The following is a 136,587-nucleotide window of genomic DNA, read 5'->3' as shown; positions in this document are numbered from 1 at the left end:
CTAGGCTCAAAGAGTTTAAGAAAATTGTTAACAGTCACAGAGCTATTAACTATAATTGCTGGAACTGGGATTCCAACTTACCTACTGGGGCCCCATCCCTGGGTTGTCCCCCTCATCCCACTGCCTCTCCTCTGCATTGAGAAAGACCAAGATGGGAGCACCTGGATGGCTCAGTTGGAAGAACCTGCAACTCTTGATCTTAGGGTTGTGAGTTTGAGCCCCACGTTGGGGGGTAGAGATTACTTAAAAATAAACAAATAAATTTAAAAAGAAGAAGAAGAAGAAGAAGAAGAAGAAGAAGAAGAAGAAGAAGAAAAAGCAAAGGCCAGGATGATGGCTAAGAGAAGTCTTCTCCCACGGTGACAGAGGGGTATGAGGCCAACAATCACATTTGGGGCTTCTGAGACTTCACACTACCACGATCCCTCATATGTACGGAGTGATTTCCCATTTTCAAAGCACTTTCATGTACATTAGCACAGGCCAGACTTTTTGGTAGGTATTACTATTCTTGTTTTACAGAAGAAGAAACTGAAGTTAAGTTGTCTGCTCCATCATAGGCCTATACCCATGGACCATGGGGATTTCCAGAAGAATCCTGCTTCTTGGCAGAGAGCTATTTTTGCTGCCTGTATTCTGTCTCCAGACTGGAGGAGGGGAAGGAGGCCAAGGCAGGAGAAAGATGGGGCGCATCGTGGACTGCTGATGGAGTGTCGGGGACCAGGCTGTTGGAGAAGGGGTAGGGAAGCCTGTGGAGTAGAGAGTTGGAAGCCACAGGTGCAGTCTTGTGGTGGCCTCCTTACCAGAAACATCTGCAGCTTCACTGACACCCTCCGCAAAGGGGGCTGGGGGCAGGGCTTGGAGATGGGGGAGGTACCGGAGGGGTGACAGAGGCTGTTCTTTGGGAAGCAGAGTCTTGGAGGGCTGCCCCACCCCCAGCCCAGCCATATTGTCCCTAACACCATGACCACTTTTGGCAACTCTGAGGGAGGTTCCTGGGCCTCCCACACCCCATGGGAGGTCTGAGTAGGCAAATTTCAGAGTCTGGCCTGGGCTCAGCCAGCTGGCACCTGCAGCCCTTGAAGAAACTGCCAGCCACAGAGTGGAGCAGCTGGAACCTATCCTCACCCCAACCCCCTTCCCTTCAAAGGGTTAACTCCACCTGGGGGTGGGCCTGAGCAGGGACACCTAAGCTCTTTGCTCACCTCCTTTGGTGGGGGCTAGGGGGGCAATAGCAGGGGCTCAGGCCTGAATCCTAACACCTCTGCCTGTCGGGGGAAGTGGGGCAGGGAAATTTCTGGGCCTGCCCTGCCCCAGGGAGATGAGAAGACCAGACCGAGGGTGGGGGACACCTGGCAAATGTGACCACGGCTATGAATGAGCACAACATGGCCTCTTGCCTAACACACTTGACTTGGCAAGGCCTTGGACCTCATTTGGCCTCCAGAACTTCTGGACAGTAGACACTGGAGGAGGCTGTTGGGCCCACTGCAAAGGCTAAGGGTGGAGGAACTCAGAGTTGCTCCTTCTCCTCATTTGGCCTCTCTTTCAGACACTGTTCCCCCATGAGAGCCAAGCTATCATAAGCAAGATGGCCCCCAATGATTCCTGCTACCTCCAGTTCACACCTTTATGTTGTCCCCTCCCACATTGTACCAGCGCTGGCCTGTGCAACCAATAGAATAGGGCGGAAGTGATGGTATATCACTTTCCAGATTAGGTTTTAAAGACATGGCAGCTTTTATCTTGGCCACTCTCTTCCTCTGGGAAAGCCAGTTGCTATGTGGTGAGCAGCCTTATGAAGAGGCCCACACACCAGGGCACCTGGGTGGCTCAGTCGGTTAGGTGGCCGACTTCAGCTCAGGTCATAATCTCACAGTTCGTGGGTTTGAGCCCCGCATCAGGCTCTGGGCTGACAGCTTGGAGCCCGCTTCAGATTCTGTGCCTCCCTCTCTCTCTCTGCCCCTCCCCCGCTCATGCTTTCTCTGTCTCAAAAATGAATAAACATAAAAAGAAAAAAAATGGAAGAGGCCCACGCAGGGAGGAACTATAGCCTCTGGCCACCAGCCACCTGAGGGAGGCTTTTTGGAAGCAGATCCTCTAGCCCAGCCAAAGCTTCAGATTGACCATAGCCCTGGCCCACATCTTAACAACAGCCTCACAAGAGATCCTGGAGCCCGGGTGCCTGGGTAGCTCAGTCAGTTAAGCGTCCAACTTCAGCTCAGGTCATGATCTCGAGGTCTGTGAGTTCAAGCCCCACGTCAGGCTCTGCGCTGACAGCTCAGAGCCTGGAGCCTGCTTTGGATTCTGTGTCTGCCCCTCCCCCACCTGCTCTGTCTCTCAAAAATAAACATTAAAAAAGAAAACTACTCAGCTAAGCTGCTCTTAACTTTCTGACTATGTGAGATCATATGTTTATTGTTTCAAATTACTAAGGTTTGGGATGATTTGTTATGTAGCAGTAGGTAACAAATAGAGCTTCTGTCCTCTTTAACAAGGGTTTAAGATGAGCCCTCACCTCAGCCCCCACCAAAGGTTCCTGAGTTCCCTGCCTCTTTCATGCCCCTTCCCCTCAGGACCTCAACCTGGAACACTGGTTTATCAATAAACTTGGAGATGCAAGATGAATTCACCTAGCTCCCTGGGAGAGTTAAGAGGACAGCAAAAGGCAGGGAAGGAGGAGGTGCCTGGGTGGCTCAGTCAGTTGAGCCCGTTGGGCTCTTGGTTTCAGCTCAGGTCATGGTCTCATAGTTCGTGAGTTCGAGCCCCACATTGGGCTCCATGCTCACAGTGTGGAGCCTGCTTGGGACTCTCTCTTTCCCTCTCTCTCTGCTCCTCCCCCTCTGTCGGTCTCCCTCTCAAAATTAATTAATTAATTAATTTTAAAAAAAAAAGATGAAGAAGAGAGGGGTGCCTGAGTGGCTTAGGCAGTTAATCCTCCAACCCTTGATTTTGACTCAGGTCATGATCTTGTGGTTGGTGAGATCCCGCACGCTGAGTTTGGAGCCTGCTTGGAATTCTCTCTCTCCCTCTGCTTGTCTACACTTTTCCCCTACTTACGCTTTCTCTCAAAATAAATAAACATTAAAAAAAGAGAGAAAAAGAGGTCAGCAGGTCAGTCAGTGGTTATCCTGCTGGATGCAGTGGGGGGAGGTTGGAGGAGCTGAAGGGGGAGGAGGGATGTGTCACCCCTAGGAGAGACTCCACAGAGGAGGGGGTGAGAATGAATAAAAGGAACCCTGTATGCACAAGCCCCATGCCCCCTCCTCCTTGTACCCTTTGCTCTTCTCTTCCTTAGTGGGTAGAGGAACAAGGTGGCCTTTCACTCTGCCTCTGTCCCCTCCTTGTCCCCTTCATTCAGGAGCATGGGGAAGTCCCCACATAGACGACGGTGAATCCTTGATGACTACTCTCGTAAGCCCAAAGGGCATAGGATGTTACCCAGTAGAGAGGAAAATTGCCACCCACAGAACTTTCCAGGAAACCCCTACCCCCATTAAAACATGGGGGCTTCCATTACAGCTGTGGAGAGCAGGGTCCTAGGGCAGAGCCGAGGTTCTCCTCGGCAGGTATCCCCAGGCCACAACAAGGGGGGAACTCAAGGCTTCTCAAAGGAACTTCAGGACTGCACTTGACAGTGTCATTATGGGCCAGAGTCTCTTTCTGTGCCACTGTTTCTCAACCTGTGACAAGATCACCGCCATACTAAGGCTCAGAACTTCAGGTTGCCTTAAATGCTTCGTTATTCAGGCTTCAAAGGGTGTCCCTCTACTTCTAAGGCTCTGCACAGAGGGATCCCAAAGGTATCCCTCTGTCCCCAAGTCTCTGGCCATCGTGTCTTCACAGGGATATGTCTTCAGCCTCATGGTTCGTGTCACCGTGCACATGGCACCCAGGCTCAGGGGGTACCTGGTGTGTTTGCCACAGCATGTGCACGTGACCTCCTGTGCCTCCTGCTCCTGCAGACTCACTCCCACTGCCTTTCAGTGTTTTTTCCCTCCTGTCCGTGCCCTGCCAGAGCTGTCTGCAGCCAAATCCAGAGCCCAGCACATGTAGCAGGCAGAGGTCTAGGTTCCTGGGGTGGGAGCTGCTGGGGGCTAAGGCTGTGTGTGTCCTCTGCTGCATGACCGTCTGTGTGGCCCAGGTGAATGTTCTCTCCAAGAGAGAGACAACACGGAAGGCAGGCAGGCTTGTGGGTCTTATGTGCACTTCCTGGCATGACTGGAACACGGAGGCCGGCTGCCTCCTTCACAAATGGGTCATTAGACAAGCACATCGTGAATGGGGGACCTCAGTCTTCAAAGCCCTTTTACTATCTGGTACTCACAGCAATCCATTTTAGTGGGTCATTATCATTATTCCACTGAATATGAGGAAACTGAGGCTGAGAAGATCAAGCCCTAGTCACATCAGCAGAGATAGAATCAGAAGCTGGGTCTCGGGACTCCCAAAGCTGCACCATAGCCAGCTGTCTTGCTGGCCATTTTTCTCCCCACGTGGGGCCTTTGTTCACAGCACGTCCCTTTGTCAGACTTGGATCACAACCTTGCCAGGGCCGGGGCTATTTGTCCTGAGGCATGCATCGTTCAGTGCCTCTCCTGGATAGCGTACACGGTATATGACCACCGCTTGGTGCACACTCATATGCGGACCACAGAAAGTGAATAGCACAAAGATGGTGACTGCACACCAGGGATCTGTGCCTGTCTGGACCCCAGCGCCGTTAATCTCCTCCAGCCCGCCCCAGCCTGCCCGGTGACCTCCTGTGGTATGACAAACAGTGACCACTGGGTGGCAGTGTGTTCTCATGCCTGGGACCAGACAGGTTGCCCAGAGCCAAGGAACATGGGGGTGGGGTGGAGGCAAGCAGGATCCACACCACCAGCTGTCCAGAAAGGTTGCAAGACCTGATCCCCTGGAGGACGTGACATGGCAGGGCTCCCCCGTGTGTGCATGTGTGTGTGCGTGCGCGCCCGTGCCCTGCAGCAAGAAGGCCAAGGACAATGTGAAACGGAGCCAAGAGTGGGGTGGGGTGGGCCAGGGGAACAAAAATACGAAGGAAACCAGGGCAGCCAGCGTAATAGCGAAGGACACAGAAGAGAGCTGTCGAGGTAAGGGGTGAGGGCTTCTGGAGCGTCAGAGAAACAACTATCCAGGAGAGAGAGAGAGCAAGAGAAAGACCAAGGCAGAAAGAATCACGAAGAGACCAGAAACAGAAAAGAGGAAGATAAGAGAGATTGGCTGGGGAAAGTAGGTCGGAAGGCTGAGGTGGGAGAAGGGAGCCCCCAGAGGCTGGGCAGAGACTAGAACCTTCACTGGACAAGAAGAAGCCAGACTCAGGATTGCTGCTGACAGGGAGTTTATTTAGACTGAGTTGTGGAGATCTGGCTGCCTCAGCTCCAGGTCAGAGCTGCTCGGGCTCCGGCTCGGGCTCTGGCTCGGGCTCCGGCTCGGGCTCCGGTTCCAGTTCCGGTTCTGGCTCCAGCTCCCCTATCTTGCTCTGGGTCTGAGGTGGGTGAATCTCATGCTCCAAGGCAGAGAATCTTCTTGGACGCCACTATGGGAAGACATGGAGGGTGGGTGGGGAGAAAGATGAAGGGAATATGGAGAATACTGAGTCTCTCTATTCTTTCCCAGTCCCCTGTGTTCCCCCTCTGGTCCCAGGCCTTTTCTCAGTCCCTTCAAGCCTCTCTTGGGTCGTTCGGGCACAAGGGGTCCTTGGAGAGGCTTATGAAGAAGGGGCTCTGCAGGCAAGATCAGGAGTCCACCTTGGTCATCTTCCCTGAGGAGAGGGTGCCAGACAGCACTCAGAAAACTAAAGGGAGGGGAAGCCAGTTGCCAGGGCAGGGGGCCGGGGGGTGGGGAGAGGCAGGGAGAGGTCCCTGGCTCACCTGTCTTCTCCAAAAGTGAAAGCCAAAGGCTCCAGTCATCAAAAGGAGCAGAAACAGGATACCAAGGATGAGAAACAGATGGAGCTGGCCTGTCTTCAGGGGACCTGAGGCCCTCCCAGAGTGTTGGGCACCTACAAGAGAAGTACAGCATTAGGCATAGGGTCATAGTTGAAAGGATATCTTGCCACACCGTCACATGTTACAGATGCCAATGAGACAGTGAGACCCAGAGTGTAGGGACTTATGCAGGACTGTTAGCTAATTAATAGCAGAAGTGAGTTCAGGCCTGGACAAAAGCTGAAGGTTAGAAAGAAAAGAGCTGGGATGGGGCAGGGGAGGGGTCTGGAAAGCGGGATCAAGATGGTTGGTCTGGAGCTGGCGCTGTGGCACTGTGGGGTCTCAGACCTGGGCCAGATGGCTCAGCGAAGGATACCGCTGTCCCGAGAAGCCTCTCCCCCTGGTACACGTGGCACTGCCAGGGCTGAGAAACGAGTCTGGCCTGCTGCAACTCCAGCCAGGGCCCTGGGGAACTTCCCCAAGACGGCTTATCCAGGGGGCTCCACACAAAACGCTCTTGTCCGGATGCTGGAGTCACCTCACAAAGCAGTTTTCTCGGGTTGCCAGGTAACCCAGAGGACTTGGGAGTCACTGAAAAAAATCAGAGGGAAGAGACCTTTGGGGGCCCGACCCCCTCACTTGAAACCACAGAGTCAACTCCCCAGTCTCAATCGCCCTGCACTCACCTGGGCTCTGATTGGGTGAGGTTGAAGGGAGGAGATCAGGGTCATGGCCAAATTAATCTTATCAAGACAAAGCTCTGGACAGATCACTCTGCTTGCTGCCTCAAAGCTTTCCAGGCTCTCTACTGCCTTCAGGGGACAGTTCAAACTCAAACTGGCCCAGAAGGATCACATAGCAAACACTATTTTGGATTCTTTTACATTACTTTCTACCCAAATGTTCAGGAACCCCAATATCAGTCAGGTATGTTGCCCCCACCACCACCACCACCATACACCTTACACTTTCCTTGTTTCCATGACTTGGCTCACGTCAGTGTTCCCTGCCTTGAGGTGCCCCCGAATGAACTCTACCCCCCTTTCCAAACGTTCAGAGAACAGTGAACTGACCCACAGATGGCTGATCTACAGCTATAGATCTCAAAGCTGTACAGTGAGAGATAGCACGGGTAAGAAGACACCAATGGTGAAGGGTCTTGAGTTGAGCATGGTGTACAGGCACCTGAAGACTTGGTGACAGACACACCTGACCTTAGACCCCGAGGCTGGTACTTCCCAGCTGTGTGATTTGAGAAATTCTTTCTCTGTAAAACAGGGGTAACAGTCTCTCCCAGTGAGCTGTCATGACACAGCATGGAACACTAACACGAAACAGCTGACGCTCAAGAAGACCTGAGACAGGGGCAGCTGGGTGGCTCAGTCGGTTAAGCGTCTGACTCTTGATTTCAGCTCAGGTCATAATCTCATGGTTCGTGGGTTCGAGCTCCACGTCGGGCTCTGCACTGACATTGTGGGGCGCTGCTTGGGAGTCTCTCTCTCTCTGCTCTTCCCCATCCCTCTCTCTAAATAACTATAAATAAACTTAAAACAAAAGAAGAAGAAGATGAAGACAACCTTGGATGGAAAGAATTGGGAGGCTTTGTCAACTGACTGGATGTGGAGGAAGTGGGAGGCTAAGTGTCAGGGCAAGTGGGATTGGGGCGGGGGGGGAGGTGGGGGGGGAGTTACTAACAGAAAGGCTAAGTCAGCAAGAGGGCTCAGTGTGAGGAAAAGATGGGGTTCAGAGTGAGGCTGAGGTGGGGGTACCATATCTAGGTATCCTGGAACAGGTGGAAATTCAGCACTGACCCTCAGGAGATGTACGACTGTTAACATATTCATTTATTCCTTCAACCAATGTACCTTATTAAGCACCTACTATTCGGTACCACTATTTAGCGGCCACAGGTGAGTACGGCAGGACACAGCCAAGCTGCTGTGGCTCATAGTTACCAATCAATCAACACATACTTCTGAGTTTTGAGAGTTTTTTTTTTCTTCCTGTGTTTGTTTTATACTGTCTTAAAAAAAAAAAAAAAGCCCTTGCTCAGTAAATATTTGCTGACCAAGGGACTGATTGATTAACTCCTCCCAAATCCAGGCCACTTCCTGCAACTTTAACCCAAGCCCTGGTCCCGAAGTAGACAAGGATTCCAGAGCTATATTCCACCTCTTCTGAACCATTCAAACTTTTGCCACCTGTCCTTGTAACTTCTCAGACCCTCCCCCCCCCCCGCCCCCCATTCAGAGCAGGGTGGAATGTTCATCTAGTGACTCAGGGGAGACTTTCTGTTTCGGTGGTTCCTTATGTGGGGGCGAGAAAAGAGGAGGCCACAAGGGCAGCCTCTGTGACTTCTGCCCAGTGGCCGGCATCGTGAAGCGGATTTGCCCAGTCTCTGCCCAGCCAGCCTTCCCTCCCTGTCCCAGCTCCCCTGGGATGGGACCTACTCCTTTCCCACCTGGGGCTGACCTGTGATGACTGCCAAGGTGACAGTGACACTGAGCTGCTGCCCCTGCAGATGGACGTGGCAGGTGTAGGTCCCAGCCTGGGCCTGGCTCACAGCCTCCAGTGGAAGGGTAAAGTTGCCATTGTCTCCAACCACCAGGAGGTCGGGGCCTCCACCAGGAGGGGCCCACTTGGCAGTGAGAGAAGACTGGGTCCCCAAACCGGGAGGCAGGTGGCAGGGCAGCTCCACCCTGGAACCTGCTCCAGCATACACAGTCAGAGGCACTGAGGGCTCCAGACCTGGGAAAAAAGAGAAGCCAGAGTTGAAGCTGAGAGCAGGAGGCACAGAGGGGCTGGAGCCCTGGAGCTGTAGGTAAGGGAGGCAGAAGACAAAGGAGGTGGTCAGGCTCTGAAGGGTGCAAGGGAGCAGATAATGTGGATGAGCTGAGGATGCTCTGAAACCCCCATGTGGGCTGGGCCAGGGGGGAGACCAAAGGCTGGCCAGTGAGGCCACAAGGAAAAGCCAGAAGAGGGGAAGGCGGTGAAAAGGCTGCAATGCAAGATACTATGAGGGAGTTGGACAGTGAGGCCCAGGCAATCACAGTGGGCACCAGCTGCCAGAGACCTGGTTTGGGGACCCATAAGTCAGGGGGAGGTGTCGGGGGGGCAGGAAGGGGTTGTGGTCAAGTATGAAGTCAGACTGGAAGAGTTACCCAGAACAGTGAGGTTGTATGTAATGGAGACATTGAAGCCATCTCTGTAGGTGAGGAGGCAGCCCCACGGCCCAGAGTCCAAGGGGCTCACTTGGGGCAGGAAGAGGAGGCTTCCAGCTAAGTGGTGATGGGGGGACTCCTGGACAGGGACTCTGCCTCGGAACCAGTGCACAGAGGCTGGCAGGTCAGGGCGGCTGAAGGAGCAGTTCAAGATGACCCAGTCGGAGATACGGAGAGACCCTGGGGGGCTGGCAGTCACTGCTCAAGGATAAAGAAGGTGTGATTAGCTCCACAAGAAACACCTTCCAAACGCAGCAGGCCAACTAGGCTGGAAACAGGCCCCAAGCTGTAGACTTCTTTGTCTTTTCCACTCCAGCTCTCCTCCACCACCGGGCCCCCCGCCCCGCTCCACCACGCAACACCCCCTCCCCCGCCCCGCCCCAGTCCAGTGCCTGGCACATGGAGGCGCTTAGAATGGATGCTCAGGAATCTTCTGCCTACTTCCCCCCACCCCTGCCTCCGGTGCCTCCAGTTTACTCGGCTGGGTCTACCCTCCCCTTTCACCAGGCCTTGCCCGAGGATATCCACCAAGCCCACCCCCTGAGCTACAGAAGTCTGAAATGAGTCACTCTAGCCCAACACTCTCCCCCCCCCCCCCCCGCCCCCCGCAACCCAGGGGTGCCTCCCCTCCTCCACCCTGGCACTCCCAGGGTGGGTGGGGGAGGGGAGTTCCAGGGGTGATACAATCTCTCCCTAGGGTCCTCCCCTCCCCCACACACATGCTTCTCTGGGGGCACCTTCCACTCTGCCCCCCCACCCCCTTCCGCTACCCTCCTGGAGGCGGGGGGGGGGGGGGGGAGGGAGGACGCGGTTGGGGGGGCCCTCTCCCGCCCTGCCCAGGGCGCATTCTTAGAAGCACAGCCCCTGCCCCAGCCCTTCCTGCCTCCGGGGCGGCGGGGAACGCGGCGCCCTGCTCCAGCCCCGCTCCCCACGGCCCGCCCCCACCTACTGGAGGCCTGGCCCACGCGCAGACGGAGGCGGCAGGCGAGGGAGCGGTCCCGGAGGTGCACCGCAGCGCGGTACTCGCCGGCGTCGGCGCGTCGGGCCGGGCGCAGCCACAGCGAGAAGTCCCCGCGCTGGAGGCCGCGCTCTTCCAGCTGCACGCGGGGCTGCAGGGGCGGCCTCCCGCTGCGCAGGCCGCCGGGAGCCTGCATCAGCACCACGTAGCGGCGCGGCCCCGGGCCCTGGGCGGAGGGCGCCGCGGGGCGCAGGCTGGGCGCGGGAGCCGGCGGACCACTGGACGGGAGAGAGGGATGGGACTGAGAAATTCGAGGGGGAAGAAGCCCGGGGCGAGATGCAGCCCAGCCCCACTTCGAGGATGAGGAAACCCACCCAAAAGATCTCTTGACCGCTGACCGTCCCCATCCTCGTCCCCCCTCGGGTGGGGCCAGCGCCATCCACGCTTGGAGAGGCGGGCATAGAAGGGATGCAGGTGTGAGGGGAGCAGTCTTCCAAGGAAAGGCAGCGGGGGAGACGGAGCCACTGGGTTCTGGGGGATCGACAGCTCAGGGCAGGAGACTGGAGGCTGGCTTGGGCCTTGGGTTATGAGTCTGGGTGCCATTGCTGTTGGATTTGGGGGTTCTGTTGCCCAAGTTCAGGGTGCATACCTGTCTGGTAGATGGTGCCAAGTGACCCCTGCTGTTCTCAGAAGGCTGACATCCTGGAGGGGGATTGTGGGGCTGCAGGGGAGCTGGGCAGGAGCCCCCTCCTGGGCCCACACCACAGAGACCTCTGTCTCAGACCCTGGAGCCTCCACTGGGGAGGAAAAGAGAGGTCAAGGTGAGGGGCCATGAGCCAGAAGACTGAGGAATAGAGAAGCCTCAGCTACCTGAAGGAGAAACAGGGCTGAAGTAGACATTGGGCTGCCCCTTCCCCACCCAACGGGAAGACCATGGAGAGGCTTTGGGGCAGAAAGACTACCCGGAGCAAGGCGTTAGAAGAATCCACCGAAGCTAAGGACCTTGGCATCCGTGAGGTCCAGAAACCCCTGCTGACTACCCCCCATCCCCGTGGGTCTGGAGGGCAACCCTCCCAGAGGGTCAGCCCCATCTTACCTGGAGCCACCCGCTGCAGGTGCAGAAGCAGCAGAACCAGGAACTGAGCCTCCCACATCTCCCCTTAGGCCTGGGCCACGCTGAGCCCCCCAAAGGGAAGAGGTCAGAAAGAAGGGAGGGACAGATGGACAAAAGAGGGGTTCTGCAAAGATACCGGGTGGAAGAAGGGAATCTAGAAGAGGGACAGGGACAGAAGCCTGGAGGTAGGGGCAAGAACCAATGTACCAGAGACTGGAATCCAGAGGCAAGCCGGCCAGATTGGGCAGCAGGAGTTGGGGGAGGGGGTGGGGGTGTCCCAGCAAATGGGGCAAGGCAGTGGCAGAGAGCAGAGTGGAGGCCAGGTGGCTGTCTTGAGCTGGGAGGCAGTTCTGCTGCTCCTAGGGCCCTCGCCCCTGTCCTTCTGCCTTCCCTCCACCTTCCCCACTTCCCCTCCCCGTTGCCCCCCCACACACCCCAGGGCTCACAGTTTCGCTTCGCAGTGGAAAGTCTGAGGGGGTTGATTCCCAGCAGCATTACCCTCCACTTCTGTGGTGGCGCTCCCCTTGTTTATTTCCTCAGTCCTGGGTGTCCCCGCCAACCCTTCACCCCCCCTTCCCTCCCTCCCTCCCTCCCCCCCTCCCTCTGAATCCTTTCCCCAGGGACCTTCTGGTTCTCTCCAAAAGCCTTTTCTGCCTGGAACTACCTGCCGGCCCATCTCTAAGCTGCCACTCCAGTCCCACCATTAACACTTTTTTTTCTTAGCAAGCTCTTCCCTTGGTGCCATCTCCTCCCTCATTCCCTTAACCTCCCCAGACTTTCACTTAGCACAACACCGGACTCCCCACCTGCCCAATGGTTCCTGGGAGTACAATGAACCTAAAAGATGGTAGGTATGGGGAAGGGAACCCCAAGTCCGGGGGGCGGGGGAAGCTACATTATATTGAGCTTTCATTATATGCCAGGCACTGTATAGGACACTTTACATACAGTAACTCATGAAATGTGATATTTCCCCATTGTACAGATGAAGAAACTGAGGCAGGTTCAAAGATTAATTTGCCCTGGTCAGTTAGCGAGTATGAGCCAAAAGGGTGTGTGTATCTGGGTGTATAGTCCTGACGCTGGTTGTTAAGGGTGTCCTCTTGAAGAATGATGGGGTTGAGTCACACACACCCCCCTCCAGCTCAGACCACTGTGTCCTCATCAGCTTCTCCCAAACCAGAGGCTTTGAACTGTGAGACAGGGCAAGGGTGATGTGGTGAAATGCAGAAATCCTGCAACAGAGATCAAACTCGAGAAAAATGGAGACAGAACTAGGGAAGGAAGCCTGACTGACAGAGGGGAACTCTTGCTCTCCACCCCACCCAGCCTGAGAAGCCCAGCCCAGAGGGGTGGAGTGCAGGTGCCAAGAGCCCCCACCACACCTGGGAACCCCAAGAGGCCCTGGACTTCTCTCCTCGGCCTGCCCAAGGGCTCATTTTGTCAGTGCCAGGTTTAGGGCACGTTTGATGCCAGGCAACTCTCACTCCCTGTCCTAGGAGGCCGAGACCCAGGCCTCCCAGCCCTCTCCCACTTCAGGGGCGGGACTTCCTGTTTCTGAGGCTGCTTCTTTGCCTGGTTCAGCACAACAGAGCTGGTAGCTTTCCACTGGGCTCAGCAGTGTCTAGACCTGGTGTGGGCTAGCAGGGAAGTGTGTACGTTCTGCTGGGGAGGAGAATCCCCAAGAATCCAAAACCAGGACAGAAGTTAGCTCTCAGAGAAGCTGTGCTCCCTGTCCATCCCTGGAGTGCTGATCTTGTCTTCTTGAGTGGTGGGTGGTAGGAGGGTGCAGCTGCTTTTTTACAGAAGAAAAGGGTCCTGACAGAACCTGTCGTCAGCCACCCTCCTCCCTCTGCCCCGGGAAAGCAGGAGACAGGTTAAAAACAGAAGCGCGACCGTTTCTTTATTAAATTATACAAAAAGGGGAGGGGAGGGGAGGAGGGCAGCTGTGGGGCTCGGCCCCAACCCTGGCCCCACCCCGGCCTGGCGCTGTCTGAGAGAAGGGGATCTGAGGGAGACTCAAGGATCAGGCAGGGTAGGGATGGGCAGGACATGAGGCTGGGATGCAGAGGTGAGGGAGGAGAGGCTACCCGAGGAGGGGTGGGGAAGGGAAGAGGAGAGCAAAGACAGGGAGAGGAGCAATTGGGGACCAGCTGGGGAGCTCAGATGGAGCAGGTCGGGAGGTGGAACAATGGCAGAGTGAGGATGGAAGGGGCAGTGTCTGGAGAGGCGGACATGAGAAGGCTGGGGACAAAGAGGGTGGCAGTTCTGGTGCAGGGCCCAGAGCAAGGAACCGGGTGAAGAGTGGCTGCACTCGTCTGTTCCCACCCCCACCTCCAGGCCCCGAGGGGCCTCCCACCCCCAGCCCATTGGCGGGGGGCTCATGCCGACGCCCCATTTTCTGTCTTCTGCCGCTTGGGATCCGCTTCATCCTGTGGAGGGAGAGTTGGGGTAGCTGCAAAATGGGAGAGGGACCTCCCCCTGTCCCTGCCCTGCTCCAGCCCCCGCCCGGGCACCACAGGCATCCAGGTCCAAGTCCAAAGGGCTCCCAGCCCCTGCTGCAGCCCTGACAGCCCCTCAGGCCCCACAACCCAGCCCAAACCTCCTCTTCAGCAGCTCTCTTCAGCGCGGGCCCTTCGTCGTCATCTTCTTCTTCTTCCTCATCTGAGGAGCCAGAAACGGGTCATTGGGGAAGGGCAGGAAGCTCTGGCACAGACCCCCTGTGGTCGCCCTCAGCCCTGCTTCAGGTCTTCAAGCCCACCCTGACTCTGTTCCTTTGAGCCCAGCCTCCCCTGCCCCTCCCCACCTTCTTCTTCCCCCTCATCCTCCTCCTCTCCGTCCTCAGCAGTTTCTTCTTCTTCCTCCTCAGCTCCGTTCTCCTCCTCCTGCGGGGGACCAGGAGGGAGAGCAGTGTCAGGCTGGCCAGGCTGGCGGTGTGCCTCCACCACCACCAGTGGCAGGGGTGTTGAGGGCCCAAAGGGTGGGGCGCGGAGGATGGGAGGGGCCAAAGCAAACGCAGGACCCAGCCCCCCCAAGGTAACTGGAGGGGGGATCTGAGTCTCCACCTGACCCCTGCGCACCTCCACCACTTCTTTCTTTCGCTCTTTCCGGCTTGCCTTCTCCTCCACCTTCTCTTTCTTCTCCTTCAGGTCCTGCAAGAGAGAAAGAGGTCACCTTCCTCTCACCACAAATGAGCTGCAGACGGTCCCTCTCGCCCCGTTCTCCCTCTGCAGTGAGCTTTAGAGGAGTGTAAAAACGGAGGAGTTGGCCACAACAGCTCAGAGGCAGAACAGAGGTTCCCGGGTCCCTACGGCCACAAAGGGGCTGAGACCAGACACCTTCCCCAAGACTCAAGGGAGGAGAGAAAAGTGATGAAGATAGAGGAATGGACAGCCAAGGTAACTGCTCATGACCCCCATCAAGTTCTCCAAAACCTCCTGGGCTGAAGAGTTCAGCTCAGCAAAGCAAATCCCCTCCATCTGCTCACAGCCCTGATGCCCCACCCCCTCTTGAGGTCCCTCCGCCTTCCTGGCCTGCCCCCTCCCACAGCCTGCCCTGCTCTGCCTTTTGTCTACCTCTGGGGCCTTTTCCTGAGTATTCTCTCTCCTGGGCATCCCTCCCGGCTTCCCCTCTCAGCCTTGAATGCCTTTGTTTGTCTGTGTGTCCCCCAACTCCTCAGGCTCCTACTTGGCCAAACACGACAGGAATAGGGAGAGCACCCCAGCCTGATACACACCTACTCCAAACCAGTTCCGAGTAGTTTCCTCCTCCCTAAGCCCAGCCCCTGGTGCAGGCAGTGGTGTGGAAGGGTAGAAGTCACCATTTCCAGGGGGAACATAGGTAAAGTACGATAAAGGAAACATGGAAGGGAGAGGGTATCGGACATGGCAGATGGAGAGAAAGACAAACAAGGTCTGGGGTGGGATGGGAATGTAGTAGGGGAAGGTACCTGCCTAGAGTGCCCTCCCTCCACTGCCCCCCTCTCTCTCCTTCACCCCAGGAGCCCACCCAGCAGGCACACCTTTGATGTCTTATTCTGATGTGGCAGACAGGAGTTGTGCATGGGTCCCTTCTCTCTGGACATCACACTGGCCCTTCCAATTTAGATTCCAGTCCTCTTTCCACACACCCCCACCCCCACCCCCACCGCCCTTGGCAGGCACTGTTCAACTGTGGATGTCCCTGTGCCATCTGATGTGGTGCTGGTGTGCAACTCTGTGTATCTGATTCCATGTGGATGGAAGTTTTCTGTGTGAGTGGCTCTCCCGGGAGGGTGTGTCCTTTCTGGAACAGGATCAGGAATAGGAGTAGAGGTTGGTGCAGAATGGTTGACCTGGAGGGACACTCAATTCCCTTTTCCCTTTAAGAGGAACACAGAACACTGGACCCTCTCACTCCAGCTAGGTTTCTTCATGCCACTTCCCTGCCCTCATTTCGTTGCCACATGGCGGGGATGGCATTTCTACTACCTGGTGGGCTCTCCTCTACATCCTGGGCCTAGAGAGCCAGGGGCTAGTCAGCTTCTCTCTGGGGGCCCCAGCACCAGGTCTGTGCTGCCCTGGCCTGAGTTTCCCATCTGGCCTGATAGAGAGGGAGGGAGGGAGAACGTCAGGGAGGGAGGGAGACTACCAGAGACCAAAGTCCAAGGGGCCGGGCCCTCTCCTCCCCTGTCCTGTCCTTCTGGTCACTGTCCTTCCCTGATCCCTTTTCCAGGAGGGTGTGTGACCTAGGTCTTGTGCTAAGCAGCTCCCTGGCCTCATTAACTCAACACAGGCACACACACTGACACAGGCTGACACCGATTCACACACACAGCTACAGAGGAGCGCCCACGAGATCCGGAGACACATGGCCCGGTGTTTGGGCATCCTGGCACACACTCTTGAGACAGCACGAGAGCACAGCAAAACCATTCGGCACTCACAAAGCGGCAACATGGCTCCAGAACATCTACGTCTCCACATGCACACATGTAACTGACACGGGCAGTCCCACACACTCGCTGGATTACAGACATACAAAGACACCTACTCAGTGAAGTCACATGCCACCGCACAGCCCACCGGAGGGCCACACGGCACACCTTATCAGCTCTCACACATAGCCCCTCTCTGCCACTGCCTTTAATCCCACTGGTTGCCCTCTTTCACTTCTGGGGCCTCTAGGAGACCTCTGTGACCTCCTCAACAACCAACCCTACCCCCTCCCCCGAAGTCTGGCTCCCAGCCCCCAAGCGCTGGCCGAATTAATTTCCCAAAGCGACACTCAGCAGGTTCCCTAGGGAAATTAGAGGAAGGCTGGAAGAGAGGCAAGGGCAAAGGGATGGGGCCAGGGAAGGGAGCTGATGAGAGCAAGGACGGCTCGATGCAATGCCATGTAACGCTGAGCTTCAGCTTTCTCGAAGGCTATTCCCGCCCCGCTTCTGATTTTTAGGAATCCAAGACTCTTTAAGCGTGAAGGGGGCGGGGGGTGAGGGGAGAGGCTGGAGGGGGTTCTGGAGAGAAAAGAAAGCTGAAGGCCAGTGGGGTAAGAAATGGATATAGATGGAAGGGAAGGAAAAGGAGAGAAGGAGAAAACAGACACAGGCAATAGCTGTCCGAGCACAGAAGCAAGAGGCGGTCGGGCCTCGAGGGGAGGGGCCCGAGAGCGGCAGCCTCCCGGGAGAGTCCTGTTTACTCTGGAGGATCTCAAACCGCTTAGGAGAGGAAAGGTGAGGTCAGACTGGAAGGAGAGCCGGGGAAACGGGGCGCGGAGAGACGGAGCGGGGGAGGGGCACGGTAAAGTGAGCCGGGGCGCGCTCCGACGGGAAGCGGACGGGGTAGAGGCGCGCGAGCCGGAGCCGGAGCCGGAGAGGGGTGGGGACGACGGCGGGGGCCGGGCGCGGGCCGAGCGGCGAGGCCGGAGCCGCGGCGCGCGGCGCTCTGGAAGCTAGAGGGCGCTGGCGGGAGCCGCGCGAAGCGGGGTAGGCAGCGCCGGGCAGGGGAGCGGGGGGGAGGGCGGAGTGGGGTCCGCCGGGACCCGGCGCCAGGGCAGCGTGGGGCCGTCGGGGTTAGCGTGGGGCGCAAGACCGCGCGGAGCCCGGGGATCGCGCGCGGTCCGGGCCGCCGCCGTCCCCGCCCGTACCTTGGCGCTCAACTCGGCCGCTGCCTCCACGCTCTTCTCCGACATGGTGCCGGGGCCGGGGCCGGGGCTGGCGGGGAGCCGGGGTCCCGGGGCCGGGACGGAGGGGCCCTGGACGGCGGAGGGTGGCCGCGGCCGGAACCTGGCGCGGTGGCGGCGGCGGCGGCGACAGCGGCAGCGGCGGCCGCTCAGCAAGCTGGGTCTCTGGAAGAGGCGGCAGAGGCGCGCGGGGTGGGGCGGGGGTGGGTCTGGAGCGGAGACCCGCAGGGCTGCGGCCGTCCGGAGGGCGGGCGGAAGGGCGGTGCGGGCGGTGGCCGGCGCGCTCCGGCCGCGGTCGCTCGGTCCTCGGCTCGCCGCCCCCGCACCAGCAGAGCTGCCGCCGACCAGCCGCTGCCGCCCCCGGGCAGGGAACCCGCTTATAAAGGCGGCGCTGCCCGACGGGAGGGGCTTCCCAGGGGTGGGGCTGGCGGGAGCGGGGAGGAGAGGAGAGGGGAGGGGGATGAAAGCGGAGGTTGGCGAGGTGGGGATAGGAGGATGAAAGCGAGGGGAGGGAGCGCGCGAGAGGCGGGAGGGAGGACAGGACCAGGAGGGGAAATGGAGAGACTGACGGTCGAGGAGAAAAGGAGTGGAGCGAGGAGGTGGAAAGGGGTGGGGTTCCTGCGGGGAGGGACCTCTCCGAATCCCGACCTACTGCCTGCGAAAGTGGAGTCTGTCTTTTGGGGGCGGACTGGAGGGATGGCCAGAATCCTACTGACCCTCCCCCAACCCCCCTCCCGGCCCCCCCGCAAGAAATCCTGAGATTTTGCCAAGGGATGGGGTGGGAGAAGCAGATGGAAAGGCCGGGCAGGTATTTGAGAAACCAAAAGCTTAAAGAAGAGGAAGAGGGTGGCGGAGCTACTTCCACCTCGCGCTGGCTTTCCGTTCCCGTCCTGCATCTCCATTCTCTGGCCTTAAGATGGAAGGGCCAAAAGGGCAGCACACCCTCTGTCCTGCCCTAGGCTGACATTTGTGACCCCTACTGGGTTCCTCCCGTCCTGGATCTTTCTCGAGATCTAGAGGTGTCAGAGGCCCTCCAGGCTCCTTCCTTCTTTTCCATCTCGGACCGCTCTTATTCGCCCATCTCGTCTCACTTGTCTTCGCCTGGTCCTTCTTTTTCTCTTCATCCCTGTTCATTCATCTGTACCCAGACCCCTCCCTCACAACAATTTATACCTCACATCTCTCATTCTTCGGTTGCCTCTTCACCTCTCATCTCCCTCTTCTACCCTTCCATCTCTGATCAACACCCCCCCCCCCCCCCCCCCCCCCGCCCAGACCACACTATTCCTGTCCCATGTGAGTCTGTCACCAGGCCCTATATCCTTTGCTGATTCCCTCCAACTCCTCTCCAGGTCCTGATTGTCCACATTTTCCCTCTCTTTCCTTTTCTCTTTCCTTTTCTCTTTCCTCGGTTGCCATCTTCCCTAGCCTTTCTGGATTGTATTTGCCCCCTTTGCAAGGGGTTCGGGTCTGGAGTTCCAGCCCCGCCCTGTACCACTCATCCTCAGTTCCAGGCCCTCAGTCTTGGTATCGTTGGATGATTTTGAGAAGCTTGGAATTTCAGGAGCTGGGTGTGTTAACCGTCAGGAAGGTGGATGGAGTGGAAGGCTAGGGTTTGGAAAAAGATACCTTTGGTGTGTGTACACTCCCATATTTGTCTATCATTATCATTATTTGTCTTATTATTTTCATTTTCTTAAGAAGGACACACTGATCAATCATCATCATTTGGTATCTGAGTGCTTAAAAATACCATCTTTTGGGCCCGTGGTGTACACACTTCCCAATTTCTCTTTCTGACTCTTCTATCAGTTTCTCGGTCTCCATCTCCTCAAAAATCTTGGAGCCCCACCCAGGTTTTTCCTTGCCGGACAGACTCTGATCATCGTTCTCGGAGATCTTTCCATCTCTATCTCGATCTGTTTCTCTGACTCACTCACTGATGTCTTTAACGATCTCTGACCCGCTCCATCTCTGTACTCTTCTTGCTTCATTTCTCTCCCTCTCCCCTCTCCTTTACCCCCCACCCAGTCTCCCAGTCTCGCTCCCTCCTGTCAGTCTCTTTCCTCTCCTTCCCACCCTCCTTTCCTCATCCCCTTCTCCACCTCCCAGCCCCGCCTGCCGTCTCGGACACCCTGCTGGGCTCTTACCCTGTTGCCCTGGTAACCGCCCCCCACTCCGGTCACCTCCACTCCCCTCCCCCCTCCAATCACCGCCACCAACAACCTCCATCCACCTTCCTCCTATTTTTCCTCAGAGCCAATAGAAACCCTGTTGCCAGGTGGAATGCTCATTTGAATCAGCCAATCCAGGAGTCTAACTGCTTGCCCTGCCTTATATGGGGATTTGAGGAGGGCCACTCCCCCCACTCCAGCCCCACAGGGGACCAGCCCCTCCACTGTCCTTTCTCCCCGCCCTGGAGAGAGCCTGGGACCCTCCCTCTCACCCTTGTAGGAGGGCCTGGCCTCCCATTTCTCTAACTGGGACCACCGGGGTTAGTGTGGGGAGTGGGCCGGACTGTGGGCTGGGCCTCTGGGCTGGGGGTGGGAATGAGGTGTGATTAGGAAGGGGAGGCGGAGGGAGCCGGGAATTTTGCCCAGGGAGGGGTGTCTGGGAGCGGAGGCAGCTGCAGTGGAAAATTCCAGGGAGATGGAGAGGCAGAGAATGGGAATCCTGCCCCAAGGCCCAAGGGAGTGCCTTGAGAATCTAAGAGTTTGGACACTAGGGTCCCCAGGGACCACAAGAAAAAGATCCAGGAAGCAGAAGGCCTGGATCTAATTCCCTTCCTGCATGGGAGAAGCATCTCTTATGCTTTCCTGTCTGGTTGGACAGCAGACCAGTCTCCTGAAGTCTTGGCTTCAGGAGAAAGAAGCTAGAAGTGAAACTTAGGATGAATTTGGAGTAAGCCGTGAGCTGAAAGCCTAACCCCATACCCCTTAGGGTTAGTCTCTGGGCCTCTGGGGCCAGCGGTGTTAAATGATGCCAGCTTGTGTTTGCTCCTTTCCAGAGAACTATTTCTGAGACCTTGTAGAGGCTTGCCTATTCATAGGGTTCTATTACTCCCCAGTCCAACTGAGATTTTCTCCCACTAGTTGAATGGGGAAACCTGGTGCTTCTTACGAATTTTCTGGAGGTTGGAAAAGGGAAGCCAGGTGAGAATAAGGGAGGCATGAGCCCCTGGAAACCAGGACTTCTGGCTTGACATCCTAGAGATTTACTTCCTTACCGTCTGGAAGGTGTTCAATTCTAATTATTACCTTCTCAGTCTTTTGAAATGTGGCAAGTGGTTCTTCAGTTTCCCCACTAGAGTGTCAGCTCTGTGAGGGAAGGACCCAGGCAGACTTTTTATTTTTTATTATTATTTTGTTAAGTAATCTCTGCACCCAACCTGGGACTCGAACTTACAAACCAAAGATCAAGAGTCACATGCTCCACCGACTGAGCCAGCCAGGCGTCCCAACTGCTATCTTATTCCTAAGTGAATTCTTCCCTCTCTCCAGTTTCCTGAGGTTTTTCAGCTTGCCTGTTTATCTGATAAGTTAAGTGCTAAGGAAGGCCTAGTTATCAGTGAAGGCATTGAACAACAGAAACCTGAAAGTTGGACCTCCCCACTGCTAAGGAGTTGGACTCCTCACTGCTTTTTTTATTCTCATTCCACTTCCAATAACTCATTTTCTTTTCCTCATTTTTCCTTTTTTTTTTTCATCTTTTCAAAATTCAGTGGAGAGTTGAGAGGAGAGGGACCCCTAGAGAGATGCCTAAACCAGCCTAAGTTTGCTCACGTTTGAGTTCATTGCCTACAGGAATGTTCCTTAAGAAATCCTCTTCACAGCGCGCCCGGTGGCTCAATCGGTTAAGCATCTGACTCTTGATTTCAGCTCAGGTCATGATGTCACAATTCCGTGGGTTCGAGCCCTGTGTCCAACTCTGTGCTGACAGTGCAGAGCCTGTTTCAGATCCTGCCTCTCCCCTGCTCATGTGTGTGCACCATGCTCTCTCATTCTCTCTCTCTCTCTCTCTCTCTCTCTCCATCAAAAATAAATAAACATTTTAAAAAAAGAAAAGAGGGGCGCCTGGGTGGCTCAGTCGGTTGAGCATCCGACTTCGACTCAGGTCATGATCTCGCAATTTGTGAGTTTGAGCCCCGCATCAGACTCTGTGCTGACAGCTCGGAGCCTGGAGCCTGCTTCGGATTCTGGGTCTCCTTCTCTCTCTGCCCCTCCCCCACTTGTGCTCTGTCTCTCTCTATCAAAAATAAATAAAATATTTTTAAAAAATTTTTTAAAAGAAAAGAAAAAAAAAGAAAGCCTCCTCACAACAGTAAGGCACATCCATCATGAACACTACCCGTCCAGTTGTATCCATCATCATGTTCTACGCACTTTTAAGTAGAGGTAAAGTTTTTAAATTCCAAGTTTTCTTTTTGCCCCCTTTATGAAGCCTGAACCCTTGCATTTCAACAAATTTTTATTGAGCTCCTCCTTGGTGTCAGCCACCACGCTCCGTGATGGAGACACAAAACCTGAAAAATGGTCCCTGCCCTCAAGGAACAGATGGGGAGATTTCAAGGGCAACCTGAAAAGGGACATGTGTCCAGCACTCTATCTACCAGGCAAACCAGACAGCACATGGTCCCCTCTATCAGTACACTTTTCCAAAATGCCTCCCAGATCTCTCCCGGTTTTCCAAATCCTTACACATTGTTCCCAACTCCAAACAGCCTCTGTTGGTTCCTCCACCCTTACTGATGGTCTCCCCTGTCCCTGTGCACTAGACCTAGCACGACTGGAGGCACCACAGAGGAAGAGCTCAATAAATCACTGAATTCCAAGCCCTGACACATCATTTCGGACCCATTCTCTGAGCCTTCTCTACCTTCTTCTTTGAGCAGGCCCAGGAAACACACAACCCACTCCCAGGACACTGACTTGCCTCTCTCTCTGACTTGGGATTTTCTAACTACTGATGTCCTGGTGGTCACTGTCTTTTTATGCTATCATCGTCACAACCAAAAGTTGTAGGCTTTCTTACTTCCCCATGAATCTTCTCTCCAGCAAAAAGAATTGGTTTTACCATCCTACGTCTCCTCCAGATTTTTTGATTGGCTTCTTTAATTCTCCATGCCCTCTTCCTGACCCCCTTCACTTTTAGACCAAGCATAGTTTGCCACTGCCCGACCCTCTACTGTCCTCCTTTAATTTCTCTCCATGTGCACTCTTTTCAAAAAGCCTTCACAGACCCTCTAAAAAGTCCAGAAGGAACATTTATAGGTGCTTTCTGGCTCTGTCCAATAAGATTTTCTGTGATGATGGAAATGTTCTATATCTGCACTTTCCAATGCAGTGGCCACTAGCCACGTGTGGTTATTGAACACTTGAAATGTGGCTAGTGCAACTGAGGAACTACATTTTTTAAACATTAATTTATTATTATTATTATTTTATTTTATTTTATTTTATTTTAATTTGAGAGCGAATGCAAGCAGGGCAGAGGAGCAGAGGGGGAGAGAGAGAATCTTAAGCAGGCTTCCTGGGCCCCGGGATCATGACCTGAACTGAAATCAACAGAATGTCCAGAGCAACTCTGGCTGCTGTGTTGAAAGTCACATGGGCCATTGTTGTTGTATACTTTACCGTAGGTGCACGTCCGCTCAGGGTTTCCACAGTTTCACAAATTCAACACACCATGTGGCTGAGGCAGAGGACAGAAAGTAAAAATGAGAAAGCTACAGGAAAATGTTACCAGGCATGACAGCTAGAGACTCATTTTGTGCAGAGGGAGGACTCAGTAACCAGGAGAAGGCAATGAATGACAGTGTTGCCCGAACACTTGCCTGTGACTCAGCCTCCCTTAGCAATTCCACATGTATTTCCCTGGTTTTAAGCCCCACTGCCAGCACAGACCTCAAATATGGATGACTCTCAAACCCCTCTCTCTAACACTGGGACTCCTTCCCTTCTTTTCATCAATTCTTGGATCCTCTGGAGCTCTTCAAACCTGACGTGATCCAGGTGAAATTCCCTTGTTTTCTAGTTCAGTTAAAGGTACTGTCCTTCACCAGTTCATTCCTGCCACAGAGTCATCCAAGACCACCTTTTCTTTCCCTCCCCAGGACTCCCACATTTCACTTTCTAAAGATTCCTTAAGTGCCTCCCCTTCTCTCCAAACTCAGTCCTGTCTCACTCGAGAAGTGAACATCACTTGTTGACTTTAAGCTTAATTCACTAGGGTTTTCAACCATGATCTAAGAATGTTTGTATCTCCAGCACTGACCTCCCTACCTGGCATATTGGAGAAGCTCAAAAATGTTTCCTGAAATGCATAAACTGACTTTCTACCTAAAATACAAATGGACGGTTGTCATTTCCCTACATAAAACCTCTTGATAGCTTCCCCACACCTATAGGATGAGGTCCAGAAGCAAACAGGGCCCTTCAAGTTCTAGTCCCTTTGAACCTATGTACTCTTATCTCTCAGCACTGTTCCCTCAAAAGTTTTGCTTCATTCAATGTTTTCCTCCTTACAGTTCTTCCCAAATGGAGCAAGCGTACTTTTGCACTGATCGCATATCCTGCCTGAAGTACCCTCCTGGATTCCCTACCCCAGTCCCCAGGTCACTGACTCCTTCTTCTGAACCACTTTTGTACTTTTAATATACATTTTTCTCTTGCAGCCTTCATCACAGGATTATAATCAAATCCATGCTGCCTACCCTTGCTAAGCTGTGAAACTTCTTGGGCAGAGACCATGTCTTCCTTGTCTTTTTATTCCCAGCACCTAGCACCATGCCTGGCACATAGTAAGAGTTCAGCAAATATTGACAGGAGCTACCGCACAGGTACCACAAACTCCAATCCTTATGTCTATGTTAATCACAAGGCATTCTGCCTCCTTCAGAATGTCTTCTTGAAAAGATTAGACGATAGGAAGTTCTTAAGACTTAAAACCTCAAATTCTAATGCTGATTAATCACATTACCATATCTACTCAAGATGGTCTAACAACTAATATCATGTGGTCAAACTGCATATAGAACTCACTTATTTATTTTTATTTTTTTAATTTTTTTTTTTTGAGAGAGAGAGAGAGAGAGAGAGAGAGAGAGAGAGACCAAGCATAAGCAGGCAAGGGGCAGAGAGAGAGGGAGACACAGAATCCAAAGCAGGCTCCAGGCTCTGAGTTGTCAGCACAGAGCCCGACGTGGGGCTCCAACTCATGAACTGTGAGATCATGACCTAAGCTGACTGAGCCACCCAGGCACCCCTGGAATTCACTTATTTCTGTTGTCTACATCTCCTTCTACTTTAGGTAGTCAGCTGCTAAAGGTAAGACTATCTGGATCAGTTATCCTGTGTAGCCAGCCACATGGTCAGAATCTTACAGCCAGACACAATTTCAGTATATTCTCAGACCAGTACTTGTATGTTCTCAGTACAATGGGGAAAGCAGAATGGTCATTTCTTTCTCATTCAGGCACCCAGGTCAAGAAACTTTGGAGTTATTCTTGACTCTTCACAAAAATAAATAAATATTTTAAAAAAGTATATATATGTATATATGTGTACATATATATATATATATATATGTGTGTGTGTGTGTGTGTGTGTGTGTGTGTGTGTGTGTGTGTGTAATCTGACCACTCCTCCTCCTCCACTGTTTCTGATCTACTCTAAGGTACCGGCAGATCTCACCTGGATTATGGCAACAGCATGCTAATAGGTCTGTTTCTCCAGAAAGGGACTATTTGTCCCCCAACAGGGACGATTTGTCCTCCAATAGTCTATTCTCCATACAGTAGTCAAAGTGATCCTTTTGTAGGTCTTACAAAATCCCACATTATCTGGCTTCCTTCTTTCTCTGTGACCTTGTCTCTTACTACTGCTCTTCCTATCTTCCTATCTTCTCATATCCAATAGTACTCTTCCTCAGTCTAGGCACATTGCCTTCTTTGTGGTCCCTTGAACACACTAAGCATTCTTCTGCCTCGGGGCCTTTGCTCTTACTATTTCCTCTGCCCAGACTGCACTCACCTCATCTATTCCTGAGCTTGTTAGGTCTCTGCTTAAATGTCATCTCATCAGGGGGAACTTCCCTAGTCACCCTAAAAAGCAACCACCACTTCCCAGCTACTTGCCTATTCCTCTATCCCCCGTCTACCTTGCTTTATTTTTCTCTCACTACTGTATCTCCAGAGCCAGGAATATTACCTGACACATAGTAGACATTTAATAAATATTTGCTGAGTGGATACGGATATGAAAACAAACTGAAAAGTTGACTTAAGAAACATGCTCCTGAGTCACTTTTTAATCTTACCCTGACCTGGTGTTCACAGTACAGCTTACTCTACCTAGGGCACCTTAGCACTAATTTTCAGGGTTTTTCTCGCTTCCCCAATACATATGTGCCTATACATACACGCCTACACTCAATCACACCCATTCGCTTTGGCTCAGGCAGGAAATCCAGCCTCCCCTGACTCGGACATCATTGCCCCATCCTCATTCTGTCTTAATATCCAACTGTCCTGGGATTGCCCCAAATGCATGACCTCACAATCTAATGGGGGCTCCTTTTCTGGCCCAGCTCTACTCTCACAAGGACTTCCTGACTTTGACTCCATCAGATAGAGCAGGGAATGTGAGAACCACATTGTTTCTCTTCCTTCCCCAAATCCTATCCTCCTTGTGTTAAGCCACACTCCTGGCAGGGTCCACACCCTCCTACATCTTGTCATATACAAGACAATCCAGTGACTGAAGAATTTCTGTTCATCAGAGTTCATTGGACAGAGATGGAAGGAAGGGGAAGGAGGGAAGGAAGGGAGGAAGGAAGGAAGGAAGGAAGGAAGGAAGGAAGGAAGGAAGGAAGGAAAGGAGGGAGAGAGGGAAGGTGTGAGGGAGGGAAGAAGGAAAGAGAAAGAGAGGGAGGGAAAGGGAGGGACAGGAAAGGGAAGGGAAGGCAAGGGAGAAGGGAGACAAGAACTCTGGTTGTGGGGGACATAAAGGTTACTTGTAAAATTACATGCCTTCAATTTCTGGGGTAGATGGCTGCCTATGAAGTATGTCTCTGGGGACTCTGAAAATGAGCTCTTGCGCTTCCGTCTTCATCCCCACATATTCAATAATTTCTTTTTAACTTCAGACAAAGCCCAGGTTTGGAGCTTTGTCTCACAGTTAGAAGCTAAGTTGTAATTTGTAAATACTCTTAGGAGAGGTAATACACTGATTTAAAATCAGACAAAGGTAAAAATGACGGACATCAGATTCTTGTTTTGGAAGAAAGAAGAGAAAGTTTTCTACACACCTAAAAAGCAGTAGGTAGACAATACCAAGTAGTGGAAAAAGAAAAAAAGAGGAGGCCAGATCTCCTATCCAATTCTGTGAAAGTTGGACATAATGGGATGAGAAGGGAGAGGCTGGAAGGTGAGGGACCACACTTACAAGTCTGGGCCACAGAATGTTCACTGAGAGAATAACTGATCACATGCCAAACTGCCTTTGGGGCAAGAGGAAAAGGGGCAGTTACAGAGTGGGATGTCCAGAGATAATCTAGAGAATAAACTTCAAAGATGTGACTAAGTCTCTTCCCCAGAAATATCAATGAAAAACAAATTTTCTTTTATGCTGTCTTTGTCTTTCTTTGGTTTTGCCAGTCTGCCAGCTTCTAAATTATCTGTCCCCCTCTGTCTCCACTATTGTTTTTCCCTCTTTAATGATGATCAAGTCCAGGGGCACCTGGGTGGCTCAGTCGGTTAAGCGTCAGACTTCAGCTCAGGTCATGATCTCATGGTTTGTGAGTGCAAGCCCCCATCAGACTCTGTGCTGACAGCTCAGAGCCTGGAGCCTGCTTCAGATTCAGTGTCTCCCTCTCTGTCTGCCCCTCCCCTGCTCACACTCTGTCTCTCTCTCTCTCTCTCAAAAAATAAACTTAGGGGCGCCTGGGTGGCGCAGTCGGTTAAGTGTCCGACTTCAGCCAGGTCACGATCTTGCGGTCCGTGAGTTCGAGCCCCGCGTCAGGCTCTGGGCTGATGGCTCAGAGCCTGGAACCTGTTTCCGATTCTGTGTCTCCCTCTCTCTCTGCCCCTCCCCCATTCATGCTCTGTCTCTCTCTGTCCCAAAAATAAATAAACGTTGAAAAAAAATTTTTTTTAATAAAAATAAAAAATAAACTTAAAAAAAATGATCAAGTCCAAAAAACCTGACTGAGAAGCCCTGCTCCCAGTACCTTTTTCTGAGCCACCAGGAACCCCCTCCTCCTTCACCCCTAGTGAAGTACATATTGGGAACAAGTGTTTCACGTTGTCAGCCTCCACACAGCACTAATATGGCTAGCAGCCAGAGTAAAGAACCAGGGAGAGCTAGAGTTTGGAAGAGTCTGGTTTAAAGTCCCTCCCTAGACAGTCCAAATTCCCCTGACACCCAGGGGGAGGGCCCTTCTCTCCAGTGGGGCCAGATTTTATGCAAGACATTTAGTATGTCAAAGTTTCAGTCTTTAGCGTTGGAGTTGGGTCTTCTGGGTCTGATTTCAGCTCCACCCCTGGGTGATCCTGGTTAATGGAGCACTCCACCCTTTCTTCTCCCAAACTTTAGACCCTTGACCTACCAACCTACCTGCCTAAAGGCAAGAAAGATCAGTGCAGGACTCGGAGCTCTTGAGGACACAGCAGTCAGAGAAAAAGAAAGGGGAGAGACTGGCGCTAAACGAAATGATTTCAGAACTACAACCTTTGCCCAGACCTACCCTTCACACAGGGTAACTGAGGGGTCCAGGAGCCTCGCCAACGCCAGTTCCCAAAGGGCTGTAGTTCCAGCCTGGCCGAAGAGCGCCATCTGGCGGCCAGCCCTCCCAACCTGGATTCTCTTTGGCCCCGCCGGAGTTCTCGAAGCCAGAGCTAGACAGGGGCAGAACTGTCACCTCCTCCTGTACGTCACTCCGAGGACCCCGCCCCTGCTTGGAACGCGCCTCCTCCCGACGGGACTGGCCCTAGCGCCTCCCCCGCAGAACGGCCGCCCTTCCTCCCTCTTGGGCTGAACGCCGCTCGGGTAGAAAAATCTGCTTAATGTTCCCCCCCAGGATCCGCCCCACCCAGTCGCCCACAGGGAGCCCGCCCCTCCCCGCCATGGGAATCTGCCCCACGGTCTCTTCCTTCCCCTGAGGGAACGTGCCGCACCGCCCTCCCCCGCCCCGTCCCTCCCGAGGAAGGGGAGCCTCTGCTCCTCCCCCACACCCTCGCAGGGAGCCTCTTCCAGTCCACAGAGCCCAAATCCAGGTTAGTGATGAGGCCTCCCCTCCCCTGGTCCCCGGAAGACCCCGCGGCCGCAAGCTCCGCCGCCCGGGAAGCCGGCCCCAGCCCACTCCCCTCGCCCGCCAGTGGGCGGAGCTCCGCGGGCCCGGCCCCGGGGCGGGCTGTCCCATCGTGACGTCACTTCCGTCCGGGCCTGGCCGCGGTTCGGGCTCCGTGGGCCGAGGGGGGTACGGAGGTGGCAGCCTTGGGAGGCGGCGGCGCGGGAGGCCGAGGAGCACCAGCCCGGACCAATCCCGCGTCCCGGGCCGCAACCCCCGATTCTGCAGCGCACCGAGAGGCGAGACCGGCCGGATGGGCCGCTGAGCCCGAATCGGGGACCGGTGAGGCTCGAGCAGAGCGGGCAGCCGGGGCCAGGGAGGGAGCGGGCCTGCGGGGCTGCAGGGTCTGGGATGCGGGGAGGGGAGAGGGCCAGGCCTACCGCTCCGGCTCGCCCGGCGGTGAGGCGCGGGCCGGGGGAGCGGCAGACAGGCGCGGTGGGGATAGTGAGGCCGGCCTGGGGGAGGCCTGGAGGCGGCTCGGGGTGAGAAGGGGGCCGAGTGGCTGGGGTCATTGCTGGGGCGAGGGCCAGCCCTCGGGATTCGCATCTGGAACAGTGGCGTCGGGGGAGGGGGCTATGCTTCTGGCCAGGGCTCTTGGAAGAGGATGGCTGTGAGTGGGGGGAGGCAGAAGACTGCGAGGCTTGGAAAAATTTTCCACGGCCCTCCTTGAGAGGTTTGAAGAGCTCTTCTCTCCCGTGAGGGTGGTGTCGACCACCACCTGGAGAAGGGTCTCACTGGAGTTTGGGGGGTTCAGTTACAGCATTTGGAAGGGACAGTGTCCTGAGTCCCTTCACTGAGCCAGGTGTGCAAAAAGCCTGGCTACCTCCGAGTGTCTGAGCCTCCACATCTTTACAGCGTGGAGCCCCCTGGAGCTAAAATCAGGATGTTCCGTTTTATGAGGGACGTAGAGCCCGAGGATCCTATGTTCCTGATGTGAGTATTCCCTCCCCCTTGTGTTCTAGGGCGCTCATCCTACTCCAATTCAGGTCTCTAAGTGATTCAGACAGACATCTGGGTTCCCATTGCTGGCATTGGCTGGAACCAGCTGGATACTCAACTCTAGCTCAGACTTGGAGAGGAAATAGGCGTCTGTGCCACTGTTTCCCCATGACTTTTCTTTTTTGCTGGGGGAGGCGGGGAGTGGGTGTTGACTGTTTGGCCCTTCTGCCATCCACACTGTATACTCACTCCACAGGGACCCCTTTGCTATTCACCGTCAGCATATGAACCGAATGTTGTCAGGTGGCTTTGGATATAGCCCCTTCCTCAGCATCACAGATGGCAACATGCCAGGGACCAGGCCTGCCAGCCGTAGGATGCAGGTAATGGTGCTGCAACATACCTGAGACCCAAAGGAAGCCTGGAGGGTTCCTTTGATCTTTCTTGCGCTTTAGCCAGCTTAGCAAGTGGAATGATCTTTTTTTAGGAGTGGGGGAAAGGGTCTGCCAAAAGGGTTTTGTGATCCCTTTTTGAGAGGAGGATGGAAAAAAAGCTGGGCCCATGGGCTTGGGGTTGTAATGAATAGGATGTGGTCTCTAATTTGTTCTTTGTGTTTTCCTGCAGGCTGGGACTGTTTCCCCCTTTGGGATGCTGGGAATGGTGAGTCCTAACATCTTTGTGTCCTTCCATCTCAGACACGCTCTAGGCCCTTAGATATTATTTACAAATGTGGCTCTCTGGAATAGCTTTATGGGTAACCCTAGAATCTTTTTAAAGTTGATTTATTTATTTTGAGAGAGAGAGGATGAATCCCAAGCAGGCGCCGTGCTGTCAGTGCAGAGCCCGACTCCGGGGTTCCATCTCACAAAGTGTGAGGTCATGACCTGAGCCAAAATCAAGAGTTCTGTCACTTAACTGACTGAGCCACCCAGGCGCCCCTACAATCTTTTTATAGTGTTCACAAAGCTCTGGTCCTGTTGTGTGCTCTGAGTCCTGTGGGTTAAAGATGTTCACTTACTGACCCCTGCATTCTAGGAGCAATACCTATTAGGGAAATGTGATTGCCTAGCAAAGTTTGTCTTCCTGGGGATTGAGATGCAGTTGAAGGGCCAGCAAGAGATGGCTTTTTAGAGGTTTTTTTTGTTTTTTACTATTTCATGCCCACCCCTTTTTTTGTAGGTTATAATTCATTTACTTGGGTGTGCTTCTTAAAGATAGGAGGAAATAAGGCAGTCAGGAGAACAAAGATGGGATCAGAGCAGCCATAGAGACTGAGGAGGAAGGTAGCAGTATGTGGGAAGGGAAACACGGAGAGGAACATTCCATGTACTGGCCATGCTAATGAAGAGACAGAGCTGTTGCTCCGTGTGAGGGAAGAGGAGAAAGGGAATGTGTAGCCATGCATCTAGCGGGTGCCTAAACAAGATAATCTGAGCACTGACTTTGCTTTCCTGACTCTGTTTTCCATCTCTTTGCTGCAGTCAGGTGGCTTCATGGACATGTTTGGGATGATGAACGACATGATTGGGAACATGGTGAGGCTCTTACGCCATACACTTTTGCAGTCTTGTTCTCAGTGATGGCTGGCGACACCTTCTTGAGTCCTCTGAGGCGGGGGCAGGCAAGAGTGCGCTAGGGAAAGGCTCAAGCCGGATAAAGTCATTGAACCCAGAGAGCATTGGGTTCCCTTATCTGTTCTCGTGGCCTAACTAGGAAGCAGCAGGAGCAGTCTTACTAAGCATGCGATTAAGGCTCAGTCTCTAAAGGTCTTTCTTGTTTATTGTTGGACTCAGAGGAATTTGGGGGGTACTGATGACTCCTGATGTTTTCTCATTTCTCATGTTTTGTAAGAAAGATACAGACAGGAACAGGCAGCTGAAATGTGGGATCCCTTCGCCATAGGGACCGTTCAGTCCTGCTGTGTGTTTTCCTCCACAGGAACACATGACAGCTGGAGGCAATTGCCAGACCTTTTCATCCTCCACTGTCATTTCCTACTCCAATACGGGTGATGGTGCCCCCAAGGTCTACCAGGAGACGTCAGAGATGCGTTCGGCACCAGGCGGGGTGAGTTGAAGGGCTTTTGATATCCCAGAGAACACAGGGTTGAATGACACGCACAGAAACCCTGGCTTCTTTTTTCGTGATTGGGTTGGGGGTGGTTTGTCTATCCCGGCTTGGTGTAGCCAGGCTTTGGAAGGGACAGCTGTGTGCTGTGTTCTGCCTCCTCCCAGATCCGGGAGACTCGCAGGACCGTACGGGACTCGGACAGTGGGCTAGAGCAGATGTCCATCGGGCATCACATCCGAGACCGGGCTCACATCCTCCAGCGCTCCCGAAACCACCGCACAGGGGACCAGGAGGAGCGGCAGGATTATATCAACCTGGATGAGAGTGAGCCTTCTTTTCTTCTCATCACCCTTCTGGCTCCTGGGCCGGTAGCCACTGGTCCTGTTCCTGCGAGCTAGGAGACACCAACCAGCTTTCTCTCCTTACCTCTGTAGATATTTCTTGGCAAAGTTCTGGGTGGACCTCCTATTCTTTTTTTTTTTTTTTTTTTTTAATTTTTTTAAACGTTTTTATTTTTGAGAGACAGAGAAAGACAGCATGAGTGGGGGAAGAGCAGAGAGAGAGGGAGACACAGAATCCGAAGCAGGCTCCAGGCTCCCAGCTGTCAGCACAGAGCCCAACTGCACAAACCCACAAACTGTGAGATCATGACCCGAGCCGAAGTCAGACACCTAACTGACTGAGCCATCCAGGCGCTCCAGGCCTCCTATTCTGACCTCACTTGAGCCCTGTCCTGTCAGCTTTAGGGGCTAAGTCAAGCCCTGGCAGTCTCCTCGCCAAGGAGAGGCCAACTGTCAGGATCAGTTTTTTTCTTTCTCAAGTCAATAAGTATTTATTAAATACTTATTGTGTGCATGGCACTATGCTCCTTAACTTCATAATTACCCCGTTCCTGATTTCCTTCTTGAGTAGTCCTGCCTTAGGCCTGCTGGTGGCTTCCACATTGGAGTCGCTGTTGGCTATTAGCTCGTGGAACCATATGGAACCCCAGACTACTAAGAACAGAAATTGTTGGTGTCCTTCAACATGTCCCCACACATAGTTTCAGCCTTTGCTGTATTTGTTCACCTGAGAAGGCTGTGGCTCACGCTTGCCTCTGCTTCCAGAAGCCAGCCTGTATATTTAAATGTCACGTATGGTCTCTGTGCTCTTCAGGTGAGGCTGCAGCATTTGATGATGAATGGCGGAGGGAGACATCCCGATTCCGGCAGCAGCGCCCTCTGGAATTTCGACGGCATGAGGCTTCAGGGGGTGGGGGACGAAGGGCTGAGGGGCCTCCCCGCCTGGCTATACAGGGACCTGAGGACTCCCCCTCCCGACAGTCCCGCCGCTATGACTGGTGAGGGCCCTAGGCCCTCAGCCTCTCTTGTAAGTATTGAGAGGGAGGAATTGTAAGGTGTCAAGCACGGAGGGGGGGTTGAGGCACGTACCTGTGCATATTCCTTTGTCATGAGGCAGAAGGAGTCCAGGTGCCCAGCAATTACTGCCTTTGATGGTGTAAGTTTTAGTTGGTGTGAAGAGAAGAATGCTGCCACTGGAATGGGAGAGTAAACCCAACTCCTGGCCTTTACGTTTTGTCTTTTGACTCGCTCTTCTCTCTTTCCCTTCCAGGTACAGGCTGAGAGGCTGAGAAATCATCCCCCAAATAACTTTTTCCTCTCCAGCTCCCACTCCCAATTTAATATTAAATTAACAGGCAAGCTGGCCCCCCACCTCTCCCTGGGGGTCTCAGGGAGAACCTTTCACTGCCCCCTTTACCTACTTTTTCCTTCTTTAATCCCCTACCATGATGAGTCCCCTTCTCCTGTATCTGCTAACTTGATTTTTCATTTTGCTGCTCCATCTTTGAGCCTCCTCACCTTCCCCTTTCTACCCTCGCCATGCATCGAAGGGGCTTTTGGGGTGAGCTCTGGGTTTAGGGGCTTCCTCTATCCCTCAGCTGCCCTGGATCTTTGCCCACCTCCTCCTCAGATCCCCCACTGCAGAGGCCATAGCCCTTATCCAGGGCTGTGTGTGGAGGGAGAGGACTGGCTCCCAACCCTTTCTCCCTTCCCACTCCCTGCACATCACAGAAACCTTCCCTACACCCTTCTCTGCCTTTATTTTTTGATTTGTGCAACTTGTAACTAGGTGTTTATGGAATAAAGGAGAATGGAAAAAAGAGCAAGTAGGATTCTGGCTTTACTTTTGATCTTTTCCCTGTTCAAATTCAACCCTCCTGTCTTCTCGTCACCTTCTTGCCTTCCCTCTGTCTCCACGTGTGGCCTTCTTAACTCGAGTTCAAGCCCAGTACTTCGGTGGTAACAACAGTGGGACAGTCAGAGCCCAGAGCAGCAGCAGCGGAAGTCAGTTGGGCTAGGCTGATGGGTGAAAACAAGCAGTTTCACCCTTGGCTGCTGTCTCCCTTGCTTTTACTGTAACTTCACATGTCAGGGAGAATGTAAGGCATATCTCCTAGGTGCCTGAGGAATTTGGTGCCCCTTGTCCCTTGGGCATAGATTCTCCCCTGGACTGTGGGTGGGAACACGTGTGGTACCGAGCAGGAAGGCACAGGCCTTCGAGGGGGAGGCGCTTTGGAGTCAGCAATGTCCTTCCACCCTCAGTTGTTGAGAATTTGAGCCCAGGGAAGGAGACCAGAGAAGAAAACCAACCTGGAACCTGAGCAGTACTGGAAGGGCATGAAGTGCTCAAATTTCTTAAGACGTTCACTCTTGGCTTGACCTGGCTCGGCCAAATGGGTCACTCTGTTCTTGGGAACTTAATGATAGTAAATGCTGGTAAGGGTCTGGTGATGGTTTCTTTATAACAATCTTTGGTTCTTCTCAGTTTATGGTAAATCAAAGTCAAAGAAACAAAACAGCACAGGCACCTGGCTGGCTCAGTCAGCACAGCATGCGACTCTTAAACTCAGGGTTGTGAGTTAAGCCCCATGTTGGGCGTAGAGCTTACTTAAAGAACAACACACACACACAAACAACTCCAGGCTCTGGTTCCTCTTAGAGAAGGGAGGATCTTTCCCATGTCCTCTGTGAACAAACAGATTCAAGAGGATCTGTCTAGTAGCTGAACGAGCAGAGGGAGGAAGTAGAGAGCAACGATCATGCATTGACGTCCTATTCCAGGACACGTGCCAAATCTCATTACATAGGGCTGGTGAAGATCCATGATCAGGGTCAAGGGAACCAACCCTGTGGCCAAAAGAATCCAGGAATCTCAGAAGTCAAACAAGTACAGGCTCCCCCCGCTATCCGAAAACAGAGTGTTCCTGTGAAAGCTTTCGGAAGCTGAAATGGCATAAAGCGAACCGATTACTATTAACTTCTATGGAGAAGTGTTTGAGCATTCCCAGGCCCAAAAAATAACCTTGAATTTTCTGAAACCGTCCTGCTAAGGGACGCACAGAGCAAACGGATGCTCACAGACAGCTCAGAGCTAGGCCTGATGCAGAGAAGCTGAGTATAGCTCTGGGGGAAGGAGCGTGGTGACCGCCCTCTTGCCGCTCTGGGCATATGGCACCTCTACAACTTGCTGCAAAGCCAAAAGCTTGCCGAAAGCTATTTTCACTTTGGCAAAAGCAAAAATCCCCTTCGTATTTCTTTGTGTTAGCCCAAACCGGTCTTCTGCACATGTGAAGTGGCTTAATGTAAACTTGTAAAAGGTGAGGGGTGCCTGTATAGATAATTCATCTCCTCCCGGGTGGCTGAGTGGCTGAATTGTAGATGATGGGACTCAAAGCGTCCACAGCCGTCAGTCCCAAGTGTCAATCTGTGCTCTGTCCAAACAGACATATATGTCCTTCTTCTGGGAGTGGGAACAGCTTTTGTGAGTCTCCTGTGGAGCCCACAGGACAAAGAACCCTAGACTTGTAAGGGATGCCCAGAGGCTGGGTCCTCGGCTCTGCCACCAGCCCAGCCATGTGGTCTTGGGCAAGTTATTCACTTCCCTGAAGTTTCCGGCAAGCTGTAAAATCTTAGGCTGCAGTTCATGGCCAACCTGGTCAATCTGGATTTCACAATGCCCACACTCACAGGTATGGTTCTGAGTGGGGGCTGGAGCAGGGCAAGGGTTACCCGGATTTCAATCTAGGTGAGTCAACCTAGTGTTTCACGAGCTCTCCCATATGGGAACTGGCTTTCAGACACATGGACTGATTTTCACCCCTACTTCCTGCACTTGGGTGAGGACCACCCTTCAACTCCGTGCTTCTTACTCCTAGAACCCGTGACTGGTTCTCAGCAGGGATCTGTTGTGGGGAGTTAGTGAGCAACATTCTCCTAGTGAGGTGCCCAAGAACCAGCCCCCTAGCACTTGTTGACCTGTCTGCCACTGCAGGGTGAGGGCCAGGGAGCAGAAATGGGAAAGGAACCCTCAGGAAGGAAGCCAACATTTTATTTCTGGTCAGCTCTCCAACTGGGCCCAGCCTCATTCACAACAGCCATCCCCCCAGCCCTTGGCCCCAGCATCTGGAGGACATAGTTGGGCGCATTATTTTCCTCATGGCTGATATTTGGCTGGAGGTTAAGCTATCTACAGGAGTGAGATTATGAACGCAGCCTGACTTGAGTAAGACCTGGCTCCACCACTTAGCATGACCAGGAAGAATTCTTAATCTCTCATCAGTTTCCCACTTTGTAAAATGGGCCTTTCTAGGTGCTCGCTGATGGCAGTGGAGACATGGGTCCATCCTGCAGAACTGAAATCCGTGATGTAGTATGCAGAAAGCATTTGACACAGTGCACAGGTTACAAATGACTGATTTCTCCCTGATTCCTCTGTCTTGCTCCTTTGATGCTCTCTGGTGATCCTCATCTCTGTGCCCGTCCTCAGGACTCCTAAAATACTCCCAGCCACAACTTGGAAATCATCATCCTGGCCTCCAGCCCTCTGTGGTGCCAGCTACCCAATTATTATCTTCTGCCCTTTCCAGGCCTCAGCTTTCCAGACCAACAAGTAGAAGCAAATGTTTTGGGCCACTCTGACCCAGGCCTGCTTGCAGTTTGGGATGTTTTCCTTCCTATGGTAACAAAGGGACTCGGGTCCTACTGACACACTTTATCCAATGTCCCTTTCCTCCCTTCTTCTGCAATCCAATGCCCAAGTCACAAACCAGTCACCCAGAGGACCAGGAGTTGATCCACAACGATAACCCAGTATTCAGGTCTCCCAACCCACATACTCCAAGTGCACTTAAATACTCCACATACCTGCCCTGCCCCGATGCTCCCAGTCCTGGGCATGGGGCCTCCCAACGGCTGACGGAGCAGCAAGGGTCAAGGTTTCCTTCTCCCAGTCCATTCCAGTTGGGATAGGGATTAAAAAAAAAAAAAAGTTGTCTTTATTTCTCTCCTTAGACATTACTGGGGTCTTCAGATTAGAGGGGTGGGATCCAGGTGGGGCTGCACTGGAAGCTGGGGAGGTGAAGACAGGGACAGTTAGGCACAGGAGGTGCTAAAAGGTAAGAAAAAAACAGGGGACTGGGGACATGGGGAGGGAAGGCCTTGGGTATCGGTTCCGCCAAGCAGCCTCCCAGCTAGCCTCCATCCCTGAGGAGAGCCTGTGGGGGGCACAGAGCTGGCATGGCGTGAGGGACGTACATGGAGGGGCCTGGGATGCAGAAGGCGGGCAGAGCTGCTTTGGAGGTTGGGCAGGGAGCGCTGGCAGCTCTGAGCCTTCCCATCCTCAATGTCTGCCCTTAAATGGGAGCTCTAGGGAGACAAGGACAAGCAGGTGGTGCTTCTCCCTCTGGGCTCAGCCCTCCCTGTCTGCGCCCCCCTCCCCGCCCCCATGCTCTGCTCTGACTGTCCCTGGGATAAGTTAGCACTCCAAGTTCCTTGGCCCTTGTCTGCCCTTTAGGATTTTTTTTCTTCCCTGAAGACCTTATCTTTGGCATAGGAATAGGGTGCTGCCCCCAGTTCCCCTCGGCATCCCTCCCACCCTCTTCATCTGCTGTCACCTGCCACCCGGAGGGCTTGCAGGTTCTGGAGAATTACCTCCAAGATGTAAGTGTTCGCCAGCCAAGCGGCCAACCGAGTGTCCGCAGCTAGGACATTTGGACACATGGAGCTGGAAGACAGGAGAGGGGGGCATGGGATACGGCCCTAGAGGTGGAATTGAGTCTCTAAAAAGGGGGGAGCAGAAATACCTTAGGAAAGGTCAAGGTCACACTGAGGTGGGAAATGGTTTGATGGAGAGATTCTTGGAAAACTGCTGGTGACTTTAGTGAAGATATCCTGGGTTTGTGTGTGTCGGGTGTGAAATTCCCAACTGACAGGCAACATGGCAGGGAAGGGCAGAAGCGGGTTCCCAATTCACATAGACCTTAATGTAAGCAAACCCAAGTTTGCTATATGCTATAAATAACATGCTATATGCTAAATATATGCTATGAATAACGATACGCTATAAATAATAACACTTTTAGAGTTAGAGACCTTGCGGCTCACCTTCTCTGGATGTTACCAAGTATGGTAGCAGATGGGCATCACCACCCCGGACCTCCTGAAGCGGAATCTTGAGGTTGGAGAGGATTCCACACAGCTTAGCAACAATTACAGGTGTCATCCAAACCCCAGCTCCTATGTCACTGCTTAAGAAACAGAGGTGACTGTTGACCACGCAGTTAGCTAGCTAGCAGCACTGCAAGAGCCAGGGCTCAAAATCCGGATTGACACAAAGGATACTAATGGGTTGTACAGAATGTGTCACCATGGGGTTCCTTTATTTTTTTTTTATTTTGTTTTTTTAACGTTTATTTATTTTTTTTGAGACAGAGAGGGACAGAGCACGAATGGGGGAGGGGCAGAGAGAGAGGGAGACACAGAATCGGAAGCAGGCTCCAGGCTCTGAGCCATCAGCCCAGAGCCCGACGCGGGGCTCAAACTCACGGACCGTGAGATCGTGACCTGAGCTGAAGTCGGACACTTAACCAACTGAGCCACCCAGGCGCCCCACCATGGGGTTCCTTTAAATAGTTCCTCAGTAATTTTTAAAAACTTTTGTATTAGGGGTGTCTGTATGGCTCAGTCGGTTAAGCATCAGACTTTGGCTCAGATCATGATCTCGTGGCTCACAGGTTCAAGTCCCACGTCGGGCTCTCTTCTGTCAGCATGGAGTCCGCTTTGGATCCTCTGTTTCTCCCTCTCTCTCTCTCTGCCCCTCCCCTGCTTGCACATGCTGTCTCAAAAATAAACATTAAAAGAAACAATTAAAAAAATTTTTAGTGTTTATTTATTTTTGAGAGAGAGACAGACAGACAGAGCGTGAGCAGGGGAGGGGCAGAGAGAGAGAGAGGGAGACACAGAATCAGAAGCAGGCTCCAGGCTCTGAGCTACCAGGACAGAGCCTGACACGGGCCTTGAACCCATGAGCCTTCAAGCTGTGAGATCATGACCCGAGTCGAAGTCAGCCATCTAACCGACTGAGCCACCCAGGCGCCCCAAGAAGAAACCATTTAAAAATTACTCAAGTAATAACATTGCTTAAAATGATGAATACCAGTAGCCTATATGCCTGTTTTTTAAAATCTTGTATTTTTTTTAAGTTTATTTATTTTGAGAGACAGAGAGAGGTGGGAGGAGTGGAGAGAGAGGGAGAGAGAGAATCATGCAGGCTCCATGCTATCAGTACAGAGCCTAATGTGGGGCTCCAAACCCAAACTGTGAGATCATGACCTGAGCCGAAATCAAGTAGGTGCTCAACTGACTAAGACACCCAGGTGCCCTAAATCTTGTATCTTTTAACATATAGTAAAATTGCTGTGTGTGTGTGTGTGTGTGTGTGTGTGTGTACAGTTCTGTGACTTTTAACACATGCAGATCTGTGTAAGCACCACCACAATCAGGATCAAAAAAGTTCCATCACCCCTAACCCCGTCCTGCTGCTCCTTTGTGGTCACACCCTTCCTCCAATCCTAACCCTGACAACCACCAATTTGTTTCCCACTGCTATAATTCTGCCATTTCCAGAATGTCATATAATGAAATCATACATGAGAGAAGCTCTTTCTTTCAGCATAATGCCTTTGAGATTCACTCATGCTGTTGCGTGTATTAATAGTTTACTCCTTTTTATTGCTGAGTAGTATTCTGTGTGCTTATAGTCTGTTTATCCATTCACCTGTCCAAGGACATTCCAGTTTCCAGTTTGGGGTAATAATGGACAGAACTGCCATAAACATTTGTGTACATGTTTTTGTGTGAACATGTTTAATTTCTTTAGGAATGAAATGGAGTGGGATTGTGAGGTCATATGGTAAGTGTATATATATATATATATATTTTTTTTTAATTTTTTTAATTTTATTTTTAATTTTTTTTAATTTACATCCAAATTAGTAAGTATATAGTGAAACAATGATTTCAGGAGTAGATTCCTTGATGCCCCTTACCCATTTAGCCATCCCCCACCCCACAACCCCTCCAGTAACCCTCAGTTTGTTCTCCATATTTATGAGTCTCTTCTGTTTTGTCCCCCTCCCTGTTTCATATTATTTTTGTTTCCTTTCCCTTATGTTAATCTGTTTTGTCTCTTAAAGTCCTCATATGAGTGAAGTCATATGATTTTTGTCTTTCTCTGACTGACTAATTTCACTTAGCATAATACCCTCCAGTTCCACCCACATAGTTGCAAATGGCAAGATTTCATTCTTTTTGATGGCTGAGTAATACTTCATTGTATATAAATACCACATCTTCTTTATCCATTCACCCATCGATGGACATTTGGGCTCTTTCCATACTTTGGCTATTGTCGATAGTGCTGCTATAAACATGGGGGGGTGCATGTGTCCCTTCGAAACAGCACACCTGTATCCCATAGATAAATGCCTAGTGTAATTGCTGGGTGGTAGGGTAGTTCTATTTTTAGTTTTTTGAGGAACCTCCATACTGTTTTCCAGAGTGGCTGCACCAGCTTGAATTCCCAAGGTGTATATTTAACTGTATAAGAAAATGCCAAACTTTTCCAGGGTGGCCGCACCATTCTGCAGCATTTTGCATTTTTCAGCATTCTCAACAGCAATGTGAGAGAGCCCAGGTTGCTTTGCATCCTTGCCAGCACTTAGTATTGTCATTTTCTATTTTATTTTACCCCGTTCTATTAAGTGTGTAGGCATTCTTCTATTTATTCTAATAGACATCTTGTCTATTACAAGTTTTAATTTGTACTTGCCTAAAGACTAATGATGTCGAGCATCTCTTTACGTGCTTATTTGACATCAGAGTTCTTTATATACTCTGGTTAGAAGTCCTTTGTTAAATAGGGATTCACAACTAATTCTCTCCCATTCTGTAGCTTGTCTTTTCTTCCTCTTGACATTTTCTTTTTCAAAGCAAAAGTTGTAATTGAGATGAAGTCCAACTTATCACTGTTTTCTTTTATATCAAATTTTGGATGTCATATCTAAGAACACTTTGCCTAACTCTGGATAACTAAGATTTTATCCTATGTTATCTTTCTTTTTAAAAAAAATTTTTTTCAACGTTTTTATTTATTTTTGGGACAGAGAGAGACAGAGCATGAACAGGGGAGGGGCAGAGAGAGAAGGAGACACAGAATCGGAAACAGGCTCCAGGCTCCAAGCCATCAGCCCAGAGCCTGACGCGGGGCTCGAACTCCCGGACCGCGAGATCGTGACCTGGCTGAAGTCGGACGCTTAACCGACTGCGCCACCCAGGCGCTCCTCCTATGTTATCTTTCAAAAGCTTTGTAGCTGTACATTTCATATTTACATCCCTTTCTTTTTGGATGAGTTTTGATAGCTTGTGGCTTTCAAGGAGTTGGTCCATTTTGTTTAAATTGTTGAATTTATGTGTGTAGGATTGTTTGTAGTATTCCCTTATGACATTTTAATGTCTGTGGGGACTGTAGCGATATCCCCTCTTTTATTCCTTTTTATTTTTAAGTTTAAGGATTTTTTTTAATGTAATCTCTACACTCAACATGGGGCTTGAACTCACAACCCCCAAGGTCGAGTCACATGTTCTACTGACGAGCCAGCCAATTGCCCCCCCCCTTTATTCCTGATATTAGTATTTTGTGTCTTTTCTCTTTTTTAATTTTTTAATTTTATTTTTGGGGTGCCTGGGTGGCTCAGTCTGATAAGTGTCCAACTCTTGATTTCAGCTCAGGTCATGATCTCACAGTTGGTGAGTTCGAGCCTCACGTTGAGCTCTGAGCTGACAGTGTGGAGCCTGCTATTACAATAGCTACTTCAGGTTTCTTTTGATTAATATTTTCATGGTGTAAGTCTTCCCATTCTTTTACCTTTAACCCACCTATTTTATACCTAAAATGGGTTTTTTGAAGGCAGAATATAGTCAGATCTTTTGTGGTTTTTAAAAACCCATTTAGATAATCTTTTAATTGATATATTTAGGCTATTTACGTTTAATGTAAGTATTAATATGTTTGGATTTACTTCTATAACTTTATTATTTGTTTGCTCCTCCATTGATAATTCAGCTATCTCCACTTTCCAGTCTTCTTTTGGTTTATTTGGATATTATTTAGTATTTCTCTTTAACCTGTTTTCACTAAATTTTTCTTTTAGTTTTTGTTTGTTTGTTTGCTTTGTTTTTTAAGTGGTTGTTCTAGGGCAGGAATGGCAAGCTGTTATCTGTAAAGGGCCAGATAACAAACATGTTGGCCTTCGCAGGTCACACAATGTCTCTTGCAACACTCAACTCTGGTGCCATACGCTGGTGCAGGCACTGTGGAAAACAGTATGGAGATTCCTCAAGAAGTTAAAAATAGAACTACCCTATAAGCCAGTAATTGCACTACTGGGTATACACCCACAAAATATGAGAATACTAATTCAAAGGGATACACGCACCCAAAGAGATATAGGCACTCCTCAGGATGCCCTATGTTTAGAGTAGCATTATTTATAATAGCCAAGATATGGGAGCAGCCAAAAAAGTCCACTGACTGATGAATGGATAAAGATGTTGTATGTATACACAACGGAATATTAATCAGTTATAAAAAGAATGAAATCTTTCCATTTGCAATGACATGGAGCTAGAGAATATTAGGCTAAGCAAAATAAGTTAGAGAAAGACAAATACCATATAATTTAACTCATATATGGAATTTAAGAAACAAATGAGCAAAGAGAAGAGAGACAGAGAGAGAGACAGAGAGAGAAGCCAAAAAACAGACTCTTAACTAGTGAGAACAAACTGATGGTTACCAGAGGGGAGGTGGGTTAGGAAATGGATGAAATAGGTGATGAGGATTAAGGAGGACATTTGTCATGATGAGTACTATGGTAACATATGGAATTATTGAATCACTATATTGTACACCTGAAACTAATATAACACTATATGTTATCTATCTTGGAATTAATACAAAACAAAAAATCTGGTGCTATAGTGTGAAAGCAGCCAGAGACAATATGTAAATGAGTAAGCTGTAACTATGTTCCAATAACATTTTATTTACAAAATAAGCCTGTGGAATATGGCTTCCTAACCCTTGCTCTAAGGCTTATAAAATACATACTTATCATAGTCCACTTAGATTTTATCCTTCACCACTTCAAATTAAATGTAGGCTTTACCACTATGTAGGTCTGTCCCTTTATTGTCTCTCCTTTATGTTGCAATTGTCTTATGTATTACATCTACAAATGCTGAAAACCCCACCAGTTTCATAATTTTTACTTTCAACCATTATAGACATGTTAAAGAACTTAAAAGAACAATCTATATTTACCATTTCTGTTGCTCCTCCTTCTTTTTTTTTTCAACGTTTTATTTTATTTTTGGGACAGAGAGAGACAGAGCATGAATGGGGGAGGGGCAGAGAGAGAGGGAGACACAGAATCGGAAACAGGCTCCAGGCTCCGAGCCATCAGCCCAGAGCCTGACGCGGGGCTCGAACTCACGGACCGTGAGATCGTGACCTGGCTGAAGTCGGAGGCTTAACCGACTGCGCCACCCAGGCGCCCCTGTTGCTCCTCCTTCTTGATGTCTCCCATTTCCTGTTATCATTTTTCTTCTGTTTGAAGAACTTTCTTTAGCATTTCTTGTACAGCAGCTCTGCTAGTGACAAATCCTTATGCTTTCCTTCACCTAAGAATGTCTTTATTTTATATAACTGCTGATTGACATTTTCATTGGATATAGAATTCTGACTTGACACTTTTCTTCCAGCACTTTAAGTGTTGTTCCAGCTCCCTCTGGATTCCATAGTTTCTGATGAGAAATCTGCAGTTATCTGAGTCATTGATTCCTTATAGGAAATGGATTCTTTTTTCTAGATGTTCTTTGGATATTTTTCTATATCTTTGATTTTCAGCAATTTGATTATGTCCGGTCATAGGTTTCTTTGAGTATATTCTGTTTGCCGTTCACCAAGCTTCTTGAATCTGTGTGTTTCTGCCAAATTTGGGACCAAACATTTTAGCCATGAATTCTTTCAATAATTTTTCTAAATCATATTTTTTCTCCTCACCTTCTGGGACTCTGTTGACACAAATGCTAGATATTTGGTCTTATCCCGCAGGTCTCTGAGGTTCTGTGGGTTTTGTTTTTTTTTTAAACTGGTTTTTGTTTGTTGTTTAGGTTGCATAATTTATATTGATTATCTTCAAAGTCATCTTCATTCTGCTCTCCAGTGAATATTTTATTTTGGTCACTCCTATTTTTCAGTTCTAAAAGTTCCACTTGGTTCTTCCTTATGTCTTCTATTTTTTTGCTAAAACTTTCTATCTTTCCATTTATTTCAAAAACATTCTCTCTTTCTTCTTCCAGTATAGTTATACTAACTGCTTTGAAGTCTTTTGTTTAAATTCCAACATTTCTGTCATCTTGGGGTTGGTTGTCTTTTCCCTGGAGAGTACTTTGTAGGCTGAGTAATTTTATGTTGTATCCTGGATATTTTGAATATCGTTTTGAGCCCCTGGATCCTATTAAAATCCTAGTGAGAGTGTTTTTTATTTTAGCAGTCTATCGACCAGGTTTGGTTCAAGCAGCCACCTACCTTCTTTGTATTGTGGTTCTGATGTCAGTTTAACTTTGTGGTGCTATCTAGATCAGTCCTTTATGTGTGCCACCCAGTGGTCAGTCAGACCTAGACAGTGGTCCACCCTGTAGCTCGTTTCATAAAGCTTTGGTAAGATGTTGAAGGTCAGATCCATGCTTGTGCAGCTTTGAGGTGAGCCCAAGAGTTCACAACACAACTCTATGGGACTCTCGATTTCTCTCCTCTCTGTGATCTGACACTCTGATCCTCTCGTTCTTCTTTTCCCAATCCTTTGCCCAAAAAAAACCTGGGGCTTTAACTTCTCTACTTTGCTGAGCATTTCCCACTATATGTCTGGGCTAAGCATCAAGAGAACAAAGAAAGAAAAAAGCAGAGGGATTTGATTCACACTCTTGGGACCACAGCTTCTGTGGTCAAAGGAGTTCTCCCTCAGTTTTCAGTGCTTGCGCAGTCACTGTTGCTGTCATTGTGCTACTATAACTACACCACCATGGTACTGCCTGGGGCTAACGGGGGAAGAGAAGGAAAAAAGGAAAGCAACGGATTTCCCCGTCTCGGACCCTTAGAAGTCCCTTTCCTGCTCCTCAGACCTGCAACAGAGGGCTCCAAGAGGAACTCTTTCAGTTCATACCTGATGTACGCTTCCAGGTTTGGGGAGGCCTTTTAGTGCATTCTGGGTGATAATGGAGTTAGGGGGAGGGGATGGTAAGCCCACCACTGTTTTCATGGAACTTCAAATTCTGGTTCCTTCCTCCCTACCATTTACTTCTCTGAAATCTCAGATAGCTGTCCCATGCGTTCTGTCCCGGAACATGGGAGTGATGGGCAGGGGGTGTGCCTTCTCCACTTATGATGTGTGTAATCTCGAGAAAATTACATAACCTCCCTGTACCTCTTTTGTCATCTTTAGAAGAGGATAATAATGGCAAAAACCTCAGTAGGTTGTGTAGATTAAATGAGTTTATATACATAAAGCATTTAGAATAGTGCTTGACTAAGCACTTAATAAGTATGTCTTTATAATTATTAGCAAATATCATAAAAATATTGGAAAACAGAGACAGGCAGAAAAACAAAAATCACCCCAAACCCCAAAGCCAAGAGATATAACATACACATCGCGGTTTATTCTAAATTTTTTTTAATGTCTATTTTTGAGAGAGACAGAGTGTGAGTGAAGGAGGGGTAGAGAGAGAAAGGGAGACACAGAATCTCAAACAGGCTCCAGGCTCTGAGCTGTCAGCACAGAGCCCGATGCAGGGCTCGAACTCAGGAATGGTGAGATCATGACCTAGGCTGAAGTCGGACGCTTAACCGAGTGAGCCACGCAGGTGCCCCCACTGTGGTTTATTCTATTTCAGATTTTTCAGCCACGATATATTTGCCAATTCATTGAATAGACAAATGAACATTTAAGTAAAAGAATAGAATTATATTCCCTGCCCCATTTCCCAAATTATTTAATTGGGGAGAGGCAGTAAGTCACAGGATGGAACCTTTCTGCCTCCAGGTCTTCATCCCACTATCCTCCCTCCCTTTGTCAAGCTAAGTGCCACATGGGCTTCTAGTTTCAGTGGAAAGATCACATCCTTGAAGGCTTTCCTGACCCCAGGTTAGGCGTAGATCCCTATGTTAAATGCTTTCATGTCACTCTATACTTCTTAGCACTTATCACACTTTTAATTATATCATCATATACTTAAGAACCTCAAAGGACAAGTCAAGTCTTCTCTCTTGTCCTGTACTTGAAGTTTCACCTTTGCACATCCTTCTCTTCCAGATGGTGACCTTGGGCCTACTTACCTGTTCTCCAAGGCCCTGCAGTAAAAACCTTTTCAGCTGATCCAAGTTGGCACTGATCTGGGTAAATCTGCTTATATAAACGGGACTTCACAGCTCAGAGTGGAGTCAAAGAGGGCAGTGAAGGGATGTTTCCAGTCCACATCCTGGAGATTCGAATTCAGTAGGAACTGAAGTGGGAGGAGGCTCCAGGAATATGCATTTTCAAGAACTCCCCTGATGTTTTTGATGCTGGTGACCCACAGAAACATTGCCTGTAGTAGGAAAATTCCAATATGGCTTCCAATGATCCCTGACTTCTGACGGTCACTAGACTGGACCTGGTGACTAGAAGTAATGAGATACCTCTTCCGTGATTAAGTTACAAGACTGATTCTGCTTTCCTGATGTGGTCTCTCTGGCTCTTGCTCTGATGGAGAGGGCTATCTGGGGTGCCTCTGACCAACAGACCGGAAAGGAGGTCCTCAGTCTGGCCACCTAGGTGGTAGTAAATCCTGCTGATAATGAAGAGTGTGGCTGGAAGCAGGTCCTTCCCATTGGAACTTTGAGGTGATATGGCACCACCTAACACTTTGATTACAGCCTTATGAAGGACCCTAAGGCAGGAAATAGTGTGCCCAGACTCCTGAATCACAGAAACAGGAAACTGAGATTTAAAAAATGTGCATTGTTGTTTTTTTTTTTAATTTTTTTTTTCAACGTTTTATTTATTTTTGGGACAGAGAGAGACAGAGCATGAACGGGGGAGGGGCAGAGAGAGAGGGAGACACAGAATCGGAAACAAGCTCCAGGCTCTGAGCCATCAGCCCAGAGCCCGACGCAGGGCTCTAACTCCCGGACCGCGAGATCGTGACCTGGCTGAAGTCAGACGCTTAACCGACTGCGCCACCCAGGCACCCCCTTTTTTTTTTTTTTTAATTTTTTTTTCGACGTTTTATTTATTTTGGGGACAGAGAGAGACAGAGCATGAACGGGGGAGGGGCAGAGAGAGAGAGACACACAAAAAAATGTGCATTGTTTTAAGCCACTAAATTTTAGAGTAATTTGTTACACAATGTTAGATACACTGCCTAGACTGCCCCTCTAAGCTCCCAAACATGTTGGAAGACACATCTAAATGGAGAATTTCTAATCTTTCTTCAACAGGATTTCATGAATACTTACTATAGACGTTGTCTTTGCTCTTCTTGTGCATAAAGATGTACACTAGTCCAATTTCTGTTTTTAGCGTCAGACACTTTGGCTTAATTTTTTAAGTGTCACCTTTTCATATGCATGAACTCTGAATTCTCATAAAAGCAAGTCTTCTTCCTCCTTTTACCATAGTGGGTCAGCCCTAAAGATCACCTAAGACTGCTGTACATTAGGGATCAGTATGAGAGTATGCCAGTGGTGGTAAGAGTCTTGGTTGGGAATTTTCCTGGTGCCTTGTGCTTGATTATATACGTAGGATCCTTAAATCCTGAACCAAACTTCATGGTCAAAAACTGAGCCCCCAAATAATCTGCTGCCCCATCTTCATGCTTTGGTAGCCAAGGGCCCTGTCTTTGTAAGTCAAACACAAACTTCATTTGCATGTCCTTGTGAATGTGAATGGTTCCCCTCCTGCTTTGGGTGTTAAGCAAGGAGTCCCAGCTCAGCCCACAGTAGACTTTGGAGCCATCCACTGAAGGCTGGCACTAAGAGAGGTCAGGGAAGTAATAGAGCCATTTGCTGGAAGTAGCTTACAAAAAACCCCAAGATACTAAGTTCAAGTGAAAAGTTGGGGCAGGGGCAGAGGCAGGGGGGGCAGGTTCAAAGTGCCATGAATTAGCAACTTCCACACATTGGAGGGTGTGGGAGGAAGAAGGAGTTTATTTAAAAAAAAAATTCTTTTTTAAATGCTCTTTTTGAGAGAGAGAAAGAGCACGTGCAAGAGGGGGAGGGGCAGAGAGAGAGGAAGACAGAAACTGAAGCAGGCTCCAGGCTCTGGGCTGTCAGTACAGAGCCCAACACGGGACTTGAACTCACAAGCCATGATGAGATAATGACCTGAACCAAAGTCAGATGATTAACTGATTGAGCCACCCAGGCGCCCCCTCACCCAGTCCACTTTTAATCAAAACCTCAGGATCTCACTCCACTTTCTAATTCTATGACTGAGACCTTTAGCACCAGTGAAGAGTGGTCTATCCTAAATCTCCGCCTAGAGAATAACACAACCTCTGGAAAGCAGCTCAGTCAATAGTGGGACCCTCAGGAGGCAATTGCTTCGCGTGCAAGTGGGAGGAGGGGAATTGTCCCTTACACCAGAGTTCCCAATTCTAAAGAGTGCACAGCACTACACTAGACGGAGGAGACCAATCCTCCCAGCACAGCAAGTTCTGCCTTGGACAGCAGACAGGAGCCTGCTGCTTCTTACTAAGATCTCAGAGTTCTGTGTGGTTCTGATGCAAAACCTGAAGGTTATTATCAACTCCCCCTTGTATAAGTCTATAAGAAGGAAGGCAACAGGCTGAACTCAAGCTCCTTGAAAGAAGGGGCAGTGACCGTCATTTTGCATCTCCAGCACTTATCACATGTTGGTGCTAAGTATCCAACTGCTCCTGACTGAGTGCTGGGTTACTGAGCAATTTGTCCCGTCATACAACTCAAGATCTAGGACTCTCGGCTCCTAGGCCAGGACTCAGCACACAGTATCTGGTTCTCTTCTTCTTCCAGTACTTTGCTTTAGAGGGGACTGACAATGAACCTTCTTCCCAACCATGAATACCAAAGACAGAAGATACCCATTTCAGGGCATGTTTGTAGATAGACTTCTCATAGATTTATTTCTGTTTCATGTTATATATAGATATATGTATATATACTTTTTTTTTTTTATACAATCTATATCCCCTTCCCTTCCCCACCAAACTCACAAAAGGAAGTATAAATCCTTCCAGGATTGCCATCAGGCTTTCCAAGATAGCCAGGGCTAAGAAAGAACCATCTCTCAAGATCTCAAGAGACAGCTGCCCTTCTTAGGCTCTGGGGTCATTGAAGCAGCAGCATTCCCAGGACCCAAGCGGAGGAGAGAGGAAAGGAAAAAACTGTAGTGTGACAGGATTCTAGGATGAAAGTGTCCAGTGACTCCTAGAATGGCAGACTGGCTCCCAGAATTCTCCGGGTGGGAATAAAGGTGGGAGCCCTATGGCTCTTCAGATGCTGCCCAAATAGGCTGGGGGTAAGGAGTACAAACTGGGCATTAAGCATGCAGGGGTGGAGAGGTACGAGAAGAAACACATGTGGGTTATGCTGGAGAAGCAGCCCCACCTACTCAATGATATATAACAAACAGGGAGAGATGTTGCTGCCCCCCCCCCCCCCATTAAAGAAATAGGGGGAGAGTACAGCAGGGAGGTGGAGGGAGACAATGAGACACATAAGAAAGCCACATAAAGCAAAAGTACCAACAAAATCATGACTTGTACTTGCCTCCTCCCTAGAGAAGGTGTGATATATGCTTGGGGGTCACGGAGAGGAGAGGGAGGTTAAGGGTCATGAACCTAGGATTATCAGCTGGCCAGGGGCACAGGAAGGCTCTCTGAGGACTCCTAAGGGACAGGCAGGAAGCTGGGACCCCACATCCCCAGGGAAGAAATGACAGTCCTTTCAGTTCGACTTGGACCAAATCTTGGCGCTCCCTCGGAGCCTGTCAAGGGGAAGAGAGAGAGAAAGGCTGCAGGGAATCCCCTAACGCCTGAGGGCTCCCCCCACATCCTACCCCCATGCAAATGACTGAAGGGCTGAAGACAGCTAGGTCTCTAAAGTAAAAGCAGGGCACCCCAGAAGCAAGTGGTTCCTGCCACAGTGGCTCACCCCTTGCCCTTTGAGGCTTTCTTGCTGGGCTGGCGCTGGTTGGTGCCAGGAGCAGGTTCCCGCAGCTCAGTCAGGTGTTGCTCAGGGTCCTGAGAGGTAGCCGCGGCGGCTGCTGCTGTTGTAACTTTAATGGTTTTTTTAAGGTTGGCGACCTGCCAGCATGAAAAGAAATGGGGGATAGTGAGGGAAGTTCCAGAATCTGACAGTCCCTGCCTGTCTTGTCTATCTGATACAGCCACGGTGCAAACTCCCCTGCACAGGATGACTGGCCCAGGCTGGAGGAGCCTGGGTCCGTCCTGATCCCCTGCCTGCTCACCTCGCTCTCGATCTGTTGCTTCAGGCCTAGCTGCTGCTCCTTGTGTTGGTTGGCACGGCTCACCTGCTCCTCAATGCCTGACAGCACCACCTCACAGCCCACACACCTGCGAGGATCAGGAACGAAGAAGTGTCAGTGGAAGGCAGCGGTGATCACGCACTCGTGAAAAACAGACTCAGGATATCCTGCAGCCAAACCCTTGTCCGAGTAAGGAACCCTCGCCAGGGCACCTGGAAACCACCGGCAACAAGAGTCCCAGGAGCCACAGAGACACTCAGGTCGGATACGAGAGGTATAGGAAGTGCCTGGAGTAACGTGTAACATGCGAGTAGGAACTAAAAACAAAACTGGGTAGACGTTGGAGAAAAAAAATAAAATAAAAAAGGTATATTAATGAATTTAAGCTAGACAAGAACAGAAAGAGAAAAACGGAAGTGGAAGAGACCCATGGCCTGTAGACAGTGCAGGTTACAGTACCGCTCCTCCTCCCTTCCCCCACTTACTGTACCAAGGACACTGCCTCTGGCCTCCTGCCTCCCAGGCCCTCCTCTGCTCCCTTCTGCCCTCAGAAGCCTTTGGAGGAATGAGCTCATTTCCCTTCAACGTCTGGGATTCCACCTCTGCAGCCTAGCCCAGCCCAGCCCTCCCTCCTTCAGAAGCCCTCCCCCTTTCTTGGAGTGAGAAGAGAAGGAACAGGGCCAGGACACGGGTCTCACCACTCCTGCAGGGTCCGAGCAATGGCACTGAGGTCCTGGCGCTGGATGTCCCGCCCGATGCTGTAGTCAACCTCTAGCCGCTGATTGCGCTGGTCCAGGGAGCCGCGGAGAACGTCGGCATACACAGCTTCAATGACAAGGTCTTCCAGCTGCCGCACATTGCGCAGGGCGAGGGCCTCCAGCAACACTGCATATGGGATACACTGGGGCCAGGGGCGGGGGGGTGGTTGGTTGGGCGGGGATCTGTGCAGTTCTGCAAACAGACAAGGGCTTCCAAGATTTTTCCCTCCTTTCCCCTCCTGCCCAGGCTCCCCTACCTACTCTCCACTCCTATTCCTGAATGATTTCCTCTAAAAGGCTGGTTCTAAAGCAAAATAAGTAAAAGCACTGCCACCTGAAAAATAACATCCTGAGAAGAATAGCCAGAAATAAAATAGAAGATTTATATTCCCCTTCGACCTTATTCCTCCCACGCCACAGAGGAAGAAAGTGACATCTGCCTGGGTGTCACTCCTCTGGCCACAGCTCAGGACAGCACACAGACCTTGGTCCAGATAAGCCTGACAAAACGGGAGTATGTGGTGTGGGAGGGATCTGGAGTTACTGTGCATCATTTATACTCCACCTCCTTCCAAAGAGCATCTCACGACAGAGAGACATGTGATTTATGTAAAACCATGAAACAACAAGAGAATCAAATAATAATTGGGAGAAGGTAGACAGGTGGGAGAGGGTATTTAAAAAACTGAACCTGCAGAGATATTTCTAGCAAACAGAAGCCTAGCACTTCACCAGAAGAGAGAGTCTTGTTCTCAGATCTGAAAGCTGAGGCTGTTGGTGTGGGACTTTCTCTAGCGGGGAGGGTGCTTGTTAAACAAAAGAATGGCATCCCAGTTGCTATTTTGACCCAAAAGGCAAAAAGTGTTGAATGAAAAACAGAAACAAAACAGAAAACTAAGAGAATAATATTCAGGCTGAAAGGCTACAGGCAGTAGAGTTTAGATACCTTGGAGGGACAGGGTGGGGGTGGGAAGGCAGAACAACTGTGTGGACATAGGCTGTCTGAGTGCAAATTCCCTTCAAATAGGCCCTTTGTGAAGGGATATAACTCTTTGGCTCAGGACTGGGGGCAGGGGTGGGGGTGGGGGGCAGGACTCTTACTCACCTTGACTTTGGCAGCCAGGGTGACAACTGATAGGTGTCGAAGCTTATTCTTCTGAGCCTCTGTGAGTGGGGGAAGATTCCGGGCTTCAGCTACAAAAAAAGGAGAAAGTGTAGGAAGTTCGGATTACGCTTTTGTGGGAAGCCCTAGCCTCTTCCTTTGTCTTTTTTTTTTTTTTTTTAAGTTTTCCATGCCAATTCAAGTCTTAACCCTGACCTATGTACCCCAGGAGGGTATCCCAGCAATTCCTTCTAAGTTCTTTCAGAAATTGCCCTTCTGGGGGCACCTGGGTGGCTCAGTCAATTAAGCATCCGACTTCAGCTCAGGTCGTGACCTCACAGTTTGTGAATTCAGGCCCCACACTGGGCTCCGCGCTGACAGCTCAGAGCTTGCTTGGATGCTGTCTCTGTCTCTCTCTCTCTCTGCCCGTCCCCCACTCTCATAAGGATGCTTGTGCGTGGTCTCAAAAATAAATAAACATTTAAAAAAAAGAGAGAGAAATTGCCCTTCTCCCACCTCCACGACGCCAGAGCTCTAGCTCTCCGGTTACCTAAGTAATCAGCATATGTCCCATAAGCAAACACTGTGAGCAGCCGGAATGTGGAAGCGAAGTCACTCTCAGCCAGCTGCAGGAATAGGAAGGAAGATGTGACAGGATGGGCCTCTCCCCAGCCTCCCAGCCTTACCCTGTTTTGAATTCCACTTTCTGGCCCCATCTGGCCCCTCTCCCATCATCTCTCCCAGCTCACCGAGAGGACCTCTCTGCCTCTCTGATCACTCTACCTATGGGAAGGCCTCATTTCTACCTCACGGCCTTTGTTTACACTATTCTCCCAATTCACCAGGCCCTCTTCCTCCATACATCTTCAATTCCTACCCTAAATTCTGAATTGAAAACAAGTGTTCAGCAGCACGTGCACATGCATGTACATGTACACACACACACACACACACACACACACACACACACACACAGTGTTCTGGTCCTTAGGGTGTGTTTCATATTTCTGAATCTGAATATCCTTTAGGCAGTCTGCTGTCCTTCCTAATTCACCCAACACTCCTGCATTAGCCTTACTCATCTCCGACAGCTGCATGGCCTCAGCAGCTGCTGGAATTTGTGGCCTCTGTGTCAGACCTGCTGCACCCAGGAGGCTTTCATCACCCAGGTCAGCGCACCCAGATCTCCTCTCCTATCACTGATCACTCATACTGGCACTTAATTTAGGCTGTTACCTAAGAGTATCCTTCTTTCCAGTAAGAGTACCAGTCCCTGGTATCCCGCTTAGGTCCCTTACTAGTCCCTGGTATCCCACTTAGTTCTAGAAGAGCTATGCGCGTGTTTGGCTCTCAATAAATACTTGCTAAATAAATAATTTACACATCTATATCCATTTATCTTATCTCTGCAACTGGAATATAAGTTTTAGAAGAGTAATAAGCACTGTGTCTGCACTGTGTCTTGTATTTCTCTGGTATTCCCAGATGACTAGCAGAGAGATAAACAAACACCCAAAAAATACTTCTTTTTCTTCACCTTAATGGACCCTCTTTAGTTCCACGGCCTAGGAAAGCAGGGAGAGAAAGGCAGTTTTCTCCATACCAGAGTGGTCCCAAAAGGTTAAATCCATTGACTCCGTCAATCACTGGCCCTCAAAAACTTAACACAGTTTGCCCATATACCAATGCCATAGCATCTCAGGACTTGGGCTAATGTCAAACATCTTTGTGATCCACCCACTCTAGACTTTAACTCTTAACCCTGCCTCTTCTGTGTGAATAGTTCTCTCTGCTCTGTTCCTAGCATCTTGCCACACATCTCTGGGGAAAAGACACCTTCTAACACTTCTAGACATTTACCTCACTTAAGTGAATTAGCAAAGGGGACAAAGTGGGGAGAGGAGGGCATGTCAGTTTCACGTTCGTTCCTTCCATTTGTACTGGACTTTATACTTCCCATAATCTCACCTGATTTCTATAATTAACAGTGAAGGGCAGTGTCCGCTCCAATTTTAAAAGAGAAAACTGAGGTCCTAAAGTAAAAACGACCTGATCAAGGTGACATGATTTTATTAAGGGCTACTACATTGGTGGAGACAGGCTGGTATCAGGTCTCCTTTTCTGAACCACGTGTTCTTTTGCTTAAAAATGAAAAATACTGGGTTTTACAGATCACTCATCACCAAAGGGAACTAAGAGGTTTACCTGCCTACTTATTTATGCCAGCTGCTAACTAATCATCATCATATTCTAATTCAACTGAATGGTTATGGGGTTGCCAGTGAGTCCTGCCCACCCATTCTCAAATTCAAACTTAGACCCAAGCCTCCCTGTGGGCTATCCAGGTCAGGAACCCACCTCTCTAACATTAGGCATATCCAGCAGTTCCCCAAACACGTAGACACCAGGAGCCTCCAGCACCTGGTGGATGAGTGTGGCCAGCGCTGCCCCCTTGGCTGACTTGGCCAGGAGCAGAAATTGCTCCTGGTTCTGCCCTGTCACCTTCACCTCGGCACTCATGGCTGCACTGAGCTGGGGGGACCTGGGCTCAGGATATCTGGAGCTGCAAGGAAAGAGGATGTGAAGCTGGAGGTCCCTGAACACTGGGAGGACGAGAAGCACTGGGGTCAGGGGCTGGATTGCAGACGCACTGAGTCACTTCTGCAAATGAGGAAACAGAGGTGGAGTAGTTTAAAACTCGGATCTAGGAATCCTACAATTGGCCACTTTGACGGAAACCTGACTGAGACAGGGTTGCCACGCCCCCTCCCCCATGCCTGGGCCAATCCCAAGCCCCACCACGTGCACCCCATTGAACCCCTAGGCACAGGATGTGGTGGGGGAAGGGGCGTCACATGTTGTACACCCCAATAACAGTCCCTCAAATTTCCTTGGTGCCCCGCAAGTGCCCCCAACCACGTGACCTCACCCTCAGGATCCTTCCGCGTGGCTCCGCCCCCTCCCTTAAAGAGGCCGCCCAGGGACCGTAGGCTCACGCCGACTGCCCAGTCGTACCCTGGGTCAGACTCTGCGGGCCGGCCGCTACCTGGAAGCTTCGTCTTCCAGCACACCGGGCGGGGCCGCTGCTCCGTCACCTCCGGCAGCTGTTCTGATCCTTTCCTGCCACCTCCCTGCAGAGTCGCTCTGGCCACCAAACTCTATGGCTGGCTTCCGGGTCGTACTTCCGCTCTTAAGAGACCGGTTTGGGGCGGGACATGCCCCTCCCCTGCCTTCAGCCGGCTGAAGCGCCTGCGAGCGCCAGTCATTCTACTCTCTGATTGGCTGTTGAGGAGAGTGACGGGCGCCTTTTTTCCTGTCCTGTTTCAATAAAACTTTATTGTTGAGCGAGCGCCAGACGCTAAATGTAGAGGTCTCCAGCAGGTACAGGGTGGTTATGTGTCAGATCTAAGCTGCCTGAAATCTGGAGATCCGGGGCTGCACACTGTGTCTGAGGGACAGGAAAGCTGTAACGGGAAAGAGAGAGGGAGAAGGGAAAGGGGGAGGGGTTGCGGGAAAGAGAAATGAGGAGATAGGAAGGAGACAAGAATCAATGATAGAAGTTTACCAGCAAGGATCACCTGGCTATTTTAACCACTTTTTTTTTTTTTTTTGAGAAGCAAGAGGAAAGAAGTGGAAAAAGTAAAGGAAGTAATAATAGATAACGTGTATTGAGTGCTTACTGTTGGTCAGGCATCTTATCTCATTGAATCCTCATACCGCATCCCTAGTGTGACTCCAGGACACCGTTTATCATGTTAGAGTGATGCTTTGCTGTGCATTACATCTTTTAATTCTTCAGAGAGGAAATACCTCTCGGTGGAAGGAAGGCATCTGTTATTATTCTCATTTTACAGATAAGGAAACTGAGGCTCATACGAATTTAGAGATTTGCCTGAAACTCGGGTTTCTTCAAGCCTGAGACCATTCTTCCATGTCACCATGATACTTTAGGGAAAATAATAAACAACTAACATTTCTATACTGTTTAAATTTCATACCAGGCTTGCTTGCAGAAGGTCAAATGAGAACAAAGTTAATGACATCTCGGAGGCCTTTGTGTTAGGCGCTGAACTAAGAGCTTTACCTAATTCATTTGATATTGATAACAATCTATTATTGTTTCAATTTTCCAGATGGAAAAGCTGAGGCCCAGGGAAGTTAAGCAATTTATAAGCAATGAAATGAGAAGTGGGGGGGGGGGGCGAAGAGAACATAAATGAAGGGAGTATCACAGGACTGTTAGACTGCTGGAGCTGAAGGGACTTCAAACTCAAAGTTTATGGTCCACATGGCTTAGTTTACGATAGCAAATGAGAAGCAGAACCAGAGTAAGGAGATGAGGGGCAGGGAGGGAGAAAGGATCAAAAAAGGAGGAGGAAGAGGCAGAGGAGAAAGAGAAGAAGAAAATAAGGGAAGAGATGACACAAAAGTGAGGAAAAGGAATCAAAAGCATACCAAAATATCCAAAGTTTGAAAGAACCAAAGAATTAAGGAGTCCAATCTTACCAATTTAAAGAGGAAAGGAAAGGGGCACCTAGGTGGCTCAGTCGGTTAAGCATGTGATTTCGGCTCAAGTCATGATCTTATGGTTCAAAAGTTCAAGACCTGCATTGGGCTCTGTGCTGACAGCTCAGAGCCTAGAGCCTGCTTTGAATTCTGTGTCTCCCTCTCTCTCTGCCCCTACCCCACTCACACTCTGTCTGTCTCTGTCCCAAAAAATAAGTAAATAAGCCACTAAAAAATTGTTTAAAGAGGGAAGGAAAAAGAAAAATATGAGGAAAGAACAAGAGTCCACATATGTTCTATTATGTGCCATGTCCTTACTTATTTGTTCAACTTTCAGACTTTTTTATTTTTTTAATTTTAGAGAGTGGGGGAGAGGGCCAGAGAGAGAGAGAGAATCCCAAGCAGGGTCCAGCACAGAACCTGACATAGGACTCTATCCCACAACCCTGGGATCATAACCACAGCCAAAATCAAGAGTTGGACACTCAACCAATTGAGCCACCCAGTCACTCCAAGACTTTATTTTTTAGGGGCACCTGGCTGGCTCAGTTAGTAGAGCGTGTGACTCTTGATGTCAGGATTGTGAGTTCAAACCCCATGTTGGTATGGAGCCTACTTAAAATAATTTTTTAAAAAATTTTAATACTTTATTTTTAGCTTTAGGTTTACAATAAAATTGAGAGTAAAGTACAAAGATTCCTCATAATAAGTCCTGATCCCACATATGCCTAACCTCCCCATTAACAACATTACTCACCAAAATGGTACATTTTTTTTTTTTTTTTTACCAAGGATGAATCTATATTGACCACATCATAATCATCCAAAGTCCACAGCTTATCTAAGGGTTCAGTCTTGGTGGTGTACATTCAGTAGATTTGGATAATGAATAATGACATATATCCATAATTATAATATCATACAGAGCATTTTCACTGCCTGAAAAATTCTCTGTGCCCTACCTGTTCATCTCTCCCCACCCTGGACCCCTGGCAACTACTGATCTTTTTTCATTGTCTCCACAGTTTTGCCTTTTCCGGAATGTCATAGATTGGAAAACATACCATACCATATGTGGCCTTCTCATATTGGCTTTTTGCACTTTAACATTCCTCCCTATCTTATCATGGCTTAATAGCTCATTTCTTTTTTCTTTTTTTTTTTTAACGTTTATTTATTTTTGGGACAGAGAGAGACAGAGCATGAATGGGGGAGGGGCAGAGAGAGAGGGAGACACAGAATTGGAAACAGGCTCCAGGCTCTGAGCCATCAGCCCAGAGCCTGACGCGGGGCTCGAACTCACGGACCGCGAGATCGTGACCTGGCTGAAGTCGGATGCTTAACCGACTGCGCCACCCAGGCGCCCCAATAGCTCATTTCTTTTTAGCACCACTAGTATTCCATTGTCTGGATGTACTACAGTTTATCTATTTACCTACTGAAAGACTTCTTTTCTGTTCCAAGTTTTGGCAATTATGAATAAGGCTGCTATAAACATCTATGTGCAGGTTTTGGTATAGACAAAGTTCTTTGTTCCTTTGAGTAAACATCAAGGAGCATGATCACTTGATCATATGGTAAACTTTAGTTTTGTAAGAAACCACTTTGGTTTGGAAGAAACTGTCTTCCAAAATGGCTGTACTCATCAGCAATGCATGAAAGTTTCTTTTGCTCCACATGCTGGCCAAACTTTGGTATTGTCAGTGTTCCAGATTTTGGCCCTTCTACTAGATGTGTAGTGGTATCTTGTTGTTTTAATTTGCATTTCCTTGATGACATATGATGTGGAATATCCTTTCATATACTTACTTGCCTTCTGGATGTCTTTAATAGAGTATCGGTTAAGGTCTTTGGCCCATTTTTTAATTGGGTTGTTTGTTTTCTTGTTCATTGAGTTTTTTGGGGTTTTTTGTTTGTTTTTAATTTTTTTTAACATTTATTTACTTTTGAGAGAGAGAGCACAAGCGGGGGAGTGGCATAGAGAGAAGGAGACACAGAATCCTAAGCAGGATCTGGGCCCCGAGCTGTCAGCACAGAGACCAACATGGGGCTTGAATTCATGAACGGCGAGATCATGACCTGAGCCAAAGTCAGACGCTTAACCAACTGAGCCACCCAGGGGCCCCAATTGAGTTTTTTTTTTTAAGTTTATTTATTTATTTTGAGAAAGAGGGAGGTGGTTCAGAGAGAAGGAGACAGAGAGAATCCCAAGCAGGCTCCTCACTGACAACACAGAGCCTGACACGGGGCTCAAACTTACGACCTATAAGATCCTGACCTGAGCTGAAACCAAGAGTCGAGCGCTTAACTGAGCCACCCTTCTTGTTTGTTGGGCTCAACAACAAACAAGGGCTCCCCTTCTTGTTTATTGAGTTTTTTGTATATTTTGGCTACCAATCTTTTATCAGCTGTGTCTTTTGCAAATATTATCTACCAGTCTGTGGCTTGTCTTCTAATTCTCTTCTCTAGTTGGTCTATTGCAGAACAGAAGTTTTTTTTATATTAATTAAGTCCAGCTTATAATTATTTCTTTCATGGATTGTGTCATTGGCGTTGTATCTAAAAAGGCATTAACATACTCAAGGTCATCTAAGTTTTTCCTGTTATCTTCCAGGAGTTTTATGTTTTTCATTTTGCATTTAGGTCTGTGACCCATTTTGAGTTAATTTTGCCAAATTTCTTGTGTCTAAATTTCTTTCTTTCTTTCTTTCTTTCTTTCTTTCTTTCTTTCTTTCTTTCTTTCTTCATGTGAATAATACAGTGTTCCAGCATCATTTGTTGAAGAGATTATCTTTTTTTAAGGGGAGAGGATCAAACCATTTTATTGAGGGACTTCAGACAAAGGTCGAAGAGTTAGGAGTACAATGAGATCCAACATCCTTGGCCAGGCCAGGATCTCCCCATCTTCACAGTCACCAAAAGTGAAGAGATTATCTTTGATCCATTGTATTGCTTCTGCTTTTTTTGTCAAGGGTTACTTGACTATATTTATAGAGGTCTATTTCTGGGCTCTCTATTCTGGTACACTGATCTATTTGTCTATTTTTTCACCAATACTACACTGTCTTGATTATTGTAGCTTTAAATTTTTTTAATGTTTATTTATTTTTGAGAGAGAGATAGAGCTTGAGAAGGGCAGAGAGAGGGAAACACACAATCCAAAGTAGGCTCCGGGTTCCGAGCTGTCAGCACAGAGCCCAATGCAGGGTGTGATCCCACAAACCACGAGATCGTGACCTGGGCTGAAGTCGATACTTAACCAACTGAGCCATCCAGGTACCCCTTGATTACCATAGTTTTATAGTAAGCCCTGAAATCAGATAGTTTCAGTTTCCTAACTTTGTTTTTCCCCTTCAGTATTGTATAGGCTATTCTGGGCCTTTTGCCTCAGTTTGTTAATATCCTTAAGATAACTTTCTGGGATTGGGATTGCATTGACTCTATAGGTCAAGATGAGAAGAACTGATATTTTGATAATACTGATTCTTCATATCCATAAAGATGGATTATCTTTCCATTTATTTAATTCTTCTTTGGTTTTGTTCATCAGAGTTTTATAGTTTTTCTCAGATAGATCTTATGTACATTTTGTTACATGTACACCTAAGTATTTCACTTTTGGGCGTGCTAATGTGAATGTTGTTGTTTTAAATTACAAATTCCACTTGTTCATTGTTGGTATATAGGAAAGCAATTGACTTCTGTTTTTCTTTTGTTTGTTTGTTTTTAAGATTTTATTTTATTTTTATTTTTATTTTTTTATTTTTTTAACGTTTATTTATTTTTGAGACAGAGAGAGACAGAGCATGAACGGGGGAGGGTCAGAGAGAGAGGGAGACACAGAATCTGAAACAGGCTCCAGGCTCTGAGCTGTCAGCACAGAGCCTGACGCGGGGCTTGAACTCACGGACCGCGAGATCGTGACCTGAGCCGAAGTCGGCGGCTTAACCGACTGAGCCACCCAGGCGCCCCAAGATTTTATTTTATTTTTAAGTAATCTCTACACCCAACTTGGGGCTCGAACTTACATCCCTGAGATCAAGAACCACACACTCCACCCACTGAGCCAGCCAGGGACCCCAAAACTTGCTATACTTGCTTATTAGTTCCAAGAGAGTTTTGGGGTTTTTTTAGGAGAATTTTTTAAATCAATTTTTTCAGATTTCCTACATAAATGATTATGTCCTCTGTAAACAAAGACAGTTTTATGTTTTTGTTCCCAATCTGTATACCTTTTATATTTTTTAAAATATTTATTTATTTATTTATTTCCTTATTACATTAGCAAGGATTTCCAGTGCAATGTTGAAGAGGAGTGGTGAGAAGGGACTTCCTTGCCTTGTACTTGATCTTAATGAGAAAGCTTCTAGTTTCGTACCACTAAGTATGATGTTAGCTGTAGGGTGTTGTTGCTGTTGTTATTCAATCTTTACAACAACCCTTTGAGGTGCATATCAATATCTTAGTTAACCTGTGGGGACACTGAGGGTCACAGAAGTTAAATAATTTATTGAAGGTCAGTATAATTAGCTGAGATCCAAATGCAAGTTTGTCTGATTTTGACACTGTGTTAAGAAAGAGAAGAAAAAGGGTTGCCTGGCTGGCTTAGCTAGTGGAGCCTGTGACTCTTGATCTCAGGGTTGTGAGTTTGAGCCCTATGTTGGGTGTGGAGATTATTGAAAAAAAATAATAAAATAAAATCAAGAGAGAAAGAAAGAAAGAAAGAAAGAAAGAAAGAAAGAAAGAAAAGAAAGAGAAGAAAGAGAAGAAAAAGCAGAAAGGAAGGAGGGAAGAGAGAGACAGAGATAATCTGAGATGTAGTCCTTGGGCGCCTGGGTGACTCAGTTAAGTATCTGACTTTGACTCAGGTCATGAGCTCGTGGTTTGTGGGTTCAAGCCCCGCATTGGGCTCTCTGCTGTCAGGATGGAGCCTGCTCTGGATCCTCTGTCTCCCTCTCTCTCTGCCCCTCTCCTGATCTCTCTCTGTCTCAAAAATAAATAAACATTTTTTAAAAATCTTAAAAAAAAAAGAAAACAAAGGAATAGAGATGAGGAAAGAGGATAAGGGCAGAAAAATAAAGATCTCCAACAAGAAAATGGGAGCTAATGAAATTTAAGCAAAGCCTACAAAGTAACCATGCATTCACTTGTTACTGACAGTTATGTACAAGGTCAATGGGGGGAGGGGCTGTGCTCTGTTTTTAATGTTAAGGATGAAAAACAAAATGCACTGAAATAAAGCTAGAGAAGCTGACTGACACCAAGGAGTCAGACACATAATAATATATTCATCGTTGATTCAAAAGGTTATACATTGAGCACCTCTTATAGCCAGGCATTGTTCTAGCTACTAGGCATATAGATAAAATACCTTGGTATTTACATTCTTGGTATTTACATTCTTGTGTTGAGACTCAGGTAGTGCATACATATGTACATTAATGGTCAGGAGGTAATAAATATTATGAAGAAGAATAAAGCAAGGAGAGGGGTAGGGAGAATGTAGGAGACATTTGGTATTTTATTTATTTATTTTTAAATTGTAGTTTATTTTATTTTATTTTATTTTTTTTAAATTTTTTTTTTAACGTTTATTTATTTTTGAGACAGAGAGAGACAGAGCATGAACGGGGGAGGGGCAGAGAGAGAGGGAGACACAGAATCTGAAACAGGCTCCAGGCTCTGAGCCATCAGCCCAGAGCCTGACGCGGGGCTCGAACTCACAGACCGCGAGATCGTGACCTGGCTGAAGTCGGACGCTTAACCGACTGCGCCACCCAGGCGCCCCTAAATTGTAGTTTATTTTAGAGAGAGTGTGCACATGTGAGTGGGGGGGGGCAGAAGGAGAGAGAGAGAGAATTTTTTTTTTTAATTTTTTATGTTTATTTATTTATTTATTTTTTTTTAAATTTTTTTTTTTTCAACGTTTATTTATTTTTGGGACAGAGAGACAGAGCATGAACGGGGGAAGGGCAGAGAGAGAGGGAGACACAGAATCGGAAACAGGCTCCAGGCTCTGAGCCATCAGCCCAGAGCCCGACGCGGGGCTCGAACTCACGGACCGCAAGATCGTGACCTGGCTGAAGTCGGATGCTTAACCGACTGCGCCACCCAGGCGCCCCTGTTTATTTATTTTTGAGAGAGAGAGAGACAGAGTGTGAGCGGGGGAAAGGCAGAGAGAGAGGGAGACACAGAATCTGAAGCAGGCTCCAGGCTGTGAGCTGCCAGCACAGAGCCCGATGCAGGGCTCGAACCCACAAACTGTGAGATGGTGACCTAAGCTGAAGTCAGACGCTTAACCGACTGAGCCACCCAGGCACCCGAGAGAGACAGAATCTTAAGCAGGATCCACACTCAGTGTGGAGCCTGACGAAGGGCTTGATCCCATGACCATGAGATCATGACCTGAGCCGAAATCAAGAGTTGATGGTGCCCCACTATTTTATATATTGTAGTAAGAAAAGACCTCTCTGATAAGGTGACAATGGAGCAGAGATGTTAAAAGAAGACAAAGGAGCAAGTCCTGGGGATTTCTATGGGGACGATATTCCAGGCAGAGCCAACTACAAATATAAAGGCTCGAGATGAGAACATACTTGATGTGTTTGAGGAACATCAAGGGGGCCTCTGTGGTTAGAGCAGAGTGAGCAAGGGGAGAGACTTAGGGGATGAGGCCAGAGAGAGAACAAGGTGACTAGCTCTTATCAGGCCTTGTGGACCATTGTAAGGACTTTGGTGCTTACTCTGAGTGAGATGAGCAGCCAGTGGAAGATTTGAGCAGATGAGTAACAGGTTCTTACCCATATATTTAAAATAGGAAGGCTGTGGGGCACCTGGCTGGCTCAGTCAGTGAAGTGTGTGATTCTTGATCCCGGGGTCATGAGCTTGAGCCCCACACTGGGTGTAGAGATCACTTTTCAAAAATGTTCTTTTTTAATATGATGGCTGCATGGACAGAAACAATGAGTCCAGTCTGGGCTCCACAGTAATTACCCAAGTGAGAGATGGCTGTGGGTTAGATGAGGGTGGTAGCAGTGGAGGTGAGAAGTAGTTGGATTTGGAATTTAATTTAAAGCTTGAATAAAGAGAATTTGCAAATAGATTAGATGTGAGGTGTGAAAGAAAAAGAAAGAGTTAAGAACAACATCATACAGGCAAGTAGCCCCAAACTGCCAAAGTGCAGATCACATTAATCTTATATAAATTTTGCAGAAAATAGGAAAAGAAAGGACTCTCCTCAACTCATTATATGGGACCAGAATTGCTTTCATAACCAACCAGAAAGGGGCAATATTAGAAAGGAAAATTATATAGGCCAATTTCATTTATTAACAGAGACACAAAAATCTTCAATAAAACACTAGCAAACTGAATCCAGCAATGTGCTAAAAGATAATACACCAAGACTAACTTGAATTTATGTCAAGAATTCAAGGGTAGCTTAATATTAGAAAATACACTCATTCTATTCATCATATTAGTACCTTAAAGGAATAAATCACACAATCATCTCAATAAATACAGAAAAAGCATGTGATGAAATCAACATGCATTTTTTTTAAATTTTTTTTCAACGTTTATTTATTTTTGGGACAGAGAGAGACAGAGCATGAACGGGGGAGGGGCAGAGAGAGAGGGAGACACAGAATCGGAAACAGGCTCCAGGCTCTGAGCCATCAGCCCAGAGCCCGACGCGGGGCTCGAACTCACAGACCGCGAGATCGTGACCTGGCTGAAGTCAGACGCTTAACAGACTGCGCCACCCAGGTGCCCCAACATGCATTTTTTATAAAAAAATTTTTTTAGAGGGGCACCTGGGTGGCTCGGTCAGTTAAATATCAGACTTTTTTTTTTTAATCCAAGTTAGTTAACATAATGATACATAATAATGTATCATAATAATAACATAACATAATAATGATTTCAGGAGTAGAATTTAGTGATTCATCACTTACATATAACACCCAGTGCTCATCCCAACAATTGTCCTCCTTAATGCCCCTCAACCATTTATCCCATCAGTCCACCCAACTCCACCACTAGCAACCTTCAGTTTGTTCTCTGTATTTAAGAGTCTTTTATGGTTTATCTCCTTCTCTGTTTTTATATTATTTTTACTTCCCTTCCCTTACGTTCATCTGTTTTGTATCTTAAATTCCACATGTGAGTGAAATCATATGATATTGTCTTCCTCTAACTTATTTTGCTTAGCATAATTCACTCTAGTTCCATCCACATTATTGCAAATGGCAAGGGTTCATTCTTTTTTTTTTTTTTTTTTATCTCTGAGTAATATTCCATGGTATATATATACCACAACTTCTTTATCCATTCATCAGTTGATGGACATTTGGGCTCTTTCCATACTTTGGCTATTGTCATTAGCGCTGCTATAAACATTGGGGTCCATGTGCCCTTCGAAACAGCACTCCTGCATCCTTTCAATAAATATCTAGTAGTGCAATTACCGGGTCATAGCATAGTTCTATTTTTAATTTTTTGAGGAATCTTCAGACTATTTTCCAGAGTGACTGCACCAGTTTGCATTCCCACCAGCAGTGCAAAAGGGTTTCTTTTTCTCTGCATCCTTGCCAACATCTGTTGTTACCTGAGTTGTTAATTTTAGCCATTCTGACAGGTGTGAGGTGGTATCTCACTGTGGTTTTGATTTGTATTCCCCAATGATGGGTGGTGTTGAGCATTTTTTTAAGTGTCTGTTAGCCATCTGGATGTCTTTTTTGGAAAAATGTCTGTTTATGTCTTTTGCCCATTTCTTCACTGGATTATTTGTTTTTTAGGTGTTGAGTTTGATAAGATCTTTATAGATTTTGGATACTAACCCTTTATCTGATATGTCATTTACAAATATCTCCTCCCATTCCATAGGTTGCCTTTTAGGTTTGCTGGTTGCTTCCTTCACTGTGCAGAAGCTTTTTATCTTGATGAAGTCCCAATAGTTCATTTTTGCTTTTGTTTCCTTTGCCCCCAGAGACATATCAAGTAAGAAGTTGCTGCAGCCAAGGTCAAAGAGGTTTTTGCCTATTTTCTCCTCTAGGATTTTGATGGCGTCCTGTCTTGTGTTTAGGTCTTTCATCTATTTTGAGTTTATTTTTGTGTATGGTGTAAGAAAGTGGTCCAGGTCCATTCTTCTGCATGTTGCTGTCTAGTTTTCCCAACACCATTTGCTGAAGAGACTGTCTTTTTTTCCATTGGATATTCTTTCATGCTTTGCCAAAGATTAGTTGGCTATACGTTTCTGGGTCCATTTCTGGGTTCTCTATTCTGTTCCATTGATCTGAGTGTCTGTTTTTGTGCCAGTACCATACAGTCTTGATGATAATAGCTTTGTAATACAGCTTGAAGTCCGGAATTGTGATGCTTCCAGCTTTGGTTTTCTTTTCCAGGATTGCTTTGGCTATTCGGGGTCTTTTCTAATTCCGTACAAATTTTAGGATTGTTTGTTCTAGCTCTGTGAAAAATGTTGGTGTTATTTTGAGGATTGCATTGAATATGTAGATTGCTTTGGGTAGTATCAACAAACATCTGACTCTTGATCTCAACTCAGGCCTTGATCTCAGGGTCATGACTTTGGCCAGCACTGGGCTCTGTGCTGGGTGTGAAGCCTACTTAAAAAAGTATTTTAGAAAACTCAAAGAGAACTTGTTAATCTGATAAAGGAATCCGTGGTATCACTAATTCTATTCAGTCTTGTAATGGGGATCCTAACCACAGCACTAAGACAAGGGAAAAAAGGATAAAGGATGAGATAAAAAAGAAGCAAAGCCGTTGCCATTTTTAGAAAATATTAAAACGTGATAGCATATGTAGAAAATTCAAAAGAATGGAGGTGCCTGGGTGGCTCAGTTAGTTAAGGATCCAACTTTTGATTTCAGCTGAGGTCTTGATATCACAGTTTGTGAGATTGAACCCCGTGTCAGGCTCCACACTGACAGTGCAGAACCCTCTTGGGATTCTCTCTCCCCCTCTCTCTATCCTTCCCCATCAATAAATAAGTAAACTATAAATCAATCAATAAATAACTTGCAGAAGATAATATAGAATATATTCATGAATTTGGAGTAGGGAAGTATTTCTTAAGACTCAAATACACTAGCTATGAAGAAAAAGATTGATCAATTTTACTACATTAAAACCAAGAACAGGAGCACCTGGCTGGCCCAGTCAGCTGGGTATCCAACTCTTAATTTTGGCTCTGGTCATGATCCCAACATTGTGGGATCAAGCCCTGGCTGGGTTCTGAACTGAGTGTGGAGCCTGGTTGGGATTCTCTCTCTCGTTCTGTCCCCTCTCCCCTGCTCATCCTCTCTCTCTCTTTTTTTCTCTCTAGAATAAAAAATATTTTAAAAAGAATGTTTAAGCCTATGATTAAAAAAAATCAAGAACATCTGTTCACCAAAAGACAGGTCACAGAACAGAAAGAAGTATTTATAACATATATGACTAACAAAGGATGTATCCAGGATGTATATAAGTTAATAGGAAATTTACAAATTAATAGGAAAAAACCTCCTAACAACAGAAATTATAAGCGTGAACTAAAGATTTAAACTACAACTTCGCAAGAGGTAATCCACAAGGTCAACAAACATGAAAAGTTGCTCCCCTTCATTAGTAACCAAGCAATGCAAATTAAAGCCATAATGAAATATCACTGTATGAACAAAAATAGCTAAAATTAAAGTCTGAAAAAATCAAATGTTGACAAGAATCCAGAGTAAAAGCAATTCTCATATATAGTTAATGAGAGTACAAGTGGTTAAACCACTGTGGAAAACTGGTTAGCATTATTTAATAAAGTGGAAGATGCCCTATGATGCATTAATTCCACTTCTACATACATAACAAATACATCCAGTTTTATACATATATCTTCAAAAGCAGACAAAAGAAACTATATAGTTAAGGAATGTACACACATATGAGGAAAAGCAAGGAAGTAATTGGCGTAAAAGTCAGAATACTGCTTACCTATGGCGAGGAGGGAATGATGTATGAGCAAGCAGGAACACACAAGTCCTTTTTGAACACTGGTAAGGTTTTTTAGTTAGCCTGGATGGTAGTCACGGGAGTATTTCCTCTGTAAGTTTTCCCTTTGTAAGTACTCGATATATTTTATATTTATTTTTGTTGCATTTGTCTTTACGTGTGTCACATTTCACAATAAAAATGAGCTTTAAGGAGCATTTAATTCAACACCCATACATGACAAAACTCTTAGCAAACTAGGAATAAAAGGGATTTTTCCTTAACTTGATAAAAGTTATTTTTAAAAAACACACAGAAAACACTCTTCTTACTGGGAAAACATTGGAAGCATTTCTTTTAAAACCGGGAACAAAAGGAAGATGCCAGCTATCACTGCTTGTATTCAACATTGTACTAAAGATCCTGGCCAGCACAAGAAAAGGAAATTATAGGCATAGTATCAGAAAGGAAAAAGCAAACTGCCGTCATTTGCAGATGACATGATTGTCTTTGTAGAAAATTTAAAAAGTCTATAGAAAAATTATACAGCAGAGAGAGCTTATCAAAGTGGTTGGCTCTAAAACCAATATTGAAAATCAATTGCATTTCTATTTACCATCAAAAACCAATTTGAAATGTCATCTTAAAGATACCATTTACCATAACACAAAAGCAATGAAGTGCCTAGGAATAAATAAAACCAAAGATGTGCATAATCTGTATGCAGAAAATGACACAACATCATTGAAAGACATTAAGGACCTAAATAAAGGAAAAGATATCCCAAATGCATGATAGGAAATTTCAATATCCAAAAGATGTCAGACTCAAATTGGACTTTGGATTCAGTGCAATTCCAATAAAAATCCTGTGGAACTTGACAAGTTGATTCTCAAATACAGCAATGGCCAAGAAATGGCAAAATATTCCCCCAAAAGAGTGTATTGGCAAGGTGGCATTTGCTCTAGGAGATATCTAGGTTTATTTTAAAGCTATAGGACAGTGTGCTATTGGTGCAGGTTTTAAAAAGTTGACTAATGGGGCGCCTGGGTGGCTCAGTCGGTTAAGCGTCTGACTTCGGCTCAGGTCATGATCTCACAGTCCGTGAGTTCGAGCCCCGCGTTGGGCTCTGTGCTGACCGCTCAGAGCCTGGAGCCTGTTTCAGATTCTATGTCTCCCTCTCTCTCTGACCCTCCCCCATTCATGCTCTGTCTCTCTCTCTCTCAAAAATAAATAAACATTGAAAAAAAAAAGTTGACTAATGAAACAGAATAGTGTCCAGAAACAGATCCAAGTAGATATAGAACTTTGATACATAACAGAGTTACCAAAGCAGATCAGGCAGAAGGGAGGGACTATTTAGTAAATAAAATTGGGATAATTGATTTTCCATATCAAAAAATGCAAAATAGATTGTCATAAAAATCCATCACAGAAAATCAATTCTAGGTAGACTTAGGACTTAAGTATAAAGAGCAAAAGTTTAAAATCTTTTGAAGAATATGTAAGAAAATATTTTTCTGACCAGGAGGGTAGGGTGACTTTTTTTATGTAAGATACAAAAAGCATAATCATAAATTAAAGGTTGATGAATATGCCTATATTAAAATGAAGAACTTCTGATAATCAAGATACATCATGAGAAAAGTAAAGGACAGGTCACAAATATCTCACAAAAGAGAAGAGATTTGCAATATATAAAGCTGACAAAAGATTTGTAGCCATAATAGATAAAGAACTCCTACAAATGAGTAAGAGTCAAAAAGAAAAGGTGTAGGGGCGCCTGGGTGGCTCATTTGGTTAAGCATCCAACTCTTGATTTCGGCTCATGTCATGATCTCATGGTTCATGGGTTCAAGCCCTGAGTTGGGCTCTGTACTCACAGTGTGGAGCCTGCTTGGGATTATCTCTCTCTCCTTCTCTCTGCCTCTCCCCAGCACTCTCTCTCTTTCTATCCCCCTGCCTCACAAAATAAATAAATGAACTTAAAAAAAAAAAGATGTAGAATAGTATACACAGTATGCCGATTTTTATGTAAAACACACAGGGGAATAAGAATTTATATTACTATTTGCTTGTGCATGCAGAAACTGAAAGAAAGCATAGAAATTAGTCACACTGAAGGCAGGGATGGGAACTGGAAAGATGGTGGGTGGGGGAAAGAATGAGAACTCTCACTATACAATATTTTATATATTGAAAACTTTTCTTGCACATGTGAGTGTATTACCCACTCAAAATAATGAGTTGCAAAAATTAAATAGTTGAATTTAAGTTGGTAAAATAGAAAGAGAAGGACTGGGAGGAGAAGAGATGGTGAATAGAGACCATCTTCTGAGATGCTTTGCTATAAAGGGAAACAGAGAAGGGCAGACACGGAAGGGGAAGGTGGAGCTAAGGAGGGCTTGTTTTCAGCTGTAATAAATTACAATACGCTCACATGCTGCTGGGATAATCAAGTAGAAAGGACAGTGATGCCAAGGAGAGGAAGGAGAGCCACTGGAGTGAAGATTTTGGGTGGTTGAGAGCCCTGAGACCTCCCTTCACCCAGCAGGAGACGTGGGCTAGGATGTGGAGGCAGGGGTGGGGGTGAGGGAGAGTTCTCTTCTGTCTGCTTCTATTTTCTCAGAGAAACAGCAAGCAAGATCATTAGCTTGGAGTGGGAAGAGTTCAGAAGGGCATTGGACATTTGAGGACAGGAAACAGACAGAAATTTACCCTGAGAAATCCTGGGAAACCCCAATGAGCACAGAGATAATGATAAAGATACCAGCAGAGGCAGACACCGGGAAAGAATTTATAGATTGTGGAGTGAGGGAAGGTTCTCAAACTCATCTGAAGACACATTTATCATTCTGTATTTCATTGTCTCCTTCACTAGATTCTAAGTTCCATGAAGACAGTGGTGACTTTGTTCTTGCTCTCCACTGTGTCTCCAGCCAGCAGCACAGTGCCCAGCACGTAGTAGGTGTTCCAAAAAGAGTCGTCAACAGAAGGCAAGAATCAAGAATAGTAGAAATATGGGGCACCGGGGTGGCTCAATCAGTTAAGTATCGGACTCTTGATTTTAGCTCAGGTCATGATCTCACAGTTCATAAGATAGAGCCCTTTGATGGGCTCCCCTCTTACAGTGTGGAGCCTACTTAGGATTCTCTCTTTCCCTCTCTCTCTGCCCCTCCCCACTCATTCTCTCTCTCTCTCAATAGAGAAATAAACTTTAAAAATGGGGCGCCTGGGTGGCGCAGTCGGTTAAGCGTCTGACTTCAGCCAGGTCACGATCTCGCGGTCTGGGAGTTCGAGCCCCGCGTCGGGCTCTGGGCTGATGGCTCAGAGCCTGGAGCCTGTTTCCGATTCTGTGTCTCCCTCTCTCTCTGCCCCTCCCCCGTTCATGCTCTGTCTCTCTCTGTCCCAAAAATAAATAAAAAACGTTGAAAAAAAATTAAAAAAAAAAAAAAAAAAGAATACTAGAAATAATTGATAATGATCCAAAGTCCTCGGTGTGAAAAGCACTTACACAGTAGTGAATACTGACTTGATAAATTTCACCCACACCCATCATTTAATGAGTCCTCTAACAGCATATCCTCAGGCTATGGGGCTCAGTGGGGCCCAGGATATGGGATGATTTGCACACCCTGCCTCACATAGTCTGGTTCACATTCACTGTGTACTGTTTTTCCCTGACCACAGGGAAACACTAGGAGGGTGGCTCACTCACTGCTGTTTCTGACCTCGGAATGAAGGGCTGTCAGGGACAGACAAACAGGAGGGCAACCGCTGCAGATGCTGGTCAGAACAGCAGGCTTCCTTCCGGGAGGCGGGAGTGCCAGGCTAATGACAGTAATAATGCAGACGATGGAGGGCAAGAATCTGGAGGAGTGTGGGTGTGAGCAGAGACTCAACCTAAAGCACTCAGCAGAGGGCAGAGACCAGGGATGGCAGGCAGACAGAGAGGAAAGGCAAGAAAAGAGCAGACAAGAGAATGAAGAATTCAGAGTGGGCAGGGGTCCCAGGTAAAATTTACTAAGCAATAAATATTGAACATCTACTATGTGCCAGACTCTGAGGTAGGATACAGGGTGAACTAGCCAAATGAGATCTTTGTTCTCTAGTGTATGGCTGGCAGGGGTGGGGGGAGGCAATGAACAGTAAACAAATATAAGATCATTTCAGAGAGTGATGAGTTGGAAACATATTGATGAAATAGGGGTGCCTCGGTGGCTCAGTTGGTTAAGCGACCAACTCTTGATTTTGGCTCAGATCATGATCCCAGGGTCATGGGATCAAACCCCACATTGGGCTCTGTGCTAAGCAAAGAGCCTGCTCGGGATTGTCTTTCTCTCTCTCTCCCTCTGCCCTACCCCCTGATTGTGTGCACACTCTCTCTCTCTAAAATAAAATTTTTTACAAAAGGAAAAAAATCATATTGATGAAATAAAGTGCCTGAATAACAAGAGGGAGCCAACCAGGTGAAGAGCATGAGGGGTGGGCAAAGGTTTTCAGGAAGAGAGAGTCAAAAGTGCTGGGGTGCTGAGGAAATGATTTCAGATGTTCTAAAACATCAAGAAATCTGATCTGGCAGGAGCATTGTTTGAACACGGAGGAGTAGTACAGGTTAGAGGGCCTCTCCTAACAATGAGTTCAGATTTATTCCAAGTACAGTGAAAAGCCACTCAAATATTTTAAGCAGGAAAGAGCATGATATGATTTAGATTATAAAAATATTACTAGATATTGTGAGGACTAGTTTGTAAAGGGCAAGGGCAGAGGCAAGGGGCCAGCTAAGAAGCTATTGCCCTCTTCCAGATGAGCGACGATGGCTTGAACCAGGACGGAAGTAACATAGAAGGAGAGAAGTGGAGGGATTCAGGATATATTTTGTATGCAGAGCTCACCTTGCAGAACTTGCAGGTGAATTAGATACAGGGCAAGAATCAGTGAGAAAAGGGAAAGGTGGGGAAAGATGTTTCCTAGGTTTTCAGCCTGAACAAGTAGTTGTCATGTCCCAGCATGGGCCACACGGAGAGCAATGGATTGGCGGGGGAAGACTTCAAGACATTTATTTTAGCCACATTAGTTTCACATGGCTATTAGACGTCCAAGTGGAGATGTCAAGCAGGCTGTTGGGTAAATGAGTCTGGAGCTTTGGATATAAATTTAGGACTCGCTGACATTTACATAGTATTTAAGGCCTGGGACTGGATGACATCACTGGACAGAGAATGTGGAAAGAGAAGAGAGCCAAGGACTGAGCCCTAGCAAGCACTAACATTTAGAGGTCGAGCAGAAGACTGGGGAAGGGAAAGCCAGTGAGGTTGGAAGGAAAGTAGGAGAGTGTGGCATCCTAGGAGTACAATCAGAATGAAACATGGTAGAGCGGGATGGGGTAGGATAGAGTCAGAGGGGAAGCTACTTTTGATAGAGAGGCTAGGGAAGGCCTCTCAGAGGAGGTGACATTGGATCTCAGTGAAATTTTAATGAAAAGAGTGAGTCATTGTGAAAAGCCAGGGGAAAACATTCCAGGCAAAGGGAACATAAGTGCCAAGGCCCAGTGGCAGGTTAAGATCCTCTAGTTCTAGGAACATAGATCAGGTCCAACGTGGCTAGGGCATAAGGAGAGTTAGGAGAGGAAATCAGAAAGCAAACTAGTGGACAGGTCATATAGGGCCTTGTAAGTCACAATAAGGAATCTGGATAATCTGAGTGCTAAAAAAGCTGAGTAATGCAACTCGATCTACTTATTTTAAATAGCATTCGCGTTGCCTCGGAGAGAATGCATTGTAAACAGGCCCGGAGTGGAATGGGGGATCAAGCCTTGGGATAATCCAAGGATGGTTCGAGGTCTTCACCACCACCCTCAGCCCCACCTTGATCCCCAGAGCTCTGCCATCTCCACCAGGGACCGAGACGCGGTTAGGGACGCAGAGCCTTAGGTGACTCAGAATCTCAGACGCCGACGGGGATGAACATGGATGTCCACGGAGTTGGGTGAAAGGGGTGGAGAAGCCCGCCACCATAACCCGGGGGATCAGACTGGCGGTCATCCTCCGCTGCCCTCTCCAACCCTCCACCTGGGACCCAGCTGGGTGCACTCCTGCGGCACGGCAGCAGGAGGGTTAAACGGTGCGGGGCCCACCGCGGGAGGGGGAGAGGCGGAGACCGTGCTCTCGGAGCTGCCGCGCCGAGCCCAGCCGAGCCGAGCGCAGCCCGAGCCGAGCCGAGCCGAGCCGAGCATCTCCCGCCGCCGCCGCCGCCGCCGCCGCCGCCGCCGCCGCCGCCGCCGCCGCCCCGCGCCCCGGGCGCCCACCCCACCCCCCCAACCCTCTCCAGCGCCCCGGCTGCGGCCAAACCCCCCGACCATGCCCCGTGCCCCACAAGCCCTCTCGACCCCCCAGCCCCGCGCAGCCCCGAGCGCCCGCAGCTGTCGCGCCGCCGCGCCAGGCATGCAGGTGAGCGAGAGGGACCCCCCCCCCCACGCCCCCGCCCGCGGGAGCCTGGCCCTGCCCTTCCCCACTCGGCGCCCTCCGCCCCCCGCCCCTGCCGGCGCGGTCCTTCGCCCGGGCTCGAGCAGCCAACCCCTAGGCGCGCCTTCCCCTCCGAGCTCTCCATCCCTCCGCTGGTCCCGACTCCATCCTGCCCTCCTGGCGCAGCGGTCAGCGTCCCCGCGGCTGCCTCCATCCCGCCTCCGGCTCAGCCCTCGGCTCTGTGCATCCTCCTGCCTCGGGTTCCCTGCGCTCGGCGCTCCCTCCCTCGGAGTCCGTTCGCTGACCTCCCGGTCCTCGCCTTCCCCCCACTCTCGCCGCTTTCCAGCCTGTCCGGGGAGCGCGGGCCCGTGGGAGGGGTGGGCCCGGGGCAGCCCTGGGGATGGGGCCCAGTTCCCCCACCCCAAGGCTCCCGCCCCACCCCCAGCTCGTCTCCTGCGCACAACAGGTCGGTGAGAATCGAGGAGAGGGTGGGGGTGGCGCGCCAAGCTAGGGACTGCGGGCTTCCTGGAGGGGGTGGGCTAAAGAGGGTGCGGGGCTCGGGGATTGGAGTTGACGTTGGTTTTGGGTGGGGGGGATGCACAAGGCAGAGAGGCAAGTGAGTCCTGGAGTCAGCTGGCCACAGATGTCCCCTTCAGCCCTTCTTCGCTTCACTGGTTCGCTCTAACCTCCTTCCTCCCTCCTTCCCTCCCTCCTGCTTCCTTCCCTTCCCGTCCCTCTCTCCCTTCAGCACATCAGGCTGAAGGCTATCTCTTTCCATAGCTCCATATCCCTTTACATTTGAAGAAACAATTTCCAACTCCTCCATCTTTGCTGCTCCGTGTTTTGTCCCCCATCCCTTCCTCTTCTCATTCTGTCCTCGGTATTATGTTCTCTCCTTTTTCCATTTCTTTTCTCCCCGTGCCTGGTCTTCTCCACCCCTTTTCTCTCTTCCCCTTCCACTCTTTACACTTCCCATTCTGCCTGGACCTTTCCTTCCCTGTCCTGCCCTTCCCTCTTCTTCCCCTGATCCTGCGACCCCTTCACCCTCCCGGTTTCCCTCTCTCACCTGTATTCTTATATTGTTCTTCCTTTAGCATCCTCCAAGCTTCCCGTCTTCTGTGCCCACCTCCTTCCCAGTCCGTTCTCTTTCGGGACTGACTACTCTCCCTCCCCCTGTGCGCTGTGCCGGCTTCCTCTTCACCTTTCTCCTCTCCTCACTCTTAACCACCCCTCCCTCTCTCAGCACCTTACCCCTTCACCTCTCCCCCCACCCCCGGCCGCTCCCCTTTCCCTTCCCCAGAATTCCCCATCATATTCCCCTCTTATTCTCTGGGAGTACTTAATGTGCAGAATCCAGAGGACCCCGGGTGTCATATCCTCATCCACTCTGGGGAGCCTGGCCCCCCAGATCCACCACCCTCAGCTCCGAAAACATGTCCTTCCTCTCTCAAAACCAGCCATCCAGATTCTCCCTGGACTCTTCACCCAGGAGAGTTACATTTGAGGGGGTGGCCTCTCCTCAGCTCCACCTCCCTTCAGAGAGCACCTATGCATTTGGATGATTTAACATTAAGCAAAAATTATACTCTGTAGTTTTTTCCCCACCCACCTCTGTCTTTCTTTCTTTCTAGTCTTCCATCCCCTATTCTCCTTCCCCAGAAGATGCAGATTCCCGGGCCCAGCATAAGAGAAATGCTTGGGACCCCTAGCCCGGGGGGCAAGCTGGGAGGCTCCCCTTGGGCACACCACGCACACATTCACACACTCGCTCAGATTGACTTCCTCTTCCCTCCCCCACTCTCAGACTCCCTCCCTAGTGGTAGGTGCTCAAGGAATCACAAGGTTCTTGGCTCTAAATTAAGCTCCAACAAGAGCTTGGAGCTGTGGGCAGAGGAAGTGAGAAGGAAGGAAGCCAGAGAAGAGAGAGTAGACCCTGAGGTGAGGAAGTTGCGGGATTTCTGGGCAGTAGTAGATAAGGGGCTGGGGGCTAGACAGGAACCACTCTTTGAGTCCCCTCCCCCTTCTCCCCCCCCCCCCCCCCCCCCCCCCCCCCCCCCCCCCCCAAGGATGCTAAGCGGCAGCTGGCAGCCTGAGAGGGCAAATGGGGATAGGACTGGTGGCTGAATGAGCTGGGGAAGCACTCAGGACAGGGTTGAGATGTGACGACCCTCCCTTTCTCCCCCAGTAAAGGCTGAAAATCTGGGTCACAGCTGAGGAAGAGCTCGGACATGAAGTCCAAGATGTGGTAAGTTTGGTACAGCAGAGGGAGGCTTGGGGCCACTTCTCCTGGAGTCTGGGCCCCTTCCCTCCTAGGTCCACCCAGGGCCTTCGATCCCAAGGGCTAGACCCTAGGAAGGTAGGAAATGAGGCCAGTCTTTCCAAGGCTCACCTGCTTTTCCAGAGAAAGCTGGAGGGAGGCAGCCTGGGATCTCTGGTAGGAGCCTGTGCTCCCCACACATAAGCCCAAGACAGCCTTGAGTCTCACCCGCTTTCTCTCCCTTCTTGCAGGCCTGCACTGCTGCTGTCCCACCTCCTCCCTCTCTGGCCACTGCTGTTGCTGCCCCTCCCACCACCTGCTCAAGGTTCCTCCTCCTCCCCTCGAACCCCACCAGCCCCAGCCCGGCCCCCCTGTGCCCGGGGAGGCCCCTCTGCCCCACGCCATGTGTGCGTGTGGGAGCGGGCACCCCCACCAAGCCGATCCCCTCGGGTCCCAAGATCTCGTCGTCAAGTCCTGCCAGGCACTGCGCCCCCTGCCACCCCGTCAGGCTTTGAGGAGGGGCCACCCTCATCGCAGTACCCCTGGGCTATTGTATGGGGCCCTACAGTGTCTCGAGAGGACGGGGGGGACCCCAACTCTGCCAACCCTGGATTTCTGCCTCTGGACTATGGTTTTGCAGCCCCCCATGGGCTGGCCACCCCACACCCCAACTCAGACTCCATGCGGGGTGATGGAGATGGGCTCATCCTTGGAGAAGCACCTGCCACCCTGCGGCCGTTCCTTTTTGGGGGCCGTGGGGAAGGTGAGTAGGAGTGGGGGAGGCTGGTAGGGGAATGAGGGGTGGGGAGGCTGGTTGAAAGCTCTAAAGGCGGCGACAGAGTCCTTGTCTGTTAGTTCTTCCCACAAACGTGTCAGGCACTGTGCCGGCACAGGAGGCAGAGATGAACTGCCATCTGAGCCCTGGAGGAGCTCAGGTCCACTGGAGAAGACAGATGTGTAAACACTCAGGGATGAGTCAATGTAATAAGTGCTCTAATAGAAGCATACACAGCATGTTTTTAGGAAAAGAGGGAAGGGAGAGATTACTTTTGCCTGGGGATCAGGACACCTTCCAAGAATTGACATTGGAGCTGGACCTTGAAAATGAAGTGGGAGTATTCCATGCAGAAGAACACTGTGGAGGACAAGGGCCTTCAGGGTGACATCTCAGCTCAGGGAATGCCAAGATAGGGCCAGTAGTTTGGGGGTGGGGCTAGGGCACAGATGGACATTCCTACTCCTTAGTTTCTGTGCAGAGAGAGGGGTTCTCTCTGACCTTGCAGCCTCCTCCTCGTCACATGCATACAGATTTGGGAACATGGAGGAAAGGAACTGAGAACTCCAGGGAAAGCGGATGATAAGAATAAAGGTGGCGGGGGCGGGGGGGGAGTCCAGGAAAGCAGAAAGAATTGGACAATGTGGATTCAAATGGCGACACTCTCTAAGTTTAACTGAACCTGAAGCCTAATCCCACGCCCACCCCCTCTTGGCCCCTACCACTTCAGGCCTCCCTAAAACTTTATCCCCACCCCAATCAGGTGTGGACCCCCAGCTCTATGTCACAATTACCATCTCCATCATTATTGTTCTCGTGGCCACTGGCATCATCTTCAAGTTCTGGTAAGCTGCAAGGAGGAGGGTGCTGGCAGATGGGGACCAGATGTTTAGCAATGTTTGGCTAGAAGGAGGGCAGGAGCAAGGGCAGTGTTTTCGCTGGATGTGGGATAGGAAGTGGTGGGCTACGGCAAGGAAGACCTTGGGAAAAAGTGGTAAGGATTTGGGGTTGGGGAGACAGAAATCAGGGCAAATTACTTTTCCCAGGGAAATACAAGGATAATGGGAGGCAGGTGACTTAAGTTCACTGGGGGCTAGCAAGGGATGCCTTGGTGGGCATTTCCTCCAAGACAGAGAAAACTGACCTGTTCTGCACAGCTCCTTCCTGGGGCTGCCTGGGGGGGAAGGGAGAAAGTCCAGAGCTCTTTGCATGCATTTAATAATGGGTCGCTCAGTCCTTCACACTTTACTGAGAGAATCATTAGACTCAGGTGTCCAGGTCATTAGCTGATTTTGAACTAGAACTAAACTTGCCAGGCGCCTGCTGAAGAGAGAAATGGCTCTTCTGGGTACGCATGGGGGAGGGAGCAATTCTGGGGGACTCTGTGTTGGTGGGGAGGAGGTACTGATTCTGTGGACCTGGACCAGGTCTGGAAGGTTTACATCCCTGAGTCCCCACCCCCCCCGGGGGGGGGGCAGGTAGGGAAAGTAGCTTTATGGACACTTGATCTCCAGAGATTTGATGTAGGGAACTGTTAAGAGGCCAGTTTTTCTGCTGTAGGATGTCGGGGTGTCTGAGGGAGGGTGGGGGTGGCCAGCACTGCAGGCCCAGGATGGGGGCTTCTTAAGTGTATGAGAGAACCTCTTTCTTTCTGGTGCACCAGTTGGGACCGAAGCCAGAAACGACGCAGGCCCTCTGGGCAGCAAGGTGCCCTAAGGCAGGAGGAGAGCCAGCAGCCACTGACAGACCTGTCCCCAGCGGGGGTCACTGTGCTGGGGGCCTTCGGGGATTCGCCTTCCCCTACCCCTGACCATGAGGAGCCCCGAGGGGGACCCCGGCCTGGGATGCCCCAGCCCAAGGGGGCTCCAGCCTTCCAGTTGAACCGGTGAGGGCAAGGGCAAAGGGCTGGGAGGGCCGGGAGGGCCGGAGCGTTGGTTGGGGGTGCTTCCTCCTGGGTGGGTGGGGAGGAGACAGACCTACCCGCCACAGCTCCTGGCCCTTCCTAGGACTGGACCAGCTCCTCTCTGGGGGACCCTTCCTTCTCCCCCTCTCTGTGGATCTATGTCCTGTTCTCGCGCTGCCATTTAACTCAGCTCTGCCCTCTTCTCCTTGAGTCCCTTTCTTTGCCTCGGACTTCCTTTTCAATTCTGGCCTACCCTGTGGTTCCTGACTGTGCCCTTTCCCTCTTCCTCTCAGGATTCCCCTGGTGAATCTGTGACGCCCCCCAATGTTGGGGTGCCGCCAAGCAGGAGGCCAAGGGGCCAGCACAGCCCCCATCCCACTGAGGGTGGGGCAGCTGTGGGAGCTGGGGCCACAGGCGCTCCTGGCTCCTGCCCTTGCACACCACCCTGGAACACTCACTGGCCCCATAGGTGATCTTACCTGCTCACCCTCCTTCAGGTGGGGGCCTCACATATTTGTGGCTTCTGGTCCCCCATCCCCACCCTTGCACACTCACATGAAAGCCTTGCACACTCACCTCCACCCTCCCGGGCCATTGCACACACTTGTGCTCTTGTACAGCCAGTCTTCTGCACCCTCTCTCCACCCACACCCCCCCTCCCCATCCCTCACCTTCTCTGTTTCACACTTTCACTTTCTCTTCTTCCCACATTCCATGCTCAGTTCAGTCACTCAGTGGTCAGCGGGTGACTTTCCTGTTATGTCTCACATGCACTTTCTGGCCCCATGTTGTGGTGTTGTATGTTGTGCTCACACTCTCCCTCATGCACACCCACTGACCCGGTTTCTGTGGCCCCTGCATGCTGCCCTAGAGGTGGGTGGGAGGTGAGCTGGGGGCTTCTCATGCCCCCACCTGTCATGATCCCATCCCAAGCCATGTTGTGTTTCATCATCTTCCCCATCCCACTCCAAGGGCGTGCTCATTACCCTGAGGGCTCCCCCATGGGAATGGGGGTAGTGAGGCCCCAAACTCCTCCCCCACTCCACTGCTATATTGTTGTCTGGGAGATGGGTTTTTGGGGAGTCACCTGCTGCACTACATGAGAAAGGGGCTCCCATTTGCCCTTCCCTTCCTCCTAAGTCCCTCTCGTCTTGTTTGTCCTGGCTGTCTGTGTGTGGGTCACTCTCTGGAATTCAGAGCCCCTGAGCCAGTCCTCCACTTTCCAGCTTCCCTAAGGGCCTCCCTAACTCCACCTAGGCTGCCAGGGACTGGGGCCAGCTGGTTCAAGGCCATTGGGAGCTCTGCCTCCCAATCTCTCCCTCCCCTTCCTGGGCTCCCTCACCCTCCTTCTCCCCTCCCTCCATGGTTCTTCCACTCTCCTTCCTTTTACCTGTCCCCACCCCCCGCCCTCCCCTCACATTTGTTCCTAATTCTCACCATTTTCCCACCTTCCTCCCTTCTTCCTCTCTTACCTGGCTCCTATGCTGTGATATATATTTTTGTATTATCTCTTTCTTCTTGTGGTGATAATCTTGAATTCTTGTGGGATGTAAGTTTCAAAATTTTCAAATAAAGCCTTTGCAAGATACCTGAGTCCCCTGGTTCTGCTTATGAACCCTGGAGAGGGGAGAGGGAGAGGAGGAACAGGAAGCCAGAAGGGAGGAAAAGAAGGGTGGTGGGTGGGTGGGCTGGGGGGGAAACCTCTTAAGCCCCAGTGTGACCTGGCCTGCTTTAACCTGGAGTTAGGATTCCGGGGCTTTGACCTGGGATAGAATGGAAGGAGAAGCTGAAGGGAGCAGCCAGAACAGGAGGAGAAACTAGAAGAGTGGCTTGCCTGTAACTTGCCGGTGAAGGTTAAGAGAGACCATGAGAAAGAAGGCAGAGGAAAGGGAAAATTATGTACAGGGACAGGCAACGGAGCAAGCAAGACAAGGAGGAGAGAGCTGATAAGACAGATGGAGGGTGAAGGGTGAAAGGAGAAGGAAAAAAATGGAGCAATGGGGAGGAGATGGGAGGGGCCACAGGGAGGAGGCTGCTCTGCCTGGTTTATCTGAGCCTTGCTCCCTAACTTGCCTGCATCCACAGCTGCCCCCCCAAAAGATGTGCAGTACCGGAACCCCTGTGGTTAACTCTCACTAGCTTTCCCCACTCTGCTCTCTCTTGAGAAAGAGAGACACTGCTAGGGTGTGGGAGTGGAATCAAGGGGTATATTTGGGGGAGGGAACACAGGCTGCCCAGCTGGGATCAAGTCACCTCTGAGCCCCCATTCTAGGTTTGGCTCTAGTGACAGCCCTGCGAAAGCCCACACATCAGCCTCTCAGCTGTTGCTAGGCTCTGTTGCCATGGTAACCACCCAGGTCCCATTTCTCCCCCGCCCCCATCTGTGCCCCACTTGCTCCCTAGAAATGGGGAGCTCCAGGGTGGAGAGGAGACTGTAATGTGCCAGAGTTGGGCTGCCCTGGACTCTGACCACCTCCATGTGTTTATCTTTGCAGCTTCAATTAGGACGGTATGGGTGTTGGTAGGTGTGTGTTTTAGGTGTTGGGGAGCTTTATTGTGTACTTGAGGAAGTGTGGCTGAATCCATATTGTACACAATGGTGAGTGGGGAGGAGGAAGCCTATTTCTCAGGACCAGAGCAGTATGTGTAGTCAGAGGATCAGACTCCCTAAGAAAAACAGACTGCTACAGAGGAAAAAGGCAGAGCGGGGCCAAGGAGTGATGAACCAACTAAAAGCAGAGGTGCAAAGCCAACAAGCTGCTGAGGAGGGCTCACAGTCAACCTAGTGGGACCTGAAGAGATCCCAGCAGGAGCTGGGGGAAGGGAGAGGGCTGGATGGAACACGAGGGTGCAGGAAGAGGTGCTGAGGACAGGGGGGGGGGGGCAGTGAGGGAGGGATCCGAGGTGGATTCCCCCCAGGAATCTAGTCCTTGTCAGGTGAGGGTGGGGGAGAAGAGGAGCACTGGCTTAGAAGGGGGAGGAGCTCAAGTGCCTGGAGAGCACACCAGGGCTCTCTCACTCTCTGCAACTGTACCTCTTCAGAGGGACAGTGTGACCCTGAGGCTCATCCATATGCAAAAGGCACGCATGAAGGCCCCTAATGAAGAGGGAATTAATTATTGCCTGATTAGCCTGCTGTTTCTCTAAATTTAAATAAATTAAAATACACCAGCAAGACACTGGGAAATCCTCACCTGTTCCTTCTCCCTAAATATCCTCCTTCCCCATGTAAAGTCAGAAGGCAGGGAAAGACAGAGGAGAAAGGAGATGTCCTAGTCTTTCCAATTGTTCTGAAGGAAATATCTCAAACCAAATCACATTGTAGTGATGACTATGAAGCGTTGGGCAGCCATGGGGACAGATCTTAACCTTTATCACTCATAAAGTTGAAACAGACTATGGGGCCTTTGGAGGTCCTTGCAGGCTGTAAGTGGTAGAGGCAGAGTCATTGCTTAGTTATAGAACTCAAACAATGGCCATACTACCCTTTTGGTTCTTGGAGGCCACACCTCACAAGCACCACTGGGACCAGTGCCTCTCATCACTATGCTTTTTTTTTTTTTTTTTTTGCCTCCTGAGCTGTGCATCAAATGACTCAGCCAGGCTTCTCTTAAGCATTTTTCTGGAATGCCTACCATTATGGCTCAGACCAAACCAGGAAATGGGGAAGCCCCCAGGAGGAGGGATCTCCCAGGCAGAGCTCAGGGTGTGGAAGTGATTCAAGATGGAAACAGCGTGCCAGCTGGAAAACCCCAGGCTAAAATTAACAGCCCTCCTCCCCCTACGCCCCACATTTATCTCTAAAGCTCTTCTCTAAGGAGTTCAAAGCACTTAAAACTTGCTTCTTACAGCAAGGGCAGGAGCAAGGGATGACAGTTGGAGACACTGAGGCTCAGGGAGCACCGGTTAATGTAAACAGGAAAAGAAGAAGAGGAGAACTGGGACTGAGAGTGATCACCATTATTTTGCTCCCACTTCTCTATCTCAGCCTTCAAAGTCGACGTTTCTGGAATCAGCAATTTCTAACCCATGTAGCAACTAGGTCTGGTCACAGCTGAGCCCTTAAGATCTTATCCTGCCAACTGTTGCTACTCAGTTTAACATAGAATGAGTGCCCAAAAATGTGATCAAGAGAGTAGACACTTCCAAAAGGATACAAACTACAATTACAAACCAAAGAAACATATCTTCTATTTAAACATTTAACTTAATATTTTTAGGTGTCCTTTGCTAACTTCCTTGCTGTGACTTTGAAAAAAAAATCACTTAAATCTTCACAATCTTATTTTCATTATCTGTAAGGTGGACATTACAACTGTTTCTATTAGGGTTATTTTGCTTTCTAAGCAAGGAACTATTGCTGTCAATAGGAGGGACTTCAACTGCTGCAGTCAAAATAGAGCTCAGCCCAGGGGGATTCTGGTCAGATCAGGGTGCAGGCTGGAGGCAGCATTCATTTACTCAAATAGCATATATTTCTTCAGCATCTACTATGTTCTCAGCAAAGCAGTGGGAAGGATACCATGTAGGAGACCGTTTCTTTCCTGAGGAGCTGACAAGCTTGCTGAAGAGTCCTATATACGAAATAGTTAAAAGAGTAACAAAAGGTACAAGACTAAATGCTGTGGAAATTCAGAGAAAGGGAACCATTTATACGTTCAAGCAATCCGGCAAGGCTTCCTTAAAGAATTCATAGTAAGTGTTCATTTATGCGACGACAAACGTTTACTGACCACTCACTAAATGCCAGACTCTGAGGATACAGCGGTGAACAATTCACAAGCCCTTGCCCTCACGGACTCGGATATTCCAACGGGAAGAGGTGGACAGCAAACAATATAATATCAGGTGGTGGCGAGTACAATATTTAAAAGTAAAGCAGCGTGAGGAGATAGAGACGTGGACGAAGGCAACAAGAACATAGAAACCCAAAGCCAAGAGTACGTGATGTGGTCAGGGAGAGGTTACCAGTTACTCTTCGGGCCTAAGTAGGGACCTCAAGAAAACAGGTGACACATCCTTATCCTTTCCGGCATATTCAAAGCATGGAGACATTCTTAACAGTGTAACAAAAAATAATGGTAACTTCCTATATCAGCCTATTCTACGCTGAAGGAAGGGAAACGGACCCATAGTGTTTTAAGAATTCCTACCTCCTCTCGTACCTGATGCATAATTCATAAACCTGTCGGTTTCCACCCTCCCACTTCCCCAGAAGTCCCTTCCGGAAGCCCGGGACCGCAGTTCTGAAGGTTCAACTTCTGCCCTTAACGGAACCCGCCTTCGCTTCCGTTGTGACGTCACATCCACACAGGGCTCTACCGCGTCGCTGGGCAGAAGCCACTTCCGCCCTTACTAGTCGTAACTTCTGCCCTGAGGATCCCGGAGTGCGGGCAGCGCCGGATGTGCTCTGCCGCTCCCGGAAGTGACTCGACCTTTGCGTTTCCCCCCCCCTTTTCCCATTGCCGCCCCCCCTGCATTGCCATTTCCCTCCCTCCCCCCCTTTTCGTTTCCGGCGCTCCCGCCTTCTCTCCGCCGCAGCTCTACTCTGAGCCCGTGGGGGGAGGGAGGGAGGGAGGGGGCGTGGAGGAATCGGGGTTCTCGGGAGCACGAGCTGCAGCACCACTTCCGGGTGAGTGTTAGGGGAGGGAGGGAGGGAGGGGGCCACCCACTGCCTCGCGCCCCCGCCCTGCGGGTGTCTCGCGCGCATTCCGTGCGTGTGAGTGTGTGGGTCTGTCTCGCGCCGAAAGTGCGTGCCCGCGCGCACCGCCTCGCGCTCCCCCCTCCCCTCGCCCCCTGCTGGTCCTCCCGCCCCATTCGGCTCCCTCCTTTCCCAGCAAACGCCGCCCCTCCCGCGCTCTGGCTCAGGCTCTGGCGCCGCCGCAGCCGTCGCCGCCGGGTGAGTCTCGCGCCGCTGCTGCCGGCGCGCGCCAAGCTCTCTGCTCCTCCCCCCTCCCCTTTTCCTTGGGGGGGCGTGGAAGGGGGGGGTCCACGGTGTGACTGTATGTGTGTCCGTCCCGGAACCGGAAGTGGTTGTGGAGGAGCGGGCGATGGGGAGGAATGGGGGGGCTTAGGGGGCGGGTGTCTGTCTGGTGGGTGGCAGAGTTCAGCTCCCTGGAGGGGAAGGAGGGACGTCCCAAAGAAGGGTCTTTGAGGAAGGGGTGGGGGGCGACGTCAGGAGGAGGCTCCCAGGGGCTGTCTCAGGGGAGCGAAGGTTTTCTGGGAACAGCTGGGGTCTTCAGTAGATAGACCACTGTGCAGGCTGAGGGAGGTACTTCTTGGCGCAAGGCCTTGGGTAGGCAGGGGCGAAGTCCTCGCAGAAGTGGGGGGGAGGCCAGAGGAAGTGGCTGGGCCTGAACTGGCACTGTGCCTGACACAAGGGCTTGTGCATCCCCCTAGTCTTCAGCTTTGCCTTCTGAGCCAGTCCTCAGGGGCAGGGGCCCTTCTCTTCTTTCACCTCTTCTGTTCTCTGACCCCTGGTTACCTGTGGCCCTGTGGAACGAAGAAGAACCAGTGCCTGATCCCAGGAGTGGAACCCAAGCACTGGTGATAGAGTTCATCTTAGTTCCTGAGAATTGGATTTATTTCCCTGTATCCACATAGTGGGTGGCACTACACTCCTTATTATACGATTGCATCTTTGGATTGCTGGTTGGGGGTCCGCCTGCTTTCCAGACTAACTGCTGACAGTCCAAGAATTCCTGAGGTTCTTCGCAGTTCTCAGGTGGCTGCACCCTTACTGGCCCCTGTAACCCAGACAATTTGTTCACAGAAAGTTCAGGAGCCCTGGAAAGGAGAAGGAATAAGACGACAGGAGGAAGAGAGAGAGAGGGTAAGACAATTTTGGCTTAATGGTTTTTCTGGATTGGGGGGAGAAGGGGTCATGATTAAATGGGCTTCTTGGGGACACTGTGACAGAATTCTTCAAGTAATAGCAATTGTAATACTGGTGTTAGCTGGGAGAGAAAAAGTATCTCCTGACAATACCCAGGAAGTTTTTGGGTAAAAAGCTAGCACTGTATCTCATCCATTCCCACTAGTACTCAGAAATGAATTATGAAATGCTCAAGTGAAATCACTAAGCGGGGTTACATTGTGTCCAGAGGAGAAATTTATTCTGCTTTGGGGACAAATGGGCCCCAGTCTCCAGTGTGGTCCTTGTCGTAAAGCTTACGGAATTGCTTTCCTGTATTTGGAACAAGCAGAGTTGAGTTTAGCGTGGGGTTCATATTCTCAATATCGCAGTGGAGTGCTTCGGGTGGCTCTGTTGAGTGGTTAGAATATGTGACCCAGGGTTATTTTAATTTGGTGTGTCAGATGAAGTTTTCAGGAAAAAAAACAAAAACAAAAAACGTGGTTTGTGGGTAGTTTGAAGTAAAGTAGATAAAGTTGTATGGAGTGGACTCCAGAACTAGGTCTGCAAGAATTCAAAATACGAAGCTTGATGTGGATAGTGTGTTAGGTACTCTGAAAATGACAATGTTGAGACCCAAAAGAGTTTGAGTTCCAAGCTCATAGAAGCGTCTTCTAAGAACCGATTGCAGGCTGGTTTATAAAATTTATTTCCCATAGTTTTCTGAGCCAAGTTGATGATTAAATATTACGTGCATATCCCCTCTCGTCCAACCGCCCCGCCCCCTTTCCCCTGCCCACTTTATTTATTTATTTATTTATTTATTTATTTATGGCCTCACATTTCCTGGATCCATCATTTATAATGGCATGGGCAGGACCAGGGGAACCACTGTGCCCTTCTTCCCACAGGGTACTGAGTACCATTGGTCCAGCAGTCCCCAGGATAGAAGTTGCTGGCTCAGATTGACAGCTGTGGGGTGGTAGTGGTCCTGTTGGTGTGTTTGGGATAAACCTGTTCTGGTTTATTTTGTACTTGGAAGAGTTCACAGGTAGTAGGAACGCCCCAAGTTCTATTGGGATGGTCCTTCTTGAATGTCCTTAGAACTGGAGGAAAGAGATTTTGTTTCCTTACTGAGGTAGGGGGGAAAGTCATTGTCTGTGTTTCTTCAAGTTGTTAGCTAATATTGCAGCCTATCTACAATTGTGCTTTTTGGGACAGTTTTTCTCACTACAGTGTCTGAGATCTCTGAGTCAAGTTCTTTCTGTAGTTGAATTTGAGCTGATTGTTCTTTGCATCTCTATTGTTTGTGCTTCTGGTTGATGATTACTAAGCTGTAGGCTATAGATCTGATACTTTTGGGTAGTACCTTTGTCATTATGTGGTTTTTATGTAATTGTCAGTGATTGTCACTGGTAGTGCTCATCACATGGAAGTATTTCTCTAACTCTCTTCCATTCAGGAACACTTTAAAGCATTTTATTTATCCCCCCCCCCCTTTTTTTTAACTGCCTCCCATCACCATATACCTTAGGAATTTGTTTTAAGGGGTTTATTCTCCTCTATCCTCTACTCAGATAGAAACTTAGTAGAATGATAAATTATTCAGAGTCAAGCACTGATGTGGGACCTAGAATTAAATTCCAGAAGTCTTAGTTTCTAGGTTCATTCTCCAGCTACTACACTTGGTTGGCACGAGTCTTTCAAGATTTTGTAAAAGTTTGTTAAGAGAATATTGCTTTCCTGAGGAAATGCTGTGCTTTATTTGAAAAACAACAATTGTAGAGAATGTAGTAAGTACCAGGAAAGAGATGGTGGTCTTAACCAGGTCTACCAAAAACCACATGCTGCAGGCAGGGACATCTTTATTTCTGGATGGCGGGTGGCACTATGGAAGGGTGGACAGATGGACAAAGCTCTGGTGCAAGAGTTCAAGTCCTACTAAACGTTTCATGGGTGTTACTTAACGTCTTTTTTTCTGCACCTCATTGGTGCTTTTGAGATTTTGTCTGAGATTGGAAAAGAAATATGTAGTTCTCTGACCCTCTGAAAAAAAAATACCATCCAACTTAATTGTAGTAAACCTTATATTAACAGAATAGTTGAGGTATAGTGCAATAGTAAAATTGAAATTAGAACTCAGATTTTTAATCTGCCAGCATTCTTTCTACTTATTCTTTCCTGGTTTTTTGGGTCTATAATAAAAGACTTTCACTTCCTTCCCAATTTAGGGTAAACCAGTTCTTTTTATTATTATTAAAATGTTGGCATAATCATCAAAAGTGGCACTCTATGTAGAAATGAGATTTCCCTGTACTATCATTGGGCTTCTTCAAGTGTTAAGAATGTTGGTATATACCTGCTTGGATGTTGGGATGGTTTGGGGAGAGTTCCTCCATGAAAGATAGAAAGTTAAGAGGTTAATTGGTAAAGTGGACAGTTAACAGGTATTTGAGTGATCTGGCACCTGTTGCCCTGTTACACAACTCCAGGGGGCGCCATTTACATGGTATTCTGGCAAGAGCCTTCCTTCTTGGCTCTCCATTTGATATCATTTCAGGAATACAGAGATCTAAAGTCAGCCTTTTTAGAACAGTAGTATAGCATTTCTCAGATGTCACTTTGCAGGCAAATATTGCTTCTAGTTGGGTGAGCAGAACTTTCCATGTACCCTTCTTTTGGGTGGACATATTTATCAGAAGCCCACAAGGCACATTTATCATTTTGTCCTAGGACCAGCTGTGGTTTTCTGATCTTCGGTTTTGTTCTCTTAAGAACCAGAGCAGAGGGACAGACTGGGTATTCAGGGAAGCAGAGGAATCTTTTATTCAGTTTATCCCTCTGGATGGTCTGTTCTTTTTACTCTGATTCCATCATTAAGGTGTTTTGTTTTGTTTTTTCAATGTTTATTTATTTTTGAGAGAAAGAGAGAGTGCAAGCAGAGGAGGGGCAGAGAGAGAGGGAGACACAGAATCCACAGCAGGCTCCAGGCTCTGAGCTGTCAGCACAGAGCCCCACGCAGGGCTCAAATCCATGAACCACAAGATCTTGACCTGAGCCGAAGTTGGATGCTTAATCGACTGAGCCACCCAGACTCCTCCCGATTCCATCATTCTAAAATCAGTTATCTTAATGGCCAAGTGAAGTCTTACAGGTTGTGAACAGAAACTATCGTCTTTAGCTACATTTTGCTCTTACCAAAATTCCACTTTTGGAAACATTTATAGAGAACTACATGGAAAATGTATAATTCATTCCTGGACGTGTTGTAAATTTTAATTGATGCATCAAGTCATAATATCAGAGAGTATGTACTTTAGTTGTAGGGTTTGGTCTCTTGTAGCACCCCCATTCTTAACTGGCTCTTTGGTATCTGCATTCAGAGCTCTTCTCTGATATTTACTGTTTGACTCTGTGACTTCAGTTTCTTCATTTGAAAAATGAGGATTACAGTACCTACTTCATAGAATTGCTGTGGTAATTAAATGATACGATAGTTGTGAAGTGCTTAGAACAGTGCCCTGAACACAATAAGCACTTAATAAATGTTGATGGTGATATTGACCTTGTCCTGTCCTCCACATCACTTTGTATGTCCCCTTTGTAAGAACCTGCAGGGTCTATTTCCCTCAGAAACTTTCTCCTGAGCCACTTGTAGGACAATATGAGTGGATGTAATCTTTTTTGGTGAGGAGGGGCGTTGTACACAGGAATTCTATCTGAAGATATTATTTTCAGGCTTTCAGTTCCTGCCTCCTAAATTTTCACATCCGTAATGTGTTTACTTCCTTGACTTTTTAGGGGGAAATTACAATTAGATCCTCCTTTCTTTATTCTCTAGCCTAATTCTCTACTTCATTTCCACCGTATGTCATGACTTTTCTGTATCATTTCTCTCAGCTCGAAGGTTAGACAGATGGGGGTTGTGGGTTATGGTTTGAGCCCCTAGCATTGTTTTCAAAATCTGTGTGTACAGAGTCCAGTGTCCTTCAGTTTACTAAATACAGAATTGCTTACTGGGTGATGAGTCCTATGTTCGAGACAATGGGTAGGTCCAAGATGTGATCTCTGCTTCCCAAAAAGCTTGGCAAGATTGGATCCCCTGAAACCGTGATTTGGTCATTTCTCTTTCAATGTTTATTTATTTATTTTTGAGAGACAGCGCACGTGTGCACACAGGGGAGGGGCAGAGAGAGAGGGAGACAGGATCTGAAGTGGGCTCTGTGCTGACAGCAGAGAGCCCAATGAGGGGCTCGAACTCACAAACTGCAAGTCCATGACCTGAGCCAAAGTTTGATGCTTAACCAACTAAGCCACTCAGGCGCCCCTATCATTTCTTGATTTCTGTTGCCTAAGAAGGACCTGGGTTAATGCTGGAAGTTAATGCTAAAGTTAATGCTGGAAGGAAAAGGTTAGCACCTGTTTTGGAGACTGTTCTGATGTGTTTTATGAGTTGGGGAGCAGGATTTGTCTGGGGTTGATCCTCAAATCAGTTAATAATGAGCCTTGTTTGTGTGAAGTTGTAGTCAGATTTGATGCATTCCTCTCCTCTGCTACTTTTTAGGAAAGAGTAGGTTGAAATTCAGTAGTGCTTCCCTTTATAGGTTTTATGAACATTGAGAGTGCTGTTTAATAGAGCAAAACGTGTGATGAGATTTCTGGAGAAGGATGAGGAATGGGGTTACATCTAGAGTGATGTCCGTTCTGTTTCTCCTCCTTTGTTACAGATCTTTCTTAGTTTCCTTAATCTACTTCTAACCTGTTTCTGTGTCCAGTGTACCCTCTAGCACTTAGTAGCTCTGGTATCTATCTGCCTCCAGAACATCCTCAGCAGGGCCCCCCCATGGCTGTAAGCCACAGGTCCTTCTTTCCCACCTGAATCTTGGTTGCTTCTGGTTCGAAAAGCAGCATGATGATAATGTTTACTTCTTGCTGTTCGTCATTTCCCCATTCCACCAGTCTCTTACTCCCTCTTCACCTGCCTTCTGCTGGGCTGGATCCAGAATTTGGGGAAGCTGCTCTTGAATAACTGCAGTTAACATACGGTCTTGCTAGGAGAAGTGATCAGAGTGGGAAAATGAGCAGTGGGGTGCCTAGGTTCTGTACCCATCATGATTCTGAGGATTACTTTTCTTGCTTATTCCTCACTCCCAAAGTTTGAGCTTAATTATCATCCACATACAGAGAAGAATTTGAACGCTTCGAGGCATCATGTGTGAGATATACAGAGCAGGAGTCTAGTACTGTGTATGTGTTTTGGTGCACTGTTGTCCCTATTCTGAATCCCTGTAGGTAGAGATGTGGGGCGCTGCTACTCCCGGCACTGGAACCCTCTTTTAAACTGGTAGTTCCAGGTTCTCACTGCTTGGCTTCGCATGTGTGGTACCCAGTGTGGCACCGTGGGTGTTCTTGGACCTTGGTGGGATCAGTGGGGCATGGTCCCCAGGTAGCATCTGGTACTCAGAAAATATCTTGGTTGTGATTTCCTGCCAATTTTGCTCTTTAATTCCCCTGCGCATTTTGTGTTCCAGCCTAGCTGTGTAGAACGACAGGTATGTCAGTTGAAACTCTTTCCCAAGGAAGCTATGTTTGAAGGATAAAGGAAAAGAGCGGGGATAGGTACCCCGACTGTTTTTTAACCAGTCAGTGATTTGCTTTGTGTGACCTTGGGTACATCCCTTCCCTGCTCATGCCTTCAGCTCCTCTTTTTGTCACCAAAGAAAAGTAATACTGAGTCTCTTTCTTTTTTTTTTTTTTTAATTTTTTTTAATGTTTATTTATTTTTGAGACAGAGAGAGACAGAGCATGAACAGGGGAGGGGCAGAGAGAGAGGGAGACACAGAATTTGGAACAGGCTCCAGGCTCTGAGCTGTCAGCCCAGAGCCCGATGCGGGGCTCGAACTCACGGACCGTGCGATCATGACCTGAGCCGAAGTCGGACGCTTAACCAACCAAGCCACCCAGGCGCCCCTAGTGAGTCTCTTTCTAATGGGAGACATTCTGTGGTTAAGCGAGATGTGTTTAAGTTCTTCCACCAGCATCTTGAGAAGGATAGGCTCTGTTGGATTTCATGCTGAGTGGCTCTCTGGAACTAATACGGTAGATCCAGAGATCTTCACCGCAGATTCTCAGCCATGTGGTCAGGTCCTGAAGAGGAGGTCAGGAACTCCTCATTGTCTCCTTCTCGGTTGCCAGGTTACTTCAGATTTATTCCTCACTATGATGTGATCTCTCTTTCTTTCTTCAGGTAGAATGGAAGAATCTCACTTCAATTCTAACCCGTACTTCTGGCCTTCTATCCCCACAGTCTCAGGGCAGGTAGGTGGTGGTGGTGTTTTTCTCCTCCTTCCCTATCATGTACTTTTTTCAACTTTTGAGTTGTGAGTTCTAGTACTGTGGAGACTGAAGCAAGATAAATCACGTGCTGCTTCACCAGGTCCCCCACCACCAAGAACTCTAGCGTTTCTGTTTTGGCTTCTCTGGAAGCACAAAGATATGAACTATTTACTCCTTGGAGGACGGACATCGTAAAGTGCTCGGGGAACAGACAAAATCAGGTTCTTTCTGAAGAGGCCGCTCGCCTCCCCTTTCCTTTTCTTTTAGATTGAGAACACGATGTTCATCAACAAGATGAAGGATCAGCTGCTGCCGGAGAAGGGCTGTGGGCTGGCTCCACCCCACTACCCCACCTTGCTGACAGTGCCTGCCTCCGTGTCCCTGCCCTCAGGCATCAGTATGGACACAGAGTCCAAGTCAGACCAGCTGACCCCACATAGCCAGGCGTCCGTTACCCAGAACATCACCGTGGTCCCTGTGCCGTCTACAGGACTGATGACTGCTGGTGAGCCACTCTGCTCTTCTCCAATCTGAGGTGTTGATCTTCCATGATCAGTACCCCAGGCTGGAGGGCTCCAAGGACATGGGGAGTGGGATATGTGTTTGATTACTCAATCACATTTTTATTAAGTGCCTACTGTGTGCCTAGCAATGTGCTAGGCATTGTGGGGGATACAAAGAAGTAGAAGATGCGGTCCCTGCCTTTGAGGAGGTGACATTCTTTCCTTCTCTGAATCAAGGAGTCTCCTGTTCTCAGAGGTGGAGAAGAGAAGGGAGTCAATCAAGGGGTAAATCTCACTGTTACTGGGGGTGGGGTGGGGACAGGGGTTAGGAGACCATTATTTTTCTACAGGGTTTGGGGTTTCCTATATACTCTGGGCTGGGGGGGCGGTGGTGAGGGGTTGATTAGACAATGATCTGGGGGGAAATTAAATAGGATTAGGATCAGGACTGGACAACATGACACCATCTCCTTTTTCTCCCAATCCTAGGTCCCGGTTTGGTAATCACGTCCCCCTCAGGCTCCCTTGTGACCACAGCCTCATCAGCTCAGACCTTCCCCATTTCGGCTCCCATGATTGTCTCAGCTCTTCCCCCTGGCTCACAAGCCCTGCAGGTGGTCCCTGACCTCTCCAAGAAGGTAGCATCAACCCTAACAGAGGAAGGAGGCGGAGGTGGTGGTGGAGGTGGCAGTGTGGCTCCTAAGCCCCCTCGGGGCCGGAAGAAGAAGCGGATGCTGGAATCAGGGCTGCCTGAGATGAATGACCCTTATGTCCTCTCCCCTGAGGATGACGATGACCATCAGAAAGACGGCAAGACCTATAGGTAAGAGTCAGAGCCGGGGCAGTGAGGGGCAAGGATCACGGTCTCAGTTCACCTACCCCTTTGTGTCTTGCCCCGGATCAGGCTCTACGCCGACAGCTTTCCACCTCAGGTCCACTTGCATGTCAGGTGCTCTCTTGTGGGGGAGGAAAGTAGGGCTCTTAGCACTTCTCGAGTGACTCTTCCCCAGGATGCAGACCCATTTTACTCCTTCCCTTTTGGGGTAGTTAGCAGTGACTAATTTTTGAATGACATAATGGAGTTTCCTTCTTATGGTAAGGTGTTAGGCTGGCTTTCAGACTCTGTCTCCAGCTCCTTTTTGCTTTCTGCATTTTCCATTCCTATTTTTCTAAGAAACTTTTCTGAAAAGCCCCTGACCTTAACCTGTGTGCCATCCACTTGTTCTTGGGCCACATTTAAGCACTGACCCTGCATGGTGGGGATGATGGGAGGGGTCTCTATAAAAAGGTGGGAGGAATAAGATATCACCCTTTGGCCCTTGGAATATATGCTTATAAAGTGCCTGTTTGCTCACTTTCTAATTCATGAAAGTCATTTTGATTCTGGACTTCCCTTAAGTTGTCCATTGCCAAAAAAGTGTTCTGTTTGCATGTGGTGCTATACGAAAATAATTACAGAGGTAGACTCCCCGCCCTTTGAAAGTTGCAAGTCGTTTAATCCCCCTTGAGAACTATCAAGGGCCCTAGTGGGTTTGGGAAATTTGGTCCCGGTGTACAGAGTGGGATAACCACTGTCACAGCTTTGGTGCAGACAGGGGCAGATGTGCATGGCTGGGAGACTGGGTCTGTCCTTAGTGTACCGAGATGGGCAATGTTGTTCCCATTTTAGGAGCGAAGGGAACTGCGGCACAGGAAATGGACAGAGCCTTGGGCTCATGGATTCAGTTCCCGGCTCCACCACGAACTTGCTGTGTGACCCTGGGCAAGTCCTTTCCCCCTCTCTGGGCCTCAGTTTCCTCATCTGTAAAATGGGGAGAATTCTGTTTATGCCTCCCATTTGTTGGGAGTATATATCAGATAAGATTTGAAATGTTGGGAACTTCAGAAGAAAGAGATAAGAAATAGTTGTCATTTAGCATTTATTTTTATTTCTGCTGTATACGTCTACTGTGGAGAGTAGCCACAACTGCAGAGTGTTTAAGTTCTTCTTTGTAAGTGAAGAGGAGGGGAGTTGCTATGTAGAAAGTATTGAGCATTGCAGAATCCCAGCCCATAATCTGAAAGTTCATTGCAGCTTTATTATTACAGGTGTATCCCACCTTATACAATAAAAGTGTTCCTGGAAAATGTTTACATCATATCATTTTATAAAGGTACCTGACAAGTTTGATTCATTTAAAAGCATCTTCTATATATCATTTCATAAAATGAAAGTCCCTTTTATTTTATATAAATCCGGATTTTTATGTATTTGCTTAAAGTGAGGTCATTGTGACATGGAGATACACCTATATAAAGTGTGTCGTTGTAAGACTGATGGGCTGGGTCCCTGACATCCTATGCTGCTTTGCACATGGATCAGGGTCCTCTGATTCTGTCAAGGGTTTTTTTTGTTGTTGTTGTTTTGTGGTTTTTGTTTTTTGTTTTTGTTTTTTTGCTTGCTTATTTTTTGGACCCACATTAAAGCTATTTCTGGACTTCCCAAAGTGTGTCTATGGGAAGAAATGTGAATATGCAATTGGAAGGAAGTCCTGGTAGCATTTTCTACACTCTCAGTGTATTGGGAAGTCTTGAGAGGCCCCACACCCAGGTGACTAAAGAAAACTGAAATTTAAGGGCGCCTAATTATATTGTGGGTGAATGGAATTTCTTCAGAAACTCAGAACTCTGAATTTTCAAAGCAGTCTTTTTAATCACAAAAAATCCCTATTTCCATGCATGTTTGAGTCAACCACATTCATTCCTGTGGTCAGTGACATTTGACTGAGTATTGTTGGACTAGGGTTCTATTAGTCTGGGCAAGTCAACTTATTTCTAGTTCTTTGTTCCCATCTGTAAAATGGGAAGATCAGTCATGGCCCCCATCTATCATGTGTTTTTGAGGGAAAATCAAGAGTATTTGAAATTATTTTTGAGTCTCTTAGGGAAAAAATGGGATGGCAATTCAGTTGTTATTGTGAACAAGGTCATTGCACTGTGTGCTTCCAGAAGGGCCCCATTAGTATGTTGGATGTGAATGGTGCCCCCTGGAGTTGTGCACCTAGCTATAAGGAGTAGTAGCTTTTCTGCCTCCTGCTAACTGCCCACTGCCACAATACTCCTAAGTCAGATTTCTTTCCAGCTACCCAACACCTTGCATTAAAAGACTTGGACTCTTTTATCTGGCTTCATAGCATTTCAGAGTTGGAAATACTTTAATGGTCACCTAATCCAGTTCCTTCCCTGTAGTTGAGTCTTCTACACATTCCTGGCAGATGACAGTCTGCCTCTCCTTGAATACCTCTAGTGTGAGGAATCTTTAAAATTAGGTTAGAATCATAGCTTTGTAGTGAATAGCTGTTTGCCCTTTGGCAAATTACTTAACCTTTCTGAGCCTTCGTGTTCCTTTCTGTAAAACAGGGATAATGCTCGCTAGGCTGTTGTGAGGAGTGGAGACAGTGTGTTTAAAGTGCCTAACTGGTGTGGTGCCCTCGCAGTATCAGGCACAACAACAAATGGCAACTATGATTTTCATTACTCTGATCGTTGCTGTACCTTCTACCTTTCGAGAGGGCTTATTTTGTTGCCAGTCCGTTGTCTATGACTTTAAGTTTTGCGGATTCTTCTCTAGTTGAACTTTGATGAAGAGGGTTATTTTCTCTTTTATAGTTAATTTCATACTAAGGGTGCAGTTGTGTGTTCCACACTCACACACAAACTATGAGCTTGTGTTTGAGTTAAAACGGTACATGTTGTTCCACTTGTCTGAGGAATTTTAGCAACCAAGGGAAATTATTTTGTATCTTCAGTACTGTTCCCCTCAAGTGACAATGTGTCCAGTTTCTGACTTCAGTGAAATGTATAGTAGCATGAGCTCATCCGTCAGCACTGGTATGTTAACATTAGTGCAATTGAATTATTAGAGAACACTTGGCTTACCTTTGTTCTGAATATTTGCTGGCCCTGGAGGCAGATATTTATCTCTCCATTTTACAGACCAGAAAATTGAGGTCTAGATTGACGAGCAAGCCTGTAATTGAACACTGAGTAGAGCCCAGGTGTCCAGACTAACATTGGCTGTGTCCTTTGGGCCATACTAACTATAAACAGAACCTCCCCACCACCCATATAATGGCTGGGCAAGCCAAACAACAGCCAAGGATTGGTAAACTGGGATTGGATTTCCTTCATAGTTACCAAGTGACCAGGGAAATAGAAATTGACCTTAACGATTGGAATTTTAGTAGAAACATTAATACAGGAGCCACACCTCCAAGTACCGTGATATTTTTTTTTCCTCTGAGGAATGCAGAGTTCTTTTTAGTCGTGATCTCAGTTATTTTCTAAAGATTTCTCCTGGGATCCGAAAAAAGCCAAAACCATCACTCTGCACCATCCCCAGCCCTGATTATAGGGAGAAGTTGAGGAGGAACCAAAGCAGAGGGACTTTTTCCCCAGTTGCCTGACTTCCAGGTGCTGCCCTTTCTGCCAGCTCACACTGTGCACTGCGGGGTTGTTTAGGAATGAGAGCATTCCAGCTCACACACAGATAGCACTTCCTCGATAAAGGCTGAATAGTTGTGGCTTATCCTGCTCAGAGGCCTCCTTACTTGATGCTGTTGGGCAATGTCAGAACAGGAAGGATTACCAACCAGGTGATGGGGGAAAGTGTACCAGCTGCTGTTGATGTTATCCCCGAGTGCTGACTTGGGCTCCATGTGCTAGGGAAGAGGAAAGGTTTGTCATGGAAGCTCAGAGTTTCACAAATCTTTTCCTCCTCAGTGTTTGAGGGCTACAGCCCACTCCCAACAGCAACCTCAGCTCTTTGTAAAAGCGGTTCCCTCACTTTATCGCCAAGGGGCTCAGGGATGGTGGTGGTCGGTGGAACATCAGATGCACAGTGGAGGCCAGATGTATATGATTTGGAAAAGCCCCTTCCACGTAATCCTGATCCTTTTCCACCCCTATCCCTCTAGGAATCACTGGCAAAAAGGAAGTAGGAGAGAATCTGAGAGAAGACAATTATCTGAGGAGACAGGAGAGAAGCCCTTCTGGGGAATGTAGTCAGTTTGTCCTCATTATCGTCTCAGGAACTTGAGAGATACCTGAGAGATGTACTTTATGCATGGGAAGTTGGGGGAAGGAGCTCTCTTTTAAAGTCTGAAATAAAGTTACAGGCAGAAGGAAAACAGAAGTTAGCTGATATTGCTGGCCCGATGAAATCCGCATCAGCCTAGAGCCGATAATAAGATTTTCCTGCCTTTTCTGGTTGAATTCTTGTTTCCGTACACACTTAGGGAGTCCAGTCACTCAGCAGACATGTACTGAATATTTGTATTGTGTGGGTCTGTATTAGTTTAGTCTATAAAGAGGAGTAGAACAGATCCTCCCCTCAGGGGCCTTACAACATAGTTGTAGTAAGAGAGATCAGATAGGCTGGCTTCTGTGGAAGTGGAGGGAGGGTTCAGCAGTGCTCTGTCAGTGGGAAGGTTCTAACCGCTGCCCTCGCTTGGCCCAGGTGCCGGATGTGCTCACTGACATTCTACTCAAAGTCGGAGATGCAGATCCACTCCAAGTCACACACCGAGACCAAGCCCCACAAGTGCCCGCACTGCTCCAAGACCTTCGCCAACAGCTCCTACCTGGCCCAGCACATCCGTATCCACTCAGGGGCCAAGCCCTACAGTTGTAACTTCTGTGAGAAATCCTTCCGCCAGCTCTCCCACCTCCAGCAGCACACCCGGTAAGACTGCTCTTGGTTTTATCCCGTCACCCGGCTGCGGACCCCTTACCCTAAGGCCACGTTGCCTGAGCCTTCTCTTCTGTCCTCGTGGTTTCTTTTTTCCCTTGTGACTTTGCCCTTTGGGAGCCTCAGTTCGCTCTCATTACTGTCTGTGAAAAATAAACTGTGTATTTTAGCAGTTTGCAGGGGCCTGGGAAATTGTGGTCTCCAATCCCAAAGTCTGGAACGGTTTTTGTGGTTTCTCTCTTTGTCTGTGTTTGGAAATCTTCTGCAGAGCAGGCCCTGCTTATACTGTATGCTTCAGTTCAGAGCCAAGGTGTGCATTCAACTTCAGGTCCATGGGGAACAGGCGGTATTTGGTCTTTGTTGAAAGTACTGTTTGGAATCAGGGTATATGTGGTGAGTGTGTAAGCTTAGAACAAAGCAGAGGGCTGACAAGACTGAGACCGTTAAGGTTACCAGGAGCCAGGGGCCGCGGCTCTGCATCACCTCACTGCCATTCTAGCCACCGACGTAAGATCAGCAGCGACCTAGATCTGGGTGTCCTCGCCATTAGCCTCTCCAGGCCGGAGTATGTTTGGGAGGAGGGAGGAGGGGGTGCTCTCATCCGTCAAGCAACATCATTTCACCCAGCAGAGAGCTGAGCCCGTGGTGTCGAACTGCTTCCTCCTCCCCCCTTCCCTCCTCTCCTCTCCTCTCCGGCAGGATCCACTCCAAGATGCACACGGAGACCATCAAGCCCCACAAGTGCCCGCACTGCTCCAAGACCTTCGCCAACACCTCCTACCTGGCCCAGCACCTCCGAATCCACTCGGGGGCCAAGCCCTACAACTGTTCCTACTGCCAGAAGGCCTTCCGCCAGCTCTCCCACCTCCAGCAGCACACACGGTAAGGGAGAGTGGCGGGCTACTGCCCCCGCCCCGCTGGCATGCCCTCCCCACCCCCGCCCCGGACACACACAACAACCCGCATGCGGGGGGCGGGGGAGAGACCTGGCCGGAGGAGCATACGACTGGCGCCTGGGAGAAGAAGAAACAACAACCCTGGAGTGGATGCTCGAGAGAACCTTTCTGGGGCACAAGCTGCACTGGGGAGATGCAATGACTGTGTGACATGGGAGGAAGAGACTCAGCTGGAGCAGAGACAACTTCTGCCTTCATTTCTCTCCCCGAAAACACCAATACGCACATGTTGCAAGATTTTCTCCTGGATGCCGAAGCAAGGGCATTTGGTTGGAGAAGACCATACCTCTAGCCCTTAGGGCACCATGTATGAACAGGAAATGTAATCAGACTTTTTTCGCTGGGTCTCAGCCTGGTGACACCTACGGCAATAAGCAAGGCTCTGAGGGATGCCAGGAATAGAGAACAGAACGAAACATGTCTGAAATGATCACAGAGAACCAGCAAATGAAATGAAAAAGCTCCTGCTTCATAAGGATGCCCACTGTTTGTCCCATGAATGTGGAGTGACTAGGAGGGAGTGAACCTGCCACCTGGAAGAGTTGATGACATCCTTCATCAGTATCTCAAGTTGAACTGCAATCCAAACTCTTACTGGCCAGAGGCCTTCTCACCTGGCTGTTTCCGGATGTGGTGATCCCTCTCAAAGTGGTCAGATACCTTGTTTTGCAAAGAGGAGAAGTCGGGCTTTCGTCACAAGGAGACAGACTCGTCCTGTGATGTTTCCAAGATTTTATACTGGAGGTCCAGAAAAGCGGCTGGTCACAAAGATAGTTCTGAAGTCCCCGATAAGTAGCAGGTGTCTACGGACCCTCAAGTCCTTGGCTCATCTCAGTGGAGGGCCCTGTAGCGTTTGGGAAAGAGGTCAAATTGGTACTAAAGTAGGCATCTCCTGCCGTTAGGGGGCTGGACTCGGAAAAGCCCCAAGGAGTTTCCATGAGTATTAATATCACTGCTGCTCTCCATAATTAGCATAACTCTGCTGTTCTTTGACACCAGAACTTTTTCTGGGAGTGGTGCTCAAGGCTGAGGGCATAGCTTCTGGTTGTATTGTGGGGGCCAAGGAAGAAGTGTTTTGTGTTTCTTTTCAGTGTGTTCACCATATGTTTTTGAACATTCATCAGGGACAGCTACTGTAGTCGCTGACTTGTATGCCAAATTAGGGACTGTCTGTCTCTTGGCTGCCACGCTGCCGGTTCCTCCTCCCCCGGCAGAGGAGCCCAGCTTGAACTGAGTGATGGAGGCAGTGAGCAGAGATCAGGCACTATGGCGTGATCCGTGTCAGAGAGGAGCTGAGGCTGGGACCTCCTGGAAACCCAGCTTGAACTCCTGTAGGAGGGCAGGCGTGACCTTGAGGAGGTTTGTGAAGGAACTGATCCCTGAGTGGCCTTGCTGACCTCCTTTCCCTTTCTTCTTTTCTCATCCTGTGCAGAATCCACACCGGTGACAGACCATACAAATGTGCACACCCGGGCTGTGAGAAAGCCTTCACGCAGCTCTCCAATCTGCAGGTAAATGTTCCACCTTCCACATGAGGCCTTGTGTCTGACGCTGGGCTCAAAGTGCCGTTTGACTAGTACAGTGGTTCCTGAACTTTTTCAGGACCTGTTTACACCCTTAATAATTATTGGGAAACCCAAAGAGTTTTTGTTGATGTGAGTACAGAGAATATAAAACTGAAAAATTTGAAAGCATATTTAGTGACTAATTTAAAAATAACAAACCCATTGCATACTAACATTAACCTATTTCCAAACATATGCCCACTCCCCCCAAAATGGAAAGAATGGCATCGTTTTACACTTTGCATGTTTTTTAGTGTCTAGCTTACCAGAAGATGGCTACCTTCCTGCTGCATTCAGTCTTTGTGACATCACGCATTGTGTGATCTCTGTACAGTCATGAGAGAATGAGCATGAAAAGGCCAACGTAGTCTTATTATCATTTTGAAAGCAGTTTTGACTTTGGGGGCCCTGTGGAAAAGTCTTGGTATTCCCTAGTGTCCCCTCCACTTCGCTTTGGGAACCACCAGGCCGGTGGAGCCAGTATAGCCATCCTTCTCATTTTCCAGGATCCTGGAATGTGCTGCAGGAGATACATACACCTCTTCCCTTTGCCTGTAACTCCTCAAGTTTTACTGAGCAGCTTCCCAGGGCGCCTGGGTGGCTCAGTCGGTTTAGCATCTGACTTTGGCTCATGATCACACGGTTTCTGAATTCGAGCCCTGCATTGGGCTCTCTGCTGTCACCACAGAGCCCGTTTCGGATCCTCTGTTCTGCTCTGTCTGCATGTCCCCTGTTCACTCTTTTCCCTGAAAAAGAAACATTAAAAAAAAAAAGGCAATTTGCATTGCCTTCCAATGGAAAGAGAATCTGGAAGGCTGACACCCAGCTCAGGGCTTTTCCATTAAGGTCACAGAGGCAGGAAGGAAGAGCCCAAGGTCCTCATCCTGATTCTTTCCCCATTTTCCCAGTCCCACAGGCGGCAGCACAACAAAGATAAACCCTTCAAGTGCCACAACTGTCACCGGGCGTACACGGACGCAGCCTCACTAGAGGTGCACCTATCTACGCATACGGTGAAGCATGCCAAGGTGTATACCTGCACTATCTGTAGTCGGGCATACACGTCGGTGAGTGCGCAGTGCCTTCCCTTTACTTCCCTCTGGGCCTGTGAGACCATGGTCCACTTCACCCCACCTCTCTGGATAAAGAGCTGTTGCCTTGAATATGCTTGCTCCCTAGCTCCCAATTAACTGGAATCGATAAAGAGAACAGAAATGACACAGACATGTAGCTCGGGAATTGAGGGGGATGCCTGAGCTCTTGAGCCTATAGAGAAAGATTGCTAAGCAATGATTCTTTGTTTTGTTTTGTTTCGTTGTTTTTTTTTTGGCTAAGCGGTGATTCTTAATTTTACTTAAATACAAGGCAAAATAATGCAACTTGCAACTTGCAGTTTTGGGAGAAAGATTTTTTAGATGGCTCCAGGAAAAGGTGGTAAAGTTGTTCCATTCAAAGATCTTTGAGAAAATGACGCTTTCCCTGTGCCAACTGAATGCCCCCTGTGACTCCAAAGGTCTCCCTCTCCTTTCTGCCCAGTATTGAACACTGAAAGAGGCTTCTGGAGAGAATTTGCCCGTGGCTCCAGAATGTCCCCGTATAAGAATGGCTCTATGTGAAGTAAAGTAAGAGCCCAGGATGCCAGTTATAAGTAACCTCTTTTCTTCTCTTTAATCCCTCAACTCTTTTTCACATCTCCTTCAGGAAACGTACCTTATGAAACATATGCGCAAACACAACCCTCCTGATCTCCAGCAACAAGTGCAGGCAGCAGCGGCGGCAGCGGCGGTGGCCCAGGCCCAGGCCCAGGCCCAGGCTCAGGCTCAGGCTCAGGCCCAGGCCCAGGCCCAGGCCCAGGCTCAAGCCCAAGCCCAGGCTCAAGCCCAGGCCTCCCAGGCATCGCAGCAGCAGCAGCAGCAACAGCAGCCACAGCCACCACACTTCCAGTCCCCTGGGGCAGCCCCCCAGGGTGGGGGTGGTGGGGACAGCAACCCCAACCCTCCACCCCAGTGTTCCTTTGACCTGACCCCCTATAAGACGGCGGAGCATCATAAGGACATCTGCCTCACTGTCACCACCAGCACCATCCAGGTGGAGCACCTGGCCAGCTCGTAGAGACCTGTGCTGCCACCCACTGGGAAGAGGGGAAAGAAGTTCTGGTTCCTTCTTTCTCCAACTTCTCTTGGTGGGAAAAGTCTTCTTCCTTGACAGGCCTTGCCTCCATCTCCTTGGGCCTCAGGCACGGCCTTCCTACACAGGATACCATGCTTATTCTCAACTCCTCTTCAAAAGGAATATCAGCCCTCCTGATTGGCAAAGGAATAAGGAGCTGGTAGTGTAATCCAGCAGCCTCCCCTTCCAAGCATAGCTTTTCAAAATTGGGGGTTGGTGCTCAAGGGAGGGATTTGCTATGACCTCATAGAAACGTTTCCAGTGTGGGCACTTACCCTCTCGTTACCCTCATAATCCTCAAAAGTTGGGGCTGGTGGAAGACTAGAGGCTGGTCCTCCCAGATCTCTGAGAGAAGGGAGCCCTAAATGCAACCAGCCTCCTGTTCTATTCTTGCCTGCAAAAGAACGGAGGTTTCTCACACGCCCCGATGAGCGGGAGCCGTCTTCCCCTCGTGGTCTCACTTCACTTCCTACCTAATGCTGGAAGAGGGAGATCTCAGTGGGGGTCAGACCCCCTTTATTTGTAAAGGGGCAAGGGCTGAGATGTGGTCCCCAAGGGGCCAGAGATCCCCAAAATGGTCAAGGGTGGCTTAGAAGTGTGGGTTATGGTTTTCCTTGGGGCCTCTCCCCTTCTCTGCCAGCCAAGGCCCTATACTCGGTCTCCCAGTCCCAAAGCCAGAGGAGCTGTGGGAGCTTTGTGTTCTTTATGAAAGCCCAAAACAAAGGGTGTTGCAGAGAAGGGAGAGTTCAGGGCAAACACAAGGACTGGACTTAGCTCCCTAGGTGCCACGGTCAATTGCCGGACACGGATTTATATATAAATATATATATAAATATATATATATATACCCACTCATCACGGCCATCTTTGTTGTAACCATTTCTGTGTTTATAAATGCATTATCTCTCAGAATTTTCATATTTGATGTTTTGTTTATTTTTGTCTTTTTTGTTTTTCTCCACCCTGTCTTCTGGCCAACGGCATTTTTATTTCCTTTTGCCCTTTTTGTTTGTTTTTAAATCATGGCAGATTTCAGAGAAAAGACAAAATGAAAAAAAATCAGGAAATCAGTTGTTATAAAGCAATTTAAAATGAAGAAAAAAAACCTTATGTACAAACCAAGGGGTGTTTTTAGAACCTTGTATAGAAATAAATTCGTGTAAAAGGATCAGAGGCAGTGGAGCTACTGATGTGAGCGAGCATGGGAAGAAGCTATCTGGGGAGATGTTCAAGGACAGTACTAAGGATTTACACTAGAGTGTGTGTCTGTGCAGAGTGAATGCTGTGTGATGAGGCTCTGTGTGTGTGTCCCCTAGTGTAAAAGGGCACAGCTTTGACAATTCAAGTGAAATCTTGGTTTATGAGAGTTTCTGCATACAGATCCTGTCAAGGGGACTGTGATGCCTAAGTCTGTGACAGCAAGGTTTCAGTCATGTGTTAATAAAACCACGAAGCTCCCTGTCAAAGAAATGGAAGCATGCCCTCTTGAAAGGGCCTACACTCCTGCCCGAGCATCACTGGGCTCGGTTGTAATTCCAACTGGCAATGTGTGTACATACATGTATCTATTTTCCTATCCATATATGTAGGCTTGCAGTGGTGGAAGCCATAACCAGAACTGAGTAGCGAGGCAGGACAGTTGTAGTGCTGAGCAGAATGTGGTCAGGAAACCTGGACTTTCGCCTTGGCTTTACCGCCAACCGGTGTTGACTAAGAAGCTTCAGCCGTTAAGTAAAGGGATTGGACTAGATCACCTCCAAGATTCCTTTTTGAGAATTAAAAACCTTTAAGCACTGAAAAAGTTGTGGCAAAGCGCCCAACACCCAACGGTGTGGCTGTCCTCTGTGTACGGCTGGGGAACTGTGCTCATTACCTGGTGGGATTTGTATAGTCAATGAAATGCCCACTTAAGTTTTGGGCTCGGCTAGTCTGTTGGGTGGACGTCCAAGATCTCTCAATCTGTGGTGTGGCGCTAATGAATGTATCCCATATGACAAAATATGTCCGTGTGTGTTAGCTTCCTGAATATTACTTTTTTCCCCTGCTCTCACCAATTGCTGAAAATGCCCTGACCGTCCTATCTTCACCACAAGTATTAGAACCAGAATCTACTCTTTTTAAGGATTCATTCACACTCATTCGTAGCAGGAACTCTATGAGGTAGGTACTGTTATTCTCACAGAGAAGGACATAGGCACAGAGATTAAATTGCTTACCCAGGGACATGACAGAGTGGTCTTCCAGATCCAACTGCTGTATCTTACCACCTGCTCAGTAGTAAACCTGAGGTTTCACCTTACCCTTCTTCACATACTTGGTCTAAATTAGGTGGTTGAAAATCTGTATCATTAAAGCCCTGCCCTGCGGCATTGATAATTATCAGGAATTTGTGAGGGGTGACAATCTCCATAATGCGATTTTACTAACGCCACTATTAGGTTATGTGCTTTGAGTTGTCTCCCAGTGTGGTGGCAGTCTGTCCTGCACTGGATTGCTTTCCAGCCTCATGGAGGATGAGTCCTCATGAGGAAGAGTCCTCATTCTGTAGCTGACTGGGACGACAGCTGTCATCTAACTGGCCCAGTTGTGAGTTCTGTGCTCCAATCCTTTCCAAATCGTGGTGTTAGTTAACATCATATATAAACGGGGGGGGGGGGCGGGGGGAGGCGGGGGGGGGGAGACAAAAATAAGAGGGCAAGGCCGGAAGTAGTATGTCATTTTATGTGTGTGTATATGTATTCAAGTATAAAAGGACATGAACCCGGACAAGAGGTGTGGAGAATTATAGCTTTATTGTGTAACTCTTAGTAAATAGAGATTATAAAAAATAATAATAATAATCCAGGAGAGCTGATGTGCGTGTGAGTGAACAGAAAGGCGGAGGGTTTAAATCTCACAACACCAACTATGCCTCCCCAACTTCGTTAAGAAACTAGCTACCTTGAAGAAAGTCTGGATTCAGCCGGGACCTGCTCTGGTCACTAGACTCATACCCGGCAAAAAGGAAAAAAGAGTCTCCAGACGCTGAAAAAGGATATTTATGGAATACCATCCTAAAGAGACAAGGATTTTTTTCCCTCGCATTACCGCACATCGCCTTTTTTGGAGGGAAAAAAAGTTTGATAGGTAATGCAAAATGGCGACCTACAGTGACGTCATGCCTGCCTCGGTCGCGTACTGGGGCCTCAGTAAGGGCGGAAGCGGGCTAAAGCTGCCTCCAGGTACCTCAGTACGGGCGGCCCCGGCTACCTACGCAAAAGGGAAAGTATCAACGTCGGGCGGATGTGTCCCAGCGGATAATTTAGTGAGGGCGGAAGCTCTTCTTTTAAGGGCGGAAAGGCTCCAACTCAAGGATAATAGCTTCAGCGCCTGTTGCAATTCAGTCACTTCCGGGGCGGATCGGAAGTTGCTTTGTTTTGCTTCAAGATGGCTGCGGGGATGTATTTGGAACATTATCTGGACAGTAAGAGCAGGCTGGAGGAGGGGGTCAGGGGTCATAGAGTGGCGGTGGGGGGCGGGAATCGGGACTGAGGAGCCGTACGGCCCCGAAGTCCCGGTGGTCAGAAAGTCACAACTGTGAAGGGGTTCGGTGAGAGAATGTATTGGACGGTGTGAAGAAAGAGGGGGCGGGGCAGCAGGGTCGAGGCCTGGCTTTTGGGTGTAGACGAGGGAGGGGCTGCGCGGTAGGACTGAGGGGATGGCTCTTGAAGGACTAATGGGCAGAGCTGGGAAGATATTTGCCGACCCCATCTCCAGGGCCTCCAGCTTCAGGATATTTTTTTTTCACCCCGAATCGTTCCGAATCGATTGTGTTAGTGTATCACCCACTGCCATTTGGAGCGGCGACAAAGACCTGCTCGCAGCTACTCCGCTCAGTTCTTTCTCAGAAGCGGTCTCTCCTGGGCTAGGGGGCTATGAGTGACTGTCGGGTGATCAACTGGAACGCTTCTCTTCTTGGATCCAATTCCTTTCAAATAGAAATCTGGTGTTATGTTTGCCATTTGTGTAATCCACCCCTTCACAAAGCCTGTCACCCCTATGGGCTTACATTTGTCTTAGTGTTGGGAGTCGTTCATTCATTCATTCATTCATTCATTCATTGAGGCCCTGCTCTGGGTCAGACTTAATGGCAGCTACTGCGGATATAGCAAAATGAGTAAGACAAAGACCCTGCCCTCAAGTGCTCATAACAGATTCTGCTAATAAATGATTACAAAACAATGTGATGAGTGGAATCATAGAAATACATTAAAAGGACTTGGTAGCACTGGAGAAAGAAGGGCTAATTACCTGGGGGTGTAGGTACAGCTTTACCAGAGGATGTGATATTTGAATAGAGTTTTGAAGACTGAGTGTTTATTTGCCAGTGTGGAGAGAGAGAAAGGAAATTGCTGGTTGGGAAAAGCATCAGCAAAGGTATGATGGGTTTATGGCAGGTCAGGGAAAAGTGAAGTCAGAGTGTTTGATACATAGGACTCTAAGGTGGAAGATTGGGAAGTGGCTAGAAAAAGAGGCTGGGGCTGGATTGCACAAGGTCTTTTAAGCCAAGCTAAGAGGTTTGCATTTTCAATAGTGAAGAACCAACAGATTTTCTTAAGTAGAGTGATTTTAATAAAGGCAGATAACTGATGTGTGAGAGAAGGTCAGGTCTGAGAGAGTGACAGGAATATTTAGGAGCAAAAAGGACAGCACTGATTGAATGAGTAGTTGAGAGAGAAGGAAGAATCTAAGGTGATTCCTTGTTCTCATGCTTGGGAAATGAGGTAGACAGGATGCCATCAGCAATATACTTAATTCAACTTCAGGAGTATAGCAATATACTTAATTCAATTTAGACAAGTTTAGGTATGGACTGTAGGAGTGGATGAGATCAAGTTCATTCAGGGAATACAAGTAAAGTGAGAAAATGAGAGGATTAAAGTATAACCTCAAGAAAGCATTAACATTTAAGGGACAGGTAAAGAAACCATCACTATTGGAATTATCAGAAAGTATGTGATGAGACTTGGAATCCTAAGAGGAGAAAAAGTTGCTGAAGGCAAGAAGATGGGGCCATCTGCTGCAGACATATTTTTTTTTAGATAGGACTAATAACAGATCGTTTGATTTGGTAAGTCATTGGTAACTCAAAGTAATCTCCGTAAACTAGTGGCAGCAGACCTGAGATTATAGGTTAAAGCAGTGGAGGCATTTTAGAAGTTTGAAATGGAGTCACGAGAAGAGATTTTTCTTTCGTGGGGAGACAAGTATAGATGCACTTGTTCAGGTATTTATTTAAGACCCTCTGTCTGCAAGCCATAGCAAAATAAGAGAGAAGACAGACACTTCCAGAAGGAAGGCTAGGGAGATAGATACCAAATAACTGGTTGCACAATTAATTATTAATTGCAGTTGGATAAATGCGAACAACGGTAGAGATAGAATAACTTGAGAGCATAATCCAAGCCACCTGGAGTCTGGAGAAGTCCAAGTTGGGCTGAACTTTGAAGAACGAAGAGTTTAGTAGGCCAGCAGATATGGTGGAGGTGGGATGAAGAACCCCAAGCAGCGCATTCCAGGCAGAGAAAGCAGGAGACGGAAAGCCAGGTAGCAGGACAAGCCCTGGCAAGTTGGGGGCACTCGGAGAAGACCAGTCTGGTCAAATCAGACAGAGCACAAAGGGGGACTGACGTGAATGAAGGCTGGCGTTAAAATGAGCATGGGCCAGAAAGTGCAAAATGGGAATAGGAATTGTGTGATAGGAAGTCACCAGGTGATTGTAAAGCAGGAGCATGACTTGACGAGGTTTACATTTTTTTTTTTTTTTAAAAGAACATTCTGACTACGATCTGAAGACCAGAGTGGAAGTGTGTGTGTGTGTGTGTGTGTGTGCATGTGTGTGTGAGGAGTGCTGGAGGATACCAGGAGGGTATTTCGATTAACGGCAAGGAGCTTGGAGGCAAAGTTTGAAAGTCAAGGAAAGGGAGGGGCTGATTTGTAGAGTAAGGTCCTTGAGGGGACAAATGGTGGGAAAGCCGTTTAGAAATGGCAAAGTTAGTTGTGGAGAGACACAGACACAGCCTCCTCTGAGAAAGGAATGATGAGTGCTGTTGTAGATAAATCCAACGGTTCCAAGGAGGGAAAACTGAGTCCCGTTTTGGACCTGTACTTTAAAAACAACTGTTAGGCCTATGAAGTCCAGTGATTCTCAGTGTCTTTTCTTCTCCCTAGGTATCGAAAACCTCCCATTTGAACTGCAGAGAAACTTTCAGCTCATGAGGGACCTGGACCAAAGAACAGAGGGTACGTACAGAGTAAGGGGTTTGTGTGTATAAGGAGTGTGGATGATCATTTCTTTTTCTCTTTGGTGTTACCATGTCATCTGGTCTGATCTGGAGAACTGTGGCTTCTCTCTCTTTTACTCTCTTGGAATTCTTAAAAGGAGAGCAGTGATAAACTGCATTTCTATATCCGCTTCTCATAGTAAATAGAGTATTGCGACAATGCCTCAAGAATTCAAAGATGTTATGTTCTTTATATCTGCAAGAAGAATTCAGAGATAAGGCAACTCTAGAATCATTTCTGTTCTCTATGTTCAATATGTCTATAGGAAGATTGTCGGAAGACTAGGATGTTTCTGCTCCACTGGATTGATAACATTACTATCAAAAAATTCATTGTGGCTGTAGACCGCAAGTCATGTTGGTAGAGAAGTCCTTAAACAGAAGGAAAGAGAGAAAGAAAAAAAAGAAGAAGGAAAAGCAGCAATTAACATCAGGATCTCTACACTGTATTCTTCAACCTTACAGAAGCAGTAGATACCATCTGTGGCCTCTTTTGGATGTTGAGCAAGTTTGGCTGCATTGAGGCATTCACTTGGAGCCTGAGGCTACTCTACAGTGGTCAGATTGGTCTCTTCAAAGTCAAAGATGTCGTCCGTTGGAGCCATCCCCCGTACCTGCTGAAGGATATATAGGTCTTATCTTCCACCCTTAAGTAGCCATGCTCAAAGATGTGACAAGCTGGTGTTAGAATACCCAGAGCTGTGATTTCAGCTACCCTGGGTAAGTTTACTCACGAAAAGGTGAACATCATCTAAAATCCTGGATGCAGACCCCTGAGAACTGGCTGCCAAATGCTGGGAACCAGCTTCGCATCCTTTGTAACTCAGTTCCAGCTCTTGAGTTCATGCACAGAAAGACAGTTGGAGATTATCAAACTATGTGCATTTTCAGCTTCCTCCAAAGGCCTCAGATGAAATGGGGCACAAACATAGTATGTACACAGATCCTGCCAGCTGTCTGTCGCTGCACCATGCTACAGTCATTCTTTTGTCTCTTTTCATCGACATGCTTTATGAGCCTTACCAAATATTAGGCAGTAGAAAACTACACTCTCACTGTCTTGGGACATCACCAGCCTTCCAGTATGAAAATGTTCGGAACAATGTCTAAGATGAACAAACAGAAAAAAAAGTGATGGGAAATACGAACAGGTTGATGAGCAAAATAGGGTAGAAGAACTGTTACATAAATGAACTAGGGCCTAGTTTTAAATGATGAGTCACAGATGTGCAGACCTGGAAGCCGGCAGCAGCAGATGACCCAGCCGGGTTCGTAGCACTCAGAGCTGTTGCGGAATGTTTTTGACACAAGGAATCAGGAGGCCGTGAGACAAAATTCATGGTTCGAGAAGCAGCCAGCCCTGCAAAGAAGCATCTTCAGACATCAACAAAAATATATTTTGGTGTTAGTGTGGTGTACAAAGGCTCCCTCCCTCCTTATGTTTCAATAATTTTAAGTTCCGATGGTGCTAGCCATGTTTTCAGCACCTGAAGGCACCTCTAAGACAAATACTGTCAATATGTTGCATTACTTGAGTAAATGGCACAGTACCTATGAACTTTCAGGGCATTTTAGTTCGAAGGTTATGATGATCAGTGGAAAAGGTCCAAGAAACAAGAGGAAGAAGTGTGTTTCACCTAGCCACTCAGGGGCCATAGTGACCAGGCCTCTGTCTCTGTTGTAGACCTGAAGGCTGAAATTGACAAGTTGGCCACTGAGTATATGAGTAGCGCCCGCAGCCTGAGCTCCGAGGAAAAATTGGCCCTTCTCAAACAGATCCAGGAAGCCTATGGCAAGTGCAAGGAATTTGGTGACGACAAGGTGCAGCTTGCCATGCAGACCTATGAGATGGTATGGCCCTGTTCACGGCTCCCCACTTACCTCCCATCTAATCCTTGGGGTCCTAGACCCCTCCTTCAGCTGTATTGGGATCTGTTTTGGGTCTGGGAGATACATAGAATCCGCCTTAGCTTTTTTGTCTTTTACTGGAACTACCCTTGTACCTCTCTCTTTTCCTTCCTTCTACCTAGGTGGACAAACACATTCGGCGACTGGACACAGACCTGGCCCGTTTTGAGGCTGATTTGAAGGAGAAGCAGATTGAGTCAAGTGACTATGACAGCTCTTCTAGCAAAGGCAAAAAGAGTGAGGAGGGGGGCGGGGCTTGAGAGGTGGGCGAGGATTCAGAGGGAGAAGAAGCAGCTCTTCAGCTCCTAGGGAGGGGCAGCCGCGTGGAAGGAGGTGGAAGAAGGAAGAGTTAACCCATCTTTCTGTCTCCCTGCCTTCTGGCTTCCCCCCTCTTTCCTAGAAGGCCGGACTCAAAAGGAGAAGAAAGCTGCCCGTGCTCGTTCCAAAGGGAAAAACTCAGATGAGGAGGCTCCCAAGGCTGCCCAAAAGAAGTTAAAACTTGTGCGCACGTGAGTGTATAAGGGAGCGCTTTGCCAAATGACGTATTTTTTTTCTCCCGCCCCACGCTCGTGCCTCACGCTGCCCCTTGCCACTTTCTCTGTCTTCTGTGTCAGTAACTTCTCCTTATCCCTGTGGTGTCTGCTGGATGGAGAAGAGAAGCCACAAATCCCTTGCCCCACCAGGATGTCTTTCTACCACCTGTGTAGTTTCCCCGCCTGCGGATGACACGTTCTCTTCCTCTTGGCATGCAGAAGTCCTGAGTATGGGATGCCCTCAGTGACCTTTGGCAGTGTCCACCCCTCTGATGTGTTGGATATGCCTGTGGATCCCAACGAACCCACCTATTGCCTTTGTCACCAGGTCTCCTATGGAGAGATGATTGGCTGTGACAACCCTGATGTGAGAACCAACCGTTTTGCCTTCAGATGGGGTTCTGGGGGCCATGAGGGAGTGGGTACAAGAGGGGAAGACATGGTTGAATAGTGGGACTCCAGGATAAGAGGAAGGCGGAGTTGGTTGGCCTCGGGACCTCCAAAGAGGTATTCTCCAAAGAGAATACGGAATACGGGAACACTGTTCTCAGGAATCTGTGGAGGGAACTTCTTTTCTTTCCTCTGCCCTTCCCTGGCCCCTGACTTCTGCTTCTTCCGTCTTCCTCCTCTTCAGTGTTCCATCGAGTGGTTCCACTTTGCCTGTGTGGGGCTGACGACCAAGCCTCGGGGGAAATGGTGAGTGAGAGAGTTGCGGTAGGCGCTGGGCTGCCCAGGAGCTGCGTGGAGGAGGGCACTCTCCCTTTCACTCACTTTCTCTGCCCGCCTCTCTATCACGTTGCTTTCTAGGTTCTGCCCACGCTGCTCCCAGGAACGGAAGAAGAAATAGATAAGGGCCTTGGATTCCCACACAGTTTCTTCCACGTCCCCGGCCCCGGGCTAGTGGGGAGAGGAAAGCCTGTGTTGGGGCCCGGGGGCTCAGGGAGAGCGGATGGCGCAGTGTTGTCACCCCTTCTCCTTCCCTCTCCCCACTCCTGGTGCTGAGGCTGCATCCAAACCCTGGTAGGGAGGGGTGCTGCAGCCGCTAACTGTTTGTGCTCTCATTCAGCCTGCCCCCCTCAGAGGGAAGTGGTTATGCCCACTGTCCTTTCGCCTCCATGCCGAGGTTGGTGCTGTATTTCCGAGGGATGGTCCTCTTTACTCCCCTTGCTTTGTATTTAAGGACTTGGGGCAGTAGCATGGGGGCACTCCCCAGCTCTCCTAATTCCCTCCCCCTGTGGGGGGCTGTGGTGTGATAAGCTTTCTTTGTTCTCTTCCTGCTTTTTCCATGGTAGGGGCGCCCCCAGAGCATCTGGGCAGTGGCCTTAGTTGAAGGGGCACCCCTTCCTCTGTGCCAACAGGATTCATCCTGGCCTTGTGAATGGGAGAGGGGGCAAGGTGGAATGCAGATCGCTCACATGTAAAGGAATTTGAGTAGGTGAATAAAAGCTCTGCGTGTTGGTCTGCTGTGTTTACTGTAGACACTATTTTAGTACATGTGCTAATTAAACTTTTTTTTGCATCCTCCGGGTTGGACTAGAGGGGGGAGGATGACAATGCCAGAAGTAGAACGAGACATAGAACCAGAAGTGGTACCCCTGCTCCAGAGTCCACAACTTCTCACCTTGGGGAGGACAAAGCTGGCTGGGGGGTGTGCCTCCAGGGCTTTCCAAAACTTTTTACAATTATGCATCTTTTCTCCGTAAACCATCTTTCACTTGATTTCCAATAAACGTGTATTTGTGTTTTGTGCATGTACTATTACACTATTAGCTTGGTTTCTTGTTTTAAACACAAAACAGAAAAACACTTTTCCCATATGAGGATGGATTGTCTTGCTCACTTCCCACTGGGAAACCACTTCCTTAGACTGAACCAGACTGACGCCTGAGCACCTCCTCACCTGGACCCTGCTTGCTTCCCCTTTTGGCTCATTTCTTACCTTAAGGGCCCCTCTTTAGTTCCCACGCAGGTAGACCCGGACCTTGTTTTGTACATTCCGTCCCTGCCTGCCCCAGAACCCTGCCTACATTCACATCTAGGCCTCTCCAAACCCCAGTTTTGTCACCTGTGATATAGGGATAATAGTATCCGCTTTATGGGATTACCTTGGGAATAAGGGAACACGTGCAGAGAACAACACATGTCCCACTCCATCGAAGGTACCGAGTCAATGACAGCTTTTGCCATCCTTATCCTCTCGAATGTGACACGTGCGGACCCATCCACCCCGGCTGGCGCGGTGAACCCCGGAGCGCGCGTCAGTTTCCGAGGCCCCGCCCCCAGCCCTTTGTGACGTCTGGGCCGCACCTTCCACTCCCCGTAGACGAGCCCGCGCCCGCGCCCGCCGACTGTCTCTGGCTTGGCCCGTTAGAGGCCGCTTTGGTCCGGGAAACGCGGGCGGATCGACTGGGGCCATGAGGAAACTACTCGCTGGCTTCCTTCTCTCACTCCTGAAGGGTGAGAGGTTCCCGCCCACTGGAGCAGTCTCTTTCACCCGGGGCTCCGTCCTCGGACCCCCAAGAGCCCTTGCTGCAGGGTTTTGAAACGCTTTCTCAGGGTGGTCGCGTTGGCTTTGCTCCCTAGCTACTTCTGGGGTCACACCTTAGCCTCTGCCCCTGGAATCTCCTCACCCTGATCGCCGGCCAGACATCCCCCAGTTTCCAATTTCCACGGGGCCCCACCTGCCATTCGGTCTGTCCAGGGACTGGAGCCGGTTTTGGAGTTCGGTCCATCCATCCGTCTGTTTCCCTGCCCCGCAGTGCTGCTCCTGCTTCCGACATCTTCCCCAGCCCAGGATTCAACTTCGGCCTCCACTCCAGGCAGCCCCCTCTCTGCCACCGAATATGAACGCTTCTTTGCACTGCTGACCCCAACCTGGAAGGCAGAGACTACCTGCCGGCTCCGTGCAACGCACGGCTGCCGGAACCCCACCCTCGTCCAGCTGGACCAATACGAAAATCACGGCTTGGTGCCCGACGGTGAGGACCAGAGTAGTGGGGCAGCCCCGTGCTCACTTGAGACCAGGGAAGGGTATGGGCTGCACCTTACCCTGAGGCCATATTCTCCACTCTGCCGACCATAGGAACCCACAGCCCCCTCCAGGAGGGAGATCCCCCTAGTCTATTCACTTTCTGTACCCCCTGCCATTCTCAGGCGCTGTCTGCTCCGACCTCCCTTATGCCTCCTGGTTTGAGTCCTTCTGCCAATTTACTCAGTATCGTTGCTCCAACCACGTCTACTACGCCAAGGTGAGGCTCCAGAAGAAGGTTGGATCTGGTGTCCTAAGATCTCCGGAGAGGTGGAGGGGGTGAGGAGTTGAGGAAGGGTTCCACCAGAGGCCATCCTTAGATCCTCCCTCCCTGCCTCTTTGCCAGTCATGTGCTCAGACTACACATGAATACGGTCTGGCCTTGGGCTTTCAGATTTGGGGAACAATCTTGTTACTGCGAGAAAGGTAGGGATGAGGCCAAGAGACAAGCCCTCCCATTTCTTCCAACACTTGAGTGACTTCACTCAAGTCAAACACCAGAGTGAAGGCAGAGGTGTGGCCTAGACACAGAGTCTTATCTCACAGGGGAACCCTTTCTCAGGTCTAGAGGGTTCCACCAGGGACCATATCCCTTCATCCCTGCCCAGCAACCGTGAGAGAGGACACATGCCAGAAGAGGACTGAGGCATATGCGGGAGTAGAAGTCTGCCCTTTGGGAAAGGCATGCCCACTGTCCTTCTCTTCTTGCAGAGAGTCCGGTGCTCCCAGCCAGTCTCAATCCTCTCACCCAACACTCTCAAGGAGATTGACGCTTCCTCTGACATCCCACCCACCACGATGACCTCCCCCCTCTCTTCTCACGTCACAGGTGAGACCCTCCCAGCCCCTGGGAGGCTACCAGCAAGCCCTTCCACAAATCCCAGAGCCCCAGAGTTAAGAGTTAAGGCATCCATGGTAGGAAATGGGGAAGAACATTGAGCAGGGTAGGGGGTTGGCCACAGGCAGCTATTTATGTAAGCGAGGAACCTGCTCTTTATGAATACAAGTTAGGGCTTTCCCCTCCCAGAGTATCATCTGACATTGCTTACAACTCTAGGAAAAATTCACTTTTCCTAGCTCCCCCAAACATTCCTGCGTCTGGAAGTCCTCTGGGACTTTCATAAGCTCACGGTTTCACTCTCAAAAGGATTAGCTGCTCGCTTTTCAGAATCTTTGGTGTTGCCTCAGTGAGGGACGCGAGGTGGGATTTGAGATGGGAGTTAGGGAAGAGGAGCAGTTGTAAGGGAGGTGGAAAGGAGACGCCACAATCGCCGTGGTAATTATTCTTTTGCTGTGGTATTTGTACCCCCACGTTTTGTGTGCTGCACGGTGCAAGTAAGTGTCACTTGGGCTGCTGTCCTGTGCTGTTGTGTCTGTGTGCGTCTCCCTGTAAACAAAGACACTCGGGGGCCAGAAACCTGACTGTTCCTTTCCGTTCTCTTTCTCGGTCCCTCCCAACCCCTGCTGCAGCCACAGAACGACAGGCCTTCCAGCCCTGGCCCGAGAGGCTCAACAACAACGTGGAGGAGCTGCTACAATCCTCCCTGTCCCTGGGGGGCCAGGAGCAGGGGTCCGAGCGCAAGCACGAGCAAGGGCAGGAGCACAAGCACGAGCAAGGGCAAGAACATAAGCAGGAGGAAGGGCAGGAGCAGGAGGAACAAGAGGAGGAGCTGGAGGAGGAGGGAAAGCAGGAGGAAGGACAGGGGACAGAGGAGGGGCTGGAGGCCATGGCTGGGCTGCAGTCAGACCCAGAGGTCAAGTTCCAGTCTGAGTTTATGTCTTCCAACCCTTTCTCCTTCACTCCCCGGGTGCGGGAGGTGGAGTCCACGCCTATGATGATGGAGAACATCCAGGAGCTCATTCGGTCAGCCCAGGAAATGGATGAAATGAATGATCTGTATGATGAAGAACCCATCTGGAGAAAGCCAACCCGTGACAGGTACAGATGGTTCTGACTCCCCCCACCAGCCCTACCTTCCCTGCTGCCTTTTTTGGGAAGGAGAAGCTCCCTGTCCCTGCCTTTGGCTTCCAAGACCCACTAAGGCCTGCTTCAGCTTCTGGGCCACCTAGCAGCTGTCTGCCCCACCTGTTCTGTCACCAGTCATTGGCTTGAGTGCTACCCTAAGATGCCCATTCTCTACATGATGTAGCTCCTGTTCCCGAAGCTACTAGGCTTGGGGTCTGGTCTTGTCTCTGCCTCTGATGAACACTGCAACTTTGAGGAAGATTACTTCCCCTTTCTGGACCTCAGTTCCTCATTTCTAAAAGGAGGCAGTTGGGCCAGAGGCCTCTAAAGCTCCGTCGGCATGCTGAATGTGTGTGACTAAGAGCGGACACCAAAGGGGAGGGGAAAAGAGTGGATGTGGCTTTCTGCTCCGGTCCTCTGTCCCATCCCCACCAGCCAGTGCTGTCTTCTTGCAGCCTCCTGCAGATGCCTCACGTAGAGGCCTTGTTGGTGCTGTGCTATTCGATTGTGGAGAACACCTGTACCATAACCCCCACAGCCAAGGCCTGGCAGTACATAGAGGAGGAGATCCTTGGTTTCGGGAAGCCGGTATGCCTGCAATGCTGTTTAATGGATACATGCTCATTGACCATCCTCTGGGCCTGGCACCAGACTGGGCCTTGAGAGTAGGGGGTAGGTGGGGATACAGAAAGCCCGGGCATCATTTCATTCTCTCCGAGTGAGAATCCCTTCCTTGGAAGGATATCTCCAGTTCACCTTGAAGAAAGCTCAGTAGGGTGCCTGGGTGGCTCACTTGGTTAAGTGTCTGACTCTTGATGTCAGCTCAGATCTCAGCTCAGATCTTGATCTCAGGGTCATCAGTTCAAGCCTCGCATTGGGCTCCATGCTGGCCTACTTAAAAAACAAAACAAAACAAAACAAAAAAACGGAAGAAGACTCAAGACCTAGTCTGGAATCTGTTCCAGTCTGGAGTTCATGCTTCAGCTGAGTTGTTGCTAGGCTTGAGTCATCTCCTGATCTAGTTCACCATCTTCAGTACTTGGCCTTGCCTTAGATGTAGCTCCCCTTTCCAGAGGAGCAATAGGACCCGTTCCAAGGATGTGTAGAAAGATCCCAGTCTCGGTGTGCACTCAGCACCAAAGAAGCCCCATTCCCAGGAAGCTATTCTGTAGGTTTTCAAAGAAGACAAGTTAGCAAACCTTTGTCAAGAGCGGGCGTGCCATCTATCCATCCATCTGTTTGTTCAACAAATAATTGGTTTTTGAGTATGGTGTACCAACTCTGTACTAGGTACTTGAGATTGTGGTGGTGAGTACACTAGACCCAATCTTCTTAGAATCTAGTGGGAGACACAGATGAGGAAACAGGTGGAACCGTGTGAGGGATAAATGCAGCCATGGACAAGTACAAAGTGCACAGGCAGCCGATTGGGGGCCCCACGGTCCATGTTTGGGAGGGTCAGAGAATTTGTCTTAGAGGAACTGATGTTCAAACAGCAGATCTGAAAATAAAAGAAGGTAAGCAGGCAAAAGAAGAGGCTTGGTAGAGGCTCCTGCTAGAGGGAATGGTAGGTACAAAGGCATGAGGGACCAAGCCCGAGCATAAGGCTCCTGCCCTTATGGGGTCCAGGAGCCATGACGGATTCAGTAACATTATAAAAGAAGTGTGTGGTAGGTGCTGGAGAGAGACTTTTTTTTTTTTTTTTGAGTGTAGGAAGTTCGGGAGTCATGGAGAGGTCCCTGGATATCAGGGTCTGGTTAAGGGAACAGCAAGAAACATTTTACCTGGGGCAGAATGGCAGAAGATAGAGTGAGAGAGAGAGTAAGGGTTATAAGGCGAAAAATCTCAAAGGGCAATCTGAAGCATGTGCTCGGGTCATGGTCTCATGGTTCGTGGGTTCGAGCCCCGCATCGGGCTCTGTGCTCACAGCTCGGAGCCTGGAGCCTGCTTCGGACTCTGTGTCTCCTTCTCTCTCTGCCATTACCCTGCTCGTGCTCGCTCGCTCTCTCTCAAAAATAAATAAGCATTAAAAAAAAAACAACAACAACTATAGAACAGGGCTCTGATGAAAGCTAAAGGAGGTGAGGTGACAGCATTTATGGCCATGGTGCCTAGCACTGGGTCAACTCTGTAAATGATAACATTATCATTAGCAGAGAGAGGGAGAGACAGGGAAGGTCAGGAGTCTTTTTCAGAGAGTCTAAGTTAGGAGTGATTGTAGGTCACCCGGTGATCGACATCTGTCAGGCACGTGGCAATGAGGATTCGGAGCTCAGGAGGGAGATCCGAACTGATGATGAAGAGTTGGGTGTTGCCTGCAGAAAGATGAAGCTTACCTGGGCGTAGACACCTTATCCGGGAAGAGGGTGAAGAGATAGAGAGCTGAGGAGAGATCCTGGAGGAGCCCTGGGGGAGGGGTCAGGGAGAAAAGCTAGAGAAGCCTTTGCAAAAGCTTGAACGCGAAGAGGTTCTGTGGGGACAGCGCTGCAGAGCTGAAAGGGTCTCAGCCTCAGTCTGTCAACCACACTCCTGCCCCAGGTCTGTGACAGCCTTGGGCGGCGGCACTCAGCCACCTGTGCCCTCTGTGACTTCTGCTCCCTGAAGCTGGAACAGTGCCACTCGGAGGCCGTCCTGCAGCGGCAGCTGTGTGACAACTCCCACAAAACACCCTTCATCAGCCCCTTGCTCATAGCCCAGAGCATGTCCATCGGTACCCAGGTACCTTGCTGGGCGACCTGCAGTTGGGGGGGAGGTGGGCCTCAGGCTCCAGGCAGGACTGGGCAGTGGGAAGGGAGGCCTGCTGGCTGGGGGGAGGGGGGCAGAGGCATGCACGTCTCCTCTGTCCCCTGTGCCACAGGTAGGGACCCTAACATCAGGCCGCTTTTACGGGCTGGATATGTATGGTGGGCTCCGCATGGACTTCTGGTGTGCCCGGCTAGCCACAAAGGGCTGTGAGGATATTCGAGTCTCCGGCTGGCTCCAGACTGAGTTCCTTAGCTTCCAGGATGGGGATTTCCCCACCAAGGTCAGAGCCTTTCCCCAAAGTTCAACTCCATCCCACTGATCCCAGTTCCTTGCTCTAAGTAGCCCTAGGATGTGCAAGGGGGGCTAGGCCTCGGGCTTCTGGGAACCAGTCCTCCCTGCCTGCCTCTTTCCAGTGGACGCCCTTCCACCTCCCCCACCTCCAAAAAAGAGAGCAGGATTGTGCTTGTCAAAGGAGCAGGAATCAGAGGGGCGGAAGGGTGGGAGAGCACAGGAAGGCAGGAGACAGGGGTTCTGCTCCCAGCTCTGCCAGTTAAGGGGCTTTGGTCAAGGCGCTTCCCACGCTGGCCCAATGTTCTACTCACCTCTACAACAAATGACTAGGTGATGCCCAAGGTGTCACTGACCTGTGACCCAGTGTTTCCCTGCTTCAGTGGCGTCAATTTTGCTCCCCCTCTCCCCAAAGTTACCTCCCCTGTGGAGCTCCCCCTGTAACTGACGGCCAAGTTCCTCCCTTCTGTGGCTTAGCAGGGAAAATCCAGGCAAGGCGATAGCCAGAACACCTTAAGAAAGGGCTGATAGCTGAGCCGACAGACCCCTGCCCAGCTCTTCTCCCTGGGCCCCTAGATCTGAAAAGGTTCTCCGAGACTGTCCCTGTTCCTCCCCTGGATTTATGTAGAGATGGGGAGGCGAGATCCACAGAGGAGGGTGATTCACCCAAAGTCACACATGATTCTTCTACCCTCTCCCTCACTTAGCCATCACTAGAAGGCTCCCTGAGACTGGACCACGAATCGGACCCCCTTCCCCCTTCCTCAGCTGCTTTCCCAGCAAGCTGACCAGCAGGGCGGCCACTTATTCTCCGGCTCCTGGCTTTTTCAGTACCAAACTGTGACTGAGGGTGGGGCAGGAAAAGCCAAGGGGACAGAGGCCTATTCCTCAGGGAGGGGGCACCCCCATTGTGGAAGGTCTGGTTCTGGAGGGCTATACCCCTGGCCCTGGTTCTGCCATTTTGGGCATTCACTGGAGGGCTGGTGTCCTATAAGCTTTCTCATGTCTCCCCACCTCCCCATTCCCGGCTCCTGGCTTAGATTTGTGACACAGACTATGTGCAGTATCCAAACTACTGTGCCTTCAAGAGCCAACAGTGCCTGATGAGAAGCCGGGATCGGAAGGTGAGCCCCTCACCCCGCCCACCCCCTTCTCCCATTGGCTCCTCGATCTGTCACCACAGATCGGTCTATTCCCAGCACCCCCACACCCTGCTCCAAGCGGCAGGGATCAGAAACAGTTCCCTGTTTGCATCTCTGGGCAGAGGCCTCCACCAGAGCACTCTCTCCCACTCCTCCTGTCTTAGAGTGAGTGAGGCCCTCCCAGGCCAGGGGGGTCCAGAAGAGATGCTGCAAGTAAGAGGTGAGGGCCCAGAGGGCATGGCAGCAAGAATCCCTAGCCGGGTTGGGCATTGGCTGTTGAGGTCTTGGTCTTGCCTCCCGCTCTTACTCACCAAGTAGTCTGGAATAAGTCACTTCCTCCTCCATCTTGAGACTCCTGGCTTCTCAAAGGAGGGGGTTGGTCTCCTTGGTGTCTCTTGCCAGCCTTAAAAACCCACATCTGTTTCCTCCTTCCTTCTACTGCCCTGCACCCATGCCTGCTCGTCTCTGGTTCTTGTGGGGATGTCTGACACCTCCCCACCCCTACGCCTCTGCCTCCGGGCTCTGTGACACAGACTGTGTGTACCCAATCCCTGTGTAGGTGTCCCGTATGAGATGTCTGCAGAATGAGACTTACAGTGCTTTGAGCCAGGCCAAAAGCGAGGACCTTGTGCTTCGATGGAGCCAGGAATTTAGCACCTTGACTCTAGGCCAAGCAGGATGAGCTGGGATCCATCCTGTCTCCACCGCAGCCCGACCCTTCCACATCCTCCATTGCTTTTAGACCCCATCTGTCAGTTTGCTTCCTGGCTGCCCCATATGGGTCTCTTACCTGGCCCCTACTCACGTTTTCCTTGGGTTGGGGCACCAATCCCAGAAGGGTCCATGATGGAAACTCCACCCACCTTAAAGGATGTCTTTACATAAAGTGTTTATTTTCAACCTGTGTGGCCTACTTTGGTTATGATTCCATCCTCAGCACTGCCTTCCTGCCCCCTGGGAATCAACATTCCAAACCCTGGGATTTATGGATCTATCTGAAGGTGAAAGAACCTCATGAATGGTACTCAAAGAAGTAGCCATATTCCCGGAGAAGACCTAAGAAGTCAGGAAGTTGGATTGAAGAAGGCCATGACTGGGGTCTGAGGGGTTGTGTGGGCCATGCGGGCATGTGTCTTCATTTCTGAAGTCCATGACCACAGATGAGTATGGGCTTGTCCCTCTGGAGGATAAAGGCCAGAGCCTGACTGAGATAATGTCCCCGGGGGTGGGGGTGGGGGGACAACCCCAGGGAAGTAGGGCAGAACTTACATTTTATCAAGAGAGAGGAAACAGCTGGGGCGGGGAGCTCAGGAAACGCTTGATTTCACATCCAGTGATGGGCCAGATGGTCTGAAGGTTGAGGTGGTCACATTTTGACAATATACATTGAAATGTGACTCCAGCATTGGCCTTTGATAACTTGGGATCTCCCAAAATGTGTTCTAGGGACACGTATGTTTGAGAACCTGTATAGTCTCTCCTTCTACAGGAGCACCGTGATTAAGAACATTAAAAAAAATTGGGGAACCTGGGTGGCTCACTTGGTTGAGCATCTAACTCTTGGTTTCAGCTCAGGTCATGATCTCACGGTTTGTGAGTTTGAGCCCCGCGTCAGGCTCCATGCTGACAGCTCAGAGTCAGCTTGAGATTCTCTTCTCTCCCTCTCTCTCTCCGCCTCTCCCCTGCTCACTCTCTCTGTCTCTCTCTCTCTCAAAACAAATAAATACACTTTTTAAAAAATTTAAAAAAACAAAAACAGCCCCAACTTGTTTATTAACAGAAAAGTTAAAATGCACAAAAATATAGTATAATGCCCCCCATGCACCTTCATCCGCTTCAATTATGAACACATGGTCAATCTTTTAATGGTATGTTAAAGGCTCTGAGAAGCCCTGTAACAGAGAAACCTGTTCAGTCTGGTGTGTCTCAGACTTATTTGACTACGACATCCTTTTTCACCTACCACTCAAAAACTTTAACTTGTTTTTGTGTATTGAGCACGGACAACATGCCTAGCCTTGTTGATACAGAAGACAAGGGGCTCAACCAGAGGGCACAGAGATGAGGGACTGTCCCCCAGCCCTCAGAGCTCACAGCCTGAGGGAGCCAGACAGAAGCAGGGCGGAATGGCCCTGGGCAGGGTGGGGGATGGCCATGAGTGGATAGAGCGAAACCGCCTGCTGGAACCCAAAAGAGAAAGAGACACCCAGGGGGAACTGGTGAGTACAGTGAGAGGTTGGTGGGTTAGTCATCTAGCATCAGTGAGTGGGTGTGCCAGTTAAGCTTCCCGGAAGCTAGGGAGTGTGTGAGCAATGGGTGGGGGGAATCATTAATAGGCAAGGGTTGGGGCTGGATTAAGTACCATTCTCTGCTGGGATTTCTTCTCTGGCCACCTCCGAAGGCCACTGAGGGCGCTGCTTCCTCTCTCTCCCGATCCCGTGTGTGGGGTTGGGTGAGTGCAAAGAGCTGGGACCTGCTGAGATCTGCCAGGAGAGTGTGTCCCCACCCACCTCAGGAGCAGGTCCTACCAGCCCAGCCCAGCTCAGAGCAGGCAGCGGAAGCCACAGGGAACACAGGTATGGGGGTGTCACGGGGCAGGGGGGGAGGGGGTTGAACCTCGTAGGGGGCATGATGGGGAGCATCCCTCCTTCAGAGTGGGGTTTGTGGGTGGGATGGAGATGAGGGTGGGCCATGGGCCCTGGAAAACCTCTTTGAGTAGAGTAAAAAGCTAAAAGGGGCTGCCTCAGGCAGACAGGCCTTTTGGGGCCAAGCCAAGGGAGACAGCCACCACGCTTGGCACACCCAGGAGTGCCCCCTCTGAAGTCTGAAGCCCCTACACTGGGGCATCTTGGGGGAGATGTGACCTCCCCTTCACACTTTAGGTCCCCACCATTATGCTGAACATTGGGCTTCCCACGGCCACTTAGGAGGGCTCTCTGGTGGGGGGCGTCCAGCCCTTCCCCACCCTCAGATAACTTAACCCCCCACTCACCCTCCGAGGCCGGGCCCTCTGCTAGATGACAATGAACTCATCTTATCGGACTCCACTAATGGGCTCACTGGCACAGATGTGTTCTCCTAGTTATCCTTCCCAGCTAACCAAGGTGCGTTTTAATGGGGCTTTGAGAAACACCACCTTAACCCAGTGCACTCGTCTTCTATATGAGAAGATTAGATGAGATGGTCTCTAATGTCCCTAGAATTCTGATAGAATGTGACTCATGAGTGGCATGAAGGGGATGAAATTTCAGATATTGAGCACAGGTGGGGGAAATATTTGAGGGTCGGCAAGGCCTTATGATACCCTCGTATCATACTACTAAGGGCAACTGCCTACCTATTACCTGTGTTTGGGGGGGGGGACCTCCCACCAGGTTGTATCTTGAGCTCCTTTTAGGCCGAGTAAGTCTTAGATCCAGGGGGAGATGGAGGTAAGGATTGGGGGGAAAATAGAAACTCACTCATACCTGTAAGCCTCACTTCCCGGGAGGCACCAGAGCCCAGCTCCTGCTGTTTCTGCCTAAGGCTGTCAGCCCTCTCTAGCCTGCTGCCCTCTAGCCTGTGCCCCAGCCACATAGACGCCTTGTATGCCCGGGCACCCGGAGAAGGAGGGGAGGGGGAAAGCCAGGGTGCACAAATGCCTCCCGAGGTCAGAGCAAGATCAAAGATGCCCAAGGGGTCCAGATTTCTCTGAGGGGGCAGGATCCAACCAGCCCCCAAAGCAAGGGTAAGATGCATATAGACTACTCCGAGTGTAGGGCCGTATAGGGCTGAGCCGGTCTGAGTGACTTCTCCGGATTGTAACTTTATTTCCTGTTTTTCCAGCTCTTGAAAGCAGGGTGGAGGGAGATGTGCAGGTGGCGAAGTGACATCCACACACAGGGGGAAACGAATTACTGAGCTGTAGGCCACCTTTGCTTTCTGCTGCTTCCCAGTGAAGAATGGGAGACAGGAGGTCAGAATACCCAGGGAGGGGGAGAAGACGTGGCTGAGAATGATATCAGATGGGGAAGCCAGGGGTGGGGGGGGGTGAGGGGGGAGCGAGGGGGGGGAGCAGGGGGGTGGAAGGCTGGAGCAAGAATTTAGGCTGGAGAAAGCAGAGCAGGCCTGGAACAGGAGGAGGGAGGATGGAAAGAGGACCCAACTCCCCCCTGGAGGCCTGTGCCTGAGGCTCTTCTCCTTGAGAAGAATGTGGCCCCTCGGGTAGGAAGAGGCTGTCCACTGAGCCTGGTGACACTGTACTATCTCCACACCACAGACCCCTCAGATGAGCACGATTCATCTGTGTCCTCCAAGAAGCTCCAGGACAGAGCTTTTCACAAAGCCTTCAGACTTTGTTAAGCTTCTGCTGGAGGCTCCAGCATAGTTTGGACCCGTTGGAGGAGCGCGAACATTCAGGTAGTAAGAGGTATAATTTACAATTAAGCCTGTCTGTGGGTAAAGGGTACATCCTCCTACTGCTGCCTGCACACAACAGCAGAAGTGGACTTAGCCAACAGGATGGTCAGAACCCACACCGTGTAGGGGTGGGACACACTGGCTGGCCATGACTCCCAGCTGTGGCCTCTGGCATGGAAAATGAGGTTTGGGGCTATTCTAGAACGGATCTTCCGGGGCAAGGAGGAGGAGATCTGAGATTCCTTCTTTTCGAACTTCTGGAGGATGTGAATTACTAAAAAGAGGAGACAGAGAGAGCAAGGCATTTGGTGGATATGCAAGAGGGACAAGGGGGGTGCGCACGGGGAGTGTGGCGGACAGGAGGAGTCTGGACAAAGAGGAGTTATTTCTCTTCCCTGCCCTGCCCCCATCACTGTCTGGGATCACCTATTCCTTTCTCTTCAGCCCTCTCTGCATGGCTGGTCAGCCGCCAGAAGGGTGGATAGCACGGGCAGGTTGCGTGGAGAACAGGGAGGAATGGCCATGACCTAGCCTCCTGCCCATTTTGACTCACATTCTCACTTCCTGCCTGGCAGAAAATAGCTCTGCCCCTCTGGCTTATCTCAGCAAAGAGCAGCGCCCAGCCCAGCTCAGAGGGCAATGGAACAGGTCCAAGAGGACTAGAGGACCTAAGGAACCTGGGCCTTGGATGTGCCCACGGGAAGCTGAAAGAGACCGAGGGAGGAGGAAAGTGGCCGTCCACGCTCTGGTGTGTGAGTGGTGTGGAGGGCGGGTGGTGTGGAATGGCCAGTTCCTGGGGCCTCCATGTGCAGGGTCCCTTTTTGCCCCTCAGTGTCTTGGCCCTGGGATCTATTTGTGCACCTCTGCATGGGTATGTGCTCCTGAGGCTGCCTGACTCTGTACGTCTGGATGTGTAAGAATATTGTCCCTAAGGCAAGGGCTGGGTCTACTCTTCCTCCTCTGGCCCAGTTGTCTGTGCCTCCACACATGCACATACTTGTGTGGGAGAGGGTGTGGGCGTATAGTGATTTGTATGTTACGAGGGATCTCGTGTGCACGTCTCCTAGTGTACCTACACCTCTCTGTGTCCTTGGCACATGCACGTGTGCGTAGTGGTATGCTTGTTACCACATCCGTGCGTGTTGAGGTTACTAAGATTATGTGGGCCTCCCAGTCCCTCCTCCTCTCTGGTGAAACGGAGCCCCAGTGTTCATTTTTTTCTGGGGCAGCTGCTGTTTTTGCTTCCTACGTTTCCCCCACAACCTGACCTCTTTCTCAAGGCAGGACTGGGGAGAGATCCTGGGGCTGCCCCTCCCCCCCCCCCACCAGCTAGAGCCCTCCTTCCATTTCCTGTTTGCCTTCTTTTTGGCAGTTTTTCCCATCTTTGCCATCTGGCCTGGCACTGTGCCCATTCAGCTCCACTGACAGGAGCCCCAGGGAAGCAGGCAGATGGGGTGGGGACCAGGGCAGGGCCTGGCAGCCTCTCAACACCCAGCTTGGGCCATTGTGTGTGTGTGTCTGTTAGAAAGGGGTGACTTTTTGACAGAAAGGACTTCTCCACTTTGGAATTCAGTAACGAAGGCATAACCATCTGCTTTATGGGTCTCTAACTGTACCTTTATTTTATTTTAATTTTTTAATGTTTATTTATTATTGAGAGACAGAGAGACACAGAGTGTGAGCAGGGGAGGCGTAGAGAGAGAGGGAGACATAGAATCTGAAGTAGGCTCCAGGCTCTGAGCTGTCAGCACAGAGCCCGACGCGGGGCTCGAACCCACAAACTGCGAGATCATGACATCATGACCTGAGCCGAAGTTGGTAGCTTAACCAACTGAGCCACCCAGGCACCCCTCTAACTGTACCTTTAAGCAGAAGCTCACCTAGTACCTTATGGTCTCTTTAACATTGTAACTTTATTGACAGAAATACTTGGGATTCTTGGAAAATAATTACTCATTCACTCATTCATTGTCAGGCATGTGCCTCCCAGTTGTAAGAAGCTATTGATTCTTCAAGCAATGGTTCAGAATGATAAAGTGTTACTGTAGTTATAGTGTAAACTGTTTTTGAAATTTTAATGCAGGCTCTTCCCGAACAGGCCTTTTAGGGGACATGGTCCTTTACTAAGTGAGTTAGACACCTGGACAAGATAGGAGTGTGATAAGAAGCGGTTGACCGACTGATTGATACAAAAGATATTGCAGCAAGATTACAGGATGGGTGGACATTGGGGGTGGGGGCAGATTTCCTTCCAGGGGGCCAATGAATGTCACAAGGGCCTGCTAAGCAGAGACTGAAGTGTGAGTGAGCTTGGGAATAAAGCGATGGAAGATAGGGCCCCACCCAATGACCTTACCATCTAGGTGGGGATAATGGAATCAAATAAACACACATAAAACAACCGGAGGAGTTCAAGGCAGCAAACTAAGTGCTTAAGTAGGTAAGAGGACATCCTAAGGAGGGGCACACTTGTGTGTGTGTGTGTGTGTGTGAAAACAAGAGGACTCTGTTACCAGTGTTTGAAAGTCGAGAAAAAGTGGGCTATTAAAAAGAATATATTGCACTTGGGCAAATAAGGACGTAAACACAATTTATTTGTGGGCACAGATTTCTTTTTTCTTTTTCTTTTTTTTTTAAATTTTTCTTTTCAACGTTTATTTATTTTTGGGACAGAGAGAGACAGAGCATGAACGGGGGAGGGGCAGAGAGAGAGGGAGACACAGAATCGGAAACAGGCTCCAGGCTCTGAGCCATCAGCCCAGAGCCCGACGCGGGGCTCGAACTCACGGACCGCGAGATCGTGACCTGGCTGAAGTCGGACGCTTAACCGACTGCGCCACCCAGGCGCCCCAATGTTTATTCATTTTTAGAGAGACAGCATGAGCAGGGAAGGAGGCAGAGATAGAGAGGAGGACAGAGGATCCGAAGCGGGCTCTTGCGCTGACAGCAGCGAGCCCGACTTGGGGCTCAAACCCACGAACTGCGAGAGCATGACCTGAGCTGAAGTTGGACCCTCTGCCGGCTGAGCCCCCTGGGCGCCCCTATGGGCACAGATTTCTCATGGGCTAAGAGACCAAGTGCTCCGTGCAACATGCGTCTTCACATCCAACCATCCACTCTTGTTGCAAGCAGCGGGGCAGCTTGGAGCTGGGTTGGAATCCTGAGTTTGAATGCCAACCGGAGCTCTAGAGCTTCTGTTTCCTTTCCCATAAAAATCAGGATGAACCCCTAGCTCAAAGGACTGTTGGAAGGAATAAAGACGAGGCGCCTAAAATACCCCGGGATGTGGCGGATGGTCAGTAAATGATCGCTAGCAATTTTCACGCAACATGTATTGAGGTAGTGGCTCGGACTACATACAACGATGACTAAGGCCCAGTCCTCAGCCCCTCCCTCCAAGAGCTCACAGTCTAGTGGGAGGGGCAGACCAAGAACAGCTAATTACAATACAGGTGGGACACCCAAGGGAAACCTGTGCGCAGAGTGGAAGCACCTGTGAGGGAACTACAGCTGCCCTGTGGGGAGGGAGGGAGTCAGGCAAGGCTTTCCGGAGTCCTAAGAAATGATTGACTTTGCCAGCTGGGGAATGGGAGGCAGAGCACATGCAAAAGGCATGTGCCCAATTATCATTAGCTTGGTGTGACCAGAGCAAAGAAGCATGGAAGAGGGGGGGGGCATGGGTCAGGGAAAGAGTCTCATTTCATTTGCCTTTCTGTGTGTTTCATCCCCCTATAGTATTATTTTCATTGTTGAAATGGGTATTTTGCAGAGGAAACGTTTATTTCCTTTATTCTACGAGACCTCTCACAAGTCTTAAACTGGTGGTAGTCGTAGTTGGGGGGAGAACAAATGAGCAAAAAACCCACAAGAAAACTCTTAGAGTCAGGTTTACAACTTGGTTCCATACAGAAAGTTAAGCAGTTCCAGGGCTCGTGGCTGGCTCAGTTGGTGGAGCAGGAGACTCTTGATCTCGGGGCTGTGAGTTTGAGCCCATGTTGGGTGTAGAGATTACTTAAAAATAAAATCTTAAAAAAAAAAAAATTTAAGCAGTTTCTTTTGAAAGGAATAAATCCAGTATCTTGGAATAATGGCTCAGGGTCTCCAGATGACCCTGCTCCCTCAGATGGCATGTGGACCCCACGTTCACAGCATTATTCACAATAGCCAAAACGTATAAAATTCCAAGTAACCATTGCCAGATGAATAGATTAAAAACAATTTATGCATATATTATTCCGCTATTAAAAAAAAGATTGCAATTCTGATACATACTACAACATGGATGGACTTTGAAAACTTTATGTGAAGTGAAATAAGCCAGACAGAAAAGGACAGATACTATATGATTCCACTCATATGAGGAACCTAGGATAGGCAAATTCAACACCAAAATACCAAGTAATCTATTTTTAAAAATGGGCAGAGGACCTGAGTAGACACGTTTCCAAAGAAGACATACGGATGGCCAGTGGACACATGAAAAGATGCTCCACGTCGCTCATCATCAGGGAAATGCAAGTCAATCTCAAAACAATGTGATATCACCTTACATTTGTCAGAATGGCTGGTATCAAAAAGACAAGAAATAAGAAATTCTGGCGAGAACGTGGGGAAAAAGGAACCCTCTTGCATTGTTAGTGGGAATGTAAATTGGTCCAGCCACTCTGGAAAAGAATATGGAGGTTCCTCAAGTAATTAAAAATAATTTACCGTATAATCCAGTAATTCCACTGCTGGGTATTTACCCAAAGAAAATGAAAACACTAATTCAAATAGAGTAGGCAAATTCCTGGAGACAGAAAGTAGAATAGAGGTTACCAGGAGCTGGAGAGAGTGTGAGGAGAGAATAGGCAGTTGTTATTTAATGGGTATAGAGTGGTTTGGGATGATGAAAAAGTTCTGGAAATAGCAGTGATGATCACGCATCATTGTGAGTGTACTTAATGTCACTGAATTGTATACTTAAAGACAGTTAAAATGGTAATTTTGAAGTTCTGTGTATTTCAGCCCCCCGCCCAAAAGATGGCATTTGGGGGTTAAAGATGGAGGAGTAGCTTCTGTGGCATTAGGACATTAAGGAGGATGGGATCCTGTGACCATGTCCTGTCCCTCTGACTCCTCTACCTCCTGGCCATATCCGTTGTCCACCAGCTTTTGCCTGAGCACTGTGGCTGCTGTGGTCTGCTCTCTCCAGCAGCCTCGGCAATGCCCTCGGTACCTCCTCGCCCCACTGTCACGCTTTCTGGACTTAGGGTCCCCTCTGAACCCTCATTAAAACAACACCTTCTGGGGCACCTGTGTGGCTCAGTTGGCTAAGTGTCTGACTTCAGCTCAGATCATGATCTCGCAGTTCATGAGTTCGAGCCCCACACTGGGCTCTGCTGCTCTCTGCCTGCTTCGGATCCTCTGTCTCGCTCTCTGCCCCTCCCCCACTTGCTCTCTCCCTCTTTCTCTCTTTCTCTCTCATAGATAAAATAAACTTAAACAACCCCCCCCCAAAAAAAAAAACAAACAAAAACAAACATCCATCCATCACAGACCCCATTTGGGAAGCTCTCTAGTCAGATCCTGCAGGGAACACTTGGAAAAGTACAACCTTCCCCTGCCTGGCAGGACCATGCTGATGTGCGATCCGCCTTTGAGAGCCCTTTGTGTTATTATCCCCAGTTTACGGATGAAAAAACTGAGAGAGGTCCCACAAGCTGAACCTCTGACCACAAACCCAGCGTACACAGGAGCAACTGTGATGTAATGAGTGAGGCTCAGGATTTTGTACTGCACTGGGGAGTTTGAACTTTATTCTTTAGATAACTGGGAGCCAGCAGAGCTGGGGAGTTCCAGGGGAGGTGCTCCATCATAATTCTCACCATCTGACATAATACCTATTTACTTGCACTTTATTATGTCTCCCCTCAATGGAATGTAAGGCAGATGGGGGCAAGCGAGGCCTTCATTTTGTTCAGTGCTTTGAACAGGCCTGGAACCTTCTAAAGGCTCAGTAAACATCTGTAGAAGACAGAAAGGAAGGGAGCAATGTTATTTGATAATAACAGCAACCTGTGCACTTTACACATATCTCATTTCATCTAACAACCTCATGACGTAAGGGACCCCTCTTTTTCCCCCCAGGTAAGGAAAATGAGAGATTAAGTCACCTTTCTGAGGACAAAGCTAGGCAAGCTGGCAAAACCAGGATTTAAACCCTGGCAGTCTGATTCCAGAGCCTGGGCATTTAACACTGTGCTACACAGCCTTCCTGCAGAAAGCTATTCTGGCCGGATGGAAGGTGGGGGAAAGACCCAAGAGGCCAGCCAAGTTAGCTAGATAAACATTTGTGACTTCTACCCTGTCTTTGCATACTCTTGACTTTGGCTTCCCTTGCTATTCCAGGTCTCCACTGCTGATGAAGCTGTGACCCAAAGCATCCAACCCCTGGCAGCCATCTGCTTCGCAGCCATAGCCCACATTCCCATGCCCTGCTTGCTTTGGGGCTCTCTCTCTGTGAGGCCTCCAGGCCCCGCCCTGGAGATGAACGCGATGCCAGGGTCCTAGTGTGCCTCATGATGCCCCCAGCCTAGCTCCTCCCCACACTTCGGTACGATGTTGCCCAACTCTACCAACAGTTCTGTTCCCCCTGCCAACGGTTCTGTTCCCCCGTGCCCCGACTACCGGCCCACCCACCGCCTGCACATGGTGGCCTACAGCCTGGTGCTGGCCGCAGGGCTCCCCCTCAACGCGCTGGCCCTCTGGGTCTTCCTGCGCGCGCTGCGCGTGCACTCCGTCGTGAGCGTGTACATGTGCAACCTGGCGGCCAGCGACCTGCTCTTCACCCTCTCGCTGCCCGTGCGCATCTCCTACTACGCCCTGCACTACTGGCCCTTCTCCGACCTCCTGTGCCAGACAGCGGGCGCCATCTTCCAGACGAACATGTACGGCAGCTGCATCTTCCTGACTCTCATCAACGTGGACCGCTACGCGGCCATCGTGCACCCGCTGCGGCTGCGCCACCTGCGGCGGCCCCGCGTGGCGCGGCTGCTCTGCCTGGGAGTGTGGGCGCTCATCCTCGTGTTCGCCGTGCCCACCGTCCTGGTGCACAGGCCCTCGTCCTGCAGCTACGGCGGCGGCCAGGTGCGCCTGTGCTTCGAGAGCTTCGGCGACAGGCTGTGGAAGGGCGGGCTGCTGCCGCTCGTGCTGCTGGCCGAGGCGCTGGGCTTCCTGCTGCCCCTGGTGGCGGTGCTCTACTCGTCGGGCCGGGTCTTCTGGACCCTGGCGCGGCCCGACGCCACGCAGAGCCAGCGGCGGCGGAAGACCGTGCGCCTCCTGCTGGCCAACCTCGTCATCTTCCTGCTGTGCTTCGTGCCCTACAACGCCACGCTGGCGGTGTACGGGCTGCTGCGGGGCAACCTGGTGGCGGCGAACAGCAAGGTCTGCGATCGGGTGCGCGGGGTGCTGATGGTGATGGTGCTGTTGGCCGGCGCCAACTGCGTGCTAGACCCTCTGGTGTATTACTTCAGCGCCGAGGGTTTCCGCAACACCCTGCGAGGCCTGGGCACTCCGAACCGCGCCAGGACCTTGGCCACCAACGGGGCTCAGGGGGCGCTCGCCGAACAGCCCACTGAGACCACTTGCATCACCACCCCGGCTACCGCCGAACAGGGGCTGCTCAGGCCCTCCAACGTGGGGACACCCTTAACCCAGCTCCCCGAGGACTCGGCCCTCTGACAGCCCATCATGCCATCGCGCGGTCACCCCCACCTCTCACCCCCTCGCCGCTGACACGCATTAGGGTGTGTACACGAGGGAAGTGGATTGGGCACTTGGGACTTCTGGAAGGCAACTCCTGCCCAGAAATGCAGAAAAGAACAAAGTGTGGGGAGCCTGGGAAGGAGGAGCGCTGTGCTAATGGCCTTCTTTAATTTGGTGGTGATGGTGAGCCTGAGGCCGACCCCTTCCCCAGTCCCTAGGAAGTGAAGCTGTGAGCTTTCCCAATGCAGAGGCAGATGACTGGATGGCATGCCCTTGGCGTGGTCATGAAGCACTCTTGAGAGCTGGGAGATGGAGCAGAAAGTGGGTGTCCTGGATTTACAGCCACCACAGTAGTCTTAGGACCTCAGGTGCCACCCACCCTCATTTCCACCTGGGCTTCCCTTTCCCAGAACTTCCCTTGCCGAGTAAACTCAACGATATGGAGTTTAATGGATACAGACAGAATTGGTTTCCTTCTCGGTTAGTGACTTGTAACAATTTGGACCTGGCACCCAAAGTGGGGTGGTCGGGGGCAGGACAAAACTGTGCGTTGGAGGGTATTTTTTCCCCCAGATCCAGTCCCTGTAGCCCTTTTCACCTGTCTCTGTCCACCCCACACCGCTTTTGAGACTGCCTCCACTCTAGGTCCTAAATTCTCTCTCTCTGCCTCTGGTGCATCATCTAGAATTAAGGAGAAAATTCTTTGTACTAAAGTAGCAGTTCTTAAACTTTGTTCCCAGACCCTTTAACAACTCAAGGATTCCAAAGGGCTTTTGCTTGCACTTTATTCTTTTGAGACTTAACCATAACAGAAATTAGAACTCACGAGTGTTAACGACAGAAACACACAAGCACACTTTCCATTAGCTGTGAGAGCAATAATGTCATCACATTTCATGAAGCCTCTGGAAAACTCCACTGTATACCTGTGAGAGATGAGAATGCAAAGAACAAATGACATGGTGGGAGAAGCAGGATTCCAAAAATAACTTTGACCTTGTGGACATCCTTAAAGAGCCAGTATCAGAGCTCACGTGTAACTTCTTCCCAGGGCATATACATACATTGTTTTTTATTACTACCAGGGACAGGGCAATACTTGGGCAAATCAATTGCTAATTGTAGTCCAGAAGGCTTGAGGGTTTGCAGGGGGTAGGTGGGAGTTGCACACCCAGTGTAACACCACCCTGGACTTCCTGGAGCGGCAGCCCTGAGGTGGGGGTGAACTAGTCACACAAACACTCTGAGGAGGGGCAGGGCTCCTCTCTCCCTGGGAAGGGAAAAAGGAACTATTGCCACAGCCAGGAAAGAACTTTCCAGCGAAAAAAGAGTGCAATGGGAGGACAGGAATAGGCTGGCTGTTCTTTGCAAGCTGGAGGCAAGGGACATGGAAGACTGGTTCATGGGCCACCTACTGTTTTCTTCCCTCTTTACAGGAGTTGGGCTGGGAGGGGTTGCAGAGTTGGCATCTTGAGACTCTGTAACTGAGGAAGTTGCTGCCATGCGTGTGTCCTGTATGCATTTCTGTCTCTGTGTCTCTCAATGATGTATGTTTCTGTGTGTGGGAGGGGGGAAAGAGAGATGGAGAGAGAGAGATAGAAAGAGATTGAGAGAGACAGATAGACAGTGTCAGGGTTTTCCTGTGTGTGTCTCTGTGTGTTTTAGTTTGGAGCAAGCCTTTTGTGTGTCTTTAAGCGAGTGCTTCAGATGGTGATTTACAGGGGTAAAATGACCCCTGGTGGCCAACGCAGAGAAGTGACCCAGATTCCTCAGTGATCGCTTTCAAGTAGAGCCTTCCACCATCAGGTGCGAAGATACAGCCCTGGGCCAGGCCCTCTGGTTCTCTAGAAGAGGCCTGATGGTTAGCACCTGACCCATCTTGTTCATCCTTAGGGTTCAAGACCCATGCCCTCCCAGCCCTGGGAGCATCAAACGTGGTTGTATTCCAAAGTCTCAGAACTTTGCCCTACCCAACCGAACTGGATTGAACACAGTTGTTAAAAATTACTTGAGTATTTTTATATTCTGATATGTGAATGGATTCCAAAGTACCAAAAATTCACATAGCAAGCATCTAACATTCTATATAATTTACTTATTTATTTTTATAATTTTTATAGTTTCTTGTCTGTTTCCCCACCCCTTCCCCCCCCCCCCCCCCCAGGTATGATGTAAGGTCCCTGGAGGCAGGGATTTTGGTTTGCTTGGTTCTTTGATGTATCTCCAGCATCTAGAACAGCTCCTGGCACAAAAAAAGTGCTCAATAAATACTTGTTGAATGATAAACAGTTGAATTTTGGTGTGGAGTAGTTTATTATCTAGTGGGGGAGCATAGACAAGTCAATAACTACCATTCAAGATACAAGATTCAAGAGTGGGGAGTCAGGTGTTGGCAGTTAATTTAGTTGGCAGTGGGAAGCCCGTAAAGGTTCCTGAGTGGGGTTTTGCTCATTCTGGCAAACAGTGTGGGATAAATTGTAGGGAAGTGAGGAGGGGAATCTAAAGGGAAAGGAAGACGGGTCAGACTGCTGTTAAAATTGTCGAAGAGAAGTGTGACCATAGCCTGTGGAGGTGGATGGAAATGGGTCCTCTCCAGTGTGAAATCTCGGGTGTCTAAGTTCTGGTGGACTGTTTCCCCATATTCAGCACATCCAAAGAGTTTCTATCATGAGTACAGAGACGCAAGACTAGATTAAGGAGATGTGGCAGGCAGAGGAGGAATGAACAGAAGAACCTGACAAGTAACAGGCTGGGGAAGTTTAAGAAGACCCGTAGCCACTGCCATTTTCACAGAATTCTCCAATTACTGAGTGCGCAGTAGGATGGAGGTGACACGTGGGGAAATCCAGAGAGAGCCCTCACCCCACGTCCTAGAGTCACCCTTTTTGAGGTTTAGGAAAGTCCAAACGAGGAAAATGAGAACATCC

The 136,587-nt window shown here is 49.3% G+C and overlaps 9 protein-coding genes and 3 long non-coding RNA genes across 39 annotated transcripts; 6 read left to right on the top strand and 6 right to left on the bottom strand.

Moving 5' to 3' along the window:
- Positions 1-5,342: 5,342 nt before the first annotated feature.
- On the bottom strand, positions 5,343-11,659 carry LAG3 (lymphocyte activating 3). The gene is made up of 8 exons (XM_043561854.1): positions 11,224-11,659; positions 10,777-10,924; positions 10,119-10,405; positions 9,110-9,367; positions 8,421-8,696; positions 6,297-6,539; positions 5,892-6,022; positions 5,343-5,557 (listed from the first exon to the last, which is right to left on the bottom strand). Exons 1-8 carry the CDS (start codon positions 11,279-11,281, stop codon positions 5,405-5,407), a joined length of 1,554 nt encoding a protein of 517 aa, XP_043417789.1. The 5' UTR covers positions 11,282-11,659; the 3' UTR covers positions 5,343-5,404.
- A 1,459-nt stretch (positions 11,660-13,118) lies between these two features.
- On the bottom strand, positions 13,119-28,232 carry PTMS (parathymosin). The gene is made up of 7 exons (XM_043564237.1): positions 28,144-28,232; positions 28,014-28,017; positions 17,365-18,048; positions 14,322-14,393; positions 14,048-14,126; positions 13,844-13,905; positions 13,119-13,673 (listed from the first exon to the last, which is right to left on the bottom strand). Exons 1-7 carry the CDS (start codon positions 28,230-28,232, stop codon positions 13,623-13,625), a joined length of 1,041 nt encoding a protein of 346 aa, XP_043420172.1. The 3' UTR covers positions 13,119-13,622.
- A 149-nt stretch (positions 28,233-28,381) lies between these two features.
- On the top strand, positions 28,382-33,922 carry MLF2 (myeloid leukemia factor 2). The gene is made up of 9 exons (XM_043561853.1): positions 28,382-29,028; positions 29,602-29,679; positions 29,942-30,068; positions 30,310-30,345; positions 31,167-31,220; positions 31,624-31,752; positions 31,920-32,079; positions 32,911-33,123; positions 33,367-33,922. The coding sequence occupies exons 2-8, from the start codon at positions 29,630-29,632 to the stop codon at positions 33,096-33,098; spliced, it is 744 nt and encodes a 247-aa protein (XP_043417788.1). The 5' UTR covers positions 28,382-29,028; positions 29,602-29,629; the 3' UTR covers positions 33,099-33,123; positions 33,367-33,922.
- Positions 33,185-38,316, bottom strand: LOC122472376. The gene is made up of 4 exons (XR_006294419.1): positions 38,199-38,316; positions 37,746-37,818; positions 36,960-37,163; positions 33,185-33,289 (listed from the first exon to the last, which is right to left on the bottom strand). It is a non-coding gene; the product is annotated as an uncharacterized LOC122472376 (long non-coding RNA).
- Positions 38,317-49,976: 11,660 nt separating this feature from the next.
- COPS7A (COP9 signalosome subunit 7A) lies at positions 49,977-55,865 on the bottom strand. 3 transcript variants are annotated; one of them, XM_043561852.1, is made up of 8 exons: positions 55,512-55,865; positions 54,941-55,145; positions 53,133-53,208; positions 52,586-52,674; positions 51,421-51,623; positions 50,705-50,810; positions 50,389-50,540; positions 49,977-50,221 (listed from the first exon to the last, which is right to left on the bottom strand). In XM_043561852.1, the coding sequence occupies exons 2-8, from the start codon at positions 55,100-55,102 to the stop codon at positions 50,182-50,184; spliced, it is 828 nt and encodes a 275-aa protein (XP_043417787.1). In that variant the 5' UTR covers positions 55,103-55,145; positions 55,512-55,865; the 3' UTR covers positions 49,977-50,181. The 3 variants fall into 3 exon arrangements, with proteins under 3 accessions (XP_043417787.1, XP_043417784.1, XP_043417786.1); XM_043561849.1 differs by having other exon boundaries at positions 55,598-55,865; XM_043561851.1 differs by having other exon boundaries at positions 55,629-55,865.
- Positions 55,866-74,406: 18,541 nt separating this feature from the next.
- Positions 74,407-81,061, top strand: LOC122472372 (PILR alpha associated neural protein). 4 transcript variants are annotated; one of them, XM_043561845.1, is made up of 6 exons: positions 74,408-74,523; positions 76,724-76,783; positions 77,047-77,558; positions 78,334-78,415; positions 79,234-79,455; positions 79,767-81,061. In XM_043561845.1, the coding sequence occupies exons 2-6, from the start codon at positions 76,767-76,769 to the stop codon at positions 79,786-79,788; spliced, it is 855 nt and encodes a 284-aa protein (XP_043417780.1). In that variant the 5' UTR covers positions 74,408-74,523; positions 76,724-76,766; the 3' UTR covers positions 79,789-81,061. The 4 variants fall into 4 exon arrangements, with proteins under 4 accessions (XP_043417783.1, XP_043417780.1, XP_043417781.1 ...); XM_043561846.1 differs by lacking the exon at positions 74,408-74,523 and adding an exon at positions 74,592-75,004; XM_043561847.1 differs by lacking the exon at positions 74,408-74,523 and adding an exon at positions 76,316-76,476.
- Positions 80,918-84,876, bottom strand: LOC122472374. The gene is made up of 2 exons (XR_006294418.1): positions 84,627-84,876; positions 80,918-81,090 (listed from the first exon to the last, which is right to left on the bottom strand). It is a non-coding gene; the product is annotated as an uncharacterized LOC122472374 (long non-coding RNA).
- Positions 84,877-84,959: 83 nt separating this feature from the next.
- On the top strand, positions 84,960-104,495 carry ZNF384 (zinc finger protein 384). Of its 15 annotated transcripts, XM_043561836.1 has the most exons (13): positions 85,046-85,105; positions 85,311-85,372; positions 86,246-86,305; positions 92,574-92,644; positions 92,930-93,167; positions 93,403-93,450; positions 93,655-93,988; positions 94,835-94,927; positions 98,663-98,887; positions 99,593-99,775; positions 101,282-101,360; positions 102,323-102,481; positions 103,116-104,495. In XM_043561836.1, the coding sequence occupies exons 4-13, from the start codon at positions 92,579-92,581 to the stop codon at positions 103,524-103,526; spliced, it is 1,836 nt and encodes a 611-aa protein (XP_043417771.1). In that variant the 5' UTR covers positions 85,046-85,105; positions 85,311-85,372; positions 86,246-86,305; positions 92,574-92,578; the 3' UTR covers positions 103,527-104,495. The 15 variants fall into 15 exon arrangements, with proteins under 15 accessions (XP_043417765.1, XP_043417768.1, XP_043417769.1 ...); XM_043561828.1 differs by lacking the exon at positions 85,311-85,372 and having other exon boundaries at positions 84,968-85,105; XM_043561837.1 differs by lacking the exons at positions 85,046-85,105; positions 85,311-85,372 and adding an exon at positions 85,641-85,768.
- Positions 104,496-106,349: 1,854 nt separating this feature from the next.
- On the top strand, positions 106,350-114,108 carry ING4 (inhibitor of growth family member 4). Of its 6 annotated transcripts, XM_043561826.1 has the most exons (9): positions 107,018-107,046; positions 109,794-109,865; positions 110,173-110,626; positions 111,591-111,757; positions 111,937-112,051; positions 112,215-112,323; positions 112,567-112,714; positions 112,982-113,043; positions 113,155-114,108. In XM_043561826.1, exons 4-9 carry the CDS (start codon positions 111,629-111,631, stop codon positions 113,192-113,194), a joined length of 603 nt encoding a protein of 200 aa, XP_043417761.1. In that variant the 5' UTR covers positions 107,018-107,046; positions 109,794-109,865; positions 110,173-110,626; positions 111,591-111,628; the 3' UTR covers positions 113,195-114,108. The 6 variants fall into 6 exon arrangements, with proteins under 6 accessions (XP_043417762.1, XP_043417759.1, XP_043417757.1 ...); XM_043561824.1 differs by lacking the exon at positions 110,173-110,626 and having other exon boundaries at positions 106,846-107,046; positions 111,937-112,042; XM_043561822.1 differs by lacking the exon at positions 110,173-110,626 and having other exon boundaries at positions 106,847-107,046.
- LOC122472370 lies at positions 107,438-114,565 on the bottom strand. The gene is made up of 4 exons (XR_006294417.1): positions 114,453-114,565; positions 111,142-111,266; positions 110,930-111,012; positions 107,438-107,550 (listed from the first exon to the last, which is right to left on the bottom strand). It is a non-coding gene; the product is annotated as an uncharacterized LOC122472370 (long non-coding RNA).
- Positions 114,566-114,642: 77 nt separating this feature from the next.
- Positions 114,643-122,420, top strand: LOC122472368 (acrosin binding protein). Of its 2 annotated transcripts, XM_043561819.1 has the most exons (10): positions 114,644-114,804; positions 115,107-115,325; positions 115,501-115,595; positions 116,087-116,204; positions 116,846-117,314; positions 117,797-117,929; positions 119,880-120,059; positions 120,199-120,366; positions 121,415-121,498; positions 122,076-122,420. In XM_043561819.1, the coding sequence occupies exons 1-10, from the start codon at positions 114,762-114,764 to the stop codon at positions 122,196-122,198; spliced, it is 1,632 nt and encodes a 543-aa protein (XP_043417754.1). In that variant the 5' UTR covers positions 114,644-114,761; the 3' UTR covers positions 122,199-122,420. The 2 variants fall into 2 exon arrangements, with proteins under 2 accessions (XP_043417756.1, XP_043417754.1); XM_043561821.1 differs by lacking the exon at positions 115,107-115,325 and having other exon boundaries at positions 114,643-114,804.
- Positions 122,421-123,191: 771 nt separating this feature from the next.
- Positions 123,192-135,954, top strand: LPAR5 (lysophosphatidic acid receptor 5). 3 transcript variants are annotated; one of them, XM_043561816.1, is made up of 2 exons: positions 123,192-124,092; positions 132,305-135,954. In XM_043561816.1, the coding sequence occupies exon 2, from the start codon at positions 132,515-132,517 to the stop codon at positions 133,634-133,636; it is 1,122 nt and encodes a 373-aa protein (XP_043417751.1). In that variant the 5' UTR covers positions 123,192-124,092; positions 132,305-132,514; the 3' UTR covers positions 133,637-135,954. The 3 variants fall into 3 exon arrangements, with proteins under 3 accessions (XP_043417751.1, XP_043417753.1, XP_043417752.1); XM_043561818.1 differs by lacking the exon at positions 123,192-124,092 and adding an exon at positions 125,612-125,914; XM_043561817.1 differs by lacking the exon at positions 123,192-124,092 and adding an exon at positions 125,947-126,662.
- The last annotated feature ends 633 nt before the right edge of the window (positions 135,955-136,587 follow it).

The sequence above is a fragment of the Prionailurus bengalensis genome, chromosome B4 (assembly GCF_016509475.1).
Source record: "Prionailurus bengalensis isolate Pbe53 chromosome B4, Fcat_Pben_1.1_paternal_pri, whole genome shotgun sequence".
In the NCBI taxonomy this organism is placed as follows: domain Eukaryota; kingdom Metazoa; phylum Chordata; class Mammalia; order Carnivora; family Felidae; genus Prionailurus; species Prionailurus bengalensis.
This window is presented reverse-complemented; position numbering and strand designations above follow the sequence as displayed.

Bases quoted from the DNA above. Each gene is read 5' to 3' on its own strand.
- LOC122472368 (XM_043561819.1), top strand. From the start codon at position 114,762: ATGAGGAAACTACTCGCTGGCTTCCTTCTCTCACTCCTGAAGG. The intron at 115,326-115,500 runs GTGAGGACCAGA...TGCCATTCTCAG, and splicing joins TCACGGCTTGGTGCCCGACG to GCGCTGTCTGCTCCGACCTC. The intron at 116,205-116,845 runs GTGAGACCCTCC...CCCCTGCTGCAG, and splicing joins CCTCTCTTCTCACGTCACAG to CCACAGAACGACAGGCCTTC.
- LAG3 (XM_043561854.1), bottom strand. From the start codon at position 11,281: ATGTGGGAGGCTCAGTTCCTGGTTCTGCTGCTTCTGCACCTGCAGCGG. The intron at 10,406-10,776 runs GTATGCACCCTG...TCTCCCGTCCAG, and splicing joins TGGCACCATCTACCAGACAG to TGGTCCGCCGGCTCCCGCGC. The intron at 6,023-6,296 runs GTCTGAGACCCC...CTTCTCTTGTAG, and splicing joins CGCTGAGCCATCTGGCCCAG to GTGCCCAACACTCTGGGAGG.
- MLF2 (XM_043561853.1), top strand. From the start codon at position 29,630: ATGTTCCGTTTTATGAGGGACGTAGAGCCCGAGGATCCTATGTTCCTG. The intron at 30,069-30,309 runs GTAATGGTGCTG...GTTTTCCTGCAG, and splicing joins CTGCCAGCCGTAGGATGCAG to GCTGGGACTGTTTCCCCCTT. The intron at 31,753-31,919 runs GTGAGTTGAAGG...GCCTCCTCCCAG, and splicing joins TGCGTTCGGCACCAGGCGGG to ATCCGGGAGACTCGCAGGAC.
- LPAR5 (XM_043561816.1), top strand. From the start codon at position 132,515: ATGTTGCCCAACTCTACCAACAGTTCTGTTCCCCCTGCCAACGGTTCT.
- LOC122472372 (XM_043561845.1), top strand. The intron at 77,559-78,333 runs GTGAGTAGGAGT...CACCCCAATCAG, and splicing joins TTTTGGGGGCCGTGGGGAAG to GTGTGGACCCCCAGCTCTAT. The intron at 79,456-79,766 runs GTGAGGGCAAGG...TCTTCCTCTCAG, and splicing joins CCAGCCTTCCAGTTGAACCG to GATTCCCCTGGTGAATCTGT.
- ZNF384 (XM_043561828.1), top strand. From the start codon at position 92,579: ATGGAAGAATCTCACTTCAATTCTAACCCGTACTTCTGGCCTTCTATC. The intron at 93,451-93,654 runs GTAAATCTCACT...TCCCAATCCTAG, and splicing joins AGAAGGGAGTCAATCAAGGG to GTCCCGGTTTGGTAATCACG. The intron at 101,361-102,322 runs GTAAATGTTCCA...CCATTTTCCCAG, and splicing joins CGCAGCTCTCCAATCTGCAG to TCCCACAGGCGGCAGCACAA.
- ING4 (XM_043561822.1), top strand. From the start codon at position 107,010: ATGGCTGCGGGGATGTATTTGGAACATTATCTGGACA. The intron at 112,052-112,214 runs GTGAGGAGGGGG...CCTCTTTCCTAG, and splicing joins TTCTAGCAAAGGCAAAAAGA to AAGGCCGGACTCAAAAGGAG. The intron at 112,324-112,566 runs GTGAGTGTATAA...CTTGGCATGCAG, and splicing joins AAGTTAAAACTTGTGCGCAC to AAGTCCTGAGTATGGGATGC.
- COPS7A (XM_043561852.1), bottom strand. From the start codon at position 55,102: ATGAGTGCCGAGGTGAAGGTGACAGGGCAGAACCAGGAGCAATTTCTG. The intron at 53,209-54,940 runs GTGGGTTCCTGA...CTATTCCTGCAG, and splicing joins ATATGCCTAATGTTAGAGAG to CTGGCTGAGAGTGACTTCGC. The intron at 50,541-50,704 runs GTGAGCAGGCAG...TCATGCTGGCAG, and splicing joins AGCAACAGATCGAGAGCGAG to GTCGCCAACCTTAAAAAAAC.
- PTMS (XM_043564237.1), bottom strand. From the start codon at position 28,232: ATGGCGCTCTTCGGCCAGGCTGGAACTACAGCCCTTTGGGAACTGGCG. The intron at 14,127-14,321 runs GTGCGCAGGGGT...GGTCCCCCGCAG, and splicing joins GAAAGAAAGAAGTGGTGGAG to GAGGAGGAGAACGGAGCTGA. The intron at 13,906-14,047 runs GTGGGGAGGGGC...CTGGCTCCTCAG, and splicing joins GGATGAGGGGGAAGAAGAAG to ATGAGGAAGAAGAAGAAGAT.